This window comes from Sceloporus undulatus, chromosome 5 (assembly GCF_019175285.1).
Source record: "Sceloporus undulatus isolate JIND9_A2432 ecotype Alabama chromosome 5, SceUnd_v1.1, whole genome shotgun sequence".
In the NCBI taxonomy this organism is placed as follows: Eukaryota; Metazoa; Chordata; class Lepidosauria; order Squamata; family Phrynosomatidae; genus Sceloporus; species Sceloporus undulatus.
This window is the reverse complement of record NC_056526.1, coordinates 53,584,657-53,707,425: the sequence shown is the minus strand read 5'-3', so window position 1 is coordinate 53,707,425 and position 122,769 is coordinate 53,584,657. Positions and strand designations below refer to the sequence as shown.

The 122,769-nt window shown below is 39.7% G+C and overlaps 3 protein-coding genes across 8 annotated transcripts in view; all 3 read right to left on the bottom strand.

Annotated features, from left to right (window-relative positions):
* Window positions 1–8,267: 8,267 nt before the first annotated feature.
* Window positions 8,268–15,813, bottom strand: PHLDA1 (pleckstrin homology like domain family A member 1). Its single transcript, XM_042469835.1, has 2 exons — window positions 14,771–15,813; window positions 8,268–12,008 (listed from the first exon to the last, which is right to left on the bottom strand). Exon 1 carries the CDS (start codon window positions 15,287–15,289, stop codon window positions 14,783–14,785), a length of 507 nt encoding a protein of 168 aa, XP_042325769.1. The 5' UTR covers window positions 15,290–15,813; the 3' UTR covers window positions 8,268–12,008; window positions 14,771–14,782.
* A 6,400-nt stretch (window positions 15,814–22,213) lies between these two features.
* NAP1L1 (nucleosome assembly protein 1 like 1) lies at window positions 22,214–59,482 on the bottom strand. Of its 2 annotated transcripts, none has more exons than XM_042468645.1 (15): window positions 59,299–59,482; window positions 45,422–45,460; window positions 42,259–42,347; window positions 41,778–41,880; window positions 34,768–34,909; window positions 34,506–34,586; window positions 34,000–34,128; window positions 32,936–33,007; window positions 31,268–31,407; window positions 30,175–30,320; window positions 27,181–27,200; window positions 25,429–25,551; window positions 23,200–23,232; window positions 23,026–23,076; window positions 22,214–22,914 (listed from the first exon to the last, which is right to left on the bottom strand). In XM_042468645.1, the coding sequence occupies exons 2-15, from the start codon at window positions 45,436–45,438 to the stop codon at window positions 22,879–22,881; spliced, it is 1,182 nt and encodes a 393-aa protein (XP_042324579.1). In that variant the 5' UTR covers window positions 45,439–45,460; window positions 59,299–59,482; the 3' UTR covers window positions 22,214–22,878. The 2 variants fall into 2 exon arrangements, with proteins under 2 accessions (XP_042324579.1, XP_042324580.1); XM_042468646.1 differs by having other exon boundaries at window positions 34,000–34,125.
* Window positions 59,483–103,328: 43,846 nt separating this feature from the next.
* The window catches only part of OSBPL8 (oxysterol binding protein like 8), a 97,294-nt gene continuing 77,853 nt past the window's right edge, over window positions 103,329–122,769 (bottom strand). For all 5 annotated transcript variants that reach the window (XM_042468575.1, XM_042468580.1, XM_042468579.1 and 2 more), the window contains 10 exons: window positions 120,998–121,094; window positions 120,678–120,776; window positions 115,872–115,969; window positions 115,017–115,106; window positions 113,284–113,420; window positions 112,606–112,791; window positions 110,618–110,705; window positions 109,707–109,806; window positions 109,310–109,412; window positions 103,329–108,111 (listed from right to left, as the gene is read on the bottom strand). In XM_042468575.1, coding sequence (XP_042324509.1) covers window positions 107,976–108,111; window positions 109,310–109,412; window positions 109,707–109,806; window positions 110,618–110,705; window positions 112,606–112,791; window positions 113,284–113,420; window positions 115,017–115,106; window positions 115,872–115,969; window positions 120,678–120,776; window positions 120,998–121,094 — 1,134 coding nt within the window. In that variant the 3' untranslated portion in view covers window positions 103,329–107,975. The remainder of the gene's footprint in view (window positions 108,112–109,309; window positions 109,413–109,706; window positions 109,807–110,617; window positions 110,706–112,605; window positions 112,792–113,283; window positions 113,421–115,016; window positions 115,107–115,871; window positions 115,970–120,677; window positions 120,777–120,997; window positions 121,095–122,769) is intronic.

The following is a 122,769-nucleotide window of genomic DNA, read 5'->3' as shown; positions in this document are numbered from 1 at the left end:
AAATGCCATTAAAGTCAGGTTCCAGAAAAGTAGCTATGCTAGTCTATAGCTTGTACGAATAAATCATCTTCTGGAATAAGACATAGGCTGGCGTTAATGATGGGTTATGTCCCCCAAAACTTATCTATCTTTAATGTTCAAGGAGATGCTTGTCACTTTTACTGACAAAACTGGCATCATCTCACTACTAGAGCCTTAAACCATGCAGTGCCTTCCAGATGTATTTGACTACAAGTCCCACTATTACAGTTACATATTAGCTGGAGATGATAGGGATTGTGATCCAATGCATTTTGAGGGTGCCACGAAAGGTAATCTAGCAAAACAGGAGGACAAAATGGGAGTGAGAAATGAAATAAAAAGCCAACTCAGTGTTTTCCTGGGTCTGCTGGACCACTTTTTTTTAACTTGGTCAAAGCCTCTTGAGACTGTAATTGCCTGCAGTCTTAACATTAATTACAGTGAACATATTGCCCTAATTCCAAAGAGACTGCTCCAAATGTGTTTGCAGAAGAACGGCCAAACATTTCCACTTATGTTAATTGCAGCTGGGAGAGTGACAGCCAAAGGTCCTGTAAGCTTTAGTCCTAGGGGTGTCTTTTCTGCTTTCGGACTTTGCATCATGTTCCAGTATATCTGACCTATCTTGTCTGTACTGGGAATGCCCTGCGAACATGGATTACTCAGTTTCATCTTACTCTTTGTCTGCTTGCCAAATTTGCATGGGTAGCAACTGGGATGTTTATTAAAGAAATATTGTCTTTCTGAAAGTCAGATATAGTTGGTTTCCAGAAACCAACCTAAATTCCACAAATAACTGTAACACTTAGCAGCTATACTTCACAAGTGAGACAAAAGAAGTAGCCATTTGAGACAATTATTATGAATGAATGCACACACACACACACACACACACACCATAGAGACATGAGCCTGCATGCTACTGGCAGCCCCACTTAAAGTAGACCTATTGAAGCAATTGTAGAATTGTGAGTCAAAACATATCTAAATCCCATGACTTTAATTGGGACTGCCAATAGGACTGAAGTTATTTACATGTTCATCCAGTTCAGGGCTCAATTTTGAAATGTGAATATTTATTAAACTGATAGCAAAGTACTGTTAACATTCTTTGCTCCACATTTTTGTATAAACATTTGGACTACCATCCAAATTCCATATTTCCACTTGACTAGTGAATACATATACTGTACATCATAAAATATACCATAGCCAGCCATTTGGCCAAAACTATTTCTGTGATATATGAAAATGGTACCCACAGCCTATAATAAAGATCCCTGCTGAGAATGTACTCCTACATAAATCATGGGATAAAAGTAACACTATAATGCCACAAATGAATGGAAGCACTCTTGATAACACTTAGGGCAAATTATTATTTTCCAGTAAGCTAGTTTGCTTGCTGCTCCCCTTTATATAAAGTTGCCCAAGGCCACTGGATCTTTTTTAAAAATGAAGAGAACTAAAGAAAAGCAGCTGCAATCCAGCCTGACTTCACCTTAATGAATGCCATTGAGGAAGTAATGTTCGCAGCTGTGAAAGAAGATAGATAATCTAGACTCTCTTCATATTTCTAATTGCTTCTAAGAACTGCAGAAAGAAGATTTGAAGGACATTAAGTGTAATTGTCATTGAAGGATTTTTTTCTCCCTCGAATGTCACTTGCTGTAGGATGTTAATTATTAATTTTAAGCCTTTATCTGCATATCCTGTTGAAATCATTATCCTTGAAATAGCTGCAGAAGAGACAACGCGAACCTTACCTTCCTGCTTCCCAGTCATAAGTAAAATGATAGTAATGCTCAATGAACCTAGCAGAAATTGGCAATGCTGCTTTTTGGGAATTCAGGTCCCCAGATCCCAGAATTGGAGTTGTCAGTTCAAATATTAACTTTTCTAGTTTCTACAACCTGGACTATAATACGGAAAGTTTATGGCACTGAATTAAATACAACTGGGAGCACAATCCCATTTCCAAGGTCAAACTTAACATTTAAGGCATTGTTTTTCCCACACTTTTAAAACTCAGGGTATTCCTTCTACCTTGAATAGACCCACCCCCACAAGCCAATACTAACAGCCATTTCTAGTGTTAGATAGACAAAGGTCCTGGCGTGCAGTGATGGCATCAAACAACCAGTATTAGCAGATATGATAAACTAGGGCATCTCTCTATCACAATTTAAGACAGATGTGGGCAAGCTTTATGGTGGAAGGGAATCATTGGGGAATCCTTTGGGTGTCTCACAAATGAGTGGAGTTGGCAATATATAGGTGACAGTGTTGGGTAAGCCAACATAATCAGGGTTTCATACACATGTTTAGCTTTTTTCTCTCTGTCTCTCATATACAAGGTGTCCCTAAAAACATTTACTGACTGAGGTAAAGGGCAAGGTGGCAATCTGATGCAACATTCCATGCACCCCCACCATACCTTGTCCCAAGTACATAAACTGGCTGAATCGGCACATGAATCTTAGTTCAATTATGGCAATGGGATAGCATCCTCTAGTGAACCTAAAGGCAGCAAGCTGGTTTAAGCATAGAGCAGACTGTGTGGTATACACAATGCTGCCCTCCAGACCCTCAATGATGCTTCCTGTTCCACAGCATCTATTTACTGAAGTAGCAGTTGGAAAAGTTCCCTTTTGGAGACTACAACTCCACCATACACCAAGTTGTCTGGTCATTTCTGGGAACAGTAGTCCAAGATACACCCTGAAATAGTATTCTAATGGCAGGTCTGGCCCTGCTAATGCTTACCTGATACTGATACATACCAGCATTATCATCGCAACTGTGATGTTGAGTGCGGTGGAGTGTGGGATGTGGCAAGAGGAAAACCTCTTTTCCACTGCAGATCCTGATCAAGATTGCTGTTTCCCTACTGCAGATAACAGTGCTGGAACCCAAGGATTGAATCCGGTTGATGAATTATGCTAGTCCTGGTAATGTTTCCACCATTTTGTAGTAGCTGTGAAAGAAAGCAGACAAAATCTGCCAGTTCTGAGCAGCCTATGTCACCACTGGCTTGCTGCACCTAGGACCTACTTCCTCCTGCTATTACTGCTTATTCCAGTATCAGTATAGTATACAAAGAGGATTCTGGCAGAGAAGTGGGGGGAAAGGAACAGGACTATTGGGGCTCAGCGGTTGCTGGAGGGTTGCCAGGAATAGTCGTGCTGGTCTCAAAAAAAATCAAATAAAATGTATGCTTATGTACCACTCGCTTGAATTGGATGAGGCCAATAAAAATGAACCCTGCAAACACAGTCACAATGGTTTAAACAGTTTGCATATTTAAGTCAAAAATTAATTTTAACAGCAACAATACAATGTATTCTGTATGGAAACCAGCACATACAGTTTCACCAAATTCTGTGCACCCCACAAAACAAAAGATCAGGGCTTGCTTGCAGAAATCTTGCTGCTCAGCAATTATAGTAGGAGACCTCATACCCCTAAATGAAAATGCAAAGTAGATACAAACAAATAATACAAAGTCCATTATAGGAAATGTTACCTTTCATTCCCTTCTAAAACCATGCCTTAAAATCATATTACATAATTCAAGATGAACAGTGCCTTATCTCTGGCAAGCACTTTACTCCATTACTTTCTACAAACTCAAAGGATAAGTAGAGTCCTTTCCTTATGAGGAGCCCTGGTGGCGCAGTGGTTAAATGCCTGTACTGCTGCCATTCACTCAAAACCACAAGGTTGCGAGTTCAAGACCAGCAAAAGGGCCCAAGCTCGACTCAGGCTTGAATCCTTCCGAGGTCGCTAAAATGAGTACCCAGACTGTTGGGGGCAAATTAGCTTACTTGCTAATTAGCTTACTTGCTGTTCACCGCTATGATCTTTGGAATAGCGGTATATAAATAAAACAAATTTAAAAAAAACCAAATTATGATCTCCCTATCTACTAGGCCAACCAGTAATTCTTAGTGGTTACACTTCCACACTGCAAGCCTGTACACAGGAGGCAGAGAGTAGCAGATGTGTGTGCAGTGTAAGGTTTATTCCTGTTAGGATGTTTGACAATCTCACTCCTTTATAAAGTGAGGAGTTCCCATTTGTGGTGTGAAGAGATGCATGAAGCATGAATAGCATGGGTCAGAGGCTTTGAGCATTATCTTCTCTGATGTCCCAAGATATCATATACCATACTGGACATTCCAGACAGGAAATATACATATGTTGACTGAAGAATAAAAACTCAAAATGTGTGAAAGTAATCTTGAGCTCGGTCTTGTACTCATCCAGAGAAACCAATAGAAATGTTCACAGGAAAATATCATTTAAATTTATTATGATGGCAACAAGACTTTTAAACAACTGCCTTCACTTTTTGCAACTAATTTCAGAAGAAAAAGATCAAGATGCACAGTCATTTTAAATGAAAGCATAGGTCTTACCACTCATCTGGCACATCTTAAAGGTCATCATATGCTCCGGGGACCTTTCACATTCTTCAACTAGAAGCGAACAATTTATTCAGTTTGCTTCCCCCCCTTCCCATTACAGTGCCATGAAGCTCCTTGCACAAAATCTTTTTATTGAACAATTTAAAACATGACCCTAGTAAGGAAGGAGTAATTGTTGCATGAGCTTAAAAGGGCATCTGAACAACAGCTTCTTGGATAGTTTGAAATGACCCAAACTAAAAAAAACAAAACAAAAACTCTGGGATGTGGAGCTTGCAAATATATTTCCTACGCACACACCATGCTTCTGTGTGTTTGCATATGTATAGCTTGCAGGGAACCAGTCTGCTGAATATACCCACTTTAGACCTTGAAATAGATGGTACTAATTGTACACATCCTTTGCCTCAAAGTACCTTTGTTAAATGTGCAACATCCCAAAATTAAACAGGTGAAACTTCTAATATGGAGATGACAATGGGAGAAATGCAAAAAATACAGCAGTCACAATCACAGTAGCGATGGCAATAGTGGTGAAGGGGTGAATACACTTTCTTTTTACTAGTAAAAACCCAGCACCATTAAATTTTAAAAAACCTAAAACATATACTGAATTTGTATCTCCCTAAGAAATGTATTATTTATGCAATTATTTAATTTTGCTTTTCCCTCATATGGTATCTAAAGCAGCTATAAATGCTCTTCATTTTTTAAAACACAAATACAGCAATTACACTTTATCTTAGACCTTGGTCTGAGCACAGTAATCTTTAACTTGTAGTTAGTAATGCTGGAATAGAATCCCAAATATGTCTTGGTTCTTTACAAAAAATTTAAGCAGATCATATAAAATATGCATAAGCTTGCATTGCAGAATGCCACTAATGATGATGTGCACTACATTAAGAGAAATGCAACTGACCTCCAAGGACCACACCTACATGGTGCTGTCCTTTGTTTTCAGAAAACAAGAACCATTCTGTTATTTTGAAGAAGGAAAAATCCTGATTCTGAAAATTTGCTTATTATGAAGCACTAGTCTTAAAATTAAAAATGCTTAAAATTAGATATAAAAACTGTGAATAGCTCCTCAGTCTTAAATTATCTCAAGAGTGAGGAATAATCCAGGCACTAGAGGTTTGTTTTGTCTTTGAGGCAAATGGAGAGGATCTGGCATGTATCTCAAACATCCGAGGTTTTGAGGGACAACGTAGATGCATTTATTCATATATTTACTGTATATGCTACTTTTCCATGCCAAAGAGTTTATCTTTTATATTATATTTCCATTGTATAATTATATAAATCCATATAATAGGGATAAAACAATTCAAAATATAAAATGAAACTATAAACATCTTACATAATATAATGAATTAAAATGGCAGCCTTTCATGTTATAGACAATCTTTACACAGAAGCAGGCCATAGCTTTGAGCCATGGCAGTTAAAAGTGTCATCAGACTGGATTATTTCAGCAGTGCAGATGCAGCCCAAGACTCAAGGTTGCTACAGTCATAGACATCATTCTGTTCTTCTTAAAAACATGCTAATATTAGGCTGTAGCCCTATACCTAATTCTGGGAGTAATTCCCATTAAACTGTAGGGATAACATTGTCAGTGCTTAGCCACTGTAAGCCTTCTGTAGCAATTATTCAATAGCTGGTGGAATTTAAGAACAGAGACAGTGCGCGGGGGGGTGGGTATCTACACTGCTCAGTTGTAACAGTTTGGTCCCACTTTAACTGCCATAGTTCCATCCTATGGAATTCTGGAATTTATAGATAGCTCTAGTGCTGTTGTTCTAGACTAGAATGGACTAGTGAAGTGGTTCTCCATCTTTGGTCCTCCAGGTACTTTGGACTTCAGCTCTAAGAAGCTTCAGGCAGAACTGACAATGTTCATAGATTCTGGGATCTGAAGTCCAAAAATTTGAAGGACCAAAGATTGAGAACCACTGCATTAGAGTACTCCAAGTATCTCCCTAACTACAGATCTCAGGTTTCTCTGGATTGGAGCCATGGCAGTTGAAGTACAACCAAACTGGCATAATTATGCAGTGCAGATCTTTTTTTAAAAGCTATATATTTCAGAAAACATCTGCTGACCGTTGTCAAGAAATAAATTTGTATTGTTGAATGCACTGGGGATGTGTTTACAGGAAAGGGGAGGGGGGTGTAAAGGGTTATCATGCAAACATCCAATAGAACTAGATATACTTTCCCCACTGACTGAGACTGACTGCTGTGTGACTAAGCAATTCCCTTCGCATCTAGTTTCATTGGGTAAAATGGAGGTCAGAATGCTAGCTGAACACATGCCAAACACTAGTGCAGCAGATCATCATGCAGACAGACAAGGCCTTGTTTCAAAACATATATTTATAGTACTTGTCTTTCTTTACTGGAAACTGGATGACTGGGATTACTTGTGATGTGACCTCTCTCTTAAGTATCATGCTATTGAAAAAAAAATGCATGCTTTAGCGCAAGGACAGAGGGGTGGCAGTGTATAGCACTACAACTCCCATCATTCCCCACTGATGAGCATATTGACTATGGCTTATAGAAGACACAGTCTACCAAATATCTGGAGGACCACCCATTCTCTTTATCTCATGTACAGAATAATCTAAAATTGGGTTTTTGAAGGATTAACCTGTCTTTTTTTTTATCCTCCTGAGAAATATAGTACATCTGGACAGCCACACATTCTCCATCTTTGTTTTAAAGCTTATACACTCTTACCTTGGAGTAAGTGCTAATTCGGCTAAGTTAGACTTCCTTCTCAGTAGAAGTGGAAAAATTAGAAAGAGTAGTAAGAGACTCACACCAACATATTGAAACTCCAGGATGTGGGCTGGATGCTCTATGTCTGCAACAATGAAAGCTCATATGATAATTTCCTCACTCTAACCTATCTCCTAATTTTCTGATAAGGGGTGTGTGTGGCCCTTCGTATTTTGGGGACTGCAGCTCCCATTAACCCTGTGGTTCCCAAGCATTGGCATTCAAGATATTTTGGACTTCAGCTCCCAGAATTCCTTACTGTTGGCCAAGCTAACTGAGAGTTGAAGTCCAAAACATGTGGAGGACCAAAGTTTGGGAATTGCTGCGATTAACCCTAGTAAGTATTACTAACTATGAATAGATGACAGTTGCAGTCTGGCAACATCTGGATGGCCGCACATACTCCTCAATGCTGCTTTAAAGAAATAATGAGGTTTGAACAGGGAAATCCAGTTGTTCTTGGGACTCTAGATCCCAGCATTCTCAACCAGCCTAGCCAATTCTGAAAGGTGTTTGAACTAACAGTTCATGAACATCTGGAGGGCTAAAATTCCCCATTCGTGAATAAGGATATGCGTGGGTTTTAGCTAATTTTGAGCCTCCCTATGACAAGAAAGTGGCCAGAAAGTATGGCAGAGGTACTTGTAATTTAAACTGTGCATTCAGTCCAATGTGACCATTGCAGTTACATGATGAACCAAACAATTTGGCCTCACAGCACATCCAAGAGGTATAATAAAGAAACGACAACATAAGCAAATACTACATAATTAGTTGATGCCAAACCTATGTGAAAGGTACCATATGGTGATCAAGCAAATTCCACCCCAAAAGTACAAGATGGAAATGTCATTCGATGTTGATACAGTATAAGCTCAAACCTGAGCACATGCAGCGGAATAAATGAAAATGATTTTTCAATAATGTGAATGAGATTTACAGCAAACTGTTAAAGCCCTCCCAATCCAGGAAAATGCTTTTAGTCTGCCTCACATACATTATATTTTCACACATCATCAACACATGTCAATAGATACTTCTTTATTTGAAATGGAATGCATATTGAAAAATAAATCACATTTCTCTGAAAGTATTCGAATCATATTTACACACATTGGTTTGGTGACACTTGTTTCAGTTCACAATATGCCAGAAAGGTTTTGGTATGTCGCTGCAGCTATTTTGCAGAAGCCAGAATTCACAAATCTTGAAGTTTAAACAAACAAACAAAACAAAAAAGATGTTTTGTGTTGGGCAGAAAAAAATGACTTCCAACATGTAACAGAGAAAGCACAGGGCTGATTTTTCCTTCTTCTAAAATTGAAAACAGTTTCTTACATGCACTGTCGAGAAGCAAATAATAAAGCAGGATACATCTTATTCTTCACCAATACCCATTTGATTAAAACATGTAAAGCTCCAACATGGAAGCATATTGGCAAGGAGTCATTGTATCTGAGTTTAATTGTTTAGGTCTCTGCATTGTGGAAAAACATAAAAGAACATGTGCAAAACCATACATTGCGGCTATATCACCATATGCCACATATCCTTGCTAGATTATGGCCTTTAAGTCTGCACATATGGCACCACTCTTGAATGAAGATACAGACTGTAATCTCAGCTGACCACTTTTCGCTTAATAAATATTCTCATAAGAGGCCTAATTAACTTGGAATGCTATTCCTTCCAAACTGTAATAACAACCTGACTTCCAATATGCCACTCTCAGCCTTCTATTATTTATAGCCATGTTCCCTTGCAATGAGGATTTCTTATTACATTGCTTACAAATCCCAAGTGGGATATACAGCCATAATCCATGGCAAGGATTTACTTGGAGATAAAGCGACTAGGTACAAATGAATTTAGTCTTCCGCATGGTTATACAAGTATAAGACTCATAGAGGACAATGATGCTTACTCCCAGATAATAAAATAGTGTAGCCTTAATTAAACAATAAACATGATTTAGGATTTGAACCTAAGTGTACAATGTTATACATGGTTACCAGTAGTACATTCCATTGATAGGCAAATGTGCACAAGATCGTACCATGAATGTGTTGTTCTCCAAGTATCAAGCAGTCCAGACATGGCCTCTAATAACCCAGCATATACTACAAAGATATTTCTTGGCATTAGAGCCCCAGCAGCACCAGCATCTAAATTTCCCATTACAAGCAGCTTTTCTGGACTATAATTTTCTGTAGCTCCACCCAGTATGGCTATTGTTCAAGGATGCTTGGAATGAGGTTCCAAAACATCTAAAAAACCATGCTCGGGTATCCTGGTCTCTGTTTTCTGTGGGAATTTGTTTTTAAGTCCCACGGGTAAATACAATGTGCAGCAGGCTTAATGAAGAATGTGTCCACACTGCACAGTTACAGCATTTTGATACTTTAACTTTCCTGGCCCCATCTGACAGAATTCTAAGATCTGTAATTTGATAAAAAATATCACCATGGTAGTATAGTGGCTTGAACACTGGATTATGACTCTGGTTTGGTTCCCTGCTTGGCCATGGAAATCCACTGGTGACTTTGGTCAAGTCACACACTCCAAACTCCATAAAACCCCATGACAGGTTCACTTTAGGGTCACCATAAGTCAGAAACAACTTGAAGGTACATAACAACAAAAAATACTTTCTATTCTCTGCTTAGTGAGCTCAGTGCACTACTTTGACCAACAGCAGAGAATTCAAAGTGCCTCACCAAACTATAAATTGCAAAATTCTAGTCTGGATCCATGGCAGCTAAAGTGGTATCAAAGTGCTATATATGGTTGAAGACTAATGAAAGAAAAAAAATAGTCATGATAACTTGATCATAGAAGTCATGTATTATCAACACTGACAAGATAAAATAAGGATGACAATGAAGTTTGTCAACAGAAAGCTGTTGCTGTCCACAAATAGTTAAGCCATATATCCACCATGGCTGAGAAGATAAGCATGAATTCATTGACACTGCCCTCAGTTTTCTTGCACCTTGATCTGATGTGATGGAGGAAGGTTCTTTTATCAACTACAGTCAGTTATGCATGGTAGATTGCTAACAAAGTGGATATTATTATCTGGATCTGTTATTAAAAGAAATAAGCTGTCATCCAAGTATTCCCTCCGTCTTGTGAAAAATAAAGATTGCTAACAACATTCTATGACATTCTTTCTTAATGCTTACAATGTATTGAAAAGTATGAAAATTATGAGCCAGACCCAATAAACTTGAGTATATAACTTAATATTTTGTTATGACCACAGAGAGGTTCCCGGATCTCCTTGTCTCTCCTTTTATCAAATTAATAAAATAGAATCCTTATACTTGAATGAATTTAACAACCGTGCTTCTAAAAATAATGTTGTTAGGAGACGTACTTGCGCCATATTGACTCTAATGCCAAGAAATCCAGAGTAGAACCCCTCTTATTAAGGAAATAAAATGAGTTGTTGAAACCTTTGATGTTCATAGAGACTTTATAATGCTTTGTGGTTTTTCAAGTACTGTACTGTAGTTTTTCCCCCAGAAGTAAGAGTTATGACAGTGGCAGAGTGCGATGGAAAATGTTACCCTGAAATTCATCCAGGAAACACTGCTATAAGAATGACATATAAATTACCTGGCTAAGCATTTTAAGACATTGTGGATGGGACAACTTTAGAATGGAGCCTGAGGAGTTTTCAGACTGACATAAATAGAATCAAGTAAAATATTATGGACAAAGACCCAAATTACACAAAGAAGTGCAATAAGAAATTCTCAGCATGGTTCAGCTATCAGAGTTTCATGTAAAACAGGGGTGGGAATCATACACAGATTCCTAATGCTACTGGGACTCCAACTCCCAGCAACCCCTAGCCAACATAGCCAATAGTGAGGGGTGCTAAGAATGGCAGTCCAGCTGACAGGCTGTGCTTTGCCCATCCTGGATCTAAAAAGAAATCGCATCAATATATTTTAAACTCTATACTCCTCAACAGTCCATCAAATCAGGCTTCGTAAGTGTGAAGCAGAAATAGGTAGAAGTGGCATACCCCAACGGATGGTATATTTTGAATACAAAATACATAATACTCTCCGGATGAATGGAAAACAAAAATTAAAATAATCTAAAAATTAAATTCCAAGTGACGTCTTTCCTTTGAGAAGAGGATCTTCTTATGATCTTGATGGAAATGCTTTGATAAGCAAATACCTGTATATGAGACATTCAGTTCACAATAGGCTTTCACTTGTTAACATGAAAAGCGATGTAAAACAGGATGGGAAAAGCCAGCTGGAAAGTCAATACTCTGGTAAATGTCTTTAGTTCTCCAAAAATCCCCTTCCTCTTCAGTTGCTTTCTCTCTCCAAAGGTAGCATTTATGTACACATCCCAACTGCAAATACGCTCTGTATTTTATTCCTTTCTAGATGGCCTACATTCAGAAATACCTTGCAAACAGCTTACCCACAACCTTCCCCCCCCCCCCCCACCGCCGGCTAATAAATAAACATAAAAAATAAAATAGATGAGCATAAAAATGATAGCACAGCATATGTCCTGTGAGGCCCAGCAGGCCGAACAATCATTTCCTAAGTGGCAATCAAAACCTTTAAGAGTTGAAATGCTTCCTCTGATCAATTATGGTCTGTGTCAGAATGGAGAAGATTCCAGGGGCTCAATGGATGTTCTTCTTTGTGTCTCTGATCTTTCTGCTTGCCAAGTTTGTGATCAACAGAAACAGGGTCCCTCTTCCTTCCAGCAGTGCCTCTTGAATTCGATCTATAAAAACACAGGACAACTGAACAACTTTGCCATCTTCTGCTCTGACAAATTACAGACCATCATACTACTCTCCCCTTTTAAATTACCACAGCAACAAATGAAAAGGCGAAGTCTCTTGCAAAATATATTTCTGGAAGGCAGGAAATATCTGTTCTTTTCTTGGAGCACGATTTATAAGTAGGCTTAGGTCCCAGGAGTTTATCAGACAAGGGAAATTGGAAGTATAATCCAATGGCAATCCAAACGCAATCATGGGGAAGTCTATCACGTTATTGCGTGATAGACTACCACACGCAAATTTGGGCAATGGGAAGTCAGTCCGAACACAATCATGGGGTTTCACGTTATTGCGTAAGAGGTGATCACACACAATTTCGGGAAATGGCAAGCTATTTTCGAGCAATGGGAAGTCAGTTCAAACGCAATTCGAATTCACGTAAATTGGCTGAACTAGCGAATTCACGTGAATACGTTCTGGCCCCACTTTCTTTTCATTCAAAATTAAGAGAAATTCCTCACATGTAATAAACTCCCCAGTGAGACGGTAAACCCCAAGCCATGGCCAAGTCACCATCCCTTTTGCAGCACATGCGTGAAGTACAATACAGTATTGCTACAGCCATGTGTGCAAAAAGACAAATGCAATATGTGTGAAATAGATGAGCGCAGAATGGGTTAAGAGTGCTGTGATCACAAAGCAATGACAGCATGGTAATAGCTGTCAGACAGATACATGATCAGTAGCCTAGACGGACAAGTTATCTGTCTGGTGGTGTGTCCAGCTGGGATTGCTCATTCATGGAAAGGAAGTGCTGCATGCATCAAGCCATAGACCAGAAGCCTTCCAGATGCTATTGAACTGCAGCTCCCAGCATTCCTCACTATAAGCTAAGGTAGCTGGGAGTTGCAGTTCAGGGACCCCAACAGTTTGTTACATTCTCCCCATTTCAGTCTAGCTACACAAGTTCCCCAAAGGATACTGTAAGCAAAGAGCAGACAAAGGCTGCATCCGCACTGCACAAATAATCCAGTTTGACATCATTTTAACTGCCATGGCTCAATGAGATGGAATTCTGGGATCTGTAGTTTTTTGTGGTACCAGAGCTATAGGATTCATGGCTCAGTGCTATAGGATTCTGGCAGTTAAAGTGGTGTCACAGAGCACAGAATCCTATAGCACTGAGCCATGGCAGTTAAAGCGGTCTCAAATTGGATTATTTCTGCAGTGTGTTTTGGACCTTTGTCCAGTTTGGGCAAACAACATGGCACATGCAGCACAAGGGCATCCAATTCCAGGTCTAAGTCCCAGGGGCTTTATTTCACACGTTAACTTTTTATGTGAGGAAATGGGATAAAATATGTAATCCCATAGGATTATACACACAGTCAAGGCATCATATGCTGGCAAGTAGATATAGGCTGGCAAGTAGCAAAGGGAAGAAACTTGCCTTTGGTTTTCCAAATTCCTCCTGGACAGAAGGTTGAAATGTAGGCCATGTCCTGGAAAAGTAGGCCATTTGGTCACTCTGTCCAGGAACACACACACAGAGACACGCTATTGATACCTAACTCCATGGATGCTCAAGTCCCATTAAACACAATGTGGGTAGTAAAATGGTGCCCCCCTTCTATAAAATGGCCAGATCAAAGCTTTGCTTTGGGGGCATGGATATACTGTATTCTTTCAGTCTTTTCAAGGCCTGGGTGCTTGAATCTGTGGATGCAAAAAGAAATCAGTGGCTCAGGAGGGCTGCCATGTACTTTGGGTTCCTTCCTTGGCCTTTGCTGGAGGAAAAGTGGCTACTCCTGGCTGGACTAGAGGTAAAAGGGTGGCTGTTTGGGAAGGGCATCCCACTATTTCCAAGGAGAGAGAGGGAGGGGAAAGAAAGAGGGCTTTTCAGGGGAAGGCAATGGCAAACCTCCTCTGAACAAATCTTGCCAAGAAAACCCCAGGATAGGATACCATCAGATGGAAAGGACTTGAAGATACACAGCACACACACACACCCTTTTCAGAGGAACCAGGGAAGCTTTAGAGGAGGAGGAATAGAACAGATGTCCTCCTTCTCCTGGAGATGTCCTACATTTCAACCTTCTGTCCAGGAGGAATGCCATAATGTCCTCCATTTTGAAGCATGAATTTCTATGTCTAGGAGTGCTTCTAGCTTTTCTTTAGTCACGTCCTCCCTTTGCCTTGGATGTCCTCCATTTTGTGGTGCCTCGTCCTCCTTTGTGGTGAGGACACCCGGTCACCCTCAGGAGGAAGAGGAAGGAGGAAAGGAAGGAGGAAGAGGGGAGGGAGGAGAAGAAGGAAAAGCAATGGAGAGGAGGAGATGTTGAAAGAGAAGAAGAAGAAGGAAAGGAAGGAGGAAGAGGAGGAGAGGAAGTGGGAAAGGAATAGAAGAGAAGAAGGAGAGGAAGAAGAAGAAAAGGAAAAGAGGAAGAGGAAGGAAGAGGAGGAGAGGATGAAGGAAAAGGAGAAGAAAAAGAGACCAGAGGAGGAGAAGAGAATGAAGGAGGAGGAGAGGAAGAAAGAGGAAAAGGAATGAGGAGAAGGAGAGGATGGAGGAAACGGAGAAGAGGAAGAGGGAGGAGGAGATGAAAGAGAATGAGGAAAAGCAGAGGAAGAGGAGAAGAAGAAGGAGGAAGAGAGGAAGGAGGAAAGAAAGGAGGAAGAGGAGGAGAGGAAGGAGGAGGAGGAGAGGAAGAAGGCGAAGCGAGGGCAGGGCAGGGGAGCCAGGGCCGGGGGTCTGTCTTACCGGGGGGCTTTCCTAGGCGGGGTTGGAGGCGCTGCGGAGCCTGGGGCCCTGTCCCTGGAGGGCCGGGGGGTGTCCGAGGAGGCTGGTCTGCTGCTGGAGGAGCAGGTGCTGCTGCTTCTGCCTGCCGGAGCGGACGGCCAGGACGGCCTGGCGGTTCTTGTGGCGGACCAGGCGGAGGGCGATCTCGGCGTTCCAGCCCTGCTCCTGGGGCCCTCGGAAGTCGATCTCCTTGCCCTGCGCCATCACCACCGTGAAGTAGACGTACTTGCCCTTGCGCTCCACGCAGTCCACCGTCTTCATGGCCGAGAAGGGCAGCTCCTTGGCCCGCGGCGGAGGGGGAGAGGGCGAGGAGGGCGAGCAGGGCGGCTCCGCCGGGGAGGGGGCCGGCTTGGGGGGCAGCAGCAGCAGACCCTCCTCGGTCAGCAGGCAGCGCTTCTTCTTCCAGAGCTGCAGCAAGCCGTCGCTCCGCTTCTCCAGCACGCCCTCCTTCACCACCGCCTCCCAGCCGCCCTCCAGCATCCTCCCCGGCCGCAGCCCAGGGAGAGCCCCTGCCGGACCACGAAGCCCTTCCTCCTCCGCTCCTCCTTCTCCCGGGGCCCTTGGGGTGGAAGCAGACCTCCCTCCCCAGGAAAGCAGGCTCCTCGCTGGGCTGCAGCCTCCTCCTCCTCCTCCTGCTCTGCTGCCCCAGGCGCCTCTGCTCTTGGCTTTTAAGGCGCACAGCCGCCGCCTCCTCCTCTTCCTCTACAAGGCAATGCAAGCCCTATATAGACACAAAAGGCAGGGAGGGAGCCTCCTGACACTCCCCTCTTCCCTTTCCCCCTCCCTCCAGAGGCATCCACAAGCAGAGAAATGGAGCCACGCTTAGAGGCATCACAATTAGAAGGAGAGAGCCCCAAATGCCATCCAGCCCAACCCCATCCTGCCCTGCAGCAACTCTTCTCCATCCAAGCAGCCTCTGTCCAAAGGAGGAGGCTCCCTCCAAGGGAGTGTGGGCCACTCTTTCCAACAGCTCTTGCTCCTGTCAAGAAGTTTCTCAGCATCCTCTGAAGATGCCACACAGATGCTGCCCAAACATCAGCAATGCTCTCTTCTAGAACATGGACACATAGCCCCAAAAACCCACCAAAAACTATGGATGCCGGCCATGAAAGCCCTTGTCTTCACAGTTCCTCCTAATGTTGAGGGGAATCTCTTTTCCTGCAGCTTGCATCCATTGTTCCTGGTCCCGTTTTCTGGAACAGCAGAAAACAACTTGCTCCCTCCTGAATATGACATCCCTTCAAGTATTTAAACAGGGCTGTCATATCACCTCTTAAACTTCTTTTCTCCAGGCTGAACATCCCCAGCTCCCTAAGTCCTTCCTCATAGGCCAGTTTCCAGACCCTTCACCATTTTAGTCACCCTCCTTTGGACACATGGCTCCAGTTTCTCAACATCCTTTTTGAATTGTGGTGCCCAGAACTGGACACAGTATTGCAGGTGGGGCCTGACCAAAGCAGAATAGAGTAGCACTATTACTTCCCTTGATCAAGACACTATACTTCTATTGATGCAGCCTAAAATTGCATTGGCCATTTTAGCTGCCACATCACACTGTTCACTCATGTTCAACTTGTGGTCTACTTGGACTCCTAGATCCCTTTCACACGTTGTCTCCTTAAGCCAGGTGTCCCCCATCCTATAGCTATATATTTCATTTTTTTCTGCCTAAGTGCAGTACTTTACATTTCTGTTTTACTTGTAACCCACATTCACCTTTAAAACGCTAGCATTTCCATACTACTTAGGGGTGGCTGAAGGTTCTCACCACAAAGCAGGGCAAAGCACAGCAAAATGGAGGTGATTCAAGAATCCAGTAGGACATCCAGGGAGTGGAACTGGATGGCCCCTGGGGTCTCCTCCAACTCTCTGACCAGACACAAACTAAACGCATCTGAGAAAGTAGACTGAAGTCTACGAAAGTTCACGCTGCCAATTCCCCCCCCCCCTTTCAGTTAGTCTCAAAGGTGCTAGAAGATCTCCCTACTTACTAAAAACAAACATTGTCATGTGCCTCCCAAGTACTTTCCAACTTATGATAACCCTAGCAAGGGGTTTTCTTGGCAGGGTTTGTTAAAAGGGTTTTGCCCTTGAAAAAAGACACTCCATAGAAATATAAATTCATGTTCCTTAGGGTATATCCTCCAAAGGGAGGACATCTTGCAATTCCTCCTGGACTGAAGGTTGAAATGTAGGCCCTGGAAAAGGTGGCCATCCAGTCACCCTCTGTGGTGCTAAAGCATTTTGATGATGTTGTTGTTCCATCATGGTGCTTTATAAGCTACATTACCCAGATACCCAAGAGTGGTGTAGTGGTTTGAGCGTTGGACTGTCACTCTGGAGACCAGGGTTCTTGAATCCCACCTCAGCCACTGAAACCCACTCAGTGACTTTGGGCAAGTCACACACTCTCAGCTTCAGAGAATAACAATCCTCCTCTGAACAAATCTTGCCAAGAAAACCTCAATGCTACAAGTCTGAAATGAAATCGCCGGAGGAGCAGTTTGTTAGCCGTATACTCTTTGATGTGTGGGACTAGTACGTTTTTCCAAAGTGTCACAGACTAGCATCATATTTTGCCCATTGGTTACAAGTGTTCCTTTCCTGGAAGTTTGTAATAAGCAGCACAAGTTTTGGGACCACCACTTCTGAGTAGCACTGCTCTAACACATGAATTTAAGAAGCATTATAGTCTACCCTTGAGAGCCAGCATGTAATAATGTGTTGGGCTATGACTCTGGCAACCAGGGCTTGGGTCATTCAGTCATGGAAACCCACTGGGTGACTCCCACAGAAGGCAAAGGCAAACCCCCTCTGAACAGATCTTGCCAAGAAAATAGGGTAACCTTAAAGTAGCTGTAAGTCAGAAACTTACAAGGCACACCACAAGTCTAATTGAGTGCATGTTTAATGTGTTGAGTAGAACTTACATATCCAAGTGAATGTGCATAGGTCTGCAAACCAGAGGTTCCTCTCACCCCTGGTTTTGATATATTGTAAAATGTAGTGGTTGATGAGGCAACAGGCACACCACTCCTTATTCCACACATCTAAAAATACACACAAGGACTGGCGAGAAACTGTTTCCATTTTATCGTAATAGCCTATTGAAATTTCAGCACGCAGAACTAAAACTTTTGCAGGACTCAAAGCTATTTGCTAGCTCCAACACTCCCGCTAACACTATACCAAACATATAAACCTAGTAAATAAGGTTTTGATCTACTCTATACAACACTCAGAAATTAGAACTGGAAAAAAAAAGACTGCACTATTGTCTAGACAAAGTAGGGGTGTGTTCAGTCACCCCAGTACTTTCTGATCAATTTATGTCCCAAGCCATTCAACACAGTTGGCTTCTCTATCTTTTAATAGCTTGGAACCCAGGGGACTCCATACTTTTCTTCCTGGTATATTTATTCATTAGTTGAAGCACTCTGTAGACTCCCTTCCCATCTGATATACACAGACTGGCCATACGTACTGTTTCAAACAGGATAGTACCTCCCCCCCCCCCCTATTTCCAGATCATCCTCTCATTTTAATATGTCTTTTGTCCCATTTTCAAGAAAAATGCCATAATATTGCAAAATATGGTTTTAAGATCCCCATTTGAAATAGTAGTTGTACAAAAAGGCCCCCCTCCTTGTGTCATGGAGTGAGAATTTTTTTGTTGAGGTATTGGAAGACTAATTTGCTGTGCAATATTACTTCATCAAAGAAATATTCATGGTACAATCGTGGTGAAATACAGCCCCCCTCTACATCTAAATTTTTGTACAGTTCTGTTGCTGAAGAATAATTGTTAGCTCAGTATGCTCATGTAATAAAACTTTCCTTGTTGTCTTACTTTTTCATGAGTAAAGTACGTTGCATAACCCTGTCCCATTTTTGTCTTAAGAAAATATGGTCAGCCTAGATATAGAACAAATATCTTAGAATCATAGGCCTGTTACAGACTGCCAAAATAAAGCTGCTTCGGGTCTCTTTGGAGGTATGCCGTTTAAATGATGCATGCATCCTAAGAATCCGGAAGCTGCACCAAAGCTGCACTCCGGTGCTTAGGAATGGAGTGTGGCTTTGGCGCTACCTCCGGACTCTTAGGACCCATGCATCATTTAAATAATATACCTCCAAAGAAACCCAAAGCAGCTTTATTTTAGCAGTCTGTAACAGGCCATAGAATCTTTAAAAGAGCAGATTGTTTCCAACTGTAGTACCAACTCCAAGTTGCCACAATGCCCCACAAAGAAAACACCTACAAGTCCTTCCTTTGTAACAATCAAATTTTCAGCATTCAAACACCAAAGATATATTTGTTTAACACAATATCCATGAGCTAATGGCAGAAGGTTATTTACTTTGTCCTTCTGTTTCGGTAAGGTACATGTTATGTGCCCTCAAGTCATTTCCACCTTACTGTGACCTTGGGCAAGATTTGTTCAGAGGAAATTTTGCCTTTGCCCTCCTCTGAGACTTACTTGCTCAAGCTCACCCAGTGGGTTTCTGTGGCCAAGCAATTTGAACCTGGGCTGGGCTCCAGTTGCAATCCAACATTCAAACCATACTGGCCCTCAAGGTGTGTACTTTGCCTAAATACCCTAAAGGTACCAGATCCCTGTCTGCTCTTGGAAGCTAAGCAGGATCAGCCTTGGTTAGTATTTATCAGGGACTGTAGTTTATTTCAGAGGAAGGAGCTGGCAAAACCAAATCTGAGTATTCCTTGCCTAAGAAGCCCCTATGAAATTCAAATGAAAGGGCTACAAACCATTGCATTTAAATTCTTGGTCCTACCATTGAGTAAGACAGAACTTTTGATACCATTCTGTTCACATCTTTTTTGCATCATACAGAGAGACAGCACATGGAGTTAATTTGATGTTCAGTACTGTAGCACACAGATGCCATCTAGTGTTAAACTAAACATTATGTTCATTTGTGCTCTGCATACATACTATTGCTGTCTCTTGAATTGCTTTTAGCCACATAAAGCAGCTCTACACTTAACCTACATATATTATTCAGGAATTAGACCACGGTTATGCCAGAATAAGCATCTGCAAAGTAACACAACATTTAATAATTTAATAGCATTTCCTACAACAGATATTTAGCTATATTTTTGAAACCTGAACTCAGTGTAAGAGTTTTATATGAGATTCGTTTATCCTATTGTTCTCCAACTTGTGCTGTAAAGATATCCACAGAGACATATACCTTGAAAAGAGAGGAACAAAATTGATTCAGATAAGATCATATTTCAAACTATTTTCGAGAGGTTTATGCAATTTATTATATTTGGGATTTACATTGAAATAGTCCACAAACACTCTCCAAAGTGAATGCAAAAGTGTTTAACTGGAGAGATTTTTAAAAACAATCAAATCATATCAATAGTGTTTTTGCTTTCCTTCATTATGCAAATTAATGTAAAAGTTCATTTTGCAAACCCAAACTCACAGCCTCTTGGGACGTTTGAGGAATGTAAACTAGGACAGGATTGTTTTTGTGTTTCTATTACTCTCATAAACAGATTTTGTACGAAAAAGTTTCAGACATACATAGAAAGGTATGGAAGCACCTTGCTTACACTAGCTATTTCATTGGCTTGGTACCTAAAACTGATCTTATTCTGCCTCTTTAATGGGTCAGACAAGGGATCTATTTCCACATTTTAAAAACAAAGCTGTTACCAAGCTGATGTTAGGAAGTGCTGAACATTAGTTGGACTTCCTCTGCTTTCTTCATCTTTTCCGACACCTTGTCAAATTTGCTCTTACATAAAAAGAAATATTTAATAGAATTGTGCACATGGAATACATTATTTTGGACATGAGGAATGCTACAAACAGGAAGTTAAAATTCTAGAAATCAGAAGATATGGTAGCAGTATTTTCTTCACTGCTCTTGAGTGCAATGCACCATTTAGATGCACTGCACTATTTTCTCATATGTAGAATTCAACAAAACCAGCTGTGATGCACCTGCCTTTTTTGATGTTGCGTGCATTTTTGTTCTAAAAGCACATGAAACTCTGGACACTGGAAAACACAGAGACACACAGAATTTTACACATTCTTTGATGAAGGACAATCTATAGCCAAAAATGCACTGGGCCTTTGAGAATCTGTCTTCACTGAAAAATTGTCTACTACTTCTCTTGTCCCAGTCAGTATAAAAATACATTTTGTTTCTTCAATGGCCATGAACTAAACAGCCATGAACTAAATATTTCCTTGCAGATAACTCAACCAGAATATTTTAGGTCCTGGGAGTCATTTCCTCTTTCTGACTGCTGTGTCCCTTTTGCTGCATTAGATGCTATGCTAAAGGGCTGCCCCACCTTTAAGAAGCATTCCTTTTATCTGACACTGGGATTATAATCATCCCCAGAGCATTTTCTGAAATTCTCCATGGACCGTAAATTTAGTATTTATTGAAGCATCAGAGATAATTTCAAAATCATCCCACTCTGAGGTAGTGATGCTAGTTTCACATACCTCTCCATCTTTAAAGCAAACTGAAACATTAGGCAAAGCTGTCATAAAATGTCTGTCCACCTGGGAATCTCCTGGCATGGAAACAAGAAGTGACATACTTTTGTTACATCAACTTGAGCCTGAGACTGACTAGCTCTGATTCTGGTATACTATGACTTGCTATTCACAGTGCTTTGTCAGAAATGTAAGTTGTACGTATGTGGAAATAGTGAGGGATAAAACAACAGATCTGAGTCTGTCAGCCTCTGAAAGAGATGTTCTGACAAAAGTTACTCAATAGTCTGACTACAGCTAGAACTTTCAGAAACAATCAGCTGAAATTCAAAATTGGTTATGTCACATCAGTTCAATTTTGCTCATGTCTGTAAGTGTAGTACTGGCTGAAATAACATTTAAGATATGGCTTGATTAAGGATTGGCTGTTTCCTCTATGGTAAAGTAAATGCTATATTAAGAACCTCTTTTTAAGGAGTAAGTGAAGATAATGCTATTTATTCAACATGTCACGAAGTATTACTTTGATGAAGCCTTATGCTCCAATAAATAAAGGCTCTGAAAAGACAATGAATTACTGATACCCTCATGACACTCAAAAAAGTTTCTGAACATTCAGTATCATTACTGTAAAGTGATGGAGAATGGTAGTTCTTGATATTCTTCAATCATAAGTCCCAGTCAACATCAGGATGATGGGAATTGGAGCCCAAAATCAGCAAGCTCACAGGTCCCCACTACAACATTAAACTGACAAGGTATTTACATTTTTTATGACTCTATATCCCTTCAAGTGTGCCTGTGCAGATATCCTTGAAGGTCTTGTTCAGTAAATGCTTCCTTCAGGATTCTGCCTTGTTGTTTTAAGTTTCCTAAAAAGGAAAATCTGTTTACACAAGTACACAACTAATTTCTGAAAATACTAGGTTTATTCACACCCCAGTGATAAACAACCTTAATATGATGTCTCTAGTTTTTCTGTAGGTCACCATCACAAAATACAAAAACTTAGAGCAGAAACAAGCAGACAGTTATAAATGTTCCATGTGGTCTTGATGGAAATCATTGGATTATATGGAAGTAGTCAAATTAAAAAATGTATGACATCTCCTAATTAGTACGAGTCACTGTCATTTCTATAACAAAGTAATGAAGGCACAGCTAGTGCAAGCAGACGTAAACCCATTTAAACTACTGGGCTGAAAAAGACTTTGGTTGGTTCTTCAAGAAAGGATCTTTTCTCAACAAGTAGTGGTCTCCATCAAAAGTTCAGGTATCTTCACAACTGCAGTCTAATAGCTACATGACAACAGACTTCACAAGAACCAAACTATATATAGCAATGAATTAACTATTCATGCTTGTAGGGATTTACTGCATTCTACATATTGGCAGAAAGGTACTATTAAAATGCTAGGTACAAGGAACCTACATTTTAAACTGGTTCTGTCAGTTTGTTTTAACAAAATGTTTACTTAATTCTACCAAGATACAAAACATAAGGCTGTAAGTAACTAATAGTTGTGTTTAGGCTATTACAGTGCAGATAATCCTCAAGGCCACATACACACTGTTTCACTGCTGCTTGCATTCTGCTGGGTTTTGATCCTTCTGTTGGAGAGAGGGAGGGAAAAGACACATCAGTAGTGTTGGGGGAATCTGCACATTACAGACAATTTCCTTTCAATGCAACTATCAAAAGCATACATTTTGATTGCTTACCTTCGGGTCATAATCTGGATCATTTTCTTCATCTGCTTCTTCTTCCCCTTCCTGAAACAGAAAGTTGAAAGTTATTAACAGCTTTATGTTAAATTATTTTAACCATTAGAAGCAATTAAAAAGAAATGAAAATCTTACAGATTATTGAATCTAACCCCTATCTCCAAACCTTACCTCATCATCAGCTTCCTCACCCTCTTCATCATACTGGGGGGAAAGGGAGAAATACAAGTGAGTAGGACAACAGATCACTATCCTAGAAATTTAAACCTTTAAACTGAACTACTTTCAGATACTATAATCACAATTGCAGAACAGGCACTTTGCAGAAGTATGCATCTTCAGTTTTTGCAATCCACATTGAACTAATGCGTCAATTCTACATACATTTTGTTAGAAGTAAATCTTAAATGAACTTGAACTAGACGGAGGACCTTATCACAAGGGGGAAATCAGGCAAAATTGGGAGTTTAAATACAGTATCGCAATTAGGATTTTCACATGTCACTATTAAACAGACAATAAACAGCAAGAATTCACAAGAAAATCCAGAGAATGATTTGATGCTGTTTATTGCCTGTTTAATAGCAACGCGTGTGAAAATCTTAATTGCGATATCACATTTTGCATGGGATAATCGCTGTATAAATCCGATTTCCCCCCAATTTTCCCTGTGTGATAAAATCCATAGTTCTAAGTAAATATTTACAGAACTGTATTAAAGGCTATAATTTAGCAGTTACGAAGTGTAGCATTGTAACAATGTAGGACAGCTACATTGGATGGAAAAGTTGATCTCTAGTAAATAATTCCTCATTAACAACACTTTTGATTAAGATGGAGAAATTATTGGGGGGGGGGGAATGCAACTCAAAGGGTTACCTAAGGATAAACTTTTAGTTTTTGTTAAGTTATATCAATAGTACATTGCAATAACTGTAGAGAACTATACAGTACTTTAATTTGAATATGTAATTACAGTTTTACATTTAGATTACAGAGATTACAATATTCAGAATTATGAAAAAAAGAATAGCTTAGTAGGAATAAAGATTTATTTCTTTTGAATATCTCCATAGCGCTTTTTATGAAATCCTCACAGAAAAGTGTCTATTCCAAAAAGGTTACAAGCATATCAGTCTAAGTACAGCAGTTGAAAACAAACGAGAAAGATCACTCTATTAAGACATCTCCACCCCATCCCTTGCATGTACACCAAACTGAATAAAGAAGTTTACAACTGTACCCTATGGGGGCTTCCCACAGAAGACACTGCAGATAACAAGTCTGCAATAAAAAATACTTTATCTTGGGTCATCATTCATCTCACTTCACAGAGAAAAAGAAAAGGGAGAAGGGCTGCTGAAGAAAATCCTCTTAACACCCCAGGCAACTCTATGTAGCTTAATGCTGAACCTCTAATACTATTTAACCTCTACTGTGCCTACAGATTTTATTTTAGACTTAAAATATTAAATCCATATTATTATTAGAATAATGGATTTTAAACTAGCACTTGGTATTGCATAGTAGTATCATCATCACAGTCCCATCACATTCCCTGTCACATTTTATTAAGGGAATATGCTTAAGAGAATTCAATTGTTCTTCTTTTCCACTGCCCTTTTGCAAGTTTGTTCTTTGTAGAACCAGTTGGTAGTAAGTTACACACTAATCAGCAAAACCAAGGCGTGTTACAGACGGGCCCATGAGGCGCTGTCATCTCGCCGTCATTATGCGCGAGGGGCGGCGCTTCCTGACGCACCTTGCCCCTCGCGCATAATGACGTCAAAATGGTGGCGCCGCATACAGATGGGCACCGCCATTTTAATGTAGCGGACGCTTTGCATCCGCACGTCGCACGGCAGAAGTGACGCCGCGAGTGCGTGCTTTGGCACTTGCAGCGTCTGGGAACTGCGCCGTTTGGCTGCTGCGGTTCCCAGACACTGCAACCGGCAGCAGCGCGAGACTGCCCCTTCTGGGCTGTCAGTAACGAGCCCAAGAGACCAATATCTGGGAGGCACTATTTTTTATTTAAATTATTTAAATAAAAGAAGGACTGGATCTTTTATTTATGAATCTTGGTGGTCTTTTTAATTTCTTATCTAATTTGCACTGGTAAAATACAAGTCTGTTTTTTTGTAAGTGGACTCTAAAATATTTCATGTTCAAAATACTGTATGCAAACCTATGCACCTCCTGGGTTTTTTTCAGTTTGCCTCTTGAAAGTCATCAATATCCATCCCATCTATGTGTAACTTTCTGTAAACTAACATTTGTGTTCACTTAGTTAGATACAGAAAATGACTAATAATTACTAAGTCCTGTAAACTAAATTATGGCTTCATAAGGTAGATTAGCTTCAAAGTAATTATGACACTACTGAAAATAATTACCACTTACATCATCATCATCATCTTCAATAGCTTCACCTGTGAAATACAATACTGATCGTGGAACTATGCGCTCTCGTAGAAAGTGACCAATTTCAAAATCAGCTGCAAGAATTGCTTCAGCATCATCATCCTGCACAAGTATAGGAGTTCATAGCTCAATGAGTTTGTTTTTCAAGAGTACATGTGATTGCAGAATAAATTATCTCTATTAATCTCCTATTACCCTCACAGCAAGGAATAATGGCCCGTTATAGACGGGCTCTTGAGGTGCCCCCATCACGTGCTAGGGGTTGGCCGGGGACCTAGCATCCACACCGGCCTCACCCCTAGCACGTGACAGGGGCGTAATAATGGCAGTGTCCTATACACACAGGCGCCGCCATTATTACGTGTCAGACGCATAGCATCCGCACATCGCGTGGCGCTTATGACATTGTGAGTGCGCCATTGGCGCCTCGCAGCGTCATAACCACGCCGTGGGAAGAAGCGCCATTTTGGGGCTTCTTTTTTGCTCTGTGCAGGAGCCACACGGGTTGGCTGCTACGGCTCCCTCGCGGAGCAACCAGCAGCGCCGGCAGACCGCCTCTTTTAGGCGGTCTGTAACGCACCAATAAGTTTAATTTTGGTTTGAAGACCTGATATAGTGCTTGAATTTATATAATATAGAGCCAGAGTTCAAACTTAGTAAGGGAATTTCCTTAAATGTTAAGAGCTCTTCTCAAATCATTTTAGACAGCCATTTTAGCCACAGACTGTTTTTATTTTACAAATATCTGTACACTTACAATGTAGAGTGCATCACTGCTCCTCTTTTGTTTAGAGTATCAACCACCTACCACCAGCCATCTTACTGATGCTCTATTACACCAAAATGGCTGATAGTACAGTACAGTGGTGCCTCGGGTTACGAAATTAATTCGTAACGCGGCCGCTTTCGTAACCCGAAAAGCCTTCGTAAGCCGAATTGCCATAGGCGCTAATGGGGAAAAGCCGCGATTCCGTGCGAAAAAGCCGAAAAAAGCACCAAAAGTTTTTTCGTAACCCGAAAAAACATTCGTAACCCGAAACAATAATTCCCTATGGGATTTTTTCGTATCCCGAAAATTTCATAACCTGGGTATTTCGTATCCCGAGGTACCACTGTATAAAGGTTCAGCCGCCCTTAAGCAAAATGCTTGACCCAGAACTGTTTTGGGTTTCAGATTTTTTTTTTCCAGATTTTGGAATAGCTGCATATACATAATACGGTACTATGGAGAGATGGGACCCAAGTCCGAACATGAAAATTCATTAAAGTTTTGAATACACCTTTTATATACAGCCTGAACTTCAGCCCCTGAAGTTTATACATAATACTGTACTTGTAATAATTTTGTGCATGAAACTAAGTTTATGTACACTGAATAATCAGAAAGCTAAAGTGTCACAATCTCAGCCACCCATGTGGACATTTTTGGATTTTGAAATATTTTGGATTTCAGAATTCCAGAAAGAAATACTTAATCTGTATCTTCATGATTTTCATTCATACAACTGTTCACATAGGCCAGCAAGACTATATTTATTGCTCAATACAACTTTAATCAGCAACATATTTTTATGTAAGGAGAAACAAACTAAAGCCCCTCATTTTGCTCATTTTGCAAAAGTTAATGAGTTTGTTTAATCACTGTCAAAATACAGTACATCCTTTATCAACTTCCAAATTCAAAAAGGCCCCGTACATTTCTCATTAGGAAAATGAATTCAAAGGACTTACCAGGTCTCCACTTTCAGGAACTGTCAAAACATAAAAAAAAAAAAAAAATTATGATTTTAAACATTATAACATTATTATATGACTATATATATATATTTACTATGTGATTATATGTTTTTAAGGAAAACATTTTGAGATTTTATTGCAATTTTTAAAAACAAAAAAACCTGTCCTTTCATTCTTATGGAAAGGCTTTGCACTCCTGGACACTGCTTGAGCACAGTTAGGGACAAGATGTGGGACATAAAACTGAGACTTTCTTCAGACAAGACAGAAAAGTGATTAGTCCAGGGAAGGTATTCCATGACAAAGTGTTCAGGGTTACAATAAAAACAGCCATGAAGGCTTTTTGTGTGCATATTTTTGTTTGGTCCATGATGTCCTAATAGGTCTAGGGTCAAGTACAGTCACCTACATACATTAATTATTTCTAGTTTCCCTCTCATTCCTCAGTTTGCTTTTCTGCCTATGCTTTTTATTAATCTTGCTTTTAGGCTACCTATCTTAATTCCCCATATATGCTACTTGCTAAGCCTTGCCATGCCATTTTCTCTTACATTCCTCTTTGCTACTTAATTGACAAACACCCCATCCATGGAAAATATAAATGAACTATATTATTATTATTATTATTATTATTATTATTATTATTATTATATTATGTCATTTCCTATTATTTTTATTAGTTTTAGCAAAATTGTATCAGTTTATCCACTAGGTAGACTATGAAAGAGGAGTGACGATTGCAAGAAGGAATATTAACAACCTAAGACATACAGATGACACAATACTACTTGCAGAAACCAATAAAGACCTGAGCAATTACTGAAAAGGGTAAAGGAGGAAAGTGTTTCTTAAACAACAAGAAAACAAAAATAATGACCACAGAAGATCTACAGGAATTCACCCTAGATAATGAGAAAATTGAAATAAAGAGTTCCCATACTTTGGATCAAACATAAATCAGAACAGAGACTGCTGTCAAAAATTTGAAGGAGGCTAGGTTTGGGAAATGCAGCTATGAAAGAACTGGACAAGATCATAAAGTGTAAAGACATAACTCTAAACACTAAAGCAAGGATTGTCCAAGCCATCGTATTTCCCATCACTATGTATGGATGTGAAAGCTGGTCAGGGAAGAAAGCAGATAGGGAGAAAATAAACTCATTTAGAATGTGGTACAGTGGTACCTCGGGATACGAAATACCCAGGTTACGAAATTTTCGGGATACGAAAAAATCCCATAGGGAATCATTGTTCCGGGTTACGAATGTTTTTTCGGGTTACGAAAAAACTTTTGGTGCTTTTTTCAGCTTTTTCGCACGGAATCGCGGCTTTTCCCCATTAGCGCCTATGGCAATTCGGCTTACGAAGGCTTTTCGGGTTACGAAAGCGGCCGCGTTACGAATTAATTTCGTAACCCGAGGCACCACTGTATTGAAGAAGAGTGCTGAGGATTCCATGGGCGGCCAAGAAGATAAACAAATAGGTTCTAGAGGCCACAGGCTTGAGCATGCCTGAGCTGAATACAGCAGTGGAGCACAGGAGGCCTTGGGTCGGCATGAATTGAGGTAAACTTGAGGGCAGTTAATAACAAAGCCTCCCCCAACCTGGTGCTCTCCAGTTTTGGAGTACAACTAGTATAGTCAACAGTCAAAATAACTGTTGGGGAACGTGATGCCAGCGAGGACAGGGGTTGATATATTCACTATATACCAGGGATAGGCAAACTTTTTGAGCCGGGGGCCGGGTTGCTGTCCCTCAGACAACTAGGGGTCCAAAGCCAAAAAATAAATAATTAAATATATTTTTTTTAAAAAAATTAAAAAATAACTAAACCAGGAAAAAAATTTCAAATGGAGGACTTTTTTTAAAAAAAATGGAGGACACACAAAAAAATTTGATGATTTTTTAAAAATGTTAATATAAATGCATGTTTCTGAGGCTTCTATAGACAATTGTCCCTCTTGCCTGCCACTTGCCCCCCCTTGCCCGCCTCCTCCTGATAGGCCAAAGGCCCCCTGCCCTCAAGCAAGAGGCCAAAGGCTCCGGTGGCAATTGGCGGCAGGACCAGCCTGGGGCCGGTCCCAAGGCCTTGCCGGGTTGCATCCGGCCCGCGGGTCGCAGGTTGCCTACCCCTGTTATATACAGTACTTTCCTGTAGCATATTTGTAGTATTGTTCTTAAGTTTACTTTTCCCACCTGAAGAAGCTACTTCTTCATGCTGTTGAACTACAGTGACATACGTATATAAGTGTGCTTGTGTATGGCTGAATTCAGACATGTATTAACACCCCAGTCTGACTGGGATTGAATTTCCCTGAAGAAAGAGGTTTATGGTCTGGGGATTCTGGCAGACCAAGTTTTACTCCTCGATGCCTAGGTTGCAGAACACCCCTTTGTACAGCTTTGGTTAGTGTACCAAATGTGCTGTTTCATAAAGCACATCTGACCATGATTACACATACCCTGGACCCAATCCAGGCTAGGTTATCATAATGTGCTCTGTAAGAGGCTGCCCATAAACTTCAACTGGTACAAAATGCTATGATGACTAGGATGTAGGTAGTGATGCACATCATTTTGGTGTAAATTGTGTTGGCTTCCAATTAACATCTGGGCACAATTTACAAAACTGACAAATGGTTTGGGGCCAGACTGTTTAAAAGTCTGCCTTCTCCTACCCACCTTTTATAATCATCACTAAAAAGAAGCCTTGTCTTATGTTCTTTTACCCCAACGACAGACACATTATTTATCAGTTTATTCATTTAAAGTATTCTGTATCACCTCCCTTATCCACAAGTGCTTGTTGCCTTTTTATTCCACTGGGGTTTTGGATTCAGCTTCTTGCTTTGTAATCCTTCAATTTATACTTGACTGTATGGTTCCTGTGATATTACTGTATATGTTTTTCATTTATATTGAACACAATTTTGGGTACTGTTCTGTCTAAAAGGCAGGATATAAATATTCTAAATAAAAAAGATTTACCTTCAGGAGGACAGAAAAAATTGAAGAAAGAATCATTGGAAACTGTTTTTGTCACTGTTCGGACTGTTCCGCGTCCCTTGTGCTTTTGTTTCTTTTTGATGGTTTTCAAAGTAACATTCTTTCCCTTTTTCCAGTCTATTTGGCACCTATGGGAAAACTGTATTATCAAGCCAAGCATACACTTAAAACATTCATTCTAGCTAGTCATAATACTGGCAGATTTGACTTAATACACCATTTTGGAGTCTGCATCTAAGAACAGTAGTTTAGTCATCTGAGTAACAAAGAATGACTTGGAAATGACCCTTGTGAAAGTGGAAAAACCATGAACAACTCTAGCCCCACTCCTCGATCAACCATACTTAACACACACAAAAGTATGATTCGGCAGATTCAATCCACCATGGATGTCTTCAAGGTGGTGGGGTTATTTTGCAATGCGGAAGTGGATGGCTGAAGCTTGTCATTGCCTCGGCTGCTGCCCCATGCCATTTTAAAAAGGGACCTAAAAGCACTGACACATATTTGCAGTCTCAGGACGCTTGCAGTTTCTATTAAAAACAGCATAGGGTAGCATTGGAGGAGCAGCAAATAATCTGTGAATAATAAAATCCACAAAAGCCAAACCCACAAATGTGGAGGGCCAATTGTACAAAAAAAATTAGAACTACATAACACTATAAACAGAATATCTATTCTAACAGAGACAGATAGAGAAACTTATGAAAAATAATAAGCCTAATAATGAATATAAAACACAATAGAGATTAAAGACTTTTAAACTGTATTCTAGTCATTAGCTATGTAAATGAGAATTAAGGTTCTATAAATTAGCTGTTCTGTATCTGCTCAATATACTTTAGAAACTTGTTTAAGTGGTAATGCTCTTTCTAGATAAGAATGAGACTGTCCTATGCTACTGAAAAATAATGAAAAGCTAAAACGCATACTGTAGGTTCTTATTCTTGAATCTATTTTTTTGTACTTGTTTATATTTGTTATAGAGGTAACCCATAAACTTGCCTTCCAAAATTCATTCACAAGATCATATTAAGAAAAGCTGTCAATTATTTTCAGAGATTAACACACTTACCCTGTACAACCCATAATTTCTGGCCCGTCGAAGGAGAAAGGATCAGACTCATCAGGTTCTGACCTCATTCTATATGTTTTTGTCACAACTTCATTTGTGAAATATTCATTAGGTTCAAAGTGGAATTCTAGTGTAAAGGTCTTTTAAAGAAAAGAAAAGAGAAGAGAAGAGAACATTAGGAACAACTGAAAAATGCATCATTATTATTTACCACCTACCAGCTACTCAACTATACTAAACAGATGCATCTCACTGCTCAATTATTCTGTGATTCTCTACTTTAGGTCTTCAGATGCTGTCATTAAAATACACTCCAGCCAACCAGAAGACCCACAGTTGGGAGTCACTACTTGCATTTTATTTCTTACTCAAATAGGCAACACTGGATTATTCTTTGTCCATACCAGGAATGCATATTTCCTCACCAACCTGGACACCCTCACCCATTAAATCAAAGATTGCCAATTTGATAAAGCCGTTTGAGAGGAATTTTTAAAACGAGAATTTCTGCTATTGGGGACTTCTAGCAGATGCAATTTTCTATTTTTAATCCCTCCAAAATTGAAGATCCCACAAAAGAATGGAGTGGATGACCAGATGCAAGGAAGAAGCTTCTTCCTAGAGAGGAGGGAGTCTCAATCCATTGGCACAGGGAAAGACACGGCTGATGTGTGTGTGCAGGGGTTTTACAGAGACCACATGCTCCGGACTGGGAAAGGAGATATTTTAACTACAGGAGCCACTCCAACACAAAGGACTCTTTCCAATAATCAAGCACAGTTACTCCTTCCTCAGAGACATCATCATTGTTATTGTTGCTGTATTTATACTCCATTCTTTAGAAATGCTCTCAGAACCGAAGACATATCCTCCCCACACAGCTTCAAATGTCTACTCTCCCACCAAAAAAAAAAAAAAAGTTTTATACTACCTCTTCTCTCAGCCTGATGAAAGAAAGTGGGAGAAGCAGTGCAACTCCCCAACCTGTTAGCCAAGTCCCAGCAAAGCTCACAAAGCTTCAGCAGGATCCCAAATTTGAAAGCTCCTTTTTGCCACCACATCTCCTCCGCCACCATGTGCTCTAAGTCTTTGCTCCTGTCTGTCTGAAAATGATGCCGCTCTGAGCCAAGAAGCGATCCCCTGTGCCCAACTGCCACTACTAGAGAAAGATGCCAGTAAGGGAGTGAGCTCATATGGGCAGGCAAAGAGCAGAAGATAGAACCACACAAAATGATCAGCAAGGCTGCGTGGTGGTTTTTTGAGGACCCTGAAAAGAAGTTTCATGTCAGTACCCCGTGCTACCCTTTTCCCTTCACTGCCTCCCTACTGCCCCAGTCCCCTTGCTGCCCCCTCCCCCGGAACCTTCCACCACCTGAGGGGGATCATACTGTCCACTTTGGGAATCAATGCTTTAGAAAGAAAGGCACAAAGCAGATGTATGGTTATGATAAACTAGTCTTAATTAACATTATTACTGTTGAGATTATGTACTATGGATTTTATTGAATGTAACTGTATGTTTTTATCAGGTTGTAACCCCGCCTCGAAACGAAAGGGAGAAGCGGGGAAATATAAATATATTATTATTATTATTATTATTATTATTATTATTATTGTGCTTCAATTTTATTACTGTCACCAAGGCAAACAAGATCCTCAAAAGCTTACCATAGGCTGTCCAGCTTCTGAAAACTTCACTTTAATATCTTTCAAGTGTTTCAGAATTGGCTCGTCGTGTTCCTTTAAAACAGAATAGAAGTTAATTATCAGGCAGTGCTTTCCTAAACCCAGTGTATTTAGTATATTTAATGCAGTTACAAAATGGGGAAAAGACTGCATAATATACAAAAAGTAAACAAATCAACAATAATCTAGGATGAGAATTTAAAAGCAAAGTTTTTTATTTCATTGATTTAGTTAATCCACTAGATTGACTGGAGAGAGGGATGTGAGTGCATACCTTAGCCCTGGGCCTCAAGTATCACCACACATCCTAAATTAAATAATGCATAAAACACAAAATATTTAAAGAGTGCTCTGTAACTGCATTTGGCCAAATACAGTATTGTTAACAAAACTTTTGAATGCCAAACACAATTACAGACCTTCTTCAGACCCTTATCCTCATTGTGTGAAGGTCTAACCTATCCTTGAATGCCCAGAGACACAGGGCATATATGCCATCCATTTCAGTGTCCCCTGTGTATTTACTGTGTGAACTTCTCTTAAAACATAAACCAGCCTTATCTAGAAATTAAAAAATTAAAAGTACAGTGGGCCCTTGATATCTGCTGGAGTTTGGTTCCAAGATGGCCCCTCCCCACCGCTGTAGAAACAAAAATCCGTACTCTCCTCGAAGAATGTTAGGTATTCTGCAATTCCACGCTAAAGCAAAATGTGGCATTTAATGAGAAACTGTTTTTCAAAAGAATAACAGCTCTATAACATGTTAACTACAGACTTCATAATAACTTAAATAGGGCTTGATAAATTGGTTGAAACATTTAAAGTGAAAGCAGATAAGTATATTGTATAAAAGGCAGGTGGTCAAGTCTTTATGCTTTGTTCAACCAGTTGCTAAACAGACAAGACAAGAAAGTTATTCATTGCAAACATGGATTTTTGGAACATTTTAGTAAATAAACATGAATTTCAGGGCACTAGGTACCCTGTGGTTCTGTAAACGTTGTTTACTAATAGCATTTCAGATAATTACAAGCTGATTCTCTTACCTGAACCATATCACTGAGCAAGTCGACATTCTTGAATACAGTCAGCCAAAATTCTGGAATTCCTTTGGGATCATCTTTTTCTTGATCTTTTTTCTCCTCTTCGAGTTTGGCCTTCTCTTTCATTTCCTCCTTGTTAAAATTAAGAAGTTACTCTTTCTTATATTTGAGTGCTGCACACTAATCAAGATTCAGTGGTACACTAGTAACTACAATGAGCAAAAAAAAGAGTCACATTTGAAATGAATGCACCTCTATACCTCCTTTTAAGGTATGCATCATTCCATGGAGAGCTACTTAGAAACTCTCTTAAGGCCCAGATGGGATATCAGATTATTATAGCATCTGATTAAAATGGTTTCTAGCCCTAAAGTAGACAACCATTTATATGCTTTGAGTTATAAACTGTATTTATTGCCCACATTTATTACTAGGATAATTTTCTCCCAACTGTTCAAGCATTATACAAAAAGTATTTTCTTTTAAAAGAAATACGATGAGATACTCACTGAAATTTCTTCTTCAGCATCTGTTTTCCATTCACATTCTTCTTCAGTAGGTTCATAAACTGCATTGATGATTTCACTCCTCTGGAAAATAAGACCATTATTCTTTCAGGTTACCCACACTTACTTTGATCTGATGCTTATCACAAGCCAACAAAGCACAAAATATTTTTTGCAAATAAATAACCGCAGAATTACTGATCCAAGCAGAATTCTGTCCCATTTGCCCGTTTCAAATGTACAGCAGTAAAAACATATAGATTACCTTGTCAAACAAGGGCTGATAAAGAGCAGCATATTTTCTTTCCAGTTCATGAACTTCTTCATAGAATTTTGCTTCTATCTGTGCACATTTAACTTGAAGGTTCTTGAGGGCATTTACACGCCTCTTAACTACTTTAGGTAAGCTGGGGAAGAAATAATATTGCACTGTTAAACCATGACCATCATGTTAAGCTCTGAAAAGAAAATTTCCTTCAAATATTAGTGGGACTCAGCTGTTTAACTTCTGTAAGATTAATAGCAGAGCTAGGTAATGATAAACAGAACTGTCTACATAAAATCAGCACAGCAATATCCAGCTCTTAGCTGAAATGTCTACATTTTAAGGTAATATTTTAGAAGTCAACACTATTACTATTCATCTTAGGTTCTAAAAAGCAAAATTAAACAGCAATTTACAATCTTGATTAAACAGTAAATTAAATGCACATCATTCAGATCAAATGTTAGTAAAGCATCATGTCATTCACTAACTGAATGGAAAGAGTGAGTTGGCACATTACTGTGTCCCTCCAGGTCACCTGACTCCACAGTATATACTTCACCTGATGACTGAACTTTTATCAGTTCTTGAATTGCGCCTAGTAGCGCAGTGGTTAAATGCCTGTACTGGAGCCACTCACAAACCATATGGTTGTAAGTTCATTACCAGCCAGGGGCTCAGGCTCGACTTAGGCTTGCATCCTTCCGAATTTGCTAAAATGAGTACCCATCTTATTGAGGGCAATTAGCTTACACTTTGTAAACTGCGTAGGGTGTGCTTAAGCACACTGATGAGTGGTACAGAAATGTACTTGCTATTGCTAATGAATTCTGACTTTTAAAGAACTTACTGAACAGATACCAAAGTAAAAGCACATTCTGGCCAAGATGCAGCACAGAAACAAGGTTCCATTACAGTATTGTGAGCTTGTGATTTCAGTTTGTAACAATGATGAAAGTTAAAAACAGTAACCCTAGTTACTGAAACCTCTTAGACGAATCCCAATCTGTTTCCCCTTTCCCTCTTACCATACTGCCTAACTTTAAAGTGATTAAGCACCTGCACATATGCTCCTTTCATGACAACTGTTGAAAGCACACTACTCAGGAGTCAAATGTGCCTGCGGCTTTTACTGTATACAAGCAAAAGGCAAAGGACCAATTACAACATGATTAGTTTCTTCCCCTGTTATCAAGGGCCGAGTACCCAAAAGCCATCTGTATAGCTTATCATGTTGCACTTATGTGTAGGGTAAGACTTTCTATTTATCAACTGTTTTGGATAATACTGTGGGGTTCTTGCTTTAGGGTTTGTTTTTTAGTAAGAAGAAGTCAAGTGCATTCCTCAACAAACATGCAGGCGCATATATATATATATATACATGCACACACACACAGTCGACCCTTCCCTTATGCTGGGATCTGTTCTGGACCCCTTGCGTAAGGGAAATACTGCGTATGCACGAGCCAATGAAAACAATGACGCTTGTGCACACAGCGCAGTGCAATGCACGCGCCACTGCTCTTTCCATCACATGGCTTCAGCGTAAGCTGAAAGTCATGTATGGCACATGCGCACTGTGTATATGTGTGTGTGTGTGTGTGTGTGTGTGTGTGTGTGTGTGTGTGTATCCACTGATATTTCACTCCAATCTGCTGATATTTCATTCTAAATATTCACAATGAAAAATCCAATTTACTGTCCTGCACCTACATCTTCTCATTATTTTCAACTTTTCCTGGGGTGGACTAGGAAACTTTTAATATAAATATTATGTAAAGCTCTATCTTCATAGCTTGATCTTAAATGAATCTGTGGACAAAGTTCACTGTAACCAGATTAACCATCACCCAAATTCAACCCACTTTGAATCCCAAAGAAAGGCAGGATACAGATCTTTGAAATAAAACAATAAAATAAAATCCAAGACTTGATACACCAGCACACAAGCTGTATCTGCATTAGATGAGATGCTAACAGTGGAGTATGCTGATGTTTCAGGCGAAAAGTGCTGAGGGTTATTGACATAACTACAAATAAAATTCAAAGTCTGTTGCACTCTGTATTGGAGAAAATTGATTAAACTGTGAAAAAACCCTCATTACCTAGGAATCAGGATGACATTTTTAAATACAACAGTCAAGAAAAAAGCCAAATAACATTGCACTGAAGAAAGAAACTAACCATATGCACAAGGAATAAGAACATATTTTGCTCTGATGGCTATTTAGAACAGGGATTAGTATTAATTTCTACAAAACAGAAAAATTCCACGTAAATGCTTCTTACAAGTGTACCATTGGTACACACTATATGAAATCAATTTTAAAAATGTAAGATGCCATTTGGCAAGAAATAGCACTAAAATCACATTAAAAACAGTGAGACATTCTGATTGTTTACAGCAGGGATAGGCAACCTTTTTGAGCCGGGGGCCGGGTTGCTGACCCTCAGACAACTGGGGGGCCGAAGCCAAAAAATAAATAATTAAATAATTTTTTAAAATTAAATAAATAAATAAAAATAAGCACTGCCTCGTAGTCTCCTCATGCAACGCCTTTCAAAACGCAGTTCCCCCAAAACCATTCACAGCCTCAGGAGTTGTAGCCTTCCTTCTTTTTCCTCCTCTCTCTTCCTCCTCCTCCTCTCTGTTTTCCTCTTTCCTCTTCCCCTCTTCTTCCTTCTCTGCTTCCTTCATCTCTCTTTCTCTTCCTTCCTCCCCTTTCCTCTTCTTCTCCTCCCTCTTCCGTCTCCCTTTCCCTTCTCTTCTTGCTTCCTCTTTCTTCCCTCCTTCCTCTTTTCCTATTCTTCTTCCTCGCTCCTAGTCCTTCATCCTCCTCCTTCCTTTCCTCTTTTTCCTCCTCCTCTTCCTTTTTTCCTCCCCTCCTTCCCCCTCCTTCCATCTCTTTCCTATTCTTCTTCCTCCTCCTCCTCCCTTTCCCTCCCTTTCTTCCTTCTCCTCCTCCCTCTTCTTCTCATTCCTCTTCCTCCACTTTCCTCTTCTTCCTCTCTCTTCCCTCCGGAGAGAGAGGTCTGGCGGAGAAAAGGCCGCGAGGGAGCCCAGGACGGCGGCCTGCCAGGTCCTGGCCTCCATCGCGGCCTTTCCTCCGCCAGACCTCCCAAAAATGCCGCCCGGAGCAGCGCGGAAGCTGTGGAGGGGGTGCCAATCGGCGGCAGGACCAGGCTGGGGCCGGTCCCAAGGCCTCACCGGGCCGGATCCAGCCCGCGGGCCGTAGTTTGACGACCCATGGTTTACAGGATCCATACTAATGGAGGAAAGAAAACAGCAAGCAATAATCTGAGAATCATGGTTACCTGCCCATAAAAAAGAACTTGCAGAGGAAGAAAAAGATTTTAAAGTAATTGTAAAAAAGTTAAGATTTCTAAGGAAGCTAGCATTGTCAAAGATGTGGCCAGATTGCTGTTACCTTCCCACCGAAGTGGTACCTAGTTATCCGCTTGCACTTTCACATGTTATCTATCTGCTAGGTTGGCAGTACAATAATAATTGTGCTTCATATTAAATCTTACAGAAATAGTGCTATATTCATGATAATTTTTATCAGAACGTATCGTCACCCCTCTGTTCTTGCGACCCTGAGATCCGTGGTCTTGAATATTCACAGAGGGACAACCTCTATTAATTTCAATAGGGAGTTATCCCAACACATGTCCCCAGAATGCTTTGACAGCACACATCTCCAGAATGCCCAGAAGCCACCCTAATGTTATGCCAGGTCTAGCCAAAAAGGAAGTGGCTCTTCCACTCCTATTTGGGTCAGTGGATTGGGGCTGTGGTGTGTGCTTGCCGCAGCTCTGGAGAAGCCCCAGCCTGCCCTTTTAGGGCTATTTCTCTCTTCTTAGCTGCTGAGGGAAGATGTGAATCTTAGGAGGATTTGTTTCTTGAATGCTGCCAACTGTAGCAGTGTTTTTTGTTTGTGTTTTTTACAACCAGAGAAAGTTATTCATTTAAAAATATTGAGAAATATTGGTGATGACAAAGTATAGTTGAGGAACTTTCTTCTTGGTGAGTATTTTTTTATATTTAGCTACTGTAAATAGATTCATTCCAACTCTGGATTTGAAAATTTTCAATGTGAAATTTTTCTACTAGTATAAAAAAGCATTGGTCAGAAAAACAAGTCTTTTTAGTACTTAGCATATTCAATACATAAAGAGTATTAGACTAAATCTCCCCTAATTGTTATTCAGGTTCCCTGATGACCTGAAGAGATGCAAAAAGGCAGCTGCAAAATGTTTTAAAATCAAGTAAGCATGCAAAAGTATCAACTCCACTTCAAAGTATTACTTTTGTTAATTTAACTTGTTGCAGTCAACATGCTACATACGTTTTAGGGTGAGATACTGCACTTGAATCAATCAAAAGGTTGCTTTTTAAAATTCTCTTTTTAAAAAAAAAAGTATGTCAGTGAAAGCAGCATCATGCAACTCCATTACAACTTACTGATCTTGGATCAAGGATCTTGGGAGATTAGGAGAGGCTACTTAAAAATACTACAAGAGAAAAGAAAGGAAATTCACAGCAGATCTAAGATCAATTGTGCCCAGCAGTAAAAAGCTATGAGGAAAGCTACATGTTACACACAAGTGCATGCAACAATGCCTGATGCTTTGCTCAGAAAAGCAAAGACTGGTTGACACAGTTCTGGAGATTGATCTTAGTATGGCATCTGGAGGGAGGGAGTAGACATTTCCTTGCTTTGCTCTCTGCTCTTAATTGCAAGACTCCTCCACAGTTGATTCCAGACTAGGAAAATGTTCACATACTATCAAGGCTAAAAATGGTGGGGATGAGGGTTACATGAAACATCTTTTCAGAGTTCTTTAAAACTACAGCACACCCTTGCTGAGCATTTGTCATGGTGTCTTCTGCTCTTTGTCTGCCCTTGCTAGCTCACTCCTTTAGCTACATCTTTCACTGGTGGTGGTAGTTGAGAAACTCTTGCAAGACTTGGGTGCAGAGCATTACTTCTAGGGCTTGGAATGGTACCATTTTGGAACAGAATGACTAACTGGAATACAGCACATGGGAAGAAGTGGCAGCAAAAAGGCTTTCAAATTTGGGATCCTACTTAAGTTTTGTGGGCTTTGCTGGGACTTGGCTGGCAGGTTGGAGCAGACTATCTGGGTTCGATTTTTGGAAAGAGTCCTTCATCTTGGAGCAGCTCCTATAGTTAAAATCTCTCCGTGCCTGTGCCAGTCTCCAGTCTAGTGGATATGCCTCTGTAAACCCCCTATATGCACACTGGCTGCACCCCTCTCCACCCCAATGAAGGAGGATTGAAAGTCCTTCCTTGCCAGGGAGAAACTTCTCCATTTCCACTTGGTCACCTTGGGAGCCACATCTGAGTAGCTAGCTGAGCAGCAACCAAGAGGCCTCTTACCTACACTGGTCTTTGCTGGAGGATTGGCATGGGTGAGAGATTTTTTGGTTGCTGTTCAGTCAGCTGCTCAGTTGCTACTCCCAGGGTGATCATGTGTAAAGTGACCAAGATTGGTTATTTTGAATTTGGAGTATAAGAGGAGACCTAATATCAAGAAATATGCATGGAGGGATGCAATAGGGTCTTTGCCCAAGACAAAAGAGAGAGTCACACAGAAAAAGTTTGGGGACCACTGCGCTAGACTATCATCAAGGCCAGGACCTAAGAACTACTGTACCAGTAACGTGCAATATAACAGTGTTCAGGTACCACACTGCCATCTGCCCTCACTGAGGGCCACACATTCTTTATTTTATTTATTTATTTTATTTATATCCCACCTTTCTCCTAGAGTGGGACCCACCCCCTGCACTGCTGAAATGTAACAGCAGCAAACAAAACCTTGAAAAAAGAACATTCTGCTTTGAAACAAAGCACACACAGCAGAACACTTCAGGGAGCAAAGTGCCTTTTTTAAAAGGTGCACATCCCACATATGCCTTGTTTTACAGTAAAGCTCTTATTTTCATGATACACAGCAGGGCATCACATGCAGACAGAAATCAGTGCTTTTTACCTTTATGGGAAATTCAGACCTGGCAGCAGAGGCCTTTGAGAGACCACATACAGCTTGTGAGCAGCATGCTACCTAAGCGCAGACATGGGGATTCAGTAATATCAAATGGTCTGTGCATTTCCAGCAATATGGCCAATTAGTTATTTGGCTTTCACTCTATGCTGCTCTTAGAAATTCAGATTATGTGATCTGAACAGTATTCTAATGATAATTCAGTCAATTAAAAAGGAATGGGCTGAAGTTTGGGTTCATATTTCTTGCACTGGCATATAAAATGAGCTGATAGGTTAAATATTTTGTATGTACTTTGGTCATGTGATTATATTTTTGTAATTACACTGTTAAACTGACAACCTTTACTAATTAATAAAATTTGTTTGTTCATCCTTAGAAATTCGGATTATCAAAAGAAATAAATATTTTCCCAATTTTATTACAAGAGCTCTTTGAAGACTCTGCATTCTCCCTCCTTCTACCCTTCCCTCAATAATTCTAAAATTGAGAAAGGACTGCATTGTTATTAAGAGCAAGTGAGAAACAAATTCAGTCTGAAGTTTTCAAAAATAAAAGCTTTGTACAAAACTGTGCAAACAGCCCCAAGCCTTAAACAGACACAAATGGAATCTATATCTCTTATCAGTATATCTTACCAAGAGATATGTACAATCGTATGCATTTCTATTTACAAACAGTTCAAATGAATTACAACAATTCCTCCCAAGCAAATAAAGGTGGTGGTTGAGCCGGGGATCCGTTAGAACCAACCTGCTGAAGAAGATTGCTCTACTCCTGATTTTGACTATGATTTAACATTTAGTATTTTTATTCAAAGCATATTTTCCCAACCTTTTGCAAAATGATCAGTATTTGACATAATTTAAATAATTTCAACTATCAAGTGGCAAAAGACAATAAATAGGCTTTAATAAAGATATCACTCTTACAGATTGTGGATTTCAAAATATAGTTAGCAACAGAACACACTGTACCTTTCTATATATCCTGTAGGTGTTCCAACCAGACCATCAAGTCTTTCCTGAAGGGCTGCAAGAATCTGAGGATTTTGCATCATTTGTACAGTCAACTGACGAGCTTAACAAAAACAAAGATGAGACTTTTTAAAAAATTATACAAGCTTATTAAAAACAGCTCTAGTTTTGTGGCGGACATTAAGATCTTTCCATCAAGACCCATACAGTATTAGTGTACAGAAGGCAAGTATCAAATAAAATAACACCCTACCTTGACAAATCCAATGTTACAGGAGCATGACAACATGTTCGGTATGAAAAACTAAATACCCTGAGGGATAGCTTATTATACAAGGCTACAATCAAGCCTAAGAGACAAAGTCACACAGATTATACATTGCCTTCTGAGCAGGTTTCTGAATAAAATGCATAAAGCATATCTTGTGTTTATTTACAGGACAAATTTTAATAATCTCACCTCAACTCATAGTACCCTTACCTTTGCTATTAGCATCCTCTCCAGATTCTTCTTCTTCTACTTCTTCAACATCTTCCATGTCTTGCTGGTCAAGTTCAGCTTGTTCTTTACTATTAAAAAGTACAACAAACCAAGAGTCTGAATCTGTATACAAGTTTTTCTAAGAAGTTACACCAGATAAAATCTCACAACATTCTCGTTCAGAATATATCAGAAGATACAGCCTTTCAAATCATTTCTCTACAGCAAACCCAGTTCTCTCTCTACTACATAGTCATTTGCTTTTTTGGCTTTCAAAAGCTAGTATAACCAGAGGCAAATACTTTCATACTGGTGTTCTTTTACAGTACAGATTCATGATGCATAACAGCTATCTCATCTCCTGTAACCTCTTTTCCCTCACATTTCTGCTTAAATGCCAGAGTTCCACTGTTATGCAATAAATCTGGAATTATGTGCATTCTAACTGAGGATATTCAAATTCAAAGCACAGCAGGCTGTGCTTCAGTTATGGCCTTTTGCAATTAAGAAAACCCTCTAGTTAAGAGATTTTTTTTCCAGATACTAACTATAGTGGCAAACAGGCATCTTTCAGAATCACTAAGAAGGAAACTTTTATACATTTGCATCAGATGACATGACATATTGTAACAGAAATTTCAGGAAACTTAGATTTCTAGGATTTGCAGATCAAGGAATTCGCAAGAGGACCTAGTAATTGAAAATCCATAAGTTTATTTCCATTTGTCGACAAAGGAAAACATTGAACTCAGTGGAATTCAAGTTCCAAAAGCTGAGAACCCCGAACAAGACAAAATGGCTCTTTTTATATTATTCAAGACAAAGAAGCTTCTTCAATACACCTGATTGGCTAATTACAATTTAAACATATAGAATTCTTACAATCAGAACAGAAATACATGCATACATTAAAACTGCATCATCACGCCTTACCCCCTCCTGTAGGAATTCAGTGGCTTTCCCTTCTAACCTTGCTTCTGAATGTCTACTATGTATCCTTATCTCAGTAGTTTATGTTATGTCTTTCTACTGGTGCCAGCTTCCATCTAGGTCAAGATGCACTCACTATTCCTTTGCTCTAGTAACTCCAAGCCTTTATTTAAAAACCATTTCTCTGGCTGACAAAGGTGACTCCATCTTTCTATAGTTTTTATATTTCAAAAAGGAATTTCCACCACAATATCTGACTTCAACAAGGATTGCATCATACCAAATTTTTGCTATTTATCTTCTGAATATTATACTTCTTAAGTGATTGTCAGAACTCTAAGCAATTGGTTGACTAGAGTGCAATATAAACAATGAATTCTAAGAACAATAAAACAACACAGGTTGAGCACTCCAAATTTGAAATGCTTCAAAATCTGAAACTCTTGAGCACCAACATATACCACTAGTGGAAAAATCCACACCTGAGCTCATGTGATGGGTCAGGGATGCTGAAGTCCTCCTATATAAAATGGCATAAGTCAGCAGCAATGGCGGCAGTTAAGCCCCAGCCACATATTCTTTAGGCTCCTCTGCCTCTGGGAGCCCACCAAATGCCTTCTTCCATTTTCAAAGCAGCTGCAGCAGCACTCCTGCTCATTCCTTCGCAAAGCAGAAGTAAGTGGCTAACATGGAAGCCTAGAGGCATGGGGGCTAAAAGAATGCATGCCTGGTGACCAGGGTTTGCCGCCACCTCCACTACTGCCCTGGGACTGTTTCTCGGCCAGGTGTATATGAAACATTTATGTTTGTGCTTAGACCAACCCCAAGATATCTGATTTTGTATATGCAAATATTCCAAAATGCAAAACACTTCTGATCCCAATCATTTTGGATGAGGGATACTCAACCTATACTATAATCAGAGTTCTGTAAGCTTAGAGTTTCATTTTCACTTTTTTCAATGAGTGAAACTATATAGTGCATCTTACATACTCAGCATAGATTTCAAACTTTACGTACTTTGATAATAATTATACTGAAAAAGGAGTTGTGTACATCTTCCTTTAAATATTTTTTCCACTTGTATTTCCCCCTTGAGTGCATACTACCTTGCCTTTAGCATCATTTGTAACTGACATATTTGGGAGAGGAAGACAACATTGTCTTTCTAATTTAGCATTATTGACCAAAATCAAAAGAGAAGAGACAGGCTCAAACACAACACTACTGGCTTCAGACATGTAAAATCTCCACAAAGTGTACTATACTTGGGGTCTCACTGACATCCTATCCTCACTGGGACACGATTTGAGGCATGCAACATTCTCCATTCTATATTGTGTATACAATGTCTATGGTCTGTACATATCATCTGTGCTCTTCCATGTCAATGTGTGAACACAACACACAAAGTCTATGCATTTTAAGAAAAGCATAAATTATGCACACATCTATGCTGGATCTTACAGCTGTGCAATGTATCCCAAAGCCTAGAGCTCACTTAATGCACAACTGTCTATTAGCTCCCTGCCTATGAGGGGTAGTCTATTTCTTCAATGAAAGTTTGGGTACACTAAGGACTGCTCTTAATCCAACCTCTAACACAGTGTAATTGCTTGCACAACTACAGTGGGCCCTTATTATCTGCTGATGTTTGGCTCCAGGACCTCTCGGGAATAACAGAATCCATTTTCAAACCGTGTATGCTTGAATCCATGTATAAAAATTGTGTATAAGAAGGGCCGCCTGTATATCCTTGGCCCTTTAAAATGGGATAGTCAAATGTAGTTCTCCACATATTTTTGGAAAACAGCTTCTCCAACTGTTCATCATTGATTGCTGGCTTAGGACTGGTGGGAGTTGAAAGGCTAAATCTGGATGGCCATTATTGTGCTCATCTTCTTTAAGGGTTCACAGTAAACAAAAACAACATGAACAGGGCATATCAGCCAGAATTCTGTTGGCCCACTGCATAAATATTAAAATACAGTTGGCCCTCCTTATGCACTGATTTTTTTATCCATGGATTCAAGCATCCATGGCTTGAAAATCTTTTAAAAATATATAAATTCCAAACACAAACCTTGATTTTGCCATTTTATATAAAGGACATCATTTTGCTATGTCATTATATTTAATGGGACTTGAGCATCCATGCCTTGTTAACATGCTGATCCTAAGCCCTTAAAAAAGATATAATAGTACCTTAGCCAAAGTTAAAGAACATGCTTACTTGTCAATGTCTGCCATTTTTCCAGACCTCAGAAAACCTCTGGAAGAGAAAAGAAAGAATTAGTTTACTGTTAAGTTAAGCATACAGCAGAATCTTATGCTTGAACTAAGATTCTATCTTTTTATAATGAATATAGGAGACATGCTTCTGCTACTGGAGCAATGTTCAAAATTAATCACTGCACAGCCCCTCATGTTATAACCACTATGTGATGCTGCATGAAAAGACTGAGACAAAATTACAAGACAGTTATACAGAAAATTGCAGAGTTTAGCCGATTGTCTGACACTGCAAGGAATATATAGTAGAAATCCAATATGCATTACTGATATACTGGCATGTAAAATTAGTCTATGACATCTGGGGCAACATAGTGAAATTGTTATCCTCTTGAGATGAAGACAGTTTTCGCTACTCCACAGAAATTTTGAATTGTACTATTGCTTTATTACACTATTTGAGACAAGGCAAGTTATCTGCCACTTTGAACTGTCATGACAAATAGTCCAATCTCTTGGCATGACTATACCATCTATAAAGGTGGCACATGATACAGGCATCTTTGGCATTACAAACACAGGTTGTATTGAAGACAGGACAGCCAGTGTGATCTACAGGTACAACCACTCTGCATGGTCAAACTTGTCCCATGCTGCTGAAGTAAATTCACTTGAAGAAATGACACAGTAATGTATGTAGTTCTACCTATCCCTCTGCTGCCATCAACTTTGTAAACTTACACTTATTCCAACCACTGCCACCAAATGTGAGGTTCTGCCTATCCCTCTGCTGCCACCAAATGTGTTGGCTTTCACTTATCCCAACCACTGTCACCAATGCAAGGACCTCCTCCTGCTGCACCACTGTGGTCATGAACTGTGGGGACCGCCTAGATGCTCTCATGGTTGATGTGTGAGATTTTATATTCTACCCCCAGTGAACACCACCACTCTTTACTACCACAAAAACTGTGTCTGAACTCATTTTTCCTAGATGTAGTGTTCATAGACTAAGAAATTATCACACTACACTCTTAAAGCATTGCTATTCTACTTTAAGTGCTCTGGCTGCCTCCTGTTGTATTCTGGGATTTACAGTTTAGAGAGAGGCATTTAATCAACCAGAGAGGTTTTATGCTACCATCTTCAGAATGCAACAGGAGGCAGCCAGAGCAGTTCAAGTGAAATAGCAACGCTTTAAGAGTGTAGTGTAATCATCTCCCTAAATATCACTCTAACCTATCCCTAATTCTAACAGACTACTACTTTCTCATTCTGACCAACTGTCATACCACAGCCTTTTCAAAATCCCTTCAGACATTCATCAATCACTCCCAACATTCAGTTCTCTTACCTCTCCTGACAGATAGATAGTGCAGACATATCATCTTAATATTTAATAAATGAAACAACATTTCCCCCCAAAAAGCCCTGAACAACATAGGTGGCACTGATTTTCACTGGATTACACTGTGCATTCTTCTAGTGTGCTGAGAATCTTGAAGTAACAGCCAGTGCTAATATGTATAGAAAGGAGCAGAATTGCTTGCTGTATGAAGAGAAATATTCCCAGGATTATAAAAGAAAATACAAAATCTACAAAAGAGTTAAACTTTTACTGGCCAAACAAAATGTATGCCCCCTTCTTGGTCATGTGGAGACCAAGACAAAGATCAGTAAAATTTCAACCCCATTAGCAGCAGTTTTGGCATCCACAGTGTCTGTCTTTTGTGATGCCACAGGCCCCTTTGTTAGGTAGAAAATACTGTATTGAATTTCTCAAGAAGTCTATGCACTGCTATGTCTGGGGGAAAACTTTGGGTGCTATACTGAAGTTTTTATCTTCAATAATGGCAAAACTCTCTTTTGGTTTATGATGGACTACGTTTTACCTATACAGCTGCATCTCTCTCCAGCCAAGTAAATACAGTACAGGTATCTACAGTATTATGCTCAAAAAGTATTGGATTTTAGAGTTCGCTATACAGTGGTGCCTCGGGATACGAAATGATCGGGTTACGAAATTTCCGGGATACGAAAAAGTTGGATTGGCAAAACCTGTTTCGGGTTACGAAATATTTTTCGGGTTACTAAATTCATTTCGGCGCGAAATTCAAATGCTGCAAAGTGCAGCTATAGGCTTTCCAGTGCTAACGGAAAAGTGTTTCGGGTTACGAAATTTTCGGGTTACGAAAGGAATGGCGGAACGAATTAATTTCGTAACCCGAGGCACCACTGTACGTGGCTTTGACCATATGCGGAAAGCCACATGGAAGCGCACGGGGCGTCGCGTGCTGCCGCGCCGCCACATGCACAAGCCCCATTCACGTGAATGGGGCTTGAGCATGCGCAGAATTCAGCTTATTGGGGGGGGGTCTGGAACCCCCCCCCCCAGTGTGCCCCACATAAGCCGAGGGCACACTGTACTTCAGATTTCAGATAAGGAATACTCAGCCTGTACTCTCAAACATTTGTTTTTCCCAAATAAACATCTATCATTTTTTGTGTCGTATCTGTGCTGTGTAACATGAGATGGAAAATACAAAATTAATGAAATAGATGTGTTCCTTGGTATTACTACTGTACCAGCGCTGGAAACAGCATGGAAAATATAAAGGCTCCTACGTCACAAAAAAGAGCATCTGAATATTTCAGCTACTTTTTTACTCAGAATATGCACAGGTGAAAGTCAGCTAAGTCTCACATAAGGTTTTTGTTTTTAAATTAATCTTCCAGAGACCTCTTGAAACATTAGTCCAAGACACTTTCAGAAAATACTTTTTTCTTTCTCCAGCCTCCACTCTTGTTGATTTTCATTTTGGTGTACAAGCTCATAGATCTATTTAAAAGCATTAGGTGCCCTACTTAATAAGATGCTTCAGTAGTATACCAGCAGCCATTTTTGAAAATGGCCTGAACAAATATATTCCAATTTACTCACAATGGCCACCCAAATTTTTAATTCCAAAACATGATTTCCATGTCATCAATGTGGAAACTGCTGTCAGAATGACAATTACAGAAATTGGTTAGGAGAACATAAAACCTATTAACTGAATACTCCATTCTGATGAATCTTAATTTCCCCCCACCAATAAAATGGATACATTATTTGGTTTATATGCACCAGTTGTTTACAGCAACATATTGTCATGTCACCACTATTTAAGGCCAATTCCTTTATCACAGTAACTAGTAAAAGATCACTTCTATATGACCTTTCTGCATGATAGGACTTAACAGCACCAACCTCAATCAGATCACATCATACAAAAATCCTCCATATGTCTTGCTTTTTAGTCATTTCATATCCCCTTCTACTGTGCCCAAGACTATGGGGCTTTCGACTATGTAGCTGCCCCATTACTGGCCGGATCGGTGCTGCAGCAACCAAATCCCGTGGCCCTGATCTGCCCTCCAGAGAGCACAAAAAGGAGCTGGAAAAACCAGCTCCTAATTGCGCCCTCTAAAGGGTGTCATAGACATGGTGGCACAGCTTTCTGATGCCCTTTTGGTGCTGCATCATGTATATATATATAAAATTTATTCGGTCATTGACCAGCAAGGCTGCATCATGTAGATGCAACGCCAGGGCTGCACCATGATGTCATGCACCATCTAGAAGGGCACACGGCATTATGACATGATGGGGGGAGTTATGGCACTCAGCGTGCCAGACTATATAGCCCTTATGTTTCCTTTTTTGCCTTCAAACATCTATATTTCTACAATCACAAATAAAGGTCTGGATCACCTAGGTTCAATTCCCTGCTTGGCCATTAAAACCCACTGAGTGACCTTGGGCGAATTACACTCTCTCAGCCACTGAAAACCTTGTGATAGGTTCATCTTAGGGCCAACATGAGCTGAAAGCAACTTGAAGGCACACAACAACAACAAGCACAATGCAAAAGGAAGTGTAGGCCATTAATGCTATCTTAAAAATGGCTTACAACCCTGGCCTTCATTTTGAAGTGTACCATTAACCAGAAAAAGAATAAGCCACACTGAAGAGAGCTAAATAGTATTCTGGAGGAGTAGAGACAATGGTAGGATGCAAGGGATTGATTAGGTTTTTGTCTGCAGTAGTGGTATCTTGGGAGGCAGTCTGCACAAGTGACCTTGTTCATTTTGATGTAGTGGGAGGGGGAAGGTTTGGCACAGGTGACTGTCTTGACACTGTCTCACATGTGTTTTTATCAGCATCACTAGTTTGTCATTTGTGAAATTGGTATTTCGTTGTCTTTGTCAAAGTAAAAGTGTAATTTGACACATGGAGCTCAAATCCCAGTTTTGTATTGTTACTGGGCTCTGAGACTCAAGAGTTTGTTCTGTGTAAAATGAATGATGGATGAGAAAATCACTCCATTCATAAGAGACCCCAGGTTTCTGTAGCTTGAGATAATTTTATCTGTAGATCTCAACACATCATGGCATACCCCTCTCCATCAAAACTCCAAATGTGCCCAGCAGCCTTCAGTATTAAGAGACTGTGGTATTAAGGAAAGCTGTACCCTGAGAATTAAGTTTCTGTACCTGGTAAATTTCATCAAATACAGAAACCTCTAGATTTGATTAAGGCCTGGTACATACCTCCCTGTCAGGGCAGGTTGGAGGCGTCCAGTTTTCCCCCAGAGGGATGCTGCAGCAGCCTAACTGCACACCGTCCCTCCACCTAAAAAGAACCTGGAAAAACTGGGTTCTTTTTCTGACGCCGCACAGACGTCACAAGTGCGCCATTGGTGCACTTGTGACGTAAGCAACATGCAGCAACATATGTATGGTACGCGTCGCTTACATCATCATGGCAGCACCTGTGTGGACGGGACGCTGCCATGATGCCACCACCGTCACATGCTAGGGTTCTGGAGTGTGTGGATGCTGTGCGCTCCAGAACCCTAGTATCGGCGGCGGCACACTGCTTTTGGCCTGTCTGTCCCAGGCCTAAGACTGTTCTGAACATGTGACACAAGGCCTCTGCTATAGCAATCATTCCATTTTATATACAAAAACACTTGACACTATATCTTACTGTCTACAGTTATGAACTACAGTGCTAGTAAATTGATTTCATAGAATCAGAGTTGAAAGAGACTGCACGGGCCATCCAGTCCAACACCCTGCCATGCAGGAAATCCAAATCAAAGCATCCCCAACAGATGGCCATCTAGCCTCTGCTTAAAGACCTCCAAGGAAGGAGACTCCACTACACTCCGAGGGAGTGTGTTCCACTGTCGAACAGCCCTTACTGTCAGGAACTTCTTCCTAATGTTGAGGTGGAGTCTCTTTTCCTGTAGCTTGCATCCATTGCTCTGGGTCCTGTTCTCTGGAGCAGCAGATTTAGTGCTACTAAAATTGACTGTGGTCAACAACACAATGTTGGTCCATAATCTATCACCTGCTGGTCCCTGAAGAGCTTCTAGCAAGAAATAATTGTAGCCAATAGAGACAAATATGGTACCCGCCCCAAGCATATTGGGAGCCGGGGGGACATAGGCAACTAAGTATAGTATAATACTGGTTGCACCCTATTCTGTCTGTGCAATAGCTGACTGGCACACCATGGGAATAAAACAGAAAAATTAGAGATTACCAAAGATAGATTCATAAGTAAATAAGCAGTTTTCAGGGGGAAATATCAATAAGAACAAAGAGTCCTGTAGAACCTTAAAGAGTACAACAGTTTTTCTCTCACATTCATTTGAATTTTTTTATCCAAATTCTACATCAAGTATGTTCAGCCTGGCATTAGGATGGTATCACCAACACTAATATTCAAGCAACATTTAAGATTCTAAAACAGCTTTCTTCTTTGCCAGAGTAATTTGCCATCAAATTGTCACCAAGACAGGCAGGACATCTTCCACAATGTTCAGTGCCAAAATTCAAGTATTTTCTTTAAGCACAATTAAGTTTGGAGAACAAGTAAAACATTGTAATAGGAAAACAGTTACAGTGTATTTCTACATTAGTGAAAATGTAAGCAAAGGCAGACATAATGCAAGTGAAGTTCACAGCAGGTCCCCAGATCCATGATCAGCTGAACATAATCCTGACTTCTCAAGTGAAATGACAAAAAAGGAATACCAACAAACCAAGTGCTAGCATACATACAGTTCCTGGCCCTTGTTGCAAATTCATGCTGAGTGTTTACTTCTGAGTTTTGTGTTTGTTTTCTTTAAACAGAGATACATTTTAATTCATTTCAAGCACAAATTGTGACAGGGAGTTATTGATAAAATCATGGGCTCTATAGTGTGCATCAAGAGTAATTATGGACTTTTTTTCACAGAGCACAACAGAAAGTTATGGGTAAACTAACAACACAATTGTTAGCTCAACAAGAGGGCCAACAGCCGGTTGAAGCAACATTAGACTGGCTGAAGCTGTGATGAATCCAAACCTGGGTCCTTCGGGGTAAAACCCAGAAATTTTATTTTGGAGGAACTCCCATTGGTCTCCATGTTCTGGAAATAACCAGTATTCAGGAGATTTGAAATACATACTTTGCAGAACTAAAAATTTATTTAACATTTTAAGAATATGATGTGTTTAAGTATCACAGAATTTAACATATAACACACACTCATTCATAATTATTACACAACAGAAAGAGGTATATACTGTAGGTATAGGCTGTTTTATCCTAAAGTGCTCTTTTTCTTCAGCCACCTGTACACTGTAGAATGACCTTCTGGAATAGATTCGACAGCTGAATACACTGCCTGAATTCAAAACAGCTTTAAAGACCAATCTCTTTCGGCAGGCTTATCCAGATGATTTTTAAATTGTGAATTTTAAATATGGATTGTTTTAATTTGTCTTTTTAAACTGATGTGCATTTCAATTGATGTTTTTAACTCATGTGGTTTATCTATTCATTGTTGTTATTCCCCACCTTGACCCATGGGGAGAGGTGGGAAAGAAATTATTGTTGTTGTTGCTGCTGCTATTGTTATGATTAATTTGTTCCAGTAAGCAAACAAAGAAAGGAAGAAATGAAAACTATAAGCACTCTTGTTGATGAAAACAAAGAGAAGGACATTTATTCGTTTACTGATGGTTTTAAATAGTTATATACTACCCATCTGGCAATGCCCTTAAGAGTGGTTTACAAATACAATTGGCATAAATATAGTATGTAGAGCTCATCATAAAGTGTTCTGTACATTTCTATGACGTAAAAAAAAAATTCAATTTTTAAAAAACTAAGAGTAGATCTGGATGTTGATGCAAACATTGTAACCACAATAGCCTTGCTTAGGAAAGTGGTATCAAACACTCTATCTTTCTAGTATGCTGTACTATGGAGTATATACTTCATTCAATATACTATTCAGGCTGGCCTCGCACATTTGCAAGGCTACATGACACAAGGAATGGGCTGGGAATCCTTCCACTACAAAGGGCTCTGTCCTGGTCCCAGTGCTATTCAACATCTTTATCAATGACCTGGATGACAGAATTGGAAGCATACTTATCAAATTTGCAGATGACACCAAATTAGGGGGAATAGCTAATACCCCAGAGGACAGGATCAAGATTCAAAATGACCTGAATAGACTAGAAAGCTGGTCCAAAGCTAACAAAATGAAATTCAACACGGAGAAATGTAAGGTATTGCACTTAGGGCGGAAAAATAAAATGCACAGATATAGGATGGGGGACACCTGGCTGAATGAAACTATGTGTGAAAGGGATCTAGGAGTCCAAGTAGACCACAAGTTGAACATGAGTGAACAGTGTGATGCGGCAGCTAAAAAGGCCAATGCTATTTTAGGCTGCATCAATAGCAGTATAGTGTCTAGATCAAGAGAAGTAATAGTGCCACTGTATTCTGCTCTGGTCAGGCCCCACCTAGAATATTGTGTCCAGTTCTGGGCACCACAATTCAGAAAGGACATTGAGAAACTGGAGCGTGTCCAAAGGAGGGCAACAAAAATGGTGAAGGGTCTGGAAACCATGCCCTATGAGGAACGACTTAGGGAGCTGGGGATGTTTAGCCTGGAGAAAAGAAGGTTAAGAGGTGATATGATCGCCCTGTTTAAATATTTGAAGGGATGTCATATTGAAGAGGGAGCAAGCTTGTTTTCTGCTGCTCCAGAGAACAGGACCCGGAGCAATGGATGCAAGCTACAGGAAAAGAGATTCCACCTGAACATTAGGAGGAACTTCCTGACAGTAAGGGCTGTTCGACAATGGAATGCACTCCCTCGGAGGGTGATAGAGTCTCCTTCCTTGGAGGTCTTTAAACAGAGGCTGGATGGCCATCTGTCAGGGATGCTTTGATTTGGATTTCCTGCATGGCAGGGGGTTGGACTGGATGGCCCTAGTGGTCTCTTCCAACTCTAGGATTCTATGATTCTATGAAAATACTAAATGGCCATATATCACATTATTTCATGTTGCAATGTCAAGAACAAGATCTGTTTCTGGAGCCCTCTCAGATTCATTCAATCAGACCCAGATTCCAGTCCCACAACACCATAGCACACCATTGCAATGTAGAAAGGGCGATTAATTTTAAGGCAAAAGGGAAGGGCATAAGCTGCATGCTGCTAATTCCTCCACCCCAACTTCCCAGTGTGCTAATTATCTTTTATAATACAGTCAGCCCTTCATATCCAATGGGGATTCTGTCCTTAAGTCCCATTCTCTTCACTGGCGTGCAACACGCACATAACCATGTTGGGGTGACCGCAATGCACACACTACCGTTGAGAATGGGGCGGGGCCATCTGTGGATGCTCCAATCTGTGGATGGAAAGCATGTGGAAAGAAGCACCAAAGGTATTCAAAGGAATCTATTCTAAAAGAAAGAGGCATCCATGCTCTTTTGCCTCTTTTACCTTTTGCCCTTTTCCAAAACTCTCCTCAACAACTTTAGTTGCAGTTTTATATTCATTACTCATAAAAACCAAGTTCCTGTCAATGCCTGTAGTACAAAAGGGTGAAGTAAAAAGGAAAGCGGGGTTTTTTAGGACTAAGTCAAACTATGAAAATAGACAGAAGTACCAAAAGAGGAACTAGTGTGATGTAGTGACTTGAGTTTTGAACAAGGACTCTGGAGGCCAGGCAGCAAGCCACAGATTCTCAGCTCCAGAAAACCCCATGATATGGCTGCTGCAAATCAGAAATGGCTTGAAGACACACAACAACAAAGCAAAAGGGTTAAGTGGGATATAAAGCCAGCTAGTAAATAAAAATACTGGAAAACAGACAGAGCAGTGACACTGTGCTGTGCCACCACAGCACAAAAGATATTTAAGACAGATCTGCTATTACTCTGATTATATAGGAATTGCTACAATAAAGAAAACCAAGGTTTGGATATAAGAAGGTCCTCTAAAAGCTATAGGCAGGACAGCACCATAAAACTAGTAGCTTTATACACAACATCAGAAACAAAATTTGCTACCTAACTACCAGAGTTGCCCTTCTGTCAACACACTATATCTGCACAGAAAATGTGGAATAAGCAAACTGTTGCATATCTTTTGATTATCTAGTTCCAAAATGCAATTCATTTTCTATGAAAGACTTCTGATTTGGAAGATCTAATAAAAGCTCGTGTTGCAGTTACCATACCAAACCTAGTTAGAATTTTTATTCATTTAAAAGTGTCCACTCTTCCAAAGTAAGACGCAATTAGCCACATGTAATCATAGGTTCTTTTAATGAAGAAGTGAACATTGCTCACGAGAGAGCACCAACGGTACTGACAGTGGCACACCACAGGCAAGTAGTGTTCACATGCAGAAGGACTCCTCCTAGGTGCAAGGGCTCTACCTCCTTTCTGCACATGTACAACACGTGGAGGCCTTATACATATCTATTACAGTAAACAGAAGCCTGTGCAGAGCTTCTCTATGCCTGTCCTGACAGTTCCATACTATTCTCTATTACTATTAATAATGAGCACAGAGGGCATCTTCTCCAGCCCAAGTTCACAGAGGTTATTTATTCATGCGTATCCTAAGGAAAAGGAGCAGAGCTTTAGCATGAAGATCACTCAACTTCTTAGAACTGCATCTACAGTGGACCATATTAAACCCAAACTATTTTCCAGCAAGAAAGGGGCAGGTAGCCTCACAAAGGACCAAAAACATCCTGGATCTCAAGGGAAATTACTTTTTCTGGTGCCAATTTCAAGTTTTATTTACTGGTTTTTACGAGACTTAGTCTGCCACATCTCACATGGCCAAAGAGAGAAATGGACACAGATATATGTTCAGGTCATCTTAACTGACAACAAAAACAACACCTTCACAAAATGTATGCCTGTGACTCTAACACCATCATTTTTCTTTTCCTGTATGATTCTTAACACTTTAGCCTGATGAAGAAGCCAGTGGCGCTTTGGAAGCTTGCCAGACATGCATCATTGTATTGTGGATTTTGAATGCTATTGTATTTTGTTATTTGGCCAATTCCACTGCCCTTGGATATGTTTTCTAGATTTGAGGACGCCACATGGCCATTAAAACGATCTACCTATTGACAAATCACTATCTGGTACCACTTAAGGAATAAATGCTAATGTAAACACTAAAAGCCAGAGTACTTTAATGAAGCTGCCAACATACCTATTGAATACTTTTACAGCATTATGCTTCTGCAAAGTTTGTAAGAGGAGAGTAAGGTTTCAATATTTTACATTAATAGAAGTACACAACAAAATGCAGGGTTCTCCCAGATGAGGCTTTTATCATGCTGTCATCCCATGAAGACGCAGGAATTTAAGGTAGGGTCAGCGGATGGTGTCTTCCTTCTTTGATTGTTCTAGTGCTTCTTTGGCCTTTCCCCCCATCAAATAAGGCATTAGTAAAATACTGAATACATGAAGTGTTGTTGTTTTTTACTTTGTAATACTAGTAGTTTGTGGGAGCTAGCTAAGTCCAGCCTGCAACATGCAAACTAGGTAGTTCCAAATGTTAAATTTTTTCACTTGTTAAAAAACCCCTCCATATTAGCCACTAATACAGGTACACCTCAGTAAAAGAAGATTTGTACCTAGGCATTACTTCTTCAACACAAAATCTGGTACCAGAAGCAGAGATAGCATGGAAAGAATAGGAATAGCTTTCTATACCACAGGGGGGGGGGGGACAATTCAACATGTTCCAGCAAACCTTTTATCCAAAACTAACAATATGCACACGTGAACTGAAACAACCAGGTCTGGGGTAAGCCTTGCATAACTAAACAAAATCATGGCCAACCTTCTGGATACTGCTTGAAAGCTTGTTTGGGGTGTTCCCCCCCCTTCACCAGCCCCCACCTTTTTTACGATTTCCATTTTGGTGGTCAAACAATAAGGTACATGTGTCTTGCTTTCTGTCATGCTAGGGGTAACTGGTGACGAGGCAGTCTAATCTGCTTTCCCCTTTTCCTTCTGTTTTGCTCTTCATGCATGTTCGTTAACAGATTTGGGGGGCAGTTGCTATGTACCTTGCTTGCAGGCAGGCAGACATCTACAGTAGAATTGCTAAATAAAAACTGTATTTTCACTCAACTCAAGCTTTACTGTTTTGTTTACTGCAGACATGATGCTGAAAACCAATACCAAAAGTCCCCCTTTCTTCAGCTGTTCAACATCCTCCCAATGCTGCTTAAAAAAATCCACTCAGTCAGAGAATGAGGAGGGAAAAGGGGAGGGCATTAAAACACTTTGTAAAAAAGAGCTTCTTGGTCAGAGACTTTATTAACTGAGGCAACTGACTTCTACTGACTTGAAAACCAGTAAGAATTTCACGTAAACTTAACATCTTACTAACATTTATTCCAGAGAAACTGGAGAGCCATCAACTTGCCTCAGATTGTTAGGGGCTTTCTCAGCACTTAGATTACCACCTTCACCACTGCGAGATGTGAAATAAATGTGCAGAAAGCATCCATGCCTTGAAAAACTCAGATCCACAATAACCCCTTCCTCCTTTGAGCATAGGACAGTAATGCTTTCCAACTATGACCCACCATTATCCAACCTACAACGTGAATTATTTGGGGGGGGGGGAACACTTGCCTCTCCTTGCTCACATCTGCCCTTTCCTGGCTACATTACAGCCACAACACACACAGTGGGCCTAGCTGTTCCTGTGGCTGACCTGGGGACAGATAGAGGAAAGGGAATAAACTACACAGGCAACAGCACTTCCAGTCGAGTGTCCTCACTTCCCCCTGAAATTTCCAGCATCATCTAGTTTGCCTTCTCAGTTGAAATACAGCCCCGTAACCTGATCTTGGGGAAAAAAACACCCTGAGGAGTACTGTGGCACCTTTAACACTAACAAAGCACATTCGGAATGATTTAACATTGCCACATCAACCCAGTGAGCCAGAAATAGCCCATCTTTGTTAAGCTTGTTGTTGTTGTTGCATGCCTTGAAGTCTTACTGACTTATGGCAACCCTAAGGCGAACCTATTAAGTGATTTTCTGGGCACCCGTTTCTTCAGAGGGGGGTTGCTACTGCCCTCCTCTGAGGCTGAGAGCGTGTGACTTGTCCAAGGTGGGTTTCCATGGGCTATGATTCAAACCTAGTCTCCAGAGTCAGAGTCCAACACTGAAACCATTACCCCACGCTGGGTCTCTTTTGTTTTGCTCATTGAGCCCTAAAAAAGGAGTAGAACAAATTCTTCTTTCCCCCCCTAGATTCCCTCTCCTCAACGGACACTTCACAGCCGCCATCGGCTAAGGAGGCCTTTCAGACTCCCACAGCCTCCACCGACAGGGAAGGGAAAGGAGGCCAGAGGTCTTTTATTACCTGCAGCCACAGCCCTGTGGAGTCACACCACACGCCGTAGGAGTCTGCTCAAAAATGAGCGGATCTGGGTTGTTGTTTTTCCCCTTGGAAGTCTGAGAGGAAACAGGGAGCTGAGGGGTTGTTTTAACAGGCAAACTAGATATATATGTGTGTGTGTGTGTATATATTTGAGAGAGTGCATTTTGTAGAGGCGGGATATAAATAAATTTTATTATTATTATTATTATGTGTATGTATATACTGTGTGTATATGTACTGTGTATATATGTATATACATATAGTGTGTGTATACTGTGTATATATAGCATGTGTACTGTGTGTGTATATATATATATGTATATAATGTGTGTGTATACATATATATATATATGCATACTGTGTATATGTGTGTGTGTATATAGAGAGAGTTGTGTGTGTTGTGTGCCTTTTCAGAGTCCTTTCTGACTTTTGATGCCCCTCAGGCGAAACTCTCCTGGGGTTTTCTTGGCAAGGTTCGTTCAGAGGCGCTTTGCCATTGCCTTTCGACTCCAGAGGGTTGCTTTTGTGGCCAAAGTATAGGTTTTAATAGCCAAACCGTTTAAAGGGCGGACAACAACAACAACAACAACAACTTATTTATACCGGGCTCTTCCAAACGATCGAAGCGGCTGACATTAAATCAAGCCCTGTGTGTGTGTGCATGGATGTCTGCGTCTGTGTATATATCTATATATCGCTACCATTGCCCTCCATCCCTCCCTAACCTCAACTCCTGCGTGATCCTTCCCGCCACAAGCCGCAGCCTCCAGCCCCGCCGAAAAGAAGCGCTTTTACACCACAATCGTGGCCTCTGAAACCTTCCCTCCCCCTTTGGATCCAGACAGCGCCATTTAACGTTGAGCCCTGGAGGAGGCCAACCGCCCCGTCGCCCCACGTGTTTGTCGGACTAGGCCCGAAGGAGCCAAGCGCCTCGCCCCGAAGGCCCAAGCGAGCTCCTGGAGGGGAGAGAAGCGGCCTTTATACCCCCTTCATAGAGCGAGGCGGCTTCCTTCCCCCGCCGCCATCTCAGAGAGTCCCTTCCTTCCCTTCCCGGCCATTTCAAGGGCCGCCACGCGGGGCCCCGCTCCTCCCTACCTGCCGCGCGAGGCCGGCTCTCTCGCAGTGACTCAGGCGGCGCAGAGAGAGGAGAGCAGCAGGAGGAGGAGGAGAAGGAGGAGGACGGCTGGCTGGCGGCAAAAAGAGAGAGAGACCCCAGCTCCCGCCGCTCGCGCTCATATAGAATCGACGTCACCACGTACAGCACACGCACACGCACGCGCGCCACCTGTTTCCAAGCAACCGCGCAGGCGCAAGGGCCTTCTCCTCCTCCTCCTCGCGACTGGGCTGCCTAGTGACAAGGAAAAGGGAACCCCCCCCCCTTTCTCTCTGTTTCTTCGCCCGCCAATCAAGCCGCCAACTACGCTCTCTAAGCCAATCAGAGCCCTGCATATAGGCGGAGCTGGCGCGCCCTTTCACGGGCCGGCCACGTGCTCGCGGGGTCTCCTTGGGTAGAAAGCGCACTGCGCATGCGCTTGCATGTGGGGCTGGGGAAAAGAGGGAGAGGGGGAAAATTAAAAGGGGCGGGGAAAGATCATGAGAGAAAAAAGTGACGGTTGGGAGTCGCGCGCGCCTTTCGCGCGGCCAAGCTGCGCATGCGCAGTGTGCATTTTGCCGTGGCTCAATGCTATGGAATTCTGGCAGCTAAAATGGTGTCAAACCGGATTATTTCTGCTGTGTGGATGCATCCCCTTTTTAAATGGGAGTTGAACCTCCCTCTCCTTCCACCTTTTCCTTGTTTGCATATATTTTAGTGTATAATACATACCAATACTCATAATAGTCCTTATTTCCTCAAATGTCTGAGGTTTTGTTCTGATTTATAATAATAATAATAATAGTAATAATAATAATTTGAAGTCATGGCCGGCATCCATAGTTTATTTCTGTGGGTTTTTTCAGGCTACGTGGCCATGCTCTAGAAGAGTTTAATTAAATCTTAAATGTCTAATTAACAAATTGTAAGCCGCCCTGATAGCCTTGGCTGAAGAACGGGGTATAAATAAATAAGTATTATTGAGCATTATTATTTATTCCTGACGCTTCTCCGGCATCGGTGCCTGGTGTCTTCCAGCAGTATAACAATAAAATATAATAAAAAATAAAGACAAAAACAAATCCCAGTTATAAACAGCCCCGTATCCCAACCCTCCCCCTGTTTACCATAAAATAAATATTGCTTAAAAAGCAATAAAATAAAGATTAAACAACAAAATAGATTAAAATGTTTATAACACAAATTTTATAAAAGTTAGAGGCAGATTTGCGGCGGAACAAGTATCTTCCTTTTTTAGGATTTTATCGGCCATGTCAACCCATAGTGTGACCCTTTGGCACATCACACTGTCTCAGCCTCAGGATGGCAGGGACAAACCTGGGGGGGGGGACATGAAAACCCTGTGACAAGTTTCTCCTTAGAATCCTAGACTTGGAAGTGACCGCAGGGGCCATCCAGTCCAACCCCATTCTGCCATGCAGGAACTCTCCATCAAAGCATCCCATTGACCACATGGCCATCCCCAGCCTCATAAGAGTGTGTGCAGTACTGTACTGCACTGCACTCTTAGGGCCCTTATCCCACGGGCACTTGCCGCGTTGGAATCGTAGCTCAAACGCTTCCAAGCGCGGAAGTGGATCGCCAATCGCCCTTTCCGAACGTCGCTGACGCACACTCCACTTCTTCCCGGTGACGAATCGTTCACAGAGCAACCGTTCTGTAAACGGGACTTCATTATTACAAAAATGGCTTCTTTGCGACCGCTTGACGACGGAGGGAACAGCGCAGTACCTCGATGACGTTCGAGAAGCGCAACTGGCAATCCCACCCCTCGCTTAGAAGCATTGGGCCACAATCCAGCACCACTAAGCGCTGGTGATGAAATAATAAAAATAATTTTTATATTTCTGCCTCGCCCTGCGGATCGAGGCGGATAAATCAATAAACATAGTAAAAATACAAGTATAAAATACAGATAAAAAACACCAACAGTATAATTTTAAATTAAAACATCATTGAACAGCCAGAACATCCAAAAAAATTATCGCTATAACCAGAATAGAGCGTTTTATCTTAACATCTCACTATAAGAGGTCAGGTATGAAAAAGGTCCTAGGATTACTGCTATTCCTAGGAGAACAACTATCAAAGGGTTTTATGGAAGGTTTCTCCCCAGAGAGTTTTGCCCTTGCCATCCTGAGGCGGCTGAGAGAGTGTGACTTACCCAAGGTTGATAATATTCTAGAAACCGAATAAAACCTCCACATGGAGGAAATAAGAACTATATGAGTACAGCCATGTACACTAATATGCAAACAAGAAAAGATGGAAGGAAGGGGGCTGCTCACCTTCAACTCACCATTTAAACAGGAGGCTTGCGTCCACATTGGAAGAATTAATCCGTTTTGACACCACTTCAGCTTCCATAGCTCAATGTGCTTTGCTGTGTGATAAGGGCCGTATGTTAGTGTGCACTCTTATAGTGCCGATATCCACTTTAATGTCTGGGTGCCTTCTATTGCATTCTGAGATTTGTAGTTCAGAGATGGCATTTAGAATATTTCAGCCCGAGAGCTCTTAGGCCTTGCTGGACTACAAACCCCAGAATCACAGGAGGCAGCTAGAAACAGTAAAAGTGGAAGAAATAGCAACACTATAAGGTGTGCTGTGATAATCTCCATAGGCTCACCGAAGCATATAAAATGTACTGAATGCATACAACAACAACAACAAATATTTCTTGGTTTAAACCCCCATTTATAAACTCTGGTGGGGTTGCTCTCCTGTGTGAGGCTTTTTAATTATATGCACATTGGAGCTTAGGTTATAGGATGATTGACAACTGTAATTAAGGTTGCTGCTCCTGTTGCTGCTGCAGTGTCTGTTGAATTGTGTGTTTTACAAAATACAAGAGGACGGGTGTGCCGAGACCAAACAAGAAGGGAAGACCGGTACACCTATTTAAGTTGGTAAATTTGATCCACTTATGATTAAACTATCCATAGCTTGAAAATATTAAAACATAATTTACTGTTATACATAAGTCTAGAAATTTTATTTTAAAAATTGTTCCAAAACCCCCTGGTCACCGTAAGTTATTTTATTTAAACTCTCATTTAAAAGCAACCATTCCTGGTGAAAGTGTATAGTTGATTGTTCGGCACAGCACTGAACTCCTCTATTCCATCATTTAGCCAGGTTTTAGGGTGAGAACAAACAGTTATGTCTGCTGGAATTTGTAAGTTCTTTGGTATCAATTCCTTTGCTTCATCCTTTACGTCATTTGTTCCTATATTTTACCCTCGGCTTATTCACGTGTCATATCAAAACCCATAATTTTGGCCCCAAAAAAACCTGCCCTTAGTTTATACATGATTTATAGTTAAGTATATATGGTATATAAAGAGTTGAGTATATATGGTATATAAATTTTAAAAAACCTTGATTTGCAATTTTATATAAGGACGCAATTTTACTATCCACTGTATTTAACGGACTTAAAAAATCAGTGGATTTTGGTATTCACAGCAGTTTCTGGAACCAAACCCCAGCGGATACTGTATGAACTGCATATACTTAAATTTACAGAATAGGGACTCGGTCTGGGTCTGCTTGGCCAGAATACACTAGAAAAACCTGTCCTGACACCACCCCCCCCCCTGCATCTGAGGAAGTAGACTGAAGTTCTACAAAAACTCATGCTGCCAATTTCTTTCCTTCAGTGGTCTCAAAGGTGCTACAAGATCTCTCTACATTCTGATTCTACAGACTAACATGGTATATCTTTGAATGCAGACATCCCCCATTACTTGGGCACTCTGATGCGATGTGGCAGCTGTTTGCAAATGCGTCCTGCTGTGCCACTGGCACAGCTGCCATGGCTTTGAGGTCAGAACGAGTGCCAGCATCGATCACACGGCGGGCACTCTTTCTGCTCTCAAAGCAAGTGACCAATGGCATCCGGCCAAGCGAGATGCATTGTAAACAGCCACCCGGTGTCACAACAGAGGGCCCAGGTCAGATGGGAAAATCCAGAGCAAAAAAAAATGGTTTGTTTTAAACGTTCTAAGGCAGTTATACCTTAAGTTCAGTGCTGAAATGGCCAGATCATCTGGATAGTTGCACCAGAAAAGTGGATTGAAGCCGGTTGCCGTTGGGCTGCTCAATGGGAAGATGTGGGGGTTTTGGCCTGTGCGCACAACCCTGAAGATGTGGGGTTTGAGCAGAGAATAATGACTATGCGGCAGAGGAATTCTTAAAGTGGGTCCAATAACATCATATCTCATTATTATCTTACATTGCCTTTTCCAAATATAGGGACTCAACAGGGTCATATAAAGACATAATTATTGCAATTCTGGTTTTCAGGACAGCTCTGAAGATAAAACATCACAAATACATTTGATAAAATGTTTATTTATTATGTTCTCCTGTTGATTGTGGTGGGAAAACAGCAGCAGATTAATATGCCATGTACAAATCTGTTAAAACACACAGCAGCAATTTAAAAGAACAAATAAAATAAATGCATCTTAAAAAAACCATATTTTTTAAAAAAACATAATTTAAAATCCACAGTTTTTGTGGGTTTTTTCGGGCTATGTTGCAGTTCCAGAAAAGTTTTTCCTGACGTTTCGCCAAATCTGTGGCAGCCAAGATGCCAGCCACAGTGTGGCGAAACGTCAGGAAGAAGAAACTTTTCTGGAACATGGCCACATAGCCGATAAAACTCACAAAAAAACTATGGATGCCAGCCATGGAAAGCCTTGACTTTACATTTAAAATCCACAATTAAAACTGGCTGGGTCTGCCAGAGAGAACAGGTCTTTATGCTGTTTTAATTTGTATAGTTATTCGCAATCAAATCTCTTCCGGAAGGTCATTCCAGAGGCTACAGGTGGACTGTCTACAGATTTTGGTGAGGAACTGAATACATAAGGGGCAACTAGGGGAAAAGGGACACTGGAGGGAATAATAGACTTGTATGGTTGAGGATAATGGAGATGCAGAGTGAAGGTCAGTGTGAGGTATTAGAATATGGAAGCAAGGAAAGGAGAAACCAAATGAAGGGCTTTGAAGATAAGAAGAGGATTAGGTATGCTGCATCTGGGAACAGAAAAGCCAATCTGCTTTAAGGATGTAGGATATGAGCCATGAGACTTGAATAATTTTGGCAGCAGAGTGCTGGATATATGAAGTGGACCACAGTGAGACAATGAAAAGCTTAATTTGCTTTAATAAGCTCTGAGTTCCAAAGGGAGATACTTTCAAATGACCAGGACCCAAACTATATTGGGCTTTATAGGTCCACACCAGAACTTTGAATTTGCCAGAAAGAGACTAGCAGCCATACATCTGTTGTAACAGGGGAGTTGTGCACTCCCTGTAGCCTGCCCCAGTTAGCAATCTGGCTGCAGATCTTCTCTGGTAATTGGTAATATATGGTGCCAACATTGGCTGCATCTATGCTGTAGAAATAATCCAGTTTGAAATCACTTTAACTGTCATGGCTCATTGCTATGGAATTTTGGGAACATGTAGTTTAGAGAGACATTTAGCCTTCTCTATCAGAGAGCTCTGGTGCCACAGCAAGCTACAGTTCCCAGAACCATAGCATTGAGCATGACAGTTAAAGTGTGTCAGACTGGATTATTTCTGCAGTGCGATGCAGCCTAGGTTTTAGGACAACTGGTGACTGGTAAGAGCCTACCGTATCTGGGGGAAAATATATTTTATATAAGTGTTATGATTTTATGAAGCATCAAACAGCATTTTCACATTTCAAGAAATGAAAATTCTATGTTGATCAAGACTGTATTTCAGAGAAGACTCTCCATTATTATATTTTTTTGCTGACTGATATTTTGGGAGAGAGGCAGCCTAATAATTTATCAGGGGAAAAAGCTGAGTGATAGCATAACTGACTCTATCAAAACTCAATTGGATAGAATTCGGTCCCTACTCAGTCTGAATTAGGTTCCTGCCTTTCTTCCCCCTGCCCCTTTGCACTTTTTTTCTGGAGAACAGATTTCCCCAAGGGAACACCGCAACAAAGTTGGAACGCCAGTAATGGAAACCTTTGAAACCTGAGAAAAGAAAAAGAGTGGCATAGAAAAAAATGAAAGGTGAAATGTGATTATACACCTTTTGCGACCTAAATAGACATTCTTTAAAAACACTCTATTTTCACTAGTTTTTGGACTCTCCAGGGACAGATCATGATTATTGACACGTAATGACTACAAAGATTGTTTATGCAGAGAGCAAAAATGCATAAAGCAGGCCAGAAATCAGCCTAAGATGCAAAACAGTACCTAAGTAAAAGATTTCAAAGGGTAATGGAGTCCTCCTTAACCCTTTGCAGGGTAAAAACTACAGGCTATTGATTGATTGATCTACTTATTTTTAAACTGCGCATTGTGACAAAGGCTCCTCAAGATGGTTTACAAAGTAAAAAAGATGAAACTCCAGCAGATTTTTTAAATTAAAAAAAAAAACAACAGAGGGAACTTGCAGTTTTTAATTGAAGGGTTGTGGATTTAGTGGCTACTTAGGACCTTCTTCGTTTCACTTTTAAAGCAATGTAGCCTCCATCACCCTCACTCTAAGCTGCTTTTCCTTTTGAGGGACTCCAAATAATTTACACACACACACACACACAAATATGCCTCTGGAACACAACAAGGGCAAAAGCAGCTTGAGAGCTACAGAAGATCCTAAAGAGTAAAGATATACTGAGCACTAAAGTTAAAATCATACAGGCCATTGTATTCCCCATCACTATGTGTGGATGTGAGAGCTGGACAGTGGAAAAAGAAAATCAATTCATTTGAGATGTGGTGCTGGGGAAAAGCACTGAAAATACTGTGGGCAGCCAAAAAAGCAAACAAATGGGTCCCAGAACAAATCAAGGCAGAAATCTCCTCGGAAGCCAAGATAACAAAACTGAGGCTGTTTTACTTCGGACACATCATGAGAAGTCATGACTCATTGGAAAAGACGATAATGCTAGGGGATGTGGAAGGGAAGGCCACACGCTAGATGGATGGACTCAGTTAGAGAGGACATGGGTATGAAGTTACAAGAGCTAAGCAGAGCAGTCGAAGACAAGGAGTCTTAGAGATGTCTCATCCACAGGGTCACCATGAGTCGAGGGTGACTCAAGGGTAGCTAAGTAGTGAAGCATATTGGCCATCATCAATCTATCAAAATTTCCAAGATGCTTAAATACAGTAAATGTTCATAGGACCAAGTAATTACACACTGAATACTGGGAAGGAGGCACAATATTTGTCTTCTTTGTAAAATGAATCCACTGCAACCACCATGGCAACATCCGAAGAAATCCAAGGATTTCCAGTTGTGGGTGTGTGAGAGAATTTTCAGCCAGAGAGCTCTAGTGCCTCACTAAATTATAAACCCTAGGATTCCATAGGATGCAGCTATAGAGTAGAATCATAGTGCTACAACTATGTAGTGTGAAAGGACCCTATGTCAGCTGGTAGAAGTTGATAAACAGAGGTTAGATGCCCAATTTGCAAGGGTGGTATAGCGGTATAGCAGTTCACTGGCTGAGGGTTGGATTTTGGGCTGTTTCCAGTTCAATGGTTCTAGCATTTTATGAGTAGTATGGTGTCTGGATGGGAGTCAGAACTAACAGCCAAACTATCCGTGTCTTGACTTGATTTTAATTTACAAGATACTGTCTAATGCTGAAAGCTAAAAAAGGATCAGCTCTGGTTAGTACTTTGATGGGAGACAGCCAACAAATACCAGGTGTTGTAGGTTATATTTTAGAAGAAGGAACTGGCAAAACGAACTCTGAGGAGTTTATCAGATAAGGGGAATTGGAAGTATAATCCGATGGCAATCTGATTGCAATCATGGGGTTAAACGTTATTGCGTGATAACCCACTACACACAAATTCAGGCAATGGGAAGTCAGTCCAAACGCAATCATGTACTATGGAGTTTATCATATGGGATGAATTTCTCTTAATTTCGAATTAAAAGAAAGTGGGGCCAGAACGCATTCATGTGAATTCACTAGTTCAGAGAATTTATGTGAATTTGAATTGCCTTCAAACTGACTTCCCATTGCCCGAAAATAGCTTGCCATTGCCCGAAATTGCATGTGATCACCTCTCACGCAATAACGTTAAACCCCATGATTGCGTTCGGATTGCCATTGGATTATACTTCCAATTTCCTTTGTCTGATATGAGTTTTGACATGCCATGCAAATAGTCTTGGAAAACTCTGTTTCACAGCTGGGACTGATTTAGATACAGGTTGCTCAACTAGATGACAGCCTATCGATTGAAAGAAAATTGCTTCACAGCTTTGTTTACTCAGTGTCTAGAGCAGTATTCCTCCCAATAAAATGGACTCCACTGAATCATACGGTGAGAAATAATGTTTACTTTGTAACAAGATTAATGACTATTATCCCAGTAATGCCTATTAATTGCAACTGGAACTGCAGATATTACACTGCAATTAAATCAAAAGTGTAAGGTCAATGTACTGCTGAAATAAGCATAAATAAACAGAAACAAACTAATTATTTATATGTATAATTTAAATTATAACAGTCAGGATTACCTCATACCTTTTCACCAATTGTTAGAAAGCTGACTAACATAAAAACATGAAATTATTTGCAGTAGCTGGTCCATAGCAACATCCACATATTTTTATTGATTGATCACCTGGTAAATTATCAGCTGTCACTTGCAGCTGTTATACAAAAAGGTATGAATATTTTGCTTTTTGGACTATACCTCCCATTGGTCCTGCTGGCTGGCAGATTTTGGGAACTGCAGTCCAACAAGTAAATTTTCCAAACTTTGGGAAAGTAAAAATGAGAATTCTAGAAATTAAGCATAGTATACATGATTCACACATTACATTTCCCAAGATTTTCCTTTATAGAGATCAAGAACTTGCTGGGACCACTGAGACTGAACTCTGAGAATGGGGCTACAATATTCTACTTCTTAGTAAAATTAATATAAGGTGTGTAGGAAACACAGTTTGTAGAGTATGAATGCAAATAAGTTGTTTGCAGTTAATGAAAACTCACTTGAAGATAACCATCAACATGGACATTATAATTTAACTTGTCCAGATATCCCTAGACTACTTGTCCCTATTGATGTCATGAACAATATTAGCCAGAAGCATTGACAGTTGTGTAACAATGTTTCAATAATCACAATAATGATGGATGCACTGTCTCTGAAGAGAAGGCATCACATTTCCTCAGGTACAAAATATAGCTCATCCCTTGCTCAGAGAATACAGTGTCCCCGCAAGGAAAGAATGACCTCAAGAGAGAAGGCAGTCAACTATGCACAACAAATGAGTAAGCAAATTCCTGTTTGTTGTGCTAAAATCTGATCATGCAAAAAAGTACCATAAAAGTCTATGTAAACCAAAGAAAATTTTAATGTAAGAATCAACAATGTATTTAAATTAAATTTAAATAGTCTTAGCGCAGTTGTATCACTGTCAGCATGTCAGAAGGGCACTACTGAAGTAGAAATTACTGCCCTATAAGCATTTTATACACACACACACACACACACACACACACACACACAAAGATGTCTGGGGATTTTTGCCACTGGATTTGCCCAATTTGTAAGAAAACCAAATGTGTCCTAATAACAGGAACATTTTGTGTCTATTCATTCAGAATAATGCAGCAGGGCTTATTCTCAGGGAAGTGTAAATAAGATTGATTTGTAGCCTGATCTCTCTCTGTCTCTCCCTTTCACACACACACACACACACACACACACACATGCTGAATTACTGGTTAAACAGCATATTTATGCTATAGGATAAAAATGAGACTAACAGTATGTACAATGTTGACAATTGGAAGACTGAAATCATTTACTGAAATCAACAATTGCAGTAATTTACTATGAAAATACAAAATCCATACTCTGCCAATATCTTCTGGGCCAAAATGCACAAAAATCTCTGCTTGCTTTTGAAGTCTTTAGAGTTCTTCAACATGCAAGATGTTTAACAATGGGGGGAAGCAGAACAGGGGAGACCAACTTTATTTTGCATTACACAGTTATAGCACTTGGATTCCACTTTATCTGTCATGTGTCCATAGAATACTGGGATTTGAGGTTTGGGAACAGTACTTAGAAATTTCTGACAGAGACGGCCATAGTATCTCATCAAACTATTCTATAGATTGGAGCTGTGGCAGTTAAAGTAATACCAAAGTGCAATAACGGGTGTCACGTCCTCTGCACTGTGTCTTTCAGATGTAATCAGGAAACACTCAGATGGGATTCACATATGAAAAATGATGGTGTTACTGTGCACCACATATGCGCCAGTATATTTCGCATATGAAAATGGGGACACAGGTTGCTAAGGAAGATCAAAGTGTGGTCAAAATGGCAAAATGTATTAATGATAAAGAACAGTCAAGCTCGGATGTGTTGCAGCAGTTTGCTTTTGCCTGAGACTACAGGGAATGGTAACACATTGCTCCCACTTCTCATCTTACCCCCCCCCACCCCAAATTAATTGAGTACAAACTACTTCTGCACTTTCAACTCAGTTTCCACCAACTGAAGTACATCAGGATGAATGGGGCAAATGGGAAGGGACATGAGAAACTGGAATATTTTAAAAGCAACTGAAAAAGTGAGATGGCAGAAGACTAATGGGACTGTCCTTGCCAAATTAAAAATAGTTCCTAGCCTTGCTAGGAGCCAAAAGACAGAAAAATCTGAATCATGACACTTCTGTATTTAAATAAGTGTCTATTTAATTATTTAACATGAAGATTTATAATGCCTTTTCATAAATGACCCTTTCCATATTATTTCTCCCTAAGGAAAATTACTTTTTTAAAAGCCCAGGAGAAGACACTCATCCATCCTTGCTTCTTGGGAATACTGCTTAAGGAACAAGCTATATTATTATTATTATTATTATTATTATTATTATTATTATTATTAACCTTTATTTATAAAGCGCTGTAAACTAAGCTTCAGGGCTGGCAGATAATAAACTATGCAACTTTGAAAGCAACAGCAACATTTTGTACATTCCTATAGAGCAGGGTTGGGAATTATGTGGCCTTTATGTTTCATGCAACCCTTTGGGGAGAGATCCAGTACAGTCCGTGGGATCCCACCAACCCCCAACAGCCCTCCAACCATTTTTTATCCAAACAAAGGATAATTTTTCTATTTTAAAAAAAGCTTTATAAATTTGCAAGGCTATCTGAAGCTGTTTCAAGGTCTCCCCACTCTAAAACAGCCATCACCTCCCAAACAGCCCAGAAGAGAGCTGGAACTGATGCACTGTCATTTCCGGACACCCAAAATGTCTGCCTTTAATTCATTCTACAGCATAAGTGAGCATGTTCTGGAAGGTGAAGAGTGGCACCATCCCATTTTCAATACTCTTGGACTTCTAAAGGAGCACACAATATAAACTCCAAGAGTAGAATGAAGAATGCCGGCCAATTAGAGCAGTGAGAAGCAGGGCTGATCCAGTAGGAAGCAGATAACAAGAAGAAAATCTGGGGTAGCATGAAAGGATCACAATTTACTATATTTCTTGTTACTGTATTTGTACTGGCAGAATGGAGAACAGATGCTATGCAGTTGTGCCTCATGTGCCAAAATACCTTGGCTGCCTTTGGGTACTATGCACCTTGAATGGGATGGGGGTGAGCATTCATTGCACTGCATCAAGCAACCAAAAATGGGGGGGGGGCAGTTTTCTATACCTGACCTTTGCTTTGATGCTCTCTATGGTTTTGATTGCATACTACAAGAATGCTCTGGCTGAACAGTCAATCTCAGCATTCGCCCCTTTGGCCTGTGGAAGAAATTTCAGCAAGCCTGGCACTGCAGCTTTTTATGTGGACAAAATCCCTACCATGTAGAAAGTTCACCTTTTAAAATTTGCTGGATCAGTTTCTATCTTTATCCGCAGCATTATCAAATGCCTCTTCTTTTCCTTGCACTCTCTGATGTGGGAACTCTCTGCCGTATCAAGTGCTGCTGGCATAAATTATTAATCGCTGTTATAATCAAGAAGGCTCTATTTTTGCAATTTGATTAATTCACTGTCTTTTTGTTTCATTCTTTTAACTATGATCCACCATGTTCAGATGAATTCTTAACGCTGTCATCTCAGCCCTCTAGCAGCAGAGCTCTTGCAGCGGATGTAGAGCTTGTTATCCTCTTACACCTATTTAGATTAGTGTTCCGCTTAGCAGTTGAAAATACATTTGCATAGCCTAGATCTATATATTTGTAATATTCAAACTTAGTTAAAATATTTATTATTTATTTTAAAGATTCATGTTCCACCTTTTGATCTAATTTCCATGGGGGTAAAACAAGAAAGAATCCCATGCTATTTTAAAGACTAACATATTTTATTATGACATGTTTTTGTGGACTATAGGCAACTCATGAGATAGACGATCCTCCACACAAGTTGAAGCCATAATAAACTTCCTTGGTCTTTAAAGTGCTACAAGACTATTTTTTTTTCTTTTCATCTAAATGAGGTGACTTACAACTGAATACATCAGTGTTTTCCAAACTTTGGTCCTCCAGATGTTTTGTCCTTCAGCTCCCAGGATTCCTGACTGTTGGCCAAACTGGCTAGGACTTCTGGGAGCTGAAATCCAAAACACCTGGAGGGCCAACATTTGGAAACCACTGAAATACCTAATACAATTGAACACAAAAACAATTAGTACATCTGTTGGTGGTGGAAAATCCATATTGTATCTTACCTAAAGGTTTATATATTACAGCCAATCTGAATGTTTACTTTTTTTAAAATGCCACACATGATTTTACTGCACAGTTCTTCTAAGGTATTGGTAAGGATTCAGTTTGAGATACAGGAATCTTTCATCTTGAAAGTTATTCTCATGTGGAGCTTCCCATTAAAATGGAATGTAATTCTACATAGTTAGGTGGAAAGAGATTACATCTCTATGCTTAATTTTCCCATATCATGTTTAAATATACTACTGAACATTGTGGGTCAAGTTAGATCTTAAAAGGAATGTGAATTCCATGTGATTCATTTATGTTCCCTCCAATAATAGGTTTTTCTTAGATATGTGCTCTAAAGGTCAGATTTGCAAATGAAGCACATATTTATCTTCTTATGACCAGTCACAAAATACTAGATAAGTAAGCGAAGACTCTCATCCACTATGACAAATGTAGGGAACACCTCTTCTAACAACATGTTTAATACATCATCTCATTTGATCCTAGCTGTCTTTCTTCTCCTATATCATTGGCTAATGGGTCTCAGAAACATATAACATGTTGATGTCATGTCAGACATTGTTTCTGTAGTGTGTTACAAATGAGAATGTTTGATGGACAAACTCTCCACAGCTCTATTCAGGGGCAGCTCAATAATTATGAACTTTTGGGGCAAGCCTTCAGAAAACAACTCATCTTTTTTTCTAGCAGTTATATTTCTGTTTGTAATGCTGGCATGTGTGTGTAGATGGTATCATGCAGATACTTGCACCCCATGGTTCCCCCCACCCAAATATATATATTTTCCAATATCAAGCAGTGTAGTAGAAATCTTCATAGAATTTAAACAAAAATAAACCCAACGGGGAGTTAAATAGGATTTCAGTAAGGAGTGGGGACAACAACCTCATAAAATATTTGCAAAAAACAGTTAAAGAGTTGATCTAGATTAGACACGTAGTTATCAAATAAAAGTGAATGTTGCCTGCATATGTGTCGAAGGCCCAAGCCTAAATTAGTGGGGAGCAGAACATGGCAAAATGTTCCCCTCCTTAAGGGCACAAGGTCTTTGGGAATTTTTTTAAAAGGTGTTGCAGGGAAGTGGGTGGAGCACTGTTAAGGTCCAAGGGCAGCCATGTCTGGCCTCCAGACCTCAGAAAGTTGCCCAGCCCTGCTCCAGAAAAAAAAAATCCAAGCTCAGGAGCCTGAACCAGAATTGAGTCCCATTAAAGTATGCTGTACTTACCACTGGTTGGAAACTATGTGGTGGTTCCTCCGCTTCTAACATTAAGGGAGTTACGCATGGGTGAAATTGATGTTACATTGAGATATGTTTTCTCTTGTTGCATGGTTGGGGGTTTAGCCAGATAATAACACAGTTATTGGATGTTATTCAGTAGCCCTATCCAGTATATCAGAAATGTCAAGAAAAGCATTTCCTTCTAACTTGCTCTGGCTAACTGATCCTGATGTTAGTAAGAAATGTTCTGAATAATTCTATTTCTGTAGTCATGGGGAGAAGCAAAACAAGCTTGAAGCAGCCAGCCAAGTTGGTAAACACTATAGACTATGGATTTTCATGTTATTTGCCAGTAGCTTTTCAGTTTGGTTTTAAATTGAGCACATTTTGTTCCTCAAAGGGTGCACCTACTGTAGAAATAATGCATTTTAACACCACTTTAAGTGTTGTCACTCCATCCTATGGAATCCTGGTTGTGTAGTTTTACAACATCTTTAGCTTCCTATGCCAGAGTGCTGGTGCCTCACAAAACTACAAATGCCAGGATTTGGTAGGATGGAGCCATTGCAGTTAAAGTGGTGCCAAACTACATTATTTCTACAGTGTAGATGCACCCAAACTGATGGAAGAGTTAACTGAGAATATACTGTACTCTGTTCTAAATGAGATCACTCAGAGGTATGGTCCACTGATTTCAGTAAAACCGACCATAAATGCCTCTGAAATAGTAAGTACACTCAGCCCTCCACATTTGTGACTTTGACTTTTGCAGATTTGATTATTCACAGATTTGATTAATATGTTCTCTCTACAAACGTTTAGGGTCTCCAAAGTGACTCTGTGGTCAACTTATACAATAAGTTGCATTGGAGGACCTAGAGATTCTTGAAGAGAACACTTATTTAGGCATTTGTAGGTCCTCCAGTGCAATTCTATGGTCATCTTCAGGCAAATGTTGACCATAGAGCTGTGCCAGGGGACCTAGAGATTTCTAGATTTAAAAAAAATAGTGTGGGTTTTTTGTTTGGTTTTTCCACTTTCACAGGGATTCTGTGCCCTAAACCCCAGCAAACGTGGAGAGCCCACTGTATATAGAATTGAGTGGAAGGACTGCTACACAGCACCAACATCACAGCTTGTGACCCTAGAAGTGGGTCAGAACACTGTAGTTTCAGATTACTATTACACTGTTATTGTGTGGTGCAGCAGAGTGACAGTGTACAGAACTCAGGTCTATTACGAAGATGGTATTCTCCCTCCATTGTATACGGAAACCAAAAGCTACTGTAGTTACATCTTTACCTCAACACTGGCAAAAATTAGCATTGGTCTCCAGGCCCATGGGCAGCAGGCTTATTTGAGGGCTCAAAAGAAATCGTATTAAACATACCCTCCAACATTTCACTGATGAAAGCAAGGACATATGTAACCAAACAATGTCAGAGTGTGGTTTAGATGGCAAAGTTATTGATCAGGTAAAACAAATTAGCTAGGAGTCTGCAGCAATTTGCTTTTGCCAGGGACTACTGGGAAGAGCAAGATTCCACACCTTCCTCTTTTGTCCCTTCTGCTGAGTTAGTAGAATACAAACTTCTTTTCTATATTGAAGTCAATTTTCTGCAATTAAAGTAAGCTGGGGACAAAGGGACATTGGAAGAAGGGAAGAGACACTTAAAAGCAGATTAAAAATTCCCATGGCGGAGGATTAATCAGGACTCTCCCTGACAAACTGTGACGATTGGAGGTATGTATGGTACATGCAGCTCTGTCTTTCAGGGGAGCAGATCAGGTAGAAGTTTGAAGAAGAAAGTTCAGGGGAATGCCCTTGCTGAGCAGATAATGTGATGCCTGCAGTTGGTTGTCCCACCCTGCCTAATGGTAGGGATGGCTCTGGTTTAACCACCATATGACACAGAATATGGATAAATTGGAGAAACTAAAGAAGAGTAGGCCTTTGGGTGATTTATAGAGCTTAACTAAGGTCTACCAGGCACTCTAAAGCCAGCTTGGCAGTACAGGTTACAAAGGAGCTCATCACAAGAGGAAAACAAGTGAAAGTTTAGCTGAATAGAAGCACCTTTTTCTGTGCCTAACCACTTAACAGCATAGTTCTTCGTTTCTCTTCTTGCAGGAGAGGGTCGTAAAAGTGATCTTTTTTCCTAGCTGGAAAAATCTGTCCAGCAAAAGACTTCCTTTTACAACCGTCTTCCACAGGAAGAGAATTGAAGAAGTATGATGTCATGCAGTAAGGCACATAGGAAGGCAATACTATCCAGCTGAACTTGCACTTTCTTTCCTTGTGCAATAAACTCCAAACATAAGGTGGGTCATTGTCTTTATAAGTTCATCACTAACCGGAAAAATATTTTATCCTGTTAGCAATGAACTTATAAATAGGGGAGCCCTGGTGGCACAGGGGTTAAATGCTGGTACTGCAGCCACAAGGTTGTGAGTTCAATCCTGCGGCTCCAAGGTTGACTCAGCCTTCCATCCTTTCATAAAATGAGTACCCAGCTTGTTGGGGGCAATTAGCTTACACATTGTAAACAACTTAGAGAGTGCTGAGTTCACTGATGAGCAGTATAGAAATGTACATGCTATTGCTATTGCTATTTTACCCACACACAAAAAAGGTTTCTATAGTCTGTCCTTCCTTTCAACTTCAGGTAAACCGTTATGGTCCCTAAGAGCCGTGGGTTACAATGTCATATGAAATCAGAGACAGAAGTGAAAAAGACCAGTGTAGCAGCTCATACTATTATCTCTTGAAAACATAGAACATCTGTCAACCTGGAATCTTCTATCAGTAGGAACTATTGCCATATTTTTCTAGGATGTGTTTGTATTAATATTGCCTTGGAAGAAAGGTGATATACAAAATGCAACCAGTCAATCAATCAAAGAATAAATATTTAGCTATTTTCTGCAAAGGCTATGGTCCATATTGATTTATTAATCCCAGCTAGAATAGACCTACTGAATTCATGGCTGAATCATAAATCAACACCTATGTAAAACCCATTAATTCAATGGGTCTACTCTAGTTTAGACTAGCAATTGGATTTAATGTCTACCAAAATCATAAAATGACCCAAAACTGGGGGGTGGGGGAGATCAAGCATCTGTCAAGTGAACAAATATTTGAAACCCTGATACAGTACAGTATGTCCTTACAATAAAGAAGCAAAAGACAGATGGCAAGCTTGTCTTTCCTCTACAATTTATTTTTTTAAAGTCCTAATCTTTAGCCATAGGAAGCACAGTAGGTATGTTTACATTTAGCGTAGCCTTTGAGCCTGAATATGAAAGAATTATGATCCCATTCTAATATGCTCTTATCCAGCTGTGATATTAGTGCTTGAAATGAATTCATAGTGTAGTTGCAAGAGGTTTTTATGTTTCTTTTTGGTACATTAGTAATCATTATGAGAGACAAGAACATACTATTAGATGCTTTTTATTTAAAAATAATTTACTGTAATGCAATCGTGTTATTATATGCATTCACTGTAATTTTCTAGCAGCATTTGGTGATTGCAAAGAGGTTGTCAGTATTATATTCTTTCACTGATAGCCTCTTTTCTTAAACTTTCTCTGTAGAAAAAAGGAAGAAATTATAGAATATGTTGTATTAGAATAACTCTGTCCTAAGCCACCAAGCAACTATTTGAATAAGTGTTTCTTTTGTTTCTAGAACTGTTCCTTCCAACTAGACATTCTGGCTATTTGTGTTAAATTCTACAGGACACAAGCCTCAGAAAGTCCACAAGACTTAAAGCCTTTTCCATCCCGACTCTTATGATGAGTTCTGTACAAAATGGCAACAAATACTATATCAAGAAGGGTACAGCAAACAGTCTGACAGACAGCCAGATTTGGTACCACACCACACCCATTTCTTTGGAACTGTCATATTTTGGCATTCAAGGAGAATCCAAGCAACACCATCGTTTCATCCCTTTATACATTTTGTCTTGTTGTATATTTATTTATTTTCCTTTTCAGTGCTATTTTTATTCAAGAGCATAATGCCTGAGAAAGTGGAAGGCAGTAGGAAAAAAGAAAGACTGCAGTACAGATGGATTAATTCAACCTAACAAACCACAATCCTGAGATTGGAAGACTTGAACAGGGCAGTTGATGACCAGGCATCTGAGCACTTTCATTCACAGGGCCACTAGAAGTTGAACTCGATGTGACAGCAAGTAACAACAACTGTAATTTATTTATTTATTTATTTATTTATTTATTTATTTATTTTGCAGAATGCAATTCATCTATACAACTGTTATAAAGCAAATGAATATTGGATGCAATTTAAGGTGTTCAAAATGGACTGGCAGAAGTAAAGAGCCAGCCTCTGAAAAAGCCACAGAGAAGGTCAAAGGACTCAGCTTAATGGGGTGAAAAATTAGTGGTGGAGGAATCTCCAAAACAACAACAACAACAACCCTCCAGACATCCAGACAGACACACATTATCATCCTCTTCTGATGCAGATGATTTACATTTTAACGTTCATATGCTGTATATATATATATATATAGCTATGTTTGTTTTAACTTTTGTAAGCCACCTTGAGTCTTGAACTAGGAAAAGGGCAAGGTGGCTGTGATGATGATGGTGGTGGTGATAATGATGATAGCATCAGATCTGACAAGTTGCTTTGTATCTGGTGACCAAAGTCAGACAGAGTGTTTTCAGCTTCAGTAGCACAAGTTCTTCAGCTTCTAGCCCTTCTCACTAAGGCGATTATCATACGGTGGCTTACCATGGCTAAAACAAAGCTAAATCATTCCCAAAGGACATGGGTGTGATAGCCAACTGCGCTTGCCTCCCATGATTTAATTGTCATTCAGGCATCCTGCTCCTCACCCATCATCAAAGCATTAACAGAGCAGCCATTTTTCAACAATGGGAACTTCCATTATTGGAGAAATTGCTGCTCGGCCTCAATTATGATTAAATCACGGGAGGCAAGCACGATTGGCTATCACACCTGTGAGCTTTGGGAATGATTTAGCCATGTTTTAACCATTGTAAGCCTCCGTGTGATAACTGCTTTAGAGGTTGTACAGACTGGTGATAAACACCAACATCGGGGCAGAGTGGGGGTGTGGCATCCACACGCCGTGTGCCCCAATTCTGGCCCTGTGCTAGTGTGATGCTGTGCACCCCACCACACAGCTGGAGGCATCACAGTGCTCCCTTGCTGCAGCTTATACATGTGCTGCATCAAAGGAGCACTGAAAAGCCACGGCACTGCTGGCTATGGTGCCCTTTCCATGGCACAAAAAAGGAGCTGCATTTAGCAGATCCTTTTTGTGCCATGGAAAGGCCAGATCGGGCTGCGCCGTGTGGTTGCCACAGCCCAAATCCAGCTAGGAAAGGGGCAGCATCCTGCCACCCATTAAGGGCTGTTGGTACAGCCCCTTACATTGAACGTGAAATTGCTAAAATTCCAGTGACTAGTTAGCTCTTTGTAGAAAAATGTCAGTTAAGTACTGCAGGTAAATCCTGCAAAAGCTTATTTAATTAAGTAATTGTAGAAAGTCACACTATATAAGAAGGTTGCTGTATTTTAAGGAGATGTTGCTGAACTGAAGGTGTGATCCCTCATTACACAAATGCTGCCTTTAGTTACCCAGACATGAAAATTTAATTTTCATATAAAATCCTCCATTATTCATTTACAAAGAGATATTGCCTTAATTAAAGAGAGTCGGTTCAGTCACAGGAAATTTAAGAATGCAGCTAAAGATTTTCAGAGCCGCTAAATAGAGGGCTGTATCTCTTTCCCATGTGCATAATAGAGTTATGAGGCAGAATAAATGTGTTTTTGCTGCGTGCAACAGTGTTTACAAGTGGTACAGAGAAATGAAGTCTGAAATTGTGACCCAAGGTCTCAATTGGATGTTATGAGGAATGTGTGGCTGCTGCTGAGAACAAAGAGATCCTCATTTTCTAATCCAAATTCCCCATTGTCATTCCCTTCAGATCGCTGAGACATCAGCTCTCATCAGCCCCAGCCAATGTGGTGCAAGCTGAGAGATGATGGGAATTGCAGCCCAAAACATCAATAATCCGGCCCCTCTTCCGTCTAACCATTTGGGAATTTTAGGGGGGGGGGAATTAAGTTCCATTAGCAAAATTTACCAAGGTAATTTCACTCTGATTTCCCCAGATGTCCTTCCAACAATACCTGAACTGAAAACAGCAACATCTTCAAAATGCAGGCTTATGACTAACATCGTCATATTTTTTTTCTCCTGTATGACTTTTAACACCTTTGCCTGATGAAGTAGCCAGTGGAGCTTTGAAAGCTTGCAACATGTATTTTGTGCATTTTGGTTGGTCTCATAAAGGTATCACTATTTTTTGGATTTTGGATGTTATTGTATTTTGCTATATGGCCAACATGGGTATCCATGGATATGTATTCAAGAAGAGGAGATGTCAGGGGTTGGTAACCAAACATTCATCATCATACACCGTGTTCTGGAGTTGAGCAACATGAGGCATCAATGCTGATTTTTTGTGCCCTGGACTGGATCCAAGCATAGCTGAGTTGCTTATATATTCTAGAGGTAAGCAACTTCTCTTTTTAAAGCAGCTCTTTTGGCTGCTCACCAATCTTCCACATTTCTGTTTTGTCTGAAAAAAATAAGTAATTTGTGGACTATCTTTCTCAGAAAATTTCACAAGAGATACTTCACCTTTTGAGTACATTGCATAACTTCCAACATTTCACAGATGAAAACTGCAACATATTGGCCAATGAGCCATTGTGAAATAGTGGCTTGAGTGCTAGCAGTAGGACTCTGGGTAACTAGCTTTCAAATCGCCACTCAGCCATGGAAATCTTCAGGATGACCTCGCACAAGTCACACTTTATCATCCTCAGAGGAAGACAATGGCAAACCCCCTCTGAACAAATCTCACAAAGAAAACCCAGCAATAAGTTCACCTTAAAGGTGTCATAAATTGAAAATTAATTGAAAGCACGTAACAAGAAGTGTGTCCAAGGCTGCATCCGCAATGTAGAAGTAATGCAGCCTGACACAGTTTTAACTGCCATGGCTCAGTGCTATGGAATGTTGGGATTTGTAGTTTTGTGAGATATTTTGTGCTTAATGCATAATGCTTAATGACATCATCCCTAGGTCTCAGGTTTCGGCCCTGAAATCTCATGGCCTAGGAGAATTTTAAAGAGAATCCTATTTGTGGGAGAACATGGGAGAATACTTTCTTTGCTGAGGCAACTTGGCTATGTAATTCATTCCCCACAGAAGCCCAGTTAGTGCTTTGCCATTGTTGTGTGCTTTCAAGTCATTTCCGACTTATGGCAACCCTAAGACAACCCTATCATGGAGTTTTCTTGGAAAGTTTCTTCAGAGCGAGTTTGCCATTGCCTTCCTCTGAGGCTGAGAGCGTGTGACTGGCCCAGGGTCACCCAGTGGGTTTACATGGCTGAGCTGGGATCTGAACCCTGAGGAACGCCTTAGGGAGCTGGGCATGTTCAGCCTGGAGAAGAGAAGGTTAAGAAAACAAAACAAGCTTCATTTATATACCGCTTCATACCACCTAAGCAGTGTCTAAGCGGTTTACAACTGTAAGCTAATTTGCCCCCAACAATCTGGGTACTCATTTTAGCGACCTTAGAAGGATGCAAGCCTGAGTCAAGCTTGAGCCCTTTTGCTGGTCTTGAACTCGCAACTTTGTGGTTTTGAGTGAGTGGCTGCAGTACAGGCATTTAACCACTGCACCACCAGGGCTCCTGGTGATATGATAGCCCTGTTTAAATATTTGAAGGGATGTCATATTGAGGAGGAAGCAAGCTTGTTTTCTGCTGCTCCAGAGACTAGGACCCGGAACAATGGATGCAAGCTCCAGGAAAAAAGATTCCACCTCAACATTAGGAGGAACTTTCTGACAGTAAGGGCTGTTCGACAGTTGATCACACTCACTTGGATTGTGGTGGAGTCTCCTTCCTTAGAGGTCTTTAAACAGAGACTGGATGGCCATCTGTCAGGGATGCTTTGATTGGGAGTTCCTGCATGGCAGGGGTTTGGACTGGATGGCCCTTGTGGTCTCTTCCAACTCTAGGATTCTATGATTCTATGATAAGAGTCATAGTCCAATGCTGGCTCTCCAATTAGTGCTACCACTGGTATAAATTCCAGTGTCAAATGAAGACACGGCTCTTCATTAATGTCTTCGGGACTAATTGATTTTATCCAATTTGCAAAATTATTTAAACATTATTTTAAATGGTTTTAACCAGTTTCTGCTGTCTGTTGTTTAAAATCTTTCTAAATTGATTTTATTGTATGCTACCCTCGGATCCTCTGAAATGTGTGCATGAGCCTTCAAGGTACCTGTTGACTTATGGCGATCCCATGAATTTCATAGAGTTTTCTTAGGCAAGAAATACAGGGACATATAAATATTTTAATCAATTAAATTATCAGCAATGCATTAACCTTGTTAGAAAGGTGTTCACTCCCCACAGGGGGAATGTTTAAGCGGCTTTTAATGCTTAAGCAGGAAAGGTTTTGTATTTATTTGTGTGTTTTATTTGTTTTAACATAAGGTTTTTAAATGATTTTCTGGTTTTTAATATGGGGAGTTTTAATTGTTTTAAAAAATTATTGTAAACATTTTTTAATTTAATATTTTTGGAAGCCAATATAGGTCTCATCTTGGGAGAAAGTTGGCATATAAATTATCTCTGAAAATTAATTTAGCAAGAAAGGCTAGATGTAGCAACTGCATAGTTCCTCTTCCAACTGTTAATATTAAAAGATTTTGACAGGGCCCTGTCACGGATGTAGTTTAGCCTGCAGCATCTTTCAGCAGCCACAGCCTCTGCAGACTTTTTGTTAAACATTTACACAGCTTTTCTGGTAGTGAAAAATTAGCATTGCTCCATTGATACTGGAAGCATTATACTGGTGTTGCCCAGTAAACAGCTACCATGGAGTTTGCTCAATCAAACGTAGCCCTTATCCCTCCCTTCAGTCAAATAGATCATCAGACATGACCAATAAAACAGCCCTCAGCAGAAGTCAGAAAACCTAGGCCAAAATTCTGCAACATCAGATATAACTATGATGATGAAACTCTGTTGTCATAGTTATATCTGACAATGTCACTTACTCTCCCCAAACAATTTCTGAGGTGCTATAAATCGTGGCACTGGGAAATTATGCTTGCAGCAGTTTCCTGGTCACAGGACACATTGAGAACATGCAGCTGGAAAAACCCCTCCAGATTCCACTGCAGCTGTTTCTCTCAGGCTGCATCTACAATGCAGAATTAATGCAGTTTGACACTGTTTTAACTGACATTCTCAATGCTATAGAATTCTTAGATTTGTAGTTTTGTGAAATATTTAGCCTCATGTTAGAGAACTCTGGTGCCACCACAAACTACAGATCACAGATTCCTTAGTCCCGAGTCATGGCAGTTAAAGCAATGTCAAACGGAGGATTGCCATTGCCTTCTCTAAGGCTGAGATCATGTGACTTGCTCAAGGTCACCAGTGGGTTTCATGGCCAAGTGGGAATTGAACCCTGGTCTCCAGAGTCATAATCCAACACTTAAACCACTATGCCACATTGCCCATGGATAAATGAAAGTTAAAATTTAGGGGCTCATAACAAAGAATATAAAGGATGAACCAAAGAAAATGATGCCGAAGAACTTACAAAATTCAGGGAGGCATAACTGTTTGTGCTCACCCTAACACCTGGATGGATGAGGAGGGAACTAAAGTAAGTGGTGGTTGTACGATGTGTGACGGAAGCAACCAGGCATGGGATGGGCTAAGAAAACACACACATGTCATAAAGGATGCAAAGGTAAGAGTTAAGGTACAGTATTCACTCTTATCAAAAAAGAAACCACTCCCTTCTCTGAGTAGAATGGTGAAAGGCAAGAGCTTAGACTGTTCTGGGACAACTTAAAAGAAGCATCAACCCCCATTACTCTCTCACAGTTCCTTTGAGGGGAAGTGCCAAAGAACTGCCATCTCCACTATTTTCCTACACAGGCATTCAAAAAGGCCAAAAGCAGCACCCTGGCAGAGAAGGGGTTGGTGGGATAGACTAAGCTCTTGCCTTTTGCCACTCTACTCAGAGAAAGGGATGGTTCCTGTTTTGATAAGAGTTAAGGTACAGTACTTGCGTTGACCTGTGGATAAGTTGACTGAGAGTTTAGGGGTGGATTTTTTGACTAAAATTTCTAGACTTATACATGAGTATTAAGTACTTCTGTTTGTTTGTTTTGGAATGGAAATTGTGGCATTGACAGAGTGGTTTTGGACAACAGAAACAGAGGAGAGGAAGAACAGCTGAACCGTTTCACCCAAAAACCCTTTTAAAAAACCCTCTCACCTTCCCATCTATTTTTCACAGCTATCTTTTACATTCATTTAAATGTCCTCAATGACTGCTCAGTTGGCATACTAACCATTACAGCCATTCTGGTAAAAGGTTATCAGAGAGTGGGTTACGGTGGCTAAGCCAATTCTGTGCATAAATGGCCACAAGTGGCATTTCTAGTTGGCATACTAACCACAGCCAGGCAAAAGTGAGGCCACTTGGCTTCCAGACCATCCATCCATCTTTCCATACCTTTATGTATATCCATTCCAAAACTGGATCTCAAACTGGATCCAGTTCCAAACTGGACCTCAAAACAACTTACAAAAGAAAGAAAATTACCATAAAAAACACATATGGTTAAAAACATAGAAAAAGTTAAGATTAAAACACTCATAAATTAACAACAGTTAAAGCCACTTAAAACATTACCTTAAAACCAAGAATAAAAGTGATGATGCTCCATAAAAAGCACTTCTAATGTAAAACAATCTCCACAGTATAAGAAGATTTTCACCTGCCATGGAAAAGATGGCAAAGAAGGAGCCATCCTGGCCTCCCTAGGAAGAGAGCTCCCAAGTCTGGGAGCAGCAGGGAGAAGGGCCCTCTTCTGCATACCCAACAAATGTGCCCATGAAGGTGGTGGGATTGAGAGAAATGCTCCCCCACCCCAAAGATCTTTGAGTTTAGATAGGATAGCTTGGATTCTGTCCAGTAATAAATGTAGACAAACATACCCAAGATTTTGCATCTGCTTTAATGTTAAGGCTGGGTCTACTACAAGCTGAAGTTTCACATACCAGTTAAATTTTCATTACAGTTGTAAGGATCCCTGGTGGCACAGTGGTTAAATACTTGTACTGCAGCCATAAGGTTGGGAGTTTGATCCCAGGGCTCCAAGGTTGACTCAGCCTTCCATCCGTTTGTAGGTTAGTAAAATGAGTACCCAGCTTGTTGGTGACAATTAGCTTACAGATTGTAAACCACTTAGAGAGTGTACTGAGGTCAACAATAAGCAGTATAGAAATGTATATGCTATTGCAGTTGCTATTGCTACAGCTTTAAAGTGTTGGTGATAACTTACCATGAATGCAAATCTTCTAGAAAGCTTTTTTTTAGTCAGTCTATTCCTGTATTTTCTTTTCTGAAGAAAAATTTTCACTAGATATAGCACAGTTGCAAAAAGTTGTGTTTACAAGTCAACAAGCCCATTTGTTTATCTCTCTCTCTGTGTTTTTTTTTTTTTATGAAACAGTGCATGAAATAGACTACAATGCATCAAAAAGATTATTACTAGCTTGGTTTCATAGTCTATCAAGCTTTATTGACTGGAGGTTTGGACTATCAAGGATTCAGATTTTATCCAAGAATCTAGGAGTCGTTGAGGTAGTGTCAGATAATGTTACAAGTACAGTTAACCCTCTATAGTCACAGATTTAACTATCCATGGTTTGAAAATATTATATAGAAAGCAAACCTTGATTTTGTCATTTTATATAAGGGATTTGTATGCCATTATATATAATGGGACTAGATTTCCAAAATCAATCAGACATATCCACTCTAATCTGGGGGCACTGGCAATCCCAGATATCAAACTGCAATTTTATGCTTTGCAGTTGGCTCAATTTACCCAGATTATTAGCCATACAGCCTCATCCAGATGGGTCGAGGCAGAGAAAGCCTGCTTCCTTGCCTGAATTCAACCTCATCTCCACAGTCTCAAGAAAATCACTCACATACTTACAAATTCAATTTCTCTGTCACTTACTAACTATATGGTTGGTTTCATTTTCGAGTCCTCTCTGTCATTTATCCCTCAGATTCAGGCCACAGCCAAAGTCTGTAGATTTTTTCTCTATAATATTTCCAAAATCCATCCATACCTCTCTGCTTCTACTGCAAAGACTTTGGTCCATGCCCTAGTGGTCTCTCGACTCGACTACTGCAATCTTCTTTTGGCAGGGCTTCCTCTCTCTCACCTCCACCCATTGATTTCTGTTCAGCACTCAGCTGCTCGTATCATCTCACTCGCTCACCGGTATGACCATGTCTCCCCTCTGTTGTCATCCCTTCACTGGCTCCCCTTTCCCTTCCGCATTCGGTACAAGCTTCTCCTGCTCACCTTTAAAGCCCTCCATGGGTTGGCCCCTCCCTATCTCTCCGAACTACTTTCTCCCTACATCCCCACTCGTTCCCTCCGTTCTGGTAGCCAAGGTCTCCTGTCCCAGCCCAGGATTTCCACTGCCCGTCCCGGATTCGTCCCTTCTCACTTGCCGCCCCTCACTCCTGGAACCTCCTCCCCTTACAAGAACGACTCAACACGTCTCTAACCAGCTTCAAAGCTGAGTTAAAGACCAAATTGTTTAGGGAAGCGTTCCCAGGGAGTCTGTGATTGTGTCCTGGTTGTTCAGATTCTTGACTCAATAGTGGATATTGCTGTTTTAACTTGATTTGTATGATGTTTTTAATTTGTTGCTTTAACTTTTAGATTGTATACCATAGGCAGGCTTTTATATTCTTGATTTTACTTGGTTTTGTACAGCGCCGTGTAGATTTACGGCGCTTTATAAATAAAGCTAATAATAATAATAATAATAATATGGAAAAACTGGAGACATGTTTTGGCTGCTGATCCCTCCCTTTTGAGGCCTTTCCTACTCCATCCATATTTTCATATGCCAAATTTAATCAATTCAAAGAATGGATAAACCAAGGACTATACCACACTCAAAACCTATTTATGGGCTGATGAAGTCTTGCCATCGGCTTTATTTGTGCTGTCTTTTATAGGAACGACAAACAATTGCTGCAGAGCAGGCAAGGAGCAGTTCTCTCACCTCTGAAATGCTTAATGCTGAGTCTGAGCCATAAAGTAGGACACATCTGCAAGCATGACTCTGCTTTTTGTTGTCAAAGTGGTTGTTTTGCTTTCAGTCTGATGGATGTAAAAGCAGATCAAACTTTACTGATTCATCTTCTGGAGAGCACTAAGACTGATGGGCCAAGTTGTTTGTTGATACTTAACTGATTAGCCCATTTCTCCCCTCTTCTCTGCAAACGTTTCCTTTGATTTAAAAAGGCAGCTTTCTTATAGTTGACATCTGTCAGAAAAAGGCCTTGCTACAAAAGCTGAAATCACTCTCTATGGAGTTTTCTGCCTAAAAGCATGAGTAATAATAGTGCTTTGAAGTCAGCCCATACAGTACAATTCATCCTCTGTAACAGCATGGATCAAAAGCTTAATCCAAGAACCTGACTCTGGTTTGTTTTAAAATACCGTATCTCATTTTACTTTTTTGGATCAATTTTATTTTCTGTAATAACTTTGTCTTTTTCTTTCCTGATCCAAATTCAGTTAAGAATACTGGCCAGACATAATGGATAGATCATCTGAAAGTTTAAACCATTCCATATCCGTTGTCACAGTAAACCTTGAAACACCTGTGTAAATTAAATAGTCACTACAGTTGGCCCTCCACATTTACGGCTTTAAGTTTTGCGGATCTGATTATTTGCAATTTTGATTGATGTGTTCTTCTAGGACGTTGGACGTCTTCCAGACGTTGACCACAGAGTTGTGCTGGAGAACCTAGACATTTCTAGAGAAAACATTTCTCTAAGCATTTGTAGGTCCTCCAGCATAATTCTTTGATCAACATCTGGCACGTTCACATGGGTTTCACCCTTAACCCCAATGAATGTGGAGGGACCACTGTAGTATTATTCTCATATTACATGTTCAGTGGTAAGCAAGAGGGCAGGCCCTACCATTAGGTAAAGTGAGGCAGCTGCCTTAGGCAGTACTTTCTGATGGCCCAATAATTGACTTAGGGGAGCAGAGCAGCAAGCTCTGCGCTTCCTAGCCTAGTTTGCTGTCCACAGGTGCATTGGGTGATGAACCATTGGGTGATGAACCATTGAAAGGGTTCAGCTGCCAGTCTGGAGAGCTATAATGCATGGAACATGAGGCAATAGAAACAGGTTGGCCTTAATCTTGAGCAGCAAAACATCTTGGGCCAGAGATGAACAGCTGGCCCTGTTGAACTGGAATGCAATCAGTCGTTCTAGCCCAAATAGAGCCACTGAACCCATTGTTAAATGGTGAGGCAACACTTATGTCAATTTCATTGATTCAGTGGGTTTACTCTAGTGAGGAACTACCAGTGGGATTCAGACAGTAGCAATATATTTTTGCCCTAGTGTTCTAGGCACTATTTTATTTTGCTTCATAAATCCTTCAGATGTTGTAGCTATTCTGTATGTATCTCTCAAATTGGCTGCCTCTTTTAGCTCAGGACCATTCCCTATAGTTAACTTCTTGGAGGAGCCCTCCATGTGCTAATTTTAGACTGAAGGTTCGGTTGTTACCAGTGTCGACTCTTCTACTTCAAAATTCTTTTCTTAAATGTCTTCACATGCAATCCACACACATATCCTTTAGTCAGGCAGCTTAGTAACAGCTGGATGCTTAATTGCCTATTTTGCACTTGTATGTTTTTCAGTAAAGATGTCTAAATGTTTTGATAATGTATTTCTAATTGTCATCTGTGCTGAGGTGATAATGTGGTAAAAATAATAAAGATGGGGAAAGAATGGACATAGTTAGGGTCATGTTACTACATTAAGTTTTCCTGTCCACAACTTTTTAAAAAGCAAACTTGCATGAAGTTTTTTCTTTAGTAAGACTTGGGGAAGATCACATCAATGCAATGTACCAATGTAAATGAATAACCGCATCAATGCAATGTACCACTTTAAAATGACACTGGCAATTTTCTAGTGGCAATTTCAAAAGCCTTAGGGTTTCTTTCCAAGCTGCACAAAAGAGATATGGGTGTACATCTCCATCTCTTGAAGCCAGAGCTTAGAAAAGTTACTCTTCCAAGTTCTGTCTAAAGTACAAAGGGTAGAATGTGTGTCTTGTTCCAAAGAGAAAGTACATGAGTGCATTTCTACCACCAGGCATCTTCTGTTAGACGTTTCCTCTTTCAAACTTAAGAGGTAGGTCTAGGGATGGAAAGGGCAGCTATTAAATAACTAGAGAAGATCCTAAAATGTAAAAATATACAACTGAGCACTAAAGTTAGACTCATCCAATCCTTTGTATTTCCCATTACATGTATGGATGTGAGAGCTGGACAATAATGAAAGCAGCTAGGAAGAAAATCAACTCATTTGAGATGTGGTGTTGGATAAGAGTGCTGAGGATACTATGGATGGCCAAAAGGACAAACAAATGGGTCCTAAAACAAATAAAGCCAGAACTCTCCCTGGAAGCCAAAATGATCAAATTGAGACCACCGTTATGAGACAGCATGACTTGTTAAAAAAGACAATAATACTAGGAAAGGTAGAAAGTAGTAGGAGAGGGAGACTACACATCAAATGAATGGATTCAAACAAGGAGGTCACAGGCCTGAGTCTACAGGACCTAAGCAGAGTAGTGCAGGATAGGAGGTCTTGGAGATGTTTCATCCATAGGATTGTGATGAGTTGGGGTTGACTCAAGGGCAGTTAACAACAACCAATTCATATCTTCCAACATGGAAAACAACCTTCTACATGTTTAAAACAGGAGAATTTGGATGAAGTCACCAAAAGAATATATCAGGAAATACTTTTTTGGGGGGGTATTTTTGAGAATATGTTTAATGTAAACATACCGAAAATCAAATTAGCAATGTCTCTATTTATATAGACCTTAATTTTTTTAAATGCAAAAGAAAGCTACTCTTCTATTAAATAAGTAAGATTCATGTTTTTTCTTGGCTTTATGGTTGTGGTCAGGAGCTTTAATCACACAGATAGTGGTCTAGATATTTGCAATAGTCAGCCACATGACTGGGCAGTGTTGGCCTCATGTGGGCAACTGCTCTTTGGGTGCCGTTATGCTGAGAGAGGTAAAGTCAGTCTAAGAGATATATGCATGACTTTAGAAAAGAGCTAGCCATGAAGTGGGGGACCCTTACAGCCAAGTTCTCCTTTCCCAAGGGCAGTGAAGTAGTGAAGCGAGAACCCACAGGCTTTTTCATTGGCAAGATAATAGCATCTTCTGCCATCCACACAGGCTGTCCTGTCCCTGCTGAGATCAACTACAAGCCTCATAGTAGCTGGGTAGGTGGACAAGACAACAGATCCCCCCCCAAAAAAATGTATTGTTATGAACTATCTCTAATATAATCCCAACATATTGGTTTTAAATATGTATTGATTTACAAATGAAAATTGCTAGAGCTTATTTGTTAATATAGGTCATCTTCGTTTCCTATTTTTCTGAACACTTCTTTGAGATTCTATGGAGAGTGTCATGATGCACATCTGAACTGGAAAATTTACCACAACCACAGCAATACACAAGAATGTTCCAGCCTTTCTCCATGCAGATGACTAGGCTCAGTGCATTTAGAGGTCCATTCCAGACTTAAGTGTGGTGCAGGTTAGATCACCATTGCTAAATTAAGACTTTGCTGCAGACTGGCAAACAGGAATCATCTTTCTGCTGGGTCAGATAAGTGAAGCAAGTCCAATTACATTTATCTTGCTGAAAAGTTGCCTTTGTCCTCAGGCGCAACAAGGTGACAAGAAACTAAACACAGACATGAAGTCACAGGGATATATTTTATATAATGTGCATTACTTGATGGTACAGTATAGGAAACAACATGTGACAGAGATACATTTAGAATTTCTTCCTATTCCACTGAAAAGTTACAATCATCATGGTCTCTAAAAATAGAATGTGTGGGTGTATGTAGCGTGCGGGATGTGTGGAACCATAAGAGATACTTATACAGAATTCAGTCCTTGTAAACAAACCTGCCAGTAGCTTCTTGGAATTTTCCACATTTCCAAGCTGTGACAGTACCCCTTTCCAAGCTGACCCCACAACTCCACTCTTTGGGCTGCTATCACTTACCTTGCCCTTGTATTCTGAAGATCCCTCTCTGGATCTTGTTCGTGAGCCGCAAGGTGACCACACCTGGACAAGTGGCTGTGTTGATCAAGATACAGGAATATACCCCCACACCTGCTAGAAACATTTTTTTACAGAGAGTGTGGTAGCAGGTTGAACATTTCTAAGGTCTCCTACCAGCCTCATGTGTTCCTACTAGCAGATAGTTGTCACTTTGCTATACTGGCACAAATCCTTCATGTACAGTTTAATTCACAACAGTTCTGCATAGAACCCTCCAAGTTCTCTCCAGAGTCAGACTTGACTTGGGACAAAATTCAGTAATAACTCTAGCTTACGCAGAGCAGGACAACAAAGGACAGAGCAGATTGCAACATTGCAGAGCAGTTGTTTTGAACAAGCCTTGAGATTGATGGTGTAGCATTTCAAGGGACTGACAGGATAGAGAAGCCTGCTTCACCCAGCCATCTGTGTGCATATTTAAATCTGCACCCAACCTATTGATTTAAAACTGAGGGAAAGGGGTAAAACATCACATAGCTATTCAAACCTTTTCATGGTTGAGAGGAAGACTCTTGGGACTTTGTGCTGTAGAACACAGAGGCAAGCATTTTGTGACCAACCCAACCCAATCCAAACCAATTCTTTCAAGTTGGATTTGACCAGTCAAACCTACCTTTCAACAGCATTCTTTCAATGCAGTGAAGTGACACAGTACCCCTGTGAGGAAGAAGCTGAGCATGATCCACTTTGAACAGACAGCCTGAAGCACAGGGACACACATGTCCTGCTGCTCCACTGGCCAACAGAAAGACCCAGAACAAACTTGCAGATATTGGCATGAATCTAATTGCTAGATTCAATTAGAGTTTAAGCAAGCTTCACTGAATGAATGAGTCTACATATGTAAGTAGAGATTTTCCTAAATATTGAATTACTACTCAAGGGTTGATTCAGTGCGTCACTCAAGTTGTGACTAAGAAACTGGGGCATTTTAAAAGCAGATTAGAAAGTGGGGTTACAGAAGATTAATTGGAACTGTCCATGCCAAACCAAGACAGGAAGAGGATGTGAATTGGCATTGGCATCAATCAGGTCTCCAAGTGGAGGATATTATATAATTGGGGTACCACAAATAATGTTTTATCCTATGGCTTTCCACAGTATATTGCCCCACTGATTGGACCTCATACTATACGACAGAGTGATCCTCATATTATTATTATTATTATTATTATTATTATTATTATTATTATTATCATCATCATCATCATCATCATCATCATCATCATCCTGCTTTCCCCCTCAAAACTGGGACACAAGGCAGCTTACAAATGAAAATAACAATACAACTGAAAACATACAAAAGTGAGCATTAAAACAGAAGTAGACTTGTGTAGCATTAAAACACATCACTCATTAAAAGAATAAATTGCAGTTAAAAATATAAAAGCACTTTAAAACAGTGCATATTGAAACAAGAATACTAAAACACATTAAAACAATATACAGACCTTTAAAAACCTTCCAGTCCTGTATCACACAGCATTAAGAGCCCAACTTCAACAATCTGGAAAAGCCAAGTGGCACAAAAATGATTTTACTTACCATTGGACGGACAGTAAGTGTGGGCCATTCTGGCCTTTCTGAAGAGTTTCAAAGTCTGGGAGCAACCACTGAGAAGGTCTCCTTTGTTTCCACCAAAGGAGCCTGAGAAGGTTGTGTGACAGAGAGAAAGACCTCTCTAGATGATCTTGAAACCCTAATAATAATAATAATAATAATAATACAATTTATTTATATTCCGCTTTTTCACAAGGAATCAAAGCAGATTCCAACAGTATAAGCATAAAACATAATAATCTTAATCTCGAGGAATCCAAGCAGATTGCAGCAGTAAAACAAGATACAATTAAAATAAAAAAAGCATTAAAAGTTCCAAGCTCCCCATCCCTGCCCCCTGTCATAAAAACATAATAAACACTGAAAAGAGATTAAACCAAAAAAGAGGTTAAAAACAATGGTGTACAATAACAATTAAAATGAGATAAAATTTCAAGCGGAGACCGGATAGAGTAAAAGGTAAAGATGGAGAAACATGAGACAGTTAAAATTACAACAAAATCGAACAAAGAAACAACCCCACATCCCAACCCTCCCCCAATCATAAAAACATAAACAATACATAAAAAGAGATTAAACAATAAACTATGTTAAAAACATTCCTAATGGGCTCATAGAGGGAGATATATTCCTTCAAATAGCCTCTACTGTACATATTATGCTACAGCTATTCCAACAGTAAGAAAGCATATAGTCAGTAAAATAGCTCTACAATTTTCACATTTTCTTAGAAAGAGAGATTATTTTCTTTCTTTGATTTTAGAACACTTCTTACAATAAAGGCAAAGAAAGGTGAATATTTTTCAGGGTGTGTCATCTGGACAAGACTGTATTTGGGAATAGATGGTGGGTGAGCTAAGCCAGTTTCCATGACCATTTTCTCCTAAAGTTATGAAACGGGTGTTTTACAATTATTTATAGCATGTCGAAGTCACCAAATACTGGTCAGTGAGGGTATGCAAAATGGCTGTTTACTTACCTGAGGCTGCTACAGTTCCATCTTATAAATTGCTCATTCCTTATTATGGAGCAGGGTACAAACAGACAAACAAACAAACTGATTGGGGTTGAGTGTCTTGAAGTGGTAATGGGCTGGATGAGGAAAAAGAAACTCAGGCTGAATCCAGACAAAATAGAGGTACTTACAGTAGAGGCCCCCAAACCAGGTATAGGGTTGCACCTCCAATCCTAGATGGGATCACACTCTCCACAAAGGACTGTGTTCACAGTCTGGGGATGCTCCTAGACCCGTCACTTCACATGAGAAATCAGGTGAATGTGGCGATCAGGAGTGCCTGTTATCAGCTTCGGCTGATACGCCAGCTGCACCCTTTCATGGAAGTAAAGGACCTAGAAACTATTGTACATTCACTGGTATCTTCACGACTTGATTTCTGTAATGTGCTCTACATGGGGCTACCCTTGTGCCTAGTCTGGAAACCTCAACTATTGCAAAATATGGCAGCCAGGCTGGTCGCCGGAAAAACTAGGAGTGACCGAATAACACCCATCTTAAAATCTCTTCACTGGCTGCCTATTAGTTTCCAGGCACAGTACAAGGTGTTGGTTATAACCTTTAAAGCCCTACATGGCTTGGGTCCAACCTATTTGAGGTATCGCCTGCTTCCATATAATCCGCCCTGCACCCTCAGGTCCTCTAGGAGGAATCTATTGCAGCCTTTAAAAACCAGACTAACTGCTACCTCCCAGAGGGCCTTCTATGCAATTGCTCCCAAACTATGGAACGGTCTGCCGGACGAGATCCATCAAATTGCCAGCTTAGACAGTTTTATAATAATAATAATAAATAAAAGCTTTATTTTTAGCCCGTCTTTCCTGGGATCAAGGCGGGTCACAACAGCCAAAAACACGATACAATCAATATACAAAAAATTAAAATACAAAAAAATACAAAATCTCACAATATCTTACAACAGTTAAAATCCAGTTAAAATTTTTTTTCCAACTAGCACAAGCTGTCAAGACGGATCTCTTCCGGCAGGCCTTTCCTGAATAAAGGTGCCCGGCCACAGAATGACTGCCTCCCACATCATGTATCAGCCCACTGCTCTGTCCTCGCTGTATTTTATTGTGTTTTTAATAGATGTTTTAATTCTAATTTGTTTAATCCTGTTTTAAGGGGGAGAATTTGGGACATAAATTTGTAAATATGGATTTTAACATGTTGTAGCCGCTTTGATTGTCTTGTCACAGAAAAGTGGGATATAAATAAAAGTTTTATTATTATTTATTTATTTTTGTTTCTGGCTTTTATAAAAAGGGGAAAAACAGCCTCCATCCATAAAGCGAGGCACACAGTCAGGTGCTTGTATACCCTCCAAAGTTTCACAGATGAAAACAGGGACATATGTGGGCTAAGCAATATCAGAGAGTGATCAAGACGGCAAAAGTTATTATTAAGGGAGGACACACAAGCTAAGAGAGGCAGAAGCAGTTTGCTTTTGCCTGAGTCTCCTGGGAAGGGCATGATTGCAACCCCTTCTGCTCTCCTCCCTGCTGAATCAACTAAGTGCAAATTACTTTTTAAAACATAGTTACTTAAATTTATTTATTTAAGGGATTTCTATCCCACCTTTCTCCCAAAATGGGATTCAAGATGGCTTTTGGACTTCTTAGTACTTTTGCGCTTCCAATTCATTTTGCAGCCATTGAAGTAATCTAAGGAGAGAGGGAGGAAATGAGTGGAGGAGATTGGAAACTGGGACATTTTAAAAGCAGCTGAAAAAGTGGGGCAACAGAAGATTAATCAAGAGTGTTCCTGCCAAATTAGGACAGTTGGAGGATAAGGGTTTGTCATCTAATTCAAGGCCAAGCCTCAAGGCCAAGCTGAAAGATGATGAAGATAGCAGTCTCTGGTTTATACACACACATTGTTTTGGAGCATTTTTCACATATATATTACTTAAAAAACAAAAACAAAGAAAACATAGAACTGGGCAATGTAGTTTAAATTCCTCAAATTCGCTCTACCAGACAGGAGTTATTCCACTCAGCAACTCTGCTAAATAATGCTTAGCCAGTGAAATTCGTGCCTCATACATTAATTAAGCAATATAAAATCAGATCAGGCGGGATGGCTTTAGAAATGCATTCCCCTGAAACTTGTCTAACATCTGATCCAGTTATTAGCATTTCAAAGCTCCTGATTCCTCTTTTTAGCTCCATAGGAGAAGTTATCTGTATATTAATCTTTTCCTCTCAGTAGCTGCGGGATCTGCATCTTCAGCTGCTGGCAGCAGCAACAATAATTCCAAAAACCAGGACTAGGAAACATGTTTGCTCTTTTAAGATGGCTTCATGTCCTTGCAGATATTATGAGTGCTATATGAGGGTGGAAAAGAAAACCGCAGAATGTCTACATGGTGCTATTCACTGAACTTCCATTTGGAAGCTACACCTTTCCTCAATATCTATACTATTTTTTTCTTGATTCATAATTAAAAATATATATCATTTATCCACAGCAGATCTATGGAATACACATTGAGAAATGGCATCCCTGGGGAATGGCTGGTACTGCCATTGTTGCTATTGTACTCCACTAAGTAATTTTTGACTGATGGTGACCCTAAGGTGTTTTCATGGCAGGTTTCTTCAGAGGGAGTTTGCCATTGCCATCCTCTGACACTGAGGCTGAGTGATTTGCTCAGGGTTACTCAGTGGGTTTTTATGTTTTAGCATAGAATCAAACCCTCATCTCCAAACACACGAACCACTATGCCATGAGAGCTCCATTCTATGGAATCCTGAGATTTGTAGTTTGACAAGGTCTTTAGCCTTCTCTGTCAAAGAGTGCTCGTGCCTTGTAAAACTACAAATCCCAGGATCCTGTAGGATAGCGCCATGACAGTTAAAGTAATTGTTAATTATTTAATTATTAATGCTTGTTTTAATAACTGATAATTTAATTATATTTTATTATTACTGACAGGAGGGTTAAGGAAGGGGTAGGGTTACAATGTTATTATATGATATCGTATTGATATTGTATTTTATTGGTTTATTTTAATGTAAGCTGCCTCAATTGTTTGGAGGACTGGGATATTAATAATAATAATAATAATAATAATAATGATGTCAAACTGCATTATTTCCACAATATAGATGCACTAGTCTAGTATTTGGCAATCCTAGCCATGTGTCCTACTTTACATTGGAGAGTGCTCTGTCTGAATGTATCCTGTGTTTGAAGGAGTTCTATGGTGAGGTTCAATTTAAAGATTAAGATTTTAATCCTATTGGAAGTTCAGTAGCTTGTCCCATTGAATAACACTGAATGGTGAGTCAATGCTTATGTAAATTCCATTGATTCAGTTGGTCTGCTCTGGGACTACTAATAGGCTTCCATGCAAATGTCAGAAAATGCAGAGCAGGCCAAGGGTGCTCTGAAGTAGCCCATCAATCCTGAACACCAAGCCAGCGGCAGAGTAACCAAGCAAGCAAAGAGATTGTCTGGCCACAGCCTTCCACTACTGTGGTCAGATACATTATAATTCTCTTTACATTAGGACTAGCTGTCCCTAAACTTGCATCAGTCCCTATATATAAAACAGTGTGTGTTCTTTTGCAAATCTGTGTCCTCCATTCGTCTAAAATGGTCAGAACTCCTTATTTGAGTTTTCTACAGGGCTACTTTATTTGGACAAAACAACTCCCCAAATCCCCCCTCATGGCCATGTAGATGGTGGGATTTGGGGAGTTTTAGTCTCCAAAAGTAATCTTTCCAAGCTCTGTAGAAAACCCAAAGGAGGGCACATGAGCACTCTAGCACAATCCACATCAATTTAGAGATTTGGGATTTATTGCTAGTGTCTGTGTGATTAGTACTACTGACCCTTTTGGAAGGGTCAGTAGTACAATGTTTTATACTAGAGTCTTATAGCAAACATATGCTGTTGTGACTTCGATCAGTTTTTCCCCCAAATTGCAGTAAAGAAGATAAATATTGACTTATGACAACTAGACAGAACATATGCACATGATGTTGGAAGGGAGGTCAAGAGGAGAGCTCCACAGATTATTAGCAAAATTAGGCCACAGATCTTTCAGTGCTTCGAATGCTTTTACAACAGTCTTGCATAGCAACAGTACAGATCACACTATTAAATTGGGGAGGAGAGTCAAAAGTACTGCTCCGAGCAAATCACAGCATTGTTATATAACATGATTTCATTTTCAGCTGCTTTCAAGAACAAATCCTTTTATGGCCACTCCTTCAACATTCAACATTCAATTTAATGCCTAGCAAATATTGAGTCTTTTCATCCCCGTTCTCAAAATCATAATGGATATTTATGTTTGTATTTTGAATTAGCTCTTTGTTCTTCTTTGTTTGAGATGTGTGTCACTCCCTGAGTATTTTATTGTTTGCTGTATTGTTCTAGAATCCTGTGCTTTACAACTGGCAATTGGAACCCATCAATTTGTGAATTATTACTAATTCCCCTTTGATGCATATTTTGTGTTGAATTCATAATATGCTCAATCACTAGAATAAAAAGGTTTGAAAACTAAGATTTGAAAAGCTGATGCTGGGTGGGACATTGGTTATTATCAGAACAATCCTATGTATGTTTCCTCAGAGATAAGACCTACTGTGTTTAAAGAGGCTTAGTAAGTGTGCATATTTTAGAAATGTAGCCTTGCACATTTCTGAGTAAACATGCTCAGCATTGCACTGTCAGAGTAGTTTCCTACTTCTAAGGTTTAGCAATCTAAACAATCTTAATTTTTTGTGTTAAAACTCTGTATTTTTAATCTAATTGACAGTTTATTCCAGACTGATAACCCTTTTTCTGGAGCCCTAGTGTCTGATTTTGAAACTATCCATAGACACCAATTTGTTTACAATTAGAAGTCAATGAATTACGGTAAGAAGCTGACATGATCAAGAATTCAAATTCTCTCCAGCTTTGTGATGCTACTTCCACTACTGCTGCATTTGGCAGATGCAACTGGCTGAATTTGGTAGATTCAACTGGCCAGCTGGTTAAATCTGATGCAATGTTTTTAAGATGCTATTGGATGGGACACCACAAACAAATCTTATCAGGTGCCTGTAAACTACATTTCAGAGGAAGAAACGGGCAAAAACCACCTCTGAGTATTCCTTGTCTAAGAAAACCCTGTGAAATTGATAGGGTCACCATAAGTCAACAGGCAACTTGACTGCCCATACATATATATTTTATAGTGACATATAGTGTTTCCTTAAAAAAACTGTAAGGCAATTGGAACTTTAGTTCAGTAACAGTTTCCCCACCACTGTGGATAAATCCAGCACTATGGTGCATTACCCAAAACCAGATTTTTTTTTGGGGGGGGGGGAGGTCCCAGTCCTCTAGAGTCAATTTTGGAGATCTACAGAAGCTTATGGTGGTGTTGGGGATCATTCCCTCCTGGTTCTGGCTGGCTTCTAACACTTTGCCAATGAAAGTACACTGTCAGATCCTACCCATGGTTTATTGGCTTTTGTTTTGCACACATGGATGTGGGGGTTTTCTTTGGATGACTAGCATCCAGTGGCTGAATAAACATTTCTCTCCTAGGACTGAATCATGTAATGACTATAACTGTGATGGAAAGCAGTCTTGTATCCTTCATCTTGCTTTATTTCCATATTATTATTCAGCATGCATTCAGCTCTTAACATTTGATCAATTCTACATCTGATTTTGGTGCACAAGAAACCTGGGACCCTGACTATATTGCTCATCTCAGAACAGAGACAGAAGATATATGTGCAATTGTTTACGTTTCCAAATAACTCTCAATAAAGATAATGGTAACAGATGGGATTGTTCCTCCTGAGTCCATGTTTGTACTGGAAAAATTTGGTCACAGCTTGTTCTGAATTGCCTGGATTTCAATAGCAGTTAACTGTTCTAGCGAAGGTGAAGAAGCAAGTAAGATGTTATATGAAAAGAAGAGCTGTGCATTTTAATGAGGGCTATGCTTCTGTGGGGTAGAGACAGGAATAATAAATGGTAGCTGAGATAGGCAGAAAGGAAACTACTTAGTAAGTGGAATGGGAGTTTTCCAAAAGGTGTTTTTTACAGTAAAAAAAAAAAAAAAAGGAGTCTGTCAATTGAATGGAGTGGGATACAAGTTAAAGTAAGGCAACTCCTGTCTACCGCTTGACTTTGGTTTAGAGGGAAGGTTTGGGAATTCTGCCATCTGGAGACTGAAGGTGACACTGCAGACAACAGGCAGATTTTAATGGGTGAAATTAAATAATGCATTAAAAAATAATTCCAATGTATACATTCCCAGGATCCCCTTAGTATCCATACCGACTTTCTCGTGGCTATACTTTTTATAGGTTTTGGATCTATAGCAGAAACAAATACATTTTCCCTCTTTATTATTACAGATGCACATATATATGATGTAAGAAACCCATGATCACCGTCTCCCCACCCGCAACCCTTTTTTAAAGTTAGCAGCCAGGTCATTCTGTTCCCTGATATTTTATTGGGACTGTGGTACTGGAAGGTATTTATAAGCTCTTTCACCCTACTGATATAAATAACCACCTGCTCTGCAGAGCAAAACAGAAAGGAACCATACATATTTCAGGCCTTTCAGTAAGTTTTCCTGTATTGTATCGGAGATGACAAAACAATGCCTAACTGCAGCTCCACCTCCCTGATACAACTAAACTGGAAAGCTAATCAAATATTAACTGTCTCTGGGTAGTTAAAAGACAAAGAATTTCTGTTGAATTCTATTCCTTCTTAGAGTAGTGTGTAGCCCAAGGATGGGATGTGTGAGTTCCTCCAGATGCTATTGGATTACAACTCCTTTTTCCTTACTGCAGGCTATGTTGGGTAGGAGCTGCAGCCCAACATCATCTGAAGGACTGCTTAGATCTCAAACTTTCCTCTAACTTAAGATGAAACAAAAGACAAAATTGGTGAGCAGTTTTGATACATTTTCTTGCAGCTTTGATAGCAACGCTAAGTTGAAAGTAGTAGAAGGAAATATGTTTGGAAATGTGTCCATCAATAGCACAGTTATTCTCCTTTAACCACATCTTATTTTTCTTTCCCTTACAACTGTTGATGTTCTTTCTCTGACCCCTCAGGCTCTTGTTTATATCACCTGCATAACCTGTAACTTCACTTTTGGTCCAGTTGTGTAGAGGTGGGCAACTGTAGCTTTCTAGACTTTTTTGGACAGTATCAAAAACTGTACCATTATCCCTCACCTCTAGCTGTGCTAGCTGGGGCCACTGGGAGTGGTAGGCCAACAGCATCTCAAAGTCCATCGTTGCCTACTCCAATGCAAAGGCACAAGGGTATGAACATAGTGTTTGAACACAGAAACCACTACAAACCTTAGCCTGGGGGCACTGAGTGGAAAGTAATATTGGGTGTATCTATATTGTAGAAATAATGTACTGTACTTTAATGCCATGGCTATATTCTACTGAATTCTGGGGTGTGTGGTCTCTCTGGCAAAGAAGGCTAAAGACTTTGTAAAAAGACCTACAGTTCCCAGGATTCCAGAGGATGTAACTTTGATTGTGCCAAACTTCATTATTTCTACAGTGTAGATACACTCATTGAATCTTGCAAAAGGGTGAGAATTAGGGTGACTCAGTGTAACATTTCAGGTAAGATTCTACATCTTACAAGCATTACCAGTTGCCAGAAGGGCATTCACAATATTTAGTTCTCACAGAAAATAAAAATGAAGCTTCCAATGCAAAAGTGACTCAGGTTTGAACATAAAAATACACAAGCTACTATTCACTGCTTCACAGCAGAAATCCTATACAAAGATCAATACTGCCTTCTAATATGTGCTGTATTTACTCAGATAAACCCATGATGAGTAAATTAATCAAAAGTTGCTGGATTCACAAAAACTTGTAGTTGACTTTTCCCCCTTCTAATAGGAACAAAACTTGGATTGACTGCATTGAATCTTGCTGGAATAATTTTTAGAAGGAAGGTACAGTTCATAGTGTTCAACAGTTTAATCATGTATTCAGAAGGAAGTCCTACTGTGCCCAAGGGGGATCATCCTATATATGTTTGCACAAAATTGCAGCCCCTGTATTTTGGTTTTATTGTCCAGCCAGCACCCTGCTTGGGGTTTTGTGCAGACAGACATCCAAATGTTTTCGCCTAAATTTCTGTGGTAGTCTAATGCCAGCAATCAGGCCAATGATCAGAGGCCCTTATGCTTACTGTAGAAGTAAGACAACTGAGATTTACAATCCAGTGATTCTATTTTTAAATTTTTATAAAACAAAATAGCTTTTAAAAATGTATTCAGATCTCTTATTTTCCAAGATGATTCTGAGGTAAAGTTAAAGTTCTTTTTCTGTATCCACTAGAAATGGGAGTGCTTAGCAGCACATTTCAAATTGATAACTGGAATTGTTTTGCAAGGCAAAGCAGACAGTAATGCAATGGCAACTCAGATACCCTCTGCTGGCAAACAGATCCTCTTTTTATGCAAGAATTGAAAATGCTTAGGAATTTGCTTTTACTGTTATTATCTTATATAGCCCAAAGCATGACTTATCATTTCTAGCTATATTACTAATGGGCCATTGTTGAGATACAAATTTAGAACCTGCAGGGAGCCTGGGGTTTGCTATAGGTGAAAATGGAACAAAATAATCTCACATAAAATGACTGGGCGAGTCAGCATTCCCTTCTTTCCTGTTCTATCCCAGACAACATGGCTTGTTAACTTCAGATCTTCTCCCTTTCCAGCTTCTGTTTCACCCTTCCTGCTTTGTGAATTCCTGCTTGATAAAGAAACACCGGGGAGGAGCCACAGGGGTGCACTTACCTGTTCCTCCCCTTGCCTGCCACTGTGCCTGGTGAAATGGAGTTGCGTGCCACATGTGCCATGGGTTCGCCATCATGGATCTAGAGGACAGACATTGCCCATAATACTCAGGTATTATGGAAACTCACAGTCCTAGCAGCCAAAAAAACTAGGTACACAGTGGAGCATCAGGGTAGAAGGTTCCTTTCTGTTGGATCTCACCTCATGCATCCCACATTGGGCTCAGAGGGTGGGAAAAGCTCTAGTTCTTGGCACTTTGAGTAACATTATAGAAATACCTCCCCTCTGCTAACCAGGAGTAGGGCTTGATGTAATTTTGCAATATTTCAAAGAAGTGCAAACTCTGCAATCTGTTTCTTTCTTGAATTTCTTACTTCTCCAGTTGTTTTTTTTTGTGTGTGATCCCCAAAATGAGCAAGCTACCATGAATATTGTTTTGCCTGATTGTATTGCCTGAATCCAGACAATTGGTCTGAGAGAAAAGAAACCCAGACATCTCACCGCTTATAACTTACTTTTATGAAGGAGATGTGTTACCGTGCATCTGTGTATGCACTGGACCAAACCCGAGTAACTCTTCTATCAGATTGGAATCTAACTCTCCAAAACATGCCAGATCTTTCTGGGACAAATAACAATACAAATGGCTTTGTGTATAAACTGTCTCATTTTGCCTGAGGAATGTCTTAGTTTAGACCCATGACCTTGGCATGAAGAAAGATACTTTGTTTCAGACTAAAATTAGTGGAATTAATTTTAATATTTCTGTATTAATGTAAATATTAGGTAGTCAGTATTTCTCTCTGTTCAGTCTATTTCTCTATGTTGATTTATCATCAATCAATATAATACCGAATTAGACTTAAGAAAGTGATTTCCAAATTAAGGATCTATCTCTCCTCCTTGTATACTAACTATCCATACTCAGTGTTTTGAAGGAAAATTAAAAGCAGTTTGCAAATACTGCAGGGCTCTTCCCTACTTTGTAAGGAAACTCTGCAGATTGAGATTTCATATAGCCTCTTGATTTAGGATACTGAACATGGCAACACTATTCCTAAATTGGCCAGGATAGCTCTGAGACTATTTCTGCCTCATCAGAATGGTGAGGATGTGTGCCTTCTGTTATAAGACTCAATGATGCTGAAGTTGTCCATGGGCTATCCTTGATCTATGTATTGTGTTTCCTCTGGATAGTGTGGGACACATTATTCAAATCACATTATACTAAATGATTAGTGAATGGTTTTAATTTAAGTTTCAGACATTCAAATAATAACTCAAAGTATTGTTTTGATCACAGCTCTTTATTCTAGTTCTTTAATTGTACAAAACTACTGACCAGTGATAGAGCTTTTAATTTATAAACGGTCGTTTAAACAAGTTGTTGAACTGAACTGTACATTAAGCATGCAACACACAATTTCCTGTTCTTTCAAAGGAATTACTTGTTTCTTTTATCACACTGCATGCAGCATGATTTTGTTTTTTAAAAATACAGTGCAACAACAACAATGCTATTTTACATGATATGCAGAAACAAACACCTTACAGGAATAGGGTTTCCTATAAATAAATTTGAGTAAGTGCATTCACATTCAGTCATTACTTCTGCCTTTTCTTTACATATATTGTATTCATTGGTTAAACACTGGTCCTATACAGCTTAAGTACAACAAACTGTTCGCAGTTTAAAAAAGTGTAACAGTATAAAAATCCAAGCAATATGTTCAAATAAAAAGAGGAAAAGGAGGAGGAGCAGGAAGGAGAAGTAAAAAAATGTTAGTGAAAACTGTGAGGTTCAGAATCTAGAAGGAAGTGAAGACGACTTCAGTATTAACAGAAGGTTGTATATTTAAAAAGTGTTTTCCGAATTTGAGCCAAACTTTAAATCCATTAAATATGCTTATTACTGGAAGTGATATTTTCCAATTTCCTTTTGATTCCCAATTATTTTCCTCCACACATGCTTACAAGTTTATTTTCTTAGAATGTTTTTATCCATGAAAACAAAAGTAAAGCCAAAATTGTTTGTCTGTGACGTTATAGGGTTTTTATGGCTATTTTGTGGTATCACAAACAAAGAATTATGGCTTCACGATACACCAAAATTTAGACATCCTGTTCGGTCCACGTATTACTAATTGACAGAAAAATAACTTGATGTGTATTTCTATAGTTGTGCCATACCTTTTTATAAACATTTATTCTGAAAGTTAATACTGGAAATATAAGAACTTTCATTAAAAAAGATATGACACAACCTTCATAACATCTTTTTATATACACACCTAACTCCATCAAGGCACTATTACAATTCTCAAGTATCTGATAGCCTGCTCTCAAAAGACGCCCCAAAATTGAGGATACAGGAGAAATACAGTAATCTCTCAGTTTAGCAGATAATATATCCTATTTACAATAGAATAAAAATCATGAGGATGAAATAGCAGTTAAAGCAGTTGACTACCATAAAGGTAGATGAGACAAATGTATTTTAACTCTCATTCTACTTTGTAACATTGAATTGGCAAGATTCTTCCCCAAAGGCACAGAAGGGCAGTGAACTGTAAATGATTAGATCACTGTTACAGGTTAGCTGTCTGAGTGAGGTTTTCATGAAAAGCAAGCATGCTGTATAATTAAGAGATGCCTAATAACAGGTAACAACTAACCTATCATGTGAGATACAAGAAACATTATCTATTGCCAGGACTCCATTTTACAGACATTTTTATAGTTACGTTAATGGTAATGGTTGCAGGACATATTAAAGGCTTATAGTGCACTTATTTTAAACAAACAGCCATGAATATGGCAGTAACAAGCAATTCTGAATATTGTCTACTTATGTACAAGGAGAACCATACATAATCAAGTACTTTTCTTTAAATACTAAACGTTACTAAAGAGTCATTGCCCTCAAACTGTACAATCAAAGTTTCTTTAAAGCTTTGTGCAGAAAACAGTCAATCTGAAGGAATTTAAGGTTATTACACATGACTAAGTATTGTATATGAAGAAACATTTCATAAACTAGAACCATACTCAATCATACCATGTAAAAAGTAATCAGGCAACAAATTATTTTTTCACCTCACACTAGGAATCAAATGTAGGAACAACGTAGGGATTTGGGCATTAAATGTGCTTTTCTGTATCTGACAGAGAAGATGATTCATGTAATTTAATGTTGTCATAGAAGGTTTAAAAACCATTTGCTTTCTTACCACTGAAAATGCCTAAAACAATGATGGGGAGAAACAACCCTTCAGGTGTTGGATTGCAACTCCCAACACCTTAGTCTTCATAGTTAAGGGTGATAGACTGGAGTTGAAATCTAACACCATTCCTTGTCTAATAAAATTCACTCACTTGTCCAATAAAAGAAAGCATTGATACAGTTTTTCTAGCTATGCCTCACAAAAGAAATTCACAAAAGGAGACAAGCAGATAAAGACAGGGTATGGCATACATGCACAACAACAGATAGGGCCAAAGCATCAGAAGCAAGTTAAATATTTCAGTTTGACGGTTGTTGCAGAATGAATAGCTAATTGTCCCAAATGCTTACAAATAAAGACAAAGCAGAATATAAATGTTATTTCTTTTGCTATAGTTATTTCTTTTTTTAAGTAAAAACTTAACTATTTGTTATGAATTGCACTGCACTATAGAAACCACATAATCGGGAGAAAAGTTGCTCATTATATTTCATTTTTAAAAAAAAGGATTTGGCAAGAAGTCCACAAGGCAAAAGGAGAGATACTGTATAAATATATGCAAATTTTAATTAGAAATGCATATCTTCATAAATAAGTCAAATTTGAAAGCAGGTATTTTATCTCGCTAACATCATTTTGGGCAGTATAAAAACACATTTTCTTAAAACTACTGAATCCCAAACTGAAATGTGTACAGTATGACCCTGTATCTGCAGGACTTACCCACATCTGAAAAAAATATGTTCTCTCTAGGCATTTTCAGAGTGATTTTATGGTATGCTTCCAGTATAGGTTGACCATAAGAGTTGCGGTGGAGGACCTAAAATGCCTAAAGAGGTGTTCTCTCTAGGAATCTGTAGGTCTTCCAGCACAACTCTATGGTCAACTTCTTCCAGAAGTAATTTATTTCAATAGGGTTCGCTATTATTTCCACACTAAGTCCAGTAACATATCCCCTGCAGATACAGAGTCCATACTGTACTGTGTACTGCAATCTATCTATCTATCTATCTATCTTGAGCCAGGGACAGAATTATGCAGCTCTCCAGCTGCACAGTGTTGTTGGACTGCAACTTCTAGCACCCCTAGCAAATATAGCCAAACATGAGGAATGGTGGGATTTGCAGTCCAACATCTGGAGAGCTGAACAATTTCCATCCCCATATTGAAAGGCTTATAGTTGTTATAATAGAAGGCTGAAGATTTCTGCTATACTGTGTATTGCCATGTATATTTAATGACTACTATCTTTGACATGTAAACAGAAAAGGACTAATACAAGTAGAAACTGATCTACCTTCCAGAATTTAATGGTTAACAATTGAGTCCAATTTACAAAATGGGTGTTCTCATTTACAGAAACAACACATTAAATCTATGTTTTTGTATACAGTGAGCTCCATTAATATACTCAGATCTGGGGCACCTAAAACATCATTAAAAAGTTGCTAATGCTGCTAAACAGTTCTTGGGTGGCAGATTAACTGGATTTGACCCATTATTCTTGGAAGTATGAGGGTGCTAAGCAAACCTGTATATTACATAAGTCCAATATTCAAAGAAATTATATACAACATCACAAGAAGCCAAAATGCAGAAAATCCTTTATATTTTTCAGTATAGTACGATATCCTGTGGCCTACATACAGCCTAGGTCAGGATATCAGGCCTCTTGCTCTCCAACAAAAAACAAAACAAAACATGAAAAAATCAACAAAGTGGAATTCTGTATCCAATGACCTCCAGAAGGCACAATTATTCTCCTTTTCACTGTTTTAGTCCCCACAGCACCCCAAAAGCAGTGAAAAAAAATGTATCCAGAAGTCACTTAAGTTTTCACCAAAATGGTGAGGATGTGGCCATTACAGGATGCAGAGGACCTGAAGATGGGTACTTGGACACCTCACCACTACCCACCAATGCAGTAGAGCCCTTCTTTTTTCATACTCAGGAACTCCATCACTGCCCCCACTCTTTGCATCTCAAAGTGCTTCTACTGCAGCAGTTTGTCAAGAGGAGATGCTATTTAGAAAGACTATTTACAAATACTGTTGCGACAGGCAAAGCTATTTGTGTGTTACCCAGGATTGTTATAATTAACTCACTAATGCTACAAGTAAACTCCATTTTCATAAACTAATGAAACATTTGACAAATAACAATCACTGAAATGCTGCAGGGTTAATGAAATGTTGATGGACTAATAGCTTAATATTTTTAATGGCAATAAATAGCTGAATAGTTCAATCTTTGAACAATTATTAAATTTTCTAGATTGGGTGTAATCTTCCTAATGAATTAAAATCTCATTAAACTTCGAACAAATGCTGCACTTAAATTCACTTTTTATGGACAATGGACAGTATATGGTCAAATGAAAAAGATGTCATCAATGGCCATATTGATATGTTGTATATTGGTATTTATCACTGCAGCGTAACAACACTTTAGAATATGCAAGGCAGTTATCCAGCATATGAGAAATGCAAAGAGAAAGTTACTGGCACATAAGCATCTTCCACGTCTTCTGGCTAAGACAGAATATAACCGACATTGCTCCATGTGAGAACAAGCTTTTGAGGCAAAGGCCTGAATCTTCATGGCTCCTGTGTTTAGAAAATATTGCCTTATTTGAAGCCAACCCAAGCTTAAAATATGGTCCCACGAAGAACATAATCATTCCACTTCATATAGTCTTCCATCCAGGCATTCTATTTAAACAAGTAATTGATCATAAGCTGCAGGAGAATCATTAGCAAAATGAAGACATAGTGCTTGAACTGAAAAAAGTTACTATCTGGTGGTGGTGCGCTTGTAGTCATTCGGGTTCTTAGAGCAGTGATGTCCCTACAAGACATAAAAATGAGGATGATAAATTTATAGTTTGCCAATAATATATCACATAATGAATGCATGGGTGTTAGACTGAGAACTGGCTGTTAGCTTAATTGTTTCAGCTACTGAAGAAATTAATAGTAAAGTTCAAGGGTAAAGTAATGGTTTCTGTCAGTGTAACATGACACAGTAGAAGCTTTGGCAAAGTTTCTACATAACGCAGAAATCCTAAGGAGCTCAGGAGGTATTCGTTTCACCAGAATTAGCACTATCATGTGGACTGTGCCTTCAAGGTCCTGACACAAAATACTTTGGCTATCTGCTACAAACTAACATTTGTAAAATATAATACATACTGCCTAGCTATTCTGAATGTAAAAGCAAAAAGAAAAATGATGACATTCAAGATTAAACAACAAAAATAGTGGCCGTCTCTTTAGTTGTAGACTTCAATTCAACTTTAACAGCTTGGGTAACAAACACGCTGACTCCTTATTTAGGTGAATAAAATGGAATTAAATATTTTTAGGTCTGTAAATTTTAATCAGTCTAAATAATAAACTATTTTTTTTTCATTTGTTGAATTTACTGTAAATCACCAAGTTACCAAGAAAGCAGACAAACTCTAGGATAAAATAAAGCATTTTGTAATATTCCATGAGCACCTGCAGTTTATACCAAAATTAACCTTGTTCTATATCTATTGTAGGTAAAATATCAGTTAGTTCCCATGGCCCTTTGCAGGTACTAAAGTCATTGTAAAGTCGCACAAGGAAAAGAAAAACGTTTCCCCTTCATTCTAATAAATACAAAAACAAAATAAATGAATTCTCCTAGACTAATCTACAGTTACAAGGAAACTGATCAGAGACAGCTCATACTCACAAAAAAAGCCTGATTCATACCTTGAAAAGAAAATAATCCAATGTGTTGATTCCTCTATAATTTAGTATTGATTATTTTAAAGTGGATGTGTTCTACTGTGGCTCTCCATATGCTTTTGGACTGCAATTCCCATAATCTTTCACCATTGACTATACTGACTAGGGTTGATGGGAGTTGTAGGTCAAAAGCAAATAATCGTCCACACTTGCTCATCCATTTTAAGCCAAACATTCATGGTAAAAATAAAAGGCATTTTATTTTTAAATAATACATATTTGTTTTTATAATAAATCTTTATTTGTAAATATATAAATACAAAACCTACCTCCGTATATCTTCCTGTGTCTCCCTTATAGATTCAATGGCACTTTGTAGTTCACCAAGATCGAGTGTCTTTTTTCGGATTCTTGTATTATGCTTGAGTTGCGCTTCACAAATAATTCAAAGAATGTACAGTAAGCGAAGGATACAAATCATGTAAATTATATCCAAGGGCTTTTAAAAAAATTCACCAAGCAATACCAGGCAAATTCTCTCTCTTTTTCTTAGTTTTTTAAAAATAAATCAGAGCAGAAAACTGTAAAAAACCTCAAATTATGTTATGTTACAATGCAAAATCCTTTAGACAAAACAAGAATAAAATAATGGCATTTGTTTACGGCACTCCTAATACATGCACTGAAAAATTCAAAAAGGCTAGGATGAACTGATGCAGAACTCACCTTCACTGCCAGATGAATCCTGATTATCAGGTTCTGGTGAGGAAAACCCACACTCCCCTTTCTTTGACTTTGCAGACCTCTTTATTTTTGCAACGCTAACCTGTAATTAATAAACCCATAATGCTTATTTGCTCAGAAACAGAAGACTGAATCTAGACATGCTTATCAAAATTCTATGAACACTGAGAAAGATGGCAGGCTGGAAATTTTCTCTAATTTCCCTTTCTGAAACTTCCAGGCATGGTCTTCCCTCTTTTGCCTGTGAGAGGAATCTATCAAAAGCCTAGTTCCGTCTGTGAACAAAATGGGTCTTTTTGTTCATACAGCAGGAGGTCTGCATCAACCCCAATTTAGATAAAGTACCTGTTATAGTACAATGGGAGATTGGTTGACAATTTGCTTAGAACTGACAGGCAAGAAAAGTGATAGCCAAGGACAGGAAGGAATTACTTTCACTTATTAAGTTATTACTTATTAACAAAGCTGATCATGTTTTAGAATAGAAGTAGAGAAGTTCAACTTCCTCTGTTCAGTTACACAATGCACATTTTTTACTTGTCACCCATGAAAGCAGGCTGCTATCAAAATTTTACTGTTATTATCAGCGGAACAAAAAGTATGATGTGTTCAAGTTTGAATCCTAAAGGAAATCTTCTGTTCTTTTCACCTTACTTAATACAGTGGACTTGCTGCATCAGCAGGCTAGGGATCTGTGGATTTGACTGTTCATTGATCACCACACCACATATTATTCAATGATAGTATGGACATGCCGATGTGTGCATGTCACTATCCACTGAATAAAATGGCATGCAACCATCTGCTGCTTTCCCCATCTGCAGTGGGAGGCGAACTGAACCCCGAAGATGGGAAGGCTCCACTGTACAAAAATAAACCCCAAAAGGCCATACCATTGGTGTTCGATGTCTGACTTTTGTTTGAATGGCACCATCTTTTTCAAACTGTATCATATCATTCAGTGGATCCCATGGTCTTGTGCTGTGGACAACAAACAGTGTAAATTAAATAGACCAAGAAGGGTACAATTTCAATCATGTTACCTCCAGGAAAGCTTCTTTTATAAACATTTCAAACTGAAGGATATTTATTGTTGCTGTTATATGTCTTCAAGTTGTTTCTGACCTATGGTAACCCTAAGGCAAATTTGTCATAGGGTTTGTTCAGGGTTGTTGCTGTATCATGCCTTCAACTCATTATGGCATCCCTAAGGTGAGCCTATCATGAAGTTTTCTTGGCAAGATTTGTTTGCCTTTGCCTTCTTCTGAAGCTGAGAGTGTGTGCCATTGCCTTCCTCTGGGATTGCATGCACCTTGCCAAGGCCACTCTCAGGTTTCCATGGCTAAGTAGGAATTCAAATCCTGTTCCCCTTCAGCCCACAATGGGTTTCAGAAAGGGTATTAGCATCTCATATGAAAGGCTAATGTTGTCAATGTCAATCATTTTTATGTATCATAACCATTATTTTAATGGTCTTTTAATCTAAGGATGAAAACGGGTTGAATCATTACGAAGTTCCTTAAAGGTATCACATATTTGTTGAGTCAATTGTTTCCCCTATCAGTATGTGGTCTCCTTGAACAGAATTCCACTAAGGATGTTCTGGAAGGTGGGTAGTTGTATTCTGACAGTTCCACTTTTCACACTCGTCACATGAGAGTTGTTTGGGGAGGAGGGAGATAACAAGATTCAAAGATACCTTCTGATTCACCAGGAAATATTCCTCTGGATGAGATGTGTGTGCCATGAACATTAGGAATACTTATAATTATGAGAAGAATATTCTGGATCGAAGATATTGGGTACAGCAACTCACAGCAAAAATTATGCAACTAAGAGTCAAAGGGAAAAAATATCCCAAAGCCAGGTGAATTTTTTTAAAAAAGAGCATCATATTTCTTCTCTTCCCTCTTGGAACACCTCCTCAAAGATATAACAATAATCTTAACCCAAGCAGCATACAAAACCCAGAAGAAAATTATATGTATGTGTAGCTTCCTCTTTCGAAAAATAAGTGGCAGTGATAAAAACTGAAAAGGACCCAGTTCCACTACAATCAGGTGCTGTAGGACTGGGAAGTTCACTGAATAAATGGGAACATCAACTTAAGTGCTTTCAGTCTCTAGGACAAAATCAAAGTCTCAATGTTCAACTTCTCTCTTCCATCATTACCACTCACAACAAAGGAAACTGGTCTTGTAGTGTTAGACATCTTTGTAAGCATTCATTTTAAGCCAACAGTAGGTTAAAATGAAAGCAAATTAGACACTGTAATGATGACATTTACTGTGATCACAAGAATATAAAAAGAGATCAGACCAAAGGCCTATCTAGTCCATCATTCTGTTCTTACTGTAGCCAGCCAGTTTCCTATAGGAAGGTCATAAGCAGAATAGGAATGCAACATTCCAAACTGGTTATGTCTTAATTGTGATTATACGTGTTACACCTTCAGGAAATTAAAAGGTTAAAGAAACTTCATAAAGAGCTTTTCATTAAACAAGAAAGTGGACATTCCTAAGATGTTACATACTTTATGGTTCTGTAAAGATTTTCAATTACAACTGATGATTCATGTGAAATAAATTAACAGGTGATGTTGTGTTGACACAAACAACCAGCTGTTAACTGCTGTACATTTGTGAGCCAAATATACATGTTGCATATCATTTGAAGAATCTGATACAGGACCAACTGTTTTTTTCTACAGTCATAGAATAAATAAATGGGCATCAATAATATTGGAGACAATCCAATGCAGAGTTAAGTATTTTCAAAGCTGTCTTAGATAGCGACCACTATGCAGTATGTGATTTTTTTCAATTTGTTTGCTAGTATCTTGAATAAAGAGCACTAACACCTACTGGCTTCTATAACTCACTCTGCATATCTGTAATTCCATTCTCCCGTGAGTGGATCTGGCTCAAATAGCCTGCATACCCACTCTTCATCGTGGGCTTTCCTTTCTTTGGCAGCTTTTCGCTGAGCTTCTTCCAAAATGCATTTCTCATGAGTTGCTTCTGTTTGGTCTTTGTTGTTTATAGCTTGAGTCACATGTTGCCAAAGTCTATCAGAAAAGAACAATAATGTTGCAAACATTTTTAAAACTACTCAAAATGTTCATTGCAAATTTATTTTTATTGCATTGTCAGAACAGAGGAATCTGACAGATTTTTTAAAATTGTTATTTCATTTTGCTTCTTTATAGAATTCCAGGATGATATATACATGTTCAAATAAAACTATTCACATTGAAATATAAATCCAATACAGTATAATAAAACCAGAAAGTAACAACAATAAAATATAAAGATCAATTAAAGAAAACACTAGCAAAAATATAAACACATAAAAATATTCAACACTCAAGATGAAGAACTCTCTCTCTCTCTCTCTCACTCTCACAAACACACACACACTTACTTTAGTTTGCTAGAAATAAGTGTCAAAATTTCTGCATTCTTTTGCTAGGCTGTATCTTCCATCCTCCACCCTCTCTACTCAGCCATTAACAATATGAGCCTTGCTGTGGGTTAATACAGGCTTAGAGTACACTTACCTCTCTGACTCAAAGTCACCTTGCTCCTCAAACTTCACTGTGTATCTTCTTAATCTGCACTGTTTGATTTCAGGTGTTGGATTCCAGAATGTCTCTGAAACTTCTGTCTTTTTGTCCCTAATAATAACTTCACTGTCCTGAAATGTTTAACATATTAAATTACTTGAATAGTCAAGTAGTTAACAATTTTACAGAGTCATTAAGAACAAAAGTTTCCTTCCAAAAGTCACTTTTTGCAATCAAGGAAGATGTTGTGCCAGTTTGGATGTGGACAGCAGAAAGTCATGTTTGAAAACAGATCTTATTTCAACAGTAAGAACCTGACTTAAGGGGATGGATATATTATGTTTCAGTTGAATACTGACCTTTGGCAAAATATAACTATTTTCATAGGCTTTTGCCAAGTGACCAATCAATTGAATTTTGCCTTTTTCTTCTAATCAGTTTCTACCCATACAAGTGAAATTTTCATGTAATGTCCTACCACTTCCATCTCTCAATCTCTTCCGCTATCTTAACTGCCACCACCCTGGCCTCAGAAGGAGAGAAAAAGAAGCAAGCACAACTTCATCATACTTAGTCCCAGAAGCAGAAAAAAGACCCTCTCTTCATTCACTTCATTCACTGTATTAGCCTTGGAAGGTGAGAAGAACCAGCAGTATCTCCTGGACTTGATATCCTTCCCCACTGCTATTTCCTTCTCCTTTTGTGTCATGTCTTTTTAGATTGTAAGTCTGATGGAAGGGGACTGTCAAATTAAGTATCTGTAAGCTAGTCTGAGAGCCTTTGGGCTGAAGAGTGGGATATAGTCTAAATTTAAAAAAACAACAACACTTGGAACTCACTGATGTGTTATAAGGGAATGATTGGGCTTCTTTTATATTTATAAGAATTTCAGTCAAGAAAATACTACTTAAGACACTAGCTATTGTTGCACAGTATGATGCAATGAGTTCTCACAACGCTCCTATTTATTGTGGAAAGGCTCCACTATTGATCAATATTTTCTAATACTTTCCTTGTCTGGAATGATCATCTTCTGCTGTATTAACATAGTGCTGCCATAAACGGTTCCTTGCTTATGAACCTCATTAATCACCCATGATTTAATGAACAATTAGTGAAAGTGAGTGGAGCAAAACCTATTATTCGTTCTTTTCGCTCCATGCTCATTTTACTAGCTGCCTCTCTGAGCCCTAATAGCTCAACTCTTACCCTATCTGCCCTTTTTCATGTACTTCCAGACCTCATTTTCACTTTTTCTTTTCCTTTGCAATAAATGTTCTGCTTAAAAGAACATAAAACTGCAAACTCATTTATAAATGTATGGCAATAATAAAAACTATTTTTGTGCTTCTGTGTCACAATAGTGGTGAACAAAATTTGGATTTGACAGTGTTACAAGGAAACAGGGCTATCACAAAAATGGCATCTCAGGTTTCTTCTTTCTCTTAACACCTATTGTAAATCCTGACATTGACTACTTTTGGTTTGGGAGATTTTTATTCCCTTTCACAAACTTTATAGTTTTGGGTAAAGGGCAGGGAACAAATAAATAAAATTAAAAATACTATTATCACACTCTGTAGGTCAGTGAGAGGATTATGAAATTGGTAGGAAGCATTCCTGCTCAACCCATCCACATAATACATTTAAATGCAATACAAATTTTAAAGAGATGTTCAATATTTGACAAAAAAAATAAATAAAATAAACACAACAGTACAACTCACCCAGTGTCCTTCCAGAGTAGCTAGAACTTCTTTTCCCAGTTTAATTTTCCCCACTATTTGATTAACATTGTCATTGTTGCCTAAAAATGGCTATTAAGAACAAAAAAATTGTTTAGCTGTGTAGCACTTAAAACACTTTAGAAAACATTATAAGATGGTAGATTTCTAAAATACCAGCTTAAATTATTTCAATTATGTTTGTTGTCATTATATCAATGCTGTGTGAAACCAACCACTGAACTCTCATCCATAAGAAATATTTGAAGAAAATTAAGTCTTTGCCCCCTCCCCAAAATCAAATCATGCTAGAAGTGACCCCTTCATGAAAAGAACAGAGTAAGTATAGCACAGGTAGTGGGATTGCCTCCAAGCTGCCTAAGTATTACATTTCATAACTAGTACAAGGCTGTGTGGGCTGGCTCCAGAGTTGTGTTCAGAATATTTTGCTGGCACTGGAAAAGTATGGAGTATGGCAACTTTTGTGGAGTCCACCTTCCATATGAATCCTCCCAAAAGCTGATCTAGAAGGGAGACCATCCAGAATTAACATGGAAGGTACTGATGGAGGAAGGCAAAATAGACTTCTTTCTTCCTCTGTTGGAAAGCTTCTGTGGGATCTTATTTCTCTCTGAGACTGAGGAAGCACTGCCATTTGTAAAAGCACAAGTATGGATCTATCTTGTGACTCTTTCATTGCAAGTCAAAATACAGTTTACTGTTAAGCATTAATATAACATTTGTTAAATAATGTTAATGTACACAACAATAAGGGTATGTTCCTTAAAAACATGGCAAACTTTGTACATTGGTGTTTTCAAAAAAGTATATAGTTTCACAATATATCCTCCAACTAACCTTTAGTTTGAATTCAAGAGCTGCACTGTATCCAGTTTTTTCACATGTGATGTTAACAGTTCCCCCAAGCTCCAAAGTCATTGTACCATAGAGAATTCCTGTAAGAGGAAGTAGTTTTATTTCTAGCTTTGTTACAAATTCACCAGGTACTTTCAATTTTTACATAGAGTGGACCCTTGTTATACGCTAGGGTTTGGTTCCAAGATTCCCCGTGTATAACAAAATCCATGTATGCTCAAGTCCCATTAAATATAATGACATAGCAAAATGGTGTCCCTTATAAAAATGGAAAATCAAGGTTTGATATTTGAAATTTATACTTTTTTAAAACATTGTCAAACCATGGATGCTTCAATCCGTGTATAAAAAATCCATGTACAGTGCTACCTCGGGTTACGAAATTAATTCGTTCCGCCGTTCCGTTCGTAACCCGATAATTTCGCAACCCGAAAAGGCTTTCCGTTAGCGCTGGAAAGCCGCTAGCCGCGCTTTGCGTTTGAATTTCGCGCCGAAATAAATTTCGTAACCCGAAAAAAATATCGTAACCCGGAACAGTTTTTTCCAATCTAACTTTTTCGTATCCCGGAAATTTCGTAACGCGATCATTTCGTATCCCGGGGCACCACTGTATAAGAAGGGCCAACTATATAACCAAAGACGAGACAGAAAAGCACAAGCCATTCCATTACAATTAATAGCAGAATATTTAACTGATTGTAAATTTGCAAGAGGAAGATAAACATTACATAGAAATCCTGTGTTCATTGTAAGATGGAAGCTCACAAGCAGCTAACAAACTGTGAACACAGCTGGCCAGCAGGGGGGCAATAGTCATCCCACAAACAATAAAAGCAGTCAAGCAAATCCTTGAAGGTTGGAGCCTTCATTCTGATTAAGCAGCAAAGGTCTGGCTTTTAAAGTCAACAGTAATTTGCAGATGGTTAGATAAAGAACAATAGCAGCCACACAGCGCGGCAACGATCCTCTCCCTCTCGGGAGCAGAAAGAAGGAGTACCATAGTGATGCCCCTTCTGTTCAGCACCGTTTGGGCGCTTTGACGCCCATGCATCATCATGGTGTGCCACATGTGGACGAGCGCGTGCCATAATAGCGCATGGGTGGGAAAAGTAGGGCTGGGTGCATGTGGATGCCCAGCTCTATCTAGCCCTACTTTTGCCCCCGGGCCGGTACAAAGTACTGGTCTGTTTAGGGCCTAGGTTCTCAGAAAAGGGCCTTCATAAAAAGGTTAGAGGCCATAATATACTATATCTTTATTCTCTCTGCAGTTGTTGTAGTATATATTCTTTGACATGCAAAATGACTCCAACCTCTTAAGTTTTCTTCTGGTACTACTTCTTTAATATACAATGTTCCATCAGTGTGCATAGTTCAAAATGTCCTACAGCTATCAATGTATTTTTCTTTCAGATGAAAAACCTAAGCCTTTCTGAAGACTATTTAGTTTGGATTCTGTAACTAGGATTTAGGTATTCTAACTTGAGTATAAAGGATCTGACATTAAGTTTAAAGAATAATCTGTTAGTCGGTCCTACAAGAAATACAGGTCACACCTGAAGAATAATTTTCTAATAGTAATTTTGTAACAGAATGTTGTAATAGAAATCTTTATTTATTGGAGAACTTTTGCATTTTGGGAACGAGATCCAATGCTGACAAATCTGCAAGCTGAAAATTTAGCAAAGGACCAACTTCCTACCTAACTGAACATTTTTTAAAGATTAAAGTTGGCTCTTCTGCTGGTTGATGATTCCTTATAACAAGCAAAATACTACCCTCCTTTACTGATCACTTGGATTGTACCCAATCTTTCAGGAATGAAATTTATCTGTTGTTGAAAGACAGACTGTAATAAGGCACCTTGGTTTAGAGAACAGTATGAAGTTTGTATAGAGACAATTCAACACAGTAAAGAATATTCTGAAATATGGTCTCTGCAGTAACAAGAGTATATGCTAAGAAAAGCTTCAACAGAGAAGGGAAAAATACTACCATAAGGCAGCAAATAAAATGAAAGGATTCCAAAAAATAATTTGAAGCAGCCACCATGGTCTAAAATGCATAGAGGGAATCCTCAGTTCTTATACTCATTTCAGAATAAAATAGAAAATTCCAAGCAAATCCCAACTTGATATGGGATACTACTGCTAGAAAAAAAATCTAGTGTTATATGCTACAGGTTCCATTGCTAAAAATCATTTCACATGTCCTTGTCATGAGCTGTATTAATCTAAAGGAAAAAACAAAAAACAAAAACAAAAAGGCACCCATGACTTGCCTAATTGCTGCGGTAATGGGTTCAGTAAGAAGCAGTTTCAGACAGATTCTTACTACTGATGAAGAAATAAAACAAGCTTTCCCTGGTGGGAAATACCCTGCCCCCCATCATGTCGGAGTGGGTTAAGGTGGGAGTACAGAGGCCGAAACTGAAGGTACTATTGCCTGAGAAAGGCCCTGAACCAGTAGAATACTCGGTATCAGGGTCCAGACCGTGAGTGTAACAACAGTCACATGGCCACATAGCCCGAAAAACCCACAAAAAACTAATGTGGAGAATGCTCTCTGTGATATGGTGACAGAGAATGATACTAGGGCAGGTTACAGACCGCCCGTTTGGGGCGGTCTGCACCTGCCCCTTTCCCCAGTGTATCGGGGCCTCAGCTGCTAGAACGGCAGCCGCTGAGGCCCTGATCTGCCGCTTTCCGGGCTGCGGGGAAGCAGCAAAAGGCCCCTTCCCCGCAGCCTGGAAAGGGGTGTCCTTGGGGCTTCAAGCCCCAAGGACACCCCACGGATACCGGGAGGACGAGAAAGGGGCCGCTTGGCCCCTTTCTCCTTTGGTCCGCTGGGCGCAGCCGTGTAAAAGCTGCGCCCAGCGGACCAAACCAGGAAGGAGCTCCGAAACGGAGCTCCTTCCTGCTCCGTGATAAGGGCGCACTAAGCGCCCTGGCGTGGAGCGAGGACGTCACATCCGCGCCGCCCCGTATAGAGGCGGTGCGGCCGTGACGTCCTCATGGTGGCAGCTGTGTGGGACGGCTGCTGCCATTTTGTGCGCGCAGAGCGCGCACTAGGGTTAGGAGGGTGCAGAAGCACCGCCCCTTTCTAACCCTACTTACGCGCTCTGCACGTACTTTCTAGCCCGTCTGTAACGGGCCCCCGAAGGTCTTTGGTACTGATATGGAGATCGAGGGTGACTTCAATAACAATGCAGAGATTAAATGTCCCCTCAATGGTCCCGATAAGAAGGGGAGTATATGTCACTGGTCCCGATAAGAAGGGGAGTAAGAGTGATATGAAATGGGATGCTCCCTCCACAAATCTTTGTGTCAGTACCAAGTCAGATATGAAACAGATGTGTATGGCAAGTACTCTTGATGGACTGAGGAGTTAATTCCAGAGGGGTACGGCGGTGTCGAACAACCAATGGAAAGGTTGGAGAAGTGACCGCCAGAATGAGCTAACGGCATCACAACAACCCCAGAGTCAGACAGGGGATTAGAATCCATATAGATGTTGGTTTCTTTTTTGACTTTTTCTCCTTGGCCAGAGCCACCACAGCCATGGGATCCACATGGCCATCTAGTAAATGAGAACGCTTCTGACTGGTCTTCAATTCCTTTTGGTCAATGGGGCTGATATGGATGGCTGTACTGTAGTTGGTACTGAAGAGGTTGTCAGTACCCAGGTGGAGGGTACTGAATAAACTGTTGGTACTGGAGCAGAAGGCAAAGCCAAAGATGGTTGAGGGACACCCATTGTGGCTGTTTTGTTAGGTTTAGAGAGCGATATGTTAGATAAAGTGGATTTTCCAGAAAGTGCAGTGGAAACTTTAAAGGATTGCTCCCAGCAAAAGACTTTGAAGCATTGTGCCCGATTCCTGAGGGTCTAGGCAGTGAAGCCTTTGCAAATCAAACAACATTGGATGATATGTCCTTTACCTAGAAAAAAAAAGGTGCTCACCATGTGTGTCAGAAAGGGAAACTTTTTGACAACATGAAGAACACCATTTAAAAAGAGAGGTGGAGGCAATAAGAAATAAATAAAGTAGGCCCAAGGGTAAAGGGGCGGGCGGGCTCAGCAGTAAAGTAAGGAAAAATCCTTCTTTTTTTAATAGGGAAAACAGTAAGTAAACAAATAATAGATAAAACTTAGCAAGAAAAATGTTATTTGGCCGAGACAGATATCCAAGGAGACCTATTTTTTCGGCGGACAGAAAAAACTGAAGAGGAGGTAGCTTGGCAGGCTCTAACATGTGTGATAGGTGATGGGGTATTTCCCGCCAAGCCATTCAGCTCTGAAAGAATCCGCTGGTGGTCTCTGCACAGATGCAAAGCCATGTGTGAGGCACAGAGACCATGAAGAAGAACCCAGCTGACATGTAATTTTCTATGCTTGCTAGCTTTGCAAAAGTACAGAAACAGTGCGAGAATTCTCTACCCCCCCCCCACTCCCCGCCCTTTGGCAATGATTCTTGAAAAGAAAAGATTTAGCTGCTGTCTTCTGTCATCCAGAGAGCACTGACAGCTTGCAGATTTCTCTCATTTGGATAAAGTTTGAATAAGAAAAGCAACAACAGGAATTTCTCCTCCTAATTTCTATTTTATCAACACCTCTGGGCAAGTCAGAACAGAATCCAATTCTTTCCTAACCCCTCTGTGATTGTCAGAGAGATAGGGGAAATTGGTAGAAATGATGGAAAGAGGTTTAGATAGTAAACCTCTCTAGTTTAGCTAGAGGTTAAGCCACGTTCTTATTTATAAAACCCTGAGGGAAAAAAACCTAATACAGTACCTTTACAATGTGCATATGGCATGGTTATCATATATTCTTCTCCTCTGTTTAGGAAAAGCAGTCGCCCTTCACCATCCAGAATGGCAGATAATGAATTTCCTGAAAGACAATAAAAATTGGAGATTGAAATAAACATGTCCCAAAAAGTGAACTAGCCTGTACCATCTTTTTATACCAATCTCACCTATTTTTGAGTAATGTATTCATAATTCTTTTTACTCTATGCCCTAAACATATTTACTCTGTAAAATGAATAATTAAATGCAGAATATGTTTGTAGACACTGAAAAATAAGAAAATAAAACTTTTGAAGAACTCACCATAGAACTTGGATTTGGCCAAAATATTACCACTAAGGCAAAATCCATCTTTTCGATTGCTTACATAGAAGGCGGATATGGGGGGATGATGAGATACCTGTAAAAATAACAAGGCAGGTTCTGTTATGAAAATCAGTGGGAGCAACCAAAGTTGCAGTAGAGTTATTGGATTTTTTCAACATTTATTCAAGTGTTTGAAATTCACTAAGTAATCAGTTTAATTATAATATAATTAAGCTAAAGATTCAATGACCTCTGCAGATGAGGGACATGACATGGTGTAGCACATCCTCTTGGGTATTTGGTACAACACTTACTGCAGGAAGGAGAAATTACTGTACTGTCATCTGCAGGAACTACATCTCTGCTTCCAAGCTTCCTTTTCATTTGTATGCCTTATCTCCACATTAAAGACATTAGTTTTTGTCAGTTGTTGGTTTTTTTACACTAGATTGGCCCTCTATCGTAACCACTGCTTACTCTTAAGCCTTGAACTGACACTCCAATTAGTGGAATCTATATTCCATTGTGAAACCCTATCTTCTAGAGCAGCGGTTCTCAACATGTGGGTTGCGACATCTTTCAGGATCGAACGACCTTTTCACAGGGGTCGCCTAAGACCATTGGGAAAAAAGTAGCAAAATTACAGTTATGAAGTAGCAACAAAAATAATTTTATGGTTGGGGAGTCAACACAACATGAAGAACTGTATTAAAGGGTCGTGGCATTAGGAAGGTTGAGAACCACTGTTATAGAGGAATCTTCAACCACAGGCTACAGAATGTAAGCACTTAAAAATTCTTAAATTTCTCAAAGTGTGATATGCAAGAAAGCGATACCTAACACTTATCAAACTACACGAATCAGTTCTCAATATGCTGCCTGTACATATCCTGCAGGTAGACATATACAATCTGCAGCTCCTGCCTTCAGATAGTCAAATCTTGTCACATTTGCTCATGAGCCTCTTCACACCAAAATGAGAACCATTAAGCACATGTGAAAGCAAACTCACATGTGCCCTTATAGAGATTTGAAATGAAGTTCACTGGGAGGTGAATGTGTTTACATTAGAAATGTGTTTACATTAGAAAGGAACATGAACAATGGCACCTGCAACACTTTGAAACTACAAGAGTATCTCGGTTAACTTAAGTAGATGTGTCTCTAGGCATTGGGCCTTATCACATGTGAAACAGGGGCCCAATTTGAAGCACTTCCGTAGAGAGGGTGAAGCGGGGTCACTTTGAAACCAAGGAAATTCATGTGATGAACTATCACATGTGAAGAATGAAATTGTGGTGATTCCTGAGTCAAAGCGGAGCAAGAGCACTTTGAATTACCACACCGGTACATACCATGCGGATTCAACGATTCGAATTGGCACCTTTGCGCATGCTCAGTGGGGGTCTGAACGCATCAAGACCTTTTACGCTTCCGGGGGGGGGGGAGAAGGGGACCACTTCCTGGTTCCACTTTCCCGTGAATGCAACCCTCACGTGAATTGTTCCTGTCATCTCTCCCTCCAGCCTCCAATAGCCCCCTCCTTTGCTCCCATCTTTCCCTCCAGCCTCCCGTTTCATTCCATTCATCCCTGCCATCTAGATCTGAATCCACCATCCTTTTCATTCCCTTCACCCCTGCCATCTACATCTAAATCTACCCTCCTTTTCATTCCCTCCACCCCTGCCATCCAGATCTAAATCTACCCTCCTTTTCATTCCCTTCACCCCTGCCATCTACATCTAAATCTACCCTCCTTTTCATTCCCT

Coding starts and splice junctions, on each gene's coding strand:
- PHLDA1 (XM_042469835.1), bottom strand. CDS start 15,289: ATGCTGGAGGGCGGCTGGGAGGCGGTGGTGAAGGAGGGCGTGCTGGAG.
- NAP1L1 (XM_042468645.1), bottom strand. Junction 34,910..41,777: donor CCTACAGGATATATAGAAAG/GTACAGTGTGTT, acceptor TTTCTTCCCCAG/CTTACCTAAAGTAGTTAAGA. Junction 23,077..23,199: donor GTGAGGAAGCTGATGATGAG/GTAAGGTTTGGA, acceptor TTTCTGTTTCAG/GAAGGGGAAGAAGAAGCAGA.